The 144,179-nt window shown below is 41.7% G+C and overlaps 2 protein-coding genes, 1 long non-coding RNA gene and 1 pseudogene across 16 annotated transcripts; 2 read left to right on the forward strand and 2 right to left on the reverse strand.

Moving 5' to 3' along the window:
* Positions 1-15,865: 15,865 nt before the first annotated feature.
* Positions 15,866-38,710, reverse strand: ZFP62 (ZFP62 zinc finger protein). 8 transcript variants are annotated; one of them, XM_077911033.1, is made up of 3 exons: positions 38,279-38,710; positions 36,292-36,388; positions 15,866-19,709 (listed from the first exon to the last, which is right to left on the reverse strand). In XM_077911033.1, exons 1-3 carry the CDS (start codon positions 38,582-38,584, stop codon positions 16,930-16,932), a joined length of 3,183 nt encoding a protein of 1,060 aa, XP_077767159.1. In that variant the 5' UTR covers positions 38,585-38,710; the 3' UTR covers positions 15,866-16,929. The 8 variants fall into 8 exon arrangements, with proteins under 8 accessions (XP_077767159.1, XP_077767160.1, XP_077767161.1 ...); XM_077911034.1 differs by lacking the exon at positions 36,292-36,388 and having other exon boundaries at positions 38,275-38,709; XM_077911035.1 differs by lacking the exon at positions 36,292-36,388 and having other exon boundaries at positions 38,279-38,412.
* A 7,671-nt stretch (positions 38,711-46,381) lies between these two features.
* Positions 46,382-66,310, forward strand: LOC144321819 (10 kDa heat shock protein, mitochondrial pseudogene; annotated as a pseudogene). 6 transcript variants are annotated; one of them, XR_013387337.1, is made up of 3 exons: positions 46,382-46,780; positions 59,013-59,099; positions 62,079-64,798. The product of XR_013387337.1 is annotated as a 10 kDa heat shock protein, mitochondrial pseudogene, transcript variant X5 (transcript). The 6 variants fall into 6 exon arrangements; XR_013387334.1 differs by lacking the exons at positions 46,382-46,780; positions 62,079-64,798 and adding exons at positions 56,582-58,276; positions 65,595-65,947; XR_013387338.1 differs by lacking the exons at positions 46,382-46,780; positions 62,079-64,798 and adding exons at positions 56,582-58,267; positions 65,595-65,947.
* On the reverse strand, positions 50,560-56,414 carry LOC144321558 (uncharacterized). Its single transcript, XR_013387167.1, has 4 exons — positions 56,321-56,414; positions 55,670-55,743; positions 51,657-51,760; positions 50,560-50,785 (listed from the first exon to the last, which is right to left on the reverse strand). It is a non-coding gene; the product is annotated as an uncharacterized LOC144321558 (long non-coding RNA).
* Positions 66,311-75,179: 8,869 nt separating the features above from the next.
* Positions 75,180-116,564, forward strand: BTNL9 (butyrophilin like 9). Its single transcript, XM_077911049.1, has 11 exons — positions 75,180-75,396; positions 79,893-80,027; positions 81,573-81,920; positions 83,194-83,475; positions 89,877-90,005; positions 90,224-90,256; positions 90,554-90,574; positions 108,740-108,760; positions 108,993-109,019; positions 111,727-111,753; positions 112,773-116,564. The coding sequence occupies exons 2-11, from the start codon at positions 79,916-79,918 to the stop codon at positions 113,396-113,398; spliced, it is 1,626 nt and encodes a 541-aa protein (XP_077767175.1). The 5' UTR covers positions 75,180-75,396; positions 79,893-79,915; the 3' UTR covers positions 113,399-116,564.
* Positions 116,565-144,179: the final 27,615 nt, after the last annotated feature.

Below are 144,179 nucleotides of genomic sequence, written 5' to 3' on the forward strand. Positions count from 1 at the left end.
ACAATTATCTCATTAACCGACAGAACAAGCAGACAAAAATCCACTAAGAGCAGAAAAGATCTGAACAATACACTACAACCTTGATGTAAAGCTTCAACTAGATGAGTGCACCCGCATCTGCAAAACACATAATCTTGGGGTGGCTGAGTGGCTCAATCAGTTAAGCATCTGCCTAAGGATCAGATCATGATCCCAGAGTCCTGGGATTGAGCCCCAAATCAGGCTCCCTGCTCAGTGGGGAGCCTGCTTTTCCCTCTTCCTCTGCCTCTCCCCCCACCTTCACTTGTACTCTCTCTCAAATAAATAAGTAAAAAAAAAAACAAAAAAACAAAAAAAACAAAAAAAACCCAACACATTCTTTTCTAGTGCCATGGAAACTTCACTGAGATCAAACACATGCTGGGCCATAAGCAGATCCAAACAAATGTCAAAGGGTTGCAATCAAGAAGAGCATGTTTTCTGACCACAATGTGATAATAAAATATAACTAGGAAATCCCTGTATATTTAAATATTTAAAAGTACACTTCTAAATAATTTATGGGATCTATTGTGATTATTTGTGACTTTTGTTCTTTCTTTATTACACCAAAGGTTTATCAATTTTAATACTCTTTCCAGAGTATTTTTTTAACTTTTTTTTTTTTTTTAAGATTCATTTATTCATGAGAGACACAGAGAGAGAAAGAGAGGCAGAGACACAGGCAGAGGGAGCAGCAGGCTCCATGTAAGGAGCTCGATGCGGAACTCGATCCCAGGAACCCGGGGTCACGCCTTGGGTTGCAGACGGTGCTAAACTGCTGAGCCACCCGGGCTGCCCCTTTCTAAAGAGTATTAATATTAACCTTGACTTTTGATCCTTTCCATTGTCATTTTCTTTCATTATGTTTTGCTCTTACTTTTATCTCCTTCTTTTAACTTTAAAAAAAAAGACAGATCGCTAGTCAATTTAACAATGATCTTCGTATTAAGACTTGCAAAAGACGGGATCCCTGGGTGGCTCAGCGGTTTGGCGCCTGCCTTTGGCCCGGGGCGCGATCCTGGAGTCCCGGGTTCGAGTCCCACGTCGGGCTCCCGGCATGGAGCCTGCTTCTCCCTCCTCCTGTGTCTCTGCCTCTTTCTCTCTCTCTCAGTGTCTATCATAAATAAAAATAAATAAATAAATCTTAAAAAAAAAAAAGACTTGCAAAAGATAAAATGCTTTTTCATGAATCCTTAGAGCAACCTTGTGAGTTGGACCATTCCCGGTGAAATTATAGACAGGAAAACAAATAAATTCATGGTTATTGCATTCACTGGGATGTTGGCCCTAACGTCGGCATCCAAGACCAAAGGAACTTCTTCTGTCCTCCAGGGCTTTGCCCTGCCAACCCCAGGACCTCCTCTTATCCTTTGAGATCTTAAGGGACAGTCACCTCCAAACAGCCCTAGTTAAGATGGTAGAGGCTTGGTTCCCACCAATCCTTTCTGTATTAATCTCCAGCCCATCTATTGCCAAGAAAACAAAGGGAAGAGTGGGGAGAAGCAAAATGTATATAGTATGAGTGGGCAGGCTGCCTAAGCTGGAGAAGCAAGTGTGAAGTAATCCTGTTGTACCCAACACTCTTGGTCACTGGAGTAGAGCTGGAGACTTCTGCTGACTCCTTTTCCAGCCTGAAAAAGCAAAGCATGTTTGCTTAGAAATAATGGATTGCTTGCTTAGAAGCAAGATACTGCTGGGTAACCAGATCCAATCATTTTTCTCGAATCTCATCTTAGGTTGTACCTGTGTATGGGGTGGTCTTTGAGATATTTTCTTGGCTTTCAGATGGGGCTGCCTTCCACTACCTGACTATCCTGTTGCTAGAGTCCTGGGACAGAGGCCATCACATGGCGAGACTTCCTTCATGCACTTTTATGCTAAAATTTCTCATTCTAGGCACACTTCTGAGGACTCTAATAACACTAACTTCTCCAACCCTCATTACAACATATGAGGTCCCTACTATTATTATTCCAATAAAGGACAGCTGAGGACACACAGCATAAAACAAGACTTAATTACTTGCCTAAAGTCATCGGGACATTAAGTAAAAGAGCCCTAATTTGCATCTGGGGTTCCTGGTGGAAAGAACATGTTTGGCTGCTCTACTTTGTAGTTTCTCTACATAAGATTCACATAAACTCCTTCCTGAGCATAACTGATACCCTCCATAGCCTGAGAAGAACTGTCAGGTCTAAATGGGAACATTCTATATAAATAATTGCATTAAAACGTCTTTCTTCATGTCTCCAGGCTGAGGAATGCAGCTGAGGCTGGAGAAGTATGGAGAAACCTCCCAGCCCAAGTAATACCCTGTAAGTGGTTGTTATCAATTTTTCAAGGTCTTGATGAAGACAGACTTCAGGTCCCCACTGTCATCTTCAGCTAACTGGTCCTCAGCTGACCCTATCTCATTTTTTTTTTTTTTGTAAATTTTTTTTATTGGTGTTCAATTTGCCAACATATAGGATAACACCCAGCGCTCATCCCATCAAGTGCCCCCTCAGTGCCCGTCACCCAGTCGCCCCAACCCCCGCCCACCTCCCCTTCCACCACCCCTAGTTCGTTTCCCAAAGTTAGGAGTCTCTCATGTTCTGTCTCCCTTTCTGATATTTCCCACACATTTTTTCTCCTTTCTCCTTTATTCCCTGTCACTATTTTTTATATTCCCCAAATGAATGAGACCATATAATGTTTGTCCTTCTCCAATTGACTTATTTCACTCAGCATAATACCCTCCAGTTCCATCCACTTCGAAGCAAATGGTGGGTATTTGTCATTTCTAATGGCTGAGTAATATTCCATTGTATACATAAACCACATCTTCTTTATCCATTCGTCTTTAGATGGACACCGAGGCTCCTTCCACAGTTTGGCTATTGTGGCCATTGCTGCTAGAAACATCGGGGTGCAGGTGTCCCGGCGTTTCATTGCATCTGTATCTTTGTGATCCTCTCTCATTTTTGAATCCCATGATGGAAAACTTCCCTTGCATTGCATGACTGGTATTCAGTACCACTTCACCCCTAGAGTCTCCATACATAAACACTGATGAAAATTCTCAGGCTTTCACCAAAATAGTGTGTATGCCTAGGGAAGGCTTTTCCATATTCACTGTTGTTTCCCCTTTCTGCTCTTTTCCCTCCCTCCCCTGTCCTCCTCCATCCCCTAGGGATTGAACTCCCCTCATAGTCTTTACCAGTCCACATCATAAGATGTGAGACCTTTAGAAAGTTTTGGTAAGTTACAGTTTTCTAGGATGTTTTTTTCATGTAACATTTCTAATTTATTATAATAAAATTGGAATATAATCATATTCTTTTAATACTTGTAGCATTTGTAATACCAAACTTCAGAAATTCACTGAGACTTCAAGGTACTGGGTGCTTTGTTCAAATGGTTGCAACAGGAAAAGTTCTCAAAGAACTGTTTCTGCACAAGGAGGTAGGAGATGAGTTTTATAGGGAAATAAATCAACAGTGTTCATTGCAGTTTGGGTGGGATTTGATCATGTAGGTATCACAATCTTTCATAAATGGGTTGTGTTTCCTTTTTTTTTTTATGGGTTGTGTTTCTTTGTCATTTGGCTCATCTTATGTTACATCCGGTTCTCAGAATTGTTGACTCAAGGAATTTAGAGGGAGTAGGTTATTCTCTGAGTATCAGGGAGTGAAGAGGTTTCTACTCTCAGAGAATAGAAGATTTTACAGTTCTTATTCCCCCTTTTTATTCCTGACGTTGGTTATTTTTTTCTTTGATCTCACCAGAGGTTTGTCAGTTTTATTAGTCTTTTCCAAAACACACACACACACACACACACACACACACACACATTTGGTTTTGTTGATCCTCTATTTTCCTATTTCATAAATGTCTACCTCTTATTACTTTCTTATTTTAGCTTTTTGGGGATTTATTTGATTATTCTAACTCTGACATGGTTCTTACTTGATAAATTACTAGGTTTTCTGATCTTTAAAAATATCTTTTTAGGCCATAAATGTCTAAGCACTGCTTAATCAATATCCCACTGGTCTTGATTACAGTATTCAGTTCAAAATATTTTCTTCCTTGAACCATGACTAAGAAAAATATTTGTAAATTTCTGAATATAATGAGGATGGCTTAATAGCTTATTATTAATTTCTAATTTAATTGCATAGTCAAGAGGACATATTCTGTATGATTTCAATTCTTAAAATTTGTTGAAGGTTACTTTATGATCCAGCATTTGGTTAATTTTGTCCTCCCAACTTCACTGAGATATAACTGACATGTAACATTGTGTAGATCAATATTTAAAAATGTTTCATGTGTGTTGAGGAAAAAAATTGTATACTTAATACACTGGTTCAGGGTTCCATGTATTAGGTTACTTGTTAAGTCATAATGCTCAAATTTGTAACTGTACTACTTTTTAATATTTTTGTCCTTTTAATTACTGAGGGATGTACCAAAAATCTCCCATCATGATTGTGGATTTTATATTTCTCCTTTGAGTTCTGCATATATTTGCCAACTCGAGCTGTTATTAGGTACATACTAAATTAAAACTGTTATGTCTTCCTCGTATTTTCTTTTTTTTTTAATTTATTTTTTATTGGTGTTCAATTTACTAACATACAGAATAACCCCCAGTGCCCGTCACCCATTCACTCCCACCCCCCGCCCTCCTCCCCTTCTACCACCCCTAGTTCGTTTCCCAGAGTTAGCAGTCTTTACGTTCTGTCTCCCTTTCTGATATTTCCCACACATTTCTTCTCCCTTCCTTATATTCCCTTTCACTATTATTTATATTCCCCAAATGAATGAGAACATATAATGTTTGTCCTTCTCCGACTGACTTACTTCACTCAGCATAATACCCTCCAGTTCCATCCACGTCGAAGCAAATGGTGGGTATTTGTCATTTCTAATAGCTGAGTAATATTCCATTGTATACATAAACCACATCTTCTTTATCCATTCATCTTTCGTTGGACAACGAGGCTCCTTCCACAGTTTGGCTATCATGGCCATTGCTGCTATAAACATCGGGGTGCAGGTGTCCCGGCGTTTCATTGCATTTGTATCTTTGGGGTAAATCCCCAACAGTGCAATTGCTGGGTCGTAGGGCAGGTATATTTTTAACTGTTTGAGGAACCTCCACACAGTTTTCCAGAGTGGCTGCACCAGTTCACATTCCCACCAACAGTGTAAGAGGGTTCCCTTTTCTCCGCATCCCCTCCAACATTTGTTGTTTCCTGCCTTGTTAATTTGCCCCATTCTCACCGGTGTGAGGTGGTATCTCATTGTGGTTTTGATTTGTATTTCCCTGATGGCAAGTGATGCAGAGCATTTTCTCATATGCATGTTGGCCATGTCTATGTCTTCCTCTGTGAGATTTCTCTTCATGTCTTTTGCCCATTTCATGATTGGATTGTTTGTTTCTTTGGTGTTGAGTTTAAGAAGTTCTTTATAGATCTTGGAAACTAGCCCTTTATCTGATATGTCATTTGCAAATATCTTCTCCCATTCTGTAGGTTGTCTTTGAGTTTTGTTGACTGTATCCTTTGCTGTGCAAAAGCTTCTTATCTGGATGAAGTCCCAATAGTTCATTTTTGCTTTTGTTTCTTTTGCCTTCGTGGATGTATCTTGCAAGAAGTTACTGTGGCCGAGTTCAAAAAGGGTGTTGCCTGTGTTCTTCTCTAGGATTTTGATGGAATCTTGTCTCACATTTTGATCTTTCATCCATTTTGAGTTTATCTTTGTGTATGGTGCAAGAGAGTGGTCTAGTTTCATTCTTCTGCATGTGGATGTCCAATTTTCCCAGCACCATTTATTGAAGAGACTGTCTTTCTTCCAATGGATAGTCTTTCCTCCTTTATCGAATATTAGTTGCCCATAAAGTTCAGGGTCCACTTCTGGATTCTCTATCCTGTTCCATTGATCTATGTGTCTGTTTTTGTGCCAGTACCACACTGTCTTGATGACCACAGCTTTGTAGTACAACCTGAAATCTGGCATTGTGATGCCCCCAGATATGGTTTTCTTTTTTAAAATTCCCCTGGCTATTCGGGGTCTTTTCTGATTCCACACAAATCTTAAAATAATTTGTTCTAACTCTCTGAAGAAAGTCCATGGTATTTTGATAGGGATTGCATTAAACGTGTATATTGCCCTGGGTAACGTTGACATTTTCACAATATTAATTCTGCCAATCCATGAGCATGGAATATTTTTCCATCTCTTTGTGTCTTCCTCAATTTCTTTCAGAAGTGTTCTATAGTTTTGAGGGTATAGATCCTTTACATCTTTGGTTAGGTTTATTCCTAGGTATCTTATGCTTTTGGGTGCAATTGTAAATGGGATTGACTCCTTAATTTCTCTTTTTCAGTCTCATTGTTAGTGTATAGAAATGCCACTGACTTCTGGGCATTGATTTTGTATCCTGCCACGCTACGGAATTGCTGGATGAGTTCTAGCAATCTTGGGGTGGAGACTTTTGGGTTTTCTATGTAGAGTATCATGTCATCGGCCAAGAGGGAGAGTTTGACTTCTTCTTTGCCAATTTGAATGCCCTTAATGTCTTTTTGTTGTCTGATTGCTGAGGCTAGGACTTCCAGTACTATGTTGAACAGCAGTGGTGAGAGTGGACATCCCTGTCTTGTTCCTGATCTTAGGGGAAAGGCTCCCAGTGCTTCCCCATTGAGAATGATATTTGCTGTGGGCTTTTCATAGATGGCTTTTAAGATGTCGAGGAATGTTCCCTCTATCCCTACACTCTGAAGAATTTTGATCAGGAATGGATGCTGTATTTTGTCAAATGCTTTCTCTGCATCCAATGAGAGGATCGTATGGTTCTTGGTTTTTCTCTTGCTGATATGATGAATCACATTGATTGTTTTACGGGTGTGTTTACAGGTGTTGAACCCGCCTTGTGTCCCAGGGATAAATCCTACTTGGTCATGGTGAATAATTTTCTTAATGTACTGTTGGATCCTATTGGCCAGTATCTTGTTGAGAATTTTTGCATCCATGTTCATCAGGGATATTGGTCTGTAATTCTCCTTTTTGGTGGGGTCTTTGTCTGGTTTTGGAATTAAGGTGATGCTGGCCTCAGAACGAATTTGGAAGTACTCCATCTCTTTCTATCTTTCCAAACAGCTTTAGGAGAATAGGTATGGTTTCTTCTTTAAACATTTGATAAAATTCCCCTGGGAAGCCATCTGGCCCTGGACTCTTGTGTCTTGGGAGGTTTTTGATGACTGCTTCAATTTCCTCCCTGGTTATTGGCCTGTTCAGGTTTTCTATTTCTTCCTGTTCCAGTTTTGGTAGTTTGTGGCTTTCCAGGAATGCGTCCATTTCTTCTAGATTGCCTAATTTATTGGCGTATAGCTGTTCATAATATGTTTTTAAAATCGTTTGTATTTCCTTGGTGTTGGTAGTGATCTCTCCTTTCTCATTCATGATTTTATTAATTTGAGTCTTCTCTCTCTTCTTTTTAATAAGGCTGGCTAATGGTTTATCTATCTTATTAATTCTTTCAAAGAACCAACTCCTGGTTCTGTTGATCTGTTCCACAGTTCTTCTGGTCTCGATTTCGTTGAGTTCTGCTCGAATCTTTATTAACTCCCTTCTTCTCTTGGGTGTAGGATCTATTTGCTGTTTTTTCTCTAGCTCCTTTATGTGTAAGGTTAGCTTTTGTATTTGAGTTCTTTCCAGTTTTTGAATGGATGCTTGTATTGCGATGTATTTCCCCCTTAGGACTGCTTTTGCTGCATCCCAAAGATTTTGAATGGTTGTATCTTCATTCTCATTAGTTTCCATGAATCTTTTTAATTCTTCCTTAATTTCCTGGTTGACCCTTTTATCTTTTAGCAGGATGGTCCTTAACCTCCACGTGTTTGAGGTCCTTCCAAACTTCTTGTTGTGATTTAGTTCTAATTTCAAGGCATTATGGTCTGAGAATATGCAGGGGACAATCCCAATCTTTTGGTATCAGTTCAGACCCGATCTGTGACCCAATATGTGGTCTATTCTGGAGAAAGTTCCATGTGCGCTTGAGAAGAATGTGTATTCAGTTGAGTTTGGATGTAAAGTTCTGTAGATATCTGTGAAATCCATGTGGTCCAGTGTATCATTTAAAGCTCTCGTTTCTTTGGAGATGTTGTGCTTAGAAGACCTATCGAGTATAGAAAGAGCTAGATTGAAGTCACCAAGTATAAGTGTAGTATTATCTAAGTATTTCTTCACTTTGGTTAATAATTGATTTATATATTTGGCAGCTCCCACATTCGGGGCATATATATTGAGGATTGTTAAGTCCTCTTGTTGAATAGATCCTTTAAGTATGATATAGTGTCCCTCTTCATCTCTCACTACAGTCTTTGGGGTAAATTTTAGTTTATCTGATATAAGGATGGCTACCCCTGCTTTCTTTTGAGGACCATTCGAATGGTAAATGGTTCTCCAACCTTTTATTTTCAGGCTGTAGGTGTCCTTCTGTCTAAAATGAGTCTCTTGTAGACAGCAAATAGATGGGTCCTGCTTTTTTATCCAGCTGAAACCCTGTGCCTTTTGATGGGGTCATTAAGCCCGTTCACATTCAGAGTTACTATTGAGAGATACGAGTTTAGTGTCATCATGATATCTATTCAGTCCTTGTTTTTGTGGACTCTTCCACTGAACTTCTTCTTAAAGGGGAATTTTAAGAGTCCCCCTTAAAATTTCTTGCAGAGCTGGTTTGGAGGTCACATATTCTTTTAGTTGCTGCCTGTCTTGGAAGCTCTTTATCTCTCCTTCCATTTTGAATGAGAGCCTTGCTGGATAAAGTATTCTTGGTTGCATGTTCTTCTCATTTAGGACGCTGAATATATCCTGCCAGCCCTTTCTGGCCTGCCAGGTCTCTGGGGAGAGCTCTGCTGTTACCTTAATACTCCTCCCCATAAAAGTCAGGGATTTCTTGTCTCTTGCTGCTTTAAGGATCTTCTCTTTATCTTTGGAATTTGCAAGCTTCACTATTAAATGTCGAGGTGTTGAACGGTTTTTATTGATTTTAGGGGGGGATCTCTCTATTTCCTGGATCTGAATGCCTGTTTCCCTTCCCAGATTAGGAAAGTTTTCAGATAGAATTTGTTCAAATACATATTCTGGCCCTCTGTCCCTTTCGGCGCCCTCGGGAACCCCAATTAAACGTAGGTTTTTCTTTCTCAGGCTGTCGTTTATTTCCCTTAATCTATCTTCATGGTGTTTTAATTGTTTGTCTCTTTTTTCCTCAGTTTCCCTCTTTGCTATCAACTTGTCTTCTATGTCACTCACTCGTTCTTCCACCTCGTTAACCCTCGTCGTTAGGACTTCTAGTTTGGATTGCATCTCATTCAACTGATTTTTAATTTCTGCCTGATTAGCTCTAAATTCTGCAGTCATGAAGTCTCTTGAGTCCTTTATACTTTTTTCTAGAGCCACCAGTAGCTGTATAATAGTGCTTCTGAATTGGCTTTCTGACATTGAATTGTAATCCAGATTTTGTAACTCTGTGGGAGAGACGACTGTTTCTGATTCTTTCTTTTGAGGTGAGGTTTTCCTTCTAGTCATTTTGCTCAGTGCAGAGTGGCCAAAAGCAAGTTGTATTGGGAAAAAGAGAAAAAGAGAGGAGAGAAAGAAGGAAAGAAAAGAGAAAGAGAAAAAAAAGGGAAGAAAAAAAAACGAAAAAAAAAAAGAAAAAGAGAAAGAAAAAGAAAGGAGAAAAAAAGGGGCTGGGGGAAGGAAACAAGTCAAAAAGCAAAACAAAAAAAAAAAAAAACAAAACAAAAAAAAAAAGAACCACGGGGGAGTATCTTCTGATTCTGTGTACTTTAAGTCCCTTGACTTCCCCTGGAACTTGTCTGTCCAGCTGGTCTTCTGGGGGAGGGGCCTGTTGTGCTGATTTTCAGGTGTTAGCAGTTGGGGGAGCTGCTGTGCCCCTGCCTGGTGCAGGGCTCAGTGGGAGTTGTTTACCCCGTGAGGCCGCAGGAGGAACAGCCCCAGTGGCGGGGCAGCTCTGGAAACCTGGATTCAGCTCCGGCAGGAACTCCGTCTGCAGGGCCTGGAGGCTCCGGGGCGGGGCCGCTGATCTGCTCAGCTGGGGCAGGAGTGTCCTTGCTGTCCTGGGCCCTCCCGGCCTCTGCCTGTCCCGGGGGAGGCGGGATCCTGGGCTGTGTCCCGGCGCCCTGTGCTCCGGAGCCTGCGCTGGTGGATTCGCGCTCCCGGGCCGCGCAACCCCCTCCGCGGAGCCGCCGCCTGAGCCCCTCCGAGCTGCTCCTGGAACCGCGCAGCCCCCTCCGCACGGAGCCTCTTCCTCTGCCCGAGCCCCTCCGAGCTGCTCCCGGGGCCGCGCAGCCCCCTCCGCGGAGCCGCCGCCCGAGCCCCTCGAGCTGCTCCGGGTCCCGCCGTGCGCGCTGCAGCCCTTAGGGAGCTCGGCGCACTCTCCCGGGGCGCAGGTGTCTGTTAGTGTCCCCGGGAGCCCAGGGCATCCCCGCATCCTGGGTCCTGCTCCAACTCCCCGCGAGCCCCTTTCCCCCGGGAAGGTCGGTGCAGCTCCTGCTCCTCCGGGACGGGGCTCTCCTGTCCTGGGGACACTCGCCCCGGCCTCAGCCCGGCTCCTCGCGGGCCCCTCCCCCTTGGAGGCCTTTTGTTTCTTTGTTTCTTTTTCCCCGTCTTCCTACCTTGATGGAAGCGCGAACTCTTCTCACTGTTGCATTCCAGCTGGTCTCTCTTTAAATCTCAGGCCGAATTGATAGATTTTCAGGATAATTTGAAGGTTTTCTAGGTAATTTGGTGGAGACAGGTGACTCGGGGACCCTACTCTTCCACCATCTTGCTCCTCCCCTCTTTCCTCGTATTTTCTTTCCTGACCTTTTGTCTTAATGTAATGAATGATTCCCTTTATCTGTAGGAGTACATCTCTTTATGACTTAAAGTATCTATTTCATCTAATATTAGAACTACAATAGTTTCTATTGGTTACTGTTTGCTTCAAATAACTTTCACATTCTTTCACTTTCAAATGTTGAGTATCCTCATATTTGAGGTGAGTCTCCTGTATACAGTATACAGTGGAGTTTTATACTTCTGTCCCATCTCCTACAGTGTGAATGTTTATATTTCCCCTAAACTCACATGTTGGAATCTGAATGCCCAGTGTGGTAGTATTAGGGGGTTGGGCTTTGGGAAATGAAGTCATGAGAGTGGAGCTATGATGAATGAAATCAATGCTATTAAATGAGACCCCAGGGGATCCCTGGGTGGCTCAGGGGTTCAGCATCTGCCTTTGGCCCAGGGCATGATCCTGGAGACCTGGGATCGAGTCCCCATCGGGCTCCGGCATGCAGCCTGCTTCTCCCTCCTCCTGTGTCTCTGCCTCTCTCTCTCTATGTCTATTATGAATAAATAAATAAAATCTTAAAAAAAAAATGAGACCCAAAAGAACTTCCCAGCCCTTTCCACCACATTAGGGTACAATTAGAAATCTGCAATCTAGAAAAGAGAGCCTTCACCCAACCATGCTGATCTCCAACCACTCTGATCTTAAACTTCCAGCCTCCAGAACTATGAGAAATAGTTCAGCTGTTAATAAGCCACCCAGTCTGCGGTATTTGTTATAGTGGCTTGAATAAACGAAGTCATTGTTTGACAATCTTTGTCATTTAAATTAAATGGAAATATTATTTTTGGATTAAGATCTAACACTTTTTTCCTTCTGCCACTCCATCTTTTACTTTTTTAAAAATTCATTTTTTCCTCTACTAGTATTAAAAATATACATTGTATTTTATGATTACCCTAGATTTTACAATATGTAGGAGATTAACCAAAATCTCACTTTATATAATAAATTCTTTTGACTCTCTCCCGACAGATATTATTGTTGTCTGGTATATTGAGTCTATTTTAACAACTCTAAATCTTTATTGTTTTGTATAAAAATGCTCATTTACATTTGCCTACATATCTCTTACTCTTTGCTCTTCCTTTTTACATCACAGAACATCATCTAGGATCACTTTCTTTCGGTATTAAAATGCATTCCTTAGAATTGCCTTTAGTGAGGGTCAGCAGGGGAAAAAGAAACAAGTTCTGTCCTAAAATGTGTTTATTTTGTCCTCATTCTTTTTTTTTTTTTAACTTTTATTTATTTATTTGATAGTCACACACACAGAGAGAGGCAGAGGGAGAAACAAGCTCCATGCACCGGGAGCCCGACGTGGGATTCGATCCCGGGTCTCCAGGATCATGCCCTGGGCCAAAGGCAGGCGCCAAACCGCTGCACCACCCAGGGTTCCCTTTGTCCTCACTCTTGAAGGATATTTCCACTGGGTGTAAACATCTAGGCTGACAGTTATTTTCTGTCTTTATACTCAGGTTTTCATTCCACTCTTTCGTCTTCTATTGTTGCTGGTAAGTCTGTTGTTCTTTGAAGTAATTTGTCCTTAGCTGTTAAATTTTTCCCCCTTTTTCTACAGTTACACTATGATGTGTCTAGATGTGATTTCTGTAAATGCACTCTTTAGGCTTTTGAATCTGTAGACTTGTTTTTCATCAGCTCTGGAAAATTCACAGCCCCAGTTGTGAATTTTTGGCCCTTTTCTCTGTCTGTCCTTGCCTTCTGAGACTGTGACTTTACATATATGTAAAACTTCCCAGTGAAATCCTACCTTCTCTATTTTACCATATTTTTAAATATATTTTATTGAAGTTCGATTTGCCAACATATAACACCCAGTGCTCATTCCATCAAGTGCCCCCCTCAGTGTCCATCACCCAGTCATTTTTCTAACCCCATGTTGTCTGTGTTCTGGATAATTTCTTCACCTTCATCTTTCAGCTCACCAATTCTACTTCTAACTTTGTCACAATCTGTAGCCAAATACATCTTTAAATATTTTACCAAGATATTTTTACAAAAACCCAATACAAAAACATGTATCTGATAACATGCAAAGCCCATGTGAATCTTTTCTGCTGATTGTGTCATATTGCCTTTTCCCCTCGTGCCTGATTATCTTTGCTTGCTTATTAACTGCTCCTGAAAAATTACCTTTAAAAAGTTTTCCTGAGGTCTAGATTGAAGAAATCCTCTACCAAAGATGCCTTGTGTTTGCTTTAGCCAGGGCTCAGGTTGTGTTTACCTGGATCATAAGGGTTGGTCAGTAACCTACAAGGTGTTAGGGGTATTTTCTTTCCCCCCTTTTTAAAAAGATTTTATTTATTCTTGAGAGACACACACACAGAGGCAGACACAGGCAGAGGGAGAAGCAGGCTCCCCACAGGGTCTGATGCAGACCAATCCCTAGGACCCCAGGATCATACCCTGAGCCAAAGGCAGCCAATTATCTGCTGAGCTACCCAGGCATCCCTCTCTTCCCTTTCTATTGCTCTGTTCAGTTACAAGGCCACTGTCTCTACATTCCCTTGGGTCTGAAGGATGGTTTATCTTGAGGATGTAGCACTTTGGGAAGCCAGCTTAACTTCGGAAAGTTCTCATGTAAGATTCACCTCAGGTGGGCCTGGCCCTGACCTTGTAGTCCTCACTCCCTATGGCTGGTTAAGTGGGACCCAGCTGTGCAAAATCAGCTAACAGTGTAGGACATAAGTTGCTTTGGTGTTCCCTTCTCTGATGACAGGATCTCATTTTTAAACTGTCTTGTTTAAGCGATTTTTTTTATTCTCAATGCTTTCTTGAGGGGAAGGGGCAGCATGCCATCTAGATTTTTTTAAATGCAGCTTTTCATTGTTGTTGGTATGAAATTGAGCCTTTACCAGAAGATACTGTCCTGTCTTTTCAATATTGGTTTTTCTCTTTTCCAGACTTTGAGGTTTTCCAGTCCAGATCTTTAGATACTTGACTTCCATCCTTCTGGTTTGCTCATGCCACTTACCATACATAGTTAACAAAATAAAGAGCTAAGAGCATCCTGACCTCCTCAGAAATAATACAAGCACTTTAGGCCACTTTCATGCAGATCTTCCAGCTTTCAATTTACCTACTATTATCTAATATTTCAATTCTATCTTTAAGTCCTCTGTATTAGACACCGCTTTAAAAAAAGTGTTTAAAAAATAAAATAAAATAATAGTGTTTTGATTTACCTATATGTTGCAAGTTTAATTCTCTTCTTGCACATCAGGCATTTTCTCTATAGTGGTGGGGGATGGTGTTCACTAAACAAGCACAAGTGAACCTGAACAGGTGCAGCTGCATCAGCTCATTGGATCTGTACCACAAAGTCCACCTGGCACAACTGGAAATTTATTTGAGATCTGCTTGAGCCATATGCTATTTAGCCCTAGGTGGGCTGGAGGCCCATTTCCTGTGGGTCAGAGTCAGTGGAGGTCTCAGTGGGAGCATGTCCCAGTACTCAGCAGACTGGGGCACTCAGAATCCCCATTTAAGTGGTTGCCATCTTCTCCCTTGTTATTTACCATTTCTCTCCCAACTGCAGGTGGTACATTAGGTCCAGGTGGAGCTCAAGTACATGGGGGTGTGTGCATGGAGGGATGTTCAAGCCAATGGTGGCCTCAAGTAAATGAAAGATCGATACCTGGCTACTCCTTGAAATTGATATTCTACAGCCTTCCTTTCTGCTTGTGATGCACCAACCCTGAAACAACCAGCCCCTTTTGAGGATGTGAGCTTTTCGAATGCCTTTAATCAGACCATCCTACTTCCCACTCCTCCCTTTTTAAAAAGCAACTGTCCCATCACTGCCTCCTCCTTCCCCATTGATGGTGGTCACCTTCCTCTCTACACTCACTTCAGCCTCCATTAGTGTGGTTTTGCTTGTGGACTTTCTCCGTTACCTATTCTTTATTCACTCCTGCTGCCTAGTTGCTAGGACAGGGGATTGTGCCTGGCAGATCATCAACAGAGTATTTGCTGAATCCATTAATCCAAGTCTGTGGAGAGGGTCAGTGTTCCATGTAGAGAAGGAAGTGCTGTTGTGGTGTTCTTAAGTGGAGCTGAATGGCAAAAGTACTCTTTCCCTCTCCCTTTCCTATTTCTGTCCCTCTCCTTCCATCAAAACTTACTGGTGGAAGACAAAGTGAAAGAATTATACCCCTAGAAAGGAGAAAAGATGAGTGGGAAATATCAGAAAGGGAGACAGAACATGAGAGACTCCTAACTCTGGGCAACGATCTAGGGGTGGGGAAGAGGAGGTGGGCAGGGGGTAGAGGTGACTGGGTGACGGGCACTGAGGGGGGCACTTGATAGGATGAGCACTGGGTGTTATTCTATATGTTGGCAAATTGAACACCAATAAAAAATAAATTTATTTTTTTAAAAAAGATTTATACCCCTAAAGAGGAGGCATGGAAACTATGTAGGGCCACACAGCAAGGCAAGAGACAAACCCTAGAAGGCCAGGAAGCTATCTAGCTCTCTCTGGTAAAGAGAGTGGATTTTGGAGCCAAAACACAGGACTAGAATTCAGCCTCTAAAGACAAGCCCCACCCAGAGTATTCTTGGACAGCTTACTTAACTCTCAGAACTCTCCTTTTACCCTGTGAGCCACCTAGTTAACAGCTTTACACATAAAACATTTGTTAAATTCTGTTCCGAAGAGAACTATTTCTATGAGGTGACAGATCAGTCCCACAGCATGCCCACTCCCAGGAACTATGATCTAGGTCCAGTATGAGGATCAATCCATTCTTCACTTCTTCTGGTGGAGACACCACCTAATTTCTTGTGAAACCTGAGCTACTAGCCCTGTGGGATAAGCCCCCTTCCTGTTTTGCATCTGGTCTCACTTACTCTACAAAAGATGGGACACACAAACTGTGTTCTATGCATACTGCTCCATCTAAAGTCAGTCAGAGCCTGTTTACTTTTAAGTAATTTTTTTATTGGAGTTGCACCTTACCTCACCACAACTATCTTCCTTTTCATGGCCAAGACAGAGTGAGCCCTGAACAAAGTATTCATAACATTTTATAACAGACAATACACACATGTAGTACATGAAATCTTTACAATAACACATTCCAAAACAATCAAACATTTAACAGGATTATTAAGGAGCATGAATTTCTTCCAATCCCTCAATTGTCAATAGCTACTTAGCTTTCTAGCTCTTCTAGTAAAATGACCTTCTCAGCATTCCTATTCATAGGAATCCCTGAATCAATTATTTTTGTATAAGTGCAAATTCACATTGAAGACATGTTCCATTAGTTATTTAATGTGCTGAATTTCTGTAGAATCTCATAATTGTAGCATAGGTAGGGTTTTCACTCATCACACTTCATCATTCACTGAAGGGGTTCACTTGAAATTTTTTAAAAGTTTTGCCCATTCAACCAGTGTATCACATTACAACCATAGTCCAATCAACTTACGTTTTTTAAATGACTATTTCCTGCTAGATTCATGTCTATACTTTTTACTCTTCCTACAACAAAATCCAATTGTTTCAAATTTTATCATCATCCCTCACAAATAATTCAATTATATCAAATTTATACTTCATGATCACTACTATTAAGTTTATATTCCCTGAAGCCTATCTCTCCCTGAATTTGCCTGTTGGGAAGCCCTTCTTGTATTTTCTCCACTAACCAATGTATAATTAGGATTCAAAGCTATGCCTGAATTTCCCCCATTTCTATTCACAGAATTTACTCAAATATGAACTTTCTGATGGTAACTATATGACTTCTAAGTCCTTTCCTCATCCATGTGTTTTATGTCCAGAAATGTCTGCTTATTTTGAAGGTTTTTAAATCACTCTGTCACTTTCATAGGTTTTAACCCCAGTATAAACTATTTTGTGTTTCATAAAGGTTCAACTACCTTGACACTGGAGGCTTCCTTGCTGGCTATGATGAAGTTCACACCAAAGAGTACTCATAGTTACATATATAAATTACAAGCCATGAACAAAGAGCTCAGATATTCATACACTCATAAGGTTTTTCTTCCATTTGAGTCGAGACTTTGTAAGCTCTGCCTTGTACAGATATGCTCATCTTGGTCCCATCCAGAGCATTGCCTCCCTCATGAGTTCTCTTCTGTGATGTGTCACTGTGACTTCCCACACTTGTCACATTTAAAGATTCCTCTCCAGTATGGGTTCTTTTATGCTTGGTGAGATTTGATCTGATATTAAAAGCCTTCCCACACTCATTACACCGGTATGGCTTCTTTCCAGTGTGGATCCTTTTGTGTTGGTCAAGAACTGATCTATAATTGAAGGATTTCCCACACTCACAATTATAGGGCTGCTGTCCACGGTGGATGCTTTTATGGTTAATAAGACTTGAGTGTGAGATGTATGCCTTCCCACACTCATCACATTCATAGGGTTTCTCGCCTGTGTGAATCCTTTTATGTACTGTGAGACCTGAACTGTTCCTAAATGCCTTTCCACATCTATCACATATGTAAGGTTTTTCCCCTGTGTGGATCCTCTTGTGTTGAGAAAGAAGTGAACTGTAATTGAAAGATTTCCCACACTCAACACATTTGAAGGGTTTCTCCCCAAGATGGACTCTTTTATGGCTTATAAGAGTTCTGCTTGAGAAAAAAGCTTTTCCACATTCATCACAGGTGTAGGGTGTCTTGCCAGGATGGGTACTTTTATGGTTAATAAGGCTTGAGTGTGAGATGTAGGCTTTTCCACACACATCACATTCATAGGGCTTCTCCCCAGTATGGATTCTTTTATGCACTTTAAGGCTTGAGTTGTTTCTGAAGACCTTCTCACACCTGTCGCATTCATAAGGTTTCTCTCTAGTGTGGACCCTTTTGTGTTGAGAAAGGAGTGAGGTGTAATTAAAAGATTTCTCACATACATCACATTTATAGGGCTTCTCCCCAAGATGAATTTTTTTGTGGTTTATAAGGGTTCGATATGTGATGAAGGCTTTTTCACACTCATCACACTTATAGGGCTTTTCCCCAGGGTGTACACTTTTATGATTTATAAGGCTTGAGAGTGAGATGTAGGCTTTCCCACATTCTTCACATTTGTAAGGTCTCTCCCCAGTGTGGATCCGTTTATGTACTTTAAGGCCTGAATTATTTCTGAAGGCTTTTCCACACTCATCACACCCAAAAGGTTTCTCCCTTGTATGAATCCTTTTATGTTGTTCAAGGGCAGAGCTGTAATTGAAAGATTTCTCACAATAGGTACATTTATAGGGCTTCTCCCCAAGATGGATCCCTTTGTGGTTTTTAAGGCTAGAGCGTGAGATATAGGCTTTCCCACACACATCACACTTATATGGTTTTTCCCCAGTATGGAGCCTCCTGTGGACTTTGAGGCCTGAATTGTTCCTGAAAGTTTTCCCACACAAATCACATACATAAGGTCTCTCTCCAGTATGAATGGTTTTATGTTGAAGAAGAAGGGAGTTATAGCTGAAGGATTTTCCACACTCCTTACATTCATGAGCTTTCTTCCCAGGGTGAATGCTTTTATGAACTGCGAGGCCTGAGCTATAGCTGAATGCTTTGCCACATACATCACACTTGTAAGGTTTCTCTCCTGTGTGGATCCTTTTGTGTACTATAAGGCCTGAGCTGTTCCTGAAGGCCTTCCCACATTCATCACATTCATAAGGTTTCTCTCCAGTGTGGATCACTTTATGCTGAGTGAGGAGAGAGCTATAATTAAACGATTTCTCACACTCATCACACTTATAAGGTTTATCTCCAAAGTGGATGCTTTTATGGTTTAGAAGTGTTCTGCAAGTAATGAAGGCCTTCCCACATTCATCGCATTCATAAGGTTTCTCGCCTGTATGGATCCTCTTGTGCACCCTAAGGCCAGAGCTATTACTGAAAGTTTTCCCACAGATGTCACATTCGTAGGGCTTCTCCCCTGTGTGAATCCTTTTGTGGACTCTGAGACCAGAGCTGTTCCTGAAGGCCTTCCCACACTCACCACATTCATAGGGCTTCTCTCCTGTGTGGATCCTCTTATGCTGATCCAAAACAGAGCTATAATTGAAGGATTTCCCACACTCATCACATTTACAGTTCTTCTCCCCAGAATGGGTGCTTTTGTGGTTTATAAGGCTGGAGTAGGACATGTAGGCTTTCCCACATTCTTCACACTTATACGGCTTCTCCCCAGTATGGATCCGTTTGTGGACTCGAAGGCTCGAGCTGCTCCGGAAAGTCCCTCCACAGTCCTCACACTCGTAGCGTTTTTCCCCAGTGTGCATAATTTTATGTTGAACAAGGCGGGAATTATATTTAAATGATTTCCCACACTCATCACATTTGTGTGACTTCTTAACAATACTGGTTTTCTGCTGTAGACCAGGATGAGAGGTTCCATTAATGTTCTCCATACATTTGTCTTGTTCACTACTTATCTGTTCTACAGAGACAGTTTGGTGTATAACATGTTTTGAGCTTGGATGTAGGCTTTCCTCAGATGCCTCGTCTTCCTGTTCTGTCTTTATATTTGCTGCGTTCTTGGCTTTGCCAATCTTTTCCCTCATGCCACTTTTGTCTTCCTTCATTCTTTTTCCCTCAGGATTTTCCAGTTGATTCTCTACCTTGCTATTCCAATCACAAGTTTCACCAACCTTAGATTCCAATATATTATCCTTGTGAAGACCTTCCACTTTTGGCCACATAGATTCTGCATTTCCAACATTTTCATACTTTTCAGTTGATTTCTCATCCTCAGTGCCCCTCGTCTTCAAATGTGACACTAAACCAAGAAAATGAAAATGATACCTGTTCACTTTATTTAGAGGAAACTGGAAGAATTACATCCAAATTTACTCATATACTTGACAAGTGTTTATTGACTGCATGGTGTGTGATTAAGTACCATTTTTAACTGCAGGGGACACAACAGGGGGCATGCCAAAATTTCTGCCCCTGTGGAGCTAAAGTTAAAATGTTAGAGCCCTGGATTTTCAATAGAACAAAGAGTTTTTCTATTCTTACATAACAATTTAGCATGAGGGCAAGTTGAAATGGGTTGAAAAGATGCACAGAATCAAGGACAACACTGATCAGTTTTTGGAAACAATCATTTAGTCATGAAAAAAGAGTAGAAGAAATCTCTGAATAAAAGAAACAGAAAAATTAATAAGTAAGGCAGAACTACATAGGCAAAACTAAAAAAGGGAAGAAGTCAATACCCAAGTTGTACTATTGGGGTGATGGTAATGAAAGCATAAAGACAGTCACGACAGACATGAGAAATAAAGCAAACTGCTGCTTCCTGGAGTTGGTTTGGCTTCCTGGACCTCCCCTCCAAAGAAAACCGGATCCTGGAAAGTGAGTAGTGAGGGAGGAATTCTATATGGAAGAGCATGCTCCAGCATGCCAGGCAAAAATACTTTCTATTCTCACTTTATAAACAGGCTAACTGCAATCAGAGCATATCAAAGATTAGAAACCACAAGCAAAGGAAATACTACTTGGGTTCAAATACCTAGCTGCATGACCTTGAGAAAATTATTTAACTTCTTTGTGCCAGTTTTCTCATCTGAAATGAGGTCAATAGGGTTGACATGAATATAAAATGAGATAATATAAGTGTTGCCTACTACTTGGTGAGTGCTATATGCATAATTATTACTATTTATTATTTGAGGTCTGGTTATTTGATCAAAGTTGGAACCTGGTATAAAGCACAGGACTTAGGAAAGGTAAACTTCTTCCTAAAACAGATTTTAGGGCTCAGGCAGGGATTCTTTGTTTCCTCTGAAAGCACTCCTCTGGTCTCTACTACTTTGGGCAGAGCAGTCCATGTTGCTTAAATGTGAGGGCTACTGGACAGGCAGTGGAATTCCATAACCATCAAGAGTAACATGGCTTTTATCTGTGCTCTGAATCCTGCTCCCATACACATCAGGGACCATGCTCTATTCATTCTCTTTCACCTCGGTCCCTCCACATCTATTCATCCTCCACCCTCAGGAGAGAAAGATGTTCATATTCCTACAGCCATAACAGCAAATCTTCTAAAGTAAACATACGACCTGGTTGGTTTAGCCAGTACAACATGCAACTCTTGGTCTTGGGGTCATGAGTTCAAGCCCCATGCTGGGCATGGAGCCTAATTAAAGTTTAAAAAATAAACACACAAAAATTGCTAGAGAGAAACAGAAAAGGAATGCAGAGACTAGTCACATTAGGTATTAAAATATGCCACAAAGCCTCTGATAACTAAAGCAGGATGGCACCAATGTATAGACAGACAAATGGAATAGAATAGGAAGCCCAGAAATAGTCCTGATTACACACAGAAATCAAGCATATGATAAAGATGACATATCAAATTATTGGTGCAAAGATGGTCTTGAGAATAGTGTTGGAACAACTATAAAGCCATTTGGAAAAATATAAAAATAGATCAGTCTTTATACCATATTTAAGAATAAACTCCAAATGGTGCAGAGTTTTAAATATAAAAAATGTGACACTATATAAATATTAGAAGAAAATACAAGTGAATACTTCCATAACCTAAGTATAGAAAAAGTTTTCAGGGATGCTTGGGTGGCTCAGCAGTTGAGCGTCTGCCTTTGGCTCAGCACATGACACTGGGGTCTGAGATCGAGTCCCACAACAGGCTCCTTGCAGGAAGCCTGCTTTTCCCTCTGCCTGCCTCTCTCTCATGAATAAATAAATTCTTTAAAAAAAAAAAAAAGAAAAGAAAAAGTTTTCAAACTATGACTCACATGCAATAAGAGCAGATGGATAAATTTGACTGTATAAATTACATGGCAAAAATGCTATAAGCAAAATTGAGAAATGACAAAATGAAAGAAAATATTTGCAACGTGCATCATGTATAAGGGCTAATAATCCCTCATATAAAATTTTTTCAGGAGTTGAGAATAAAAAGACTAAAATTCCTATAGAAATTCCAACAATACAAAAAAGTTATGTACACAAAGCTATTCACAGGGGCATTATTTTTAAGTAGAGAATCTGGAAAAATTAGTGTCTAAGCATAGAAGACTGGTTAAATAAACTACGACACATATATACAATGGAGTACTAAGAATGGGGAACAACTCTATTGATTGAGAAGAAACAATTTTCAGGATACATGAAAAGAAAAAATTGTGTGTGTGTGTGTGTGTGTATGTGTGTGTGTGTATATATATATATATGTATATATATAATCACTATACATATACACAATCATAAGATATATGATATGCCTTATATAGAGTACATATATGTAAGATATATCTTATATTAAAAAAAGTATGTATATACTCTTTATATAGAGTATATATAGATATAGATAAATATACATATATATATCTTTATATAAAAAAGGCACATATAAGAAAACAAGCATGTAACTGCTTATCTTTACAGTAATGAGAGAAATCAGAAATCAGTAAAGTCCCATTATCTCTAAGTGGTGAAATGGGGAGAACAGAGCAAAGGGATAGGGAAGAGAGACACTCTAAGTACAGCTTTTTGCACAGTTTTTTACTTATGGAAGCATGATAATGTTCTACATATTCAAAGATAAATGGGAATTGGAAAAAGGAAAAGCAGCTAAGCCAGAAAAAAAATGGCAAAAAGAGTTCATTTGTGTTTCACATGGATTCTATAACCACAGAAAGAAACAAAAATTTAAAAAGTACAACCCATAATTTAGGCATGTATCACAGAATATGTAATCATATACTATATACTCTCAGTCTTGGGGAGGCTGGAAGAGGATGGTGAAGTCCTAAAAACAACTGTACTCTTTTTAAGCAGGTTTGTTTTTTGCAGAGGTATGGGCAAGGTGATTTTGAAACAATTTTATATGTATTAGGGGACTAAGTAAATGTGTTCATTTAGTTGCAAGCCAGGGCTCTCCTGAAGGAAGAAACAAAAATATGGAGTAAGGGGAAGGCAAGAAAAACCCTGTGAGGAAGGCAAGAAAAACCCTGTGAGGAATCAGAAGCATTGGTGTGAATTCATGATTTCTAAATTATGTGTGTGCACATATTTGTGTTTGTGTATGTATAAATATTTCCAACCTCTTTCCTGAAAAGCTAAGAAGGAAAAAAAACTTAGTGGTAATAAGCACATCCGGCACCCTGGTCTTGGTCTCTACGCCCACGCCTACTAAAAGGAACCAGAGCTCCTCAGAGAAATGGCAGACTCTAGGCAGGGGCAGAATACACACAAGATGAGCTGGGGCATCTTGTTCCACCAATAAGTAAAAACAACAGGGGCATGTCACAAGACCACAAGACCATAAGCCAGCTTGACCACTCAATTTAGGTTCCATAATAATTATTTATAATATGAATTATAAAGCATTGCAAATAGGATTTCGTGAGTCCATACATATATAAATGGGAGAAAGAGAGGCTGCTTACTTACAGCAGAATGCCAGGGCCAGTTGGTAAATGTGGGGAAAATAGTAGAGTTGAAAAAAAAAAAATCAGCATTTTGTTACTATCTGAGCAGACTGGATTAGGGGAGAATTATCACTGAATTCTAAATGTGGGGAAAATTTTGAGAAGGGGCAGTATATATGCATGATCTTAAAATATTCCCCCCAGAATGAAAGGGAAAAAACAATAACTACACAGTGGAGAAATTAGTGCCTCATTTTAGTGTTCTAAATTAATATCATCAATGGTGGCAGTGGGACATCATATGCTTCCAGAAGTGACATCCTGTGAAAATTCATCACCTGAGCTTCAGAATCACAAGCAAACATCAGGTAAATCCAAAATGAAGACTGTTCTACTCCAAGTACTATTTGTATTCTTCAAAAATAGCATTTTCATGAAAGACAAGAGAGGCTATAGAAATGTTCCGGATTAAAAAGGGCTAAAGAGACTTGAACACTATACCTGTAGTGGGTCTGTACTGGAAGGAAAATTATAAAAAAAGTAATTGTGTCAACTGACAAAACTGGAATATAGATCACATAGTATCAACTTTAAATGTACTGAAGTTGACAGTTGTACTCTACTCATGCAAGAGAACATCCCTTATCCTTAGTAAATACATACTATAGTATTTAGGGGTAGGAGGCCATGATGCATGCATTATTTCCAAATGGTTCAGAAAAAAAAAAAAAAGTATGTATTATGAAAGAGCAAAAGAGAAGACAAAATGAAGTAAAATGTTAACTATAGGTAAATATGGCTAAAGGCTATCCTTTTACCATTCTTATTCTTGACATTTTCCTATATATTTAAAATGATTTTCAAATAAAAAGTTTTAAAAAGGTCAAAATGTAAATTAAAAATTCCCTCAACTGGGATGCTTGGGTGGCTCAGTAGTTCAGTGTGTCTTTGGCTCATGGTGTGATCCTGGGGTTCCAGGATCAAGTCCTGCATCTGGCTCCCTGCCTGTGCCCGCTTCTCCCTCTGTCTTTGTCTCTGCCTCTCTCTCCGTCTCTCATAAATAAATAAAATCTTAAAAAAAAAAAAAATCCCTCAACTATACCTTCCCCTCCAGATACTGCTTTTGCCATCCTGCCTCCTGCTCAGTTATCTCTTGAAAAAGTCATCTTCACATCTCACTTTCCCTCATGCCTCCTCTACTAAATCTTATTTCTTTCACCCACACCACCCTGCATTAGCTTCTTTGGGGCCAGGAACAAATTCCCCACCTGCTGTCTCTTAGATGTTCCTGGCCATCATGTTCCATGTTAAATCTTTCTTCTTCTGACTCTACATATTCTCCCTGGGCAGTCATTTCTATATATGTGGCTCCTACCACTCTTACAAGCCACCTCTCGGATCATCTCTGGCCCAGACTGCTCTCTTCAATTATAGGCCCTCATGCCCATCCCTGTCCTCCCCTTTACCTAAATCAGAAGTGAGCACTTGTCTTCTCCTCATCCTTCCACATCCAAAAGAGCCCCTAAGACTAGCTGATTCTATTACCTCAATAGTTCTCAAGTCCCTACTCCTAATTTTATTCCTACTGCTAAAGGCCTTAGTTTAAGCCTTCCTAAATTATACTTTGAACTTCTGCCATGGTCTCCTTACCTTAAGTTTTGAAAGATGCACACCTGGTCATTTCCCAATATTAAGTCTTCTCAGGCTTTTAGTATGACACTTGAAGCCTTCTGCATCTGGCCACCTCAAGTGACTTGCTGGACACCAATGCACCATGCTAACCTACCCACTACCCATCACTGCTACTATATTCACTGATCTTTGGCCCAGCTGGACCCTTTTTCCTGACTTTCTCTGATAAGCTAATTCTTCATCTACTTCATACTCTCTGGGATTCCCTGTGTGGCTGCTGACTGGTCTGGTCTGCATGAAATCACAAATATTTCATGTCTAACTCCTGGTGTAGGAGTATCCCTATTTCAGCCTTACTTAAATTAACCTCTTGTTTGGATGGAGGCACAGTGTATTATCACCCCACATAGTTCACCCAACCTCTTGGGTGAAATGACTGAAATCAAAGCAGATTAATATAAATGTGCCTCTTTACTAAAAATTGATGGTTTGCAATGAGATTCGTATGAATCAACACCAGTCTAAGAAAAGATCAGTCAAAACACAGGCAGAAAAGTGCCAAGACATAAAAAGCCAGCAATAGGATAAATGCTGCTGCTATAGTCTGAATGTTTGTGTCCCCTCCTCCCAAATTCATGTTATAATCCTAGTCCTCAAAGATTACAGTACTGGGGCAGAGGTGAGGGAGGTGGGGCTATCAGACATGCTTAGGTCAGGAGAGCAGAATCTTCACGAATGGAATTAGTGTTCTTATTAAAAAAAAAAAAAGTCATCACCTCTGTGATGACCTTCTTTGGTGCCTTGATTTCTTCAGTGCCTTAATATTGGACTTCAGGGAACCCTGGGTGGCGCAGCGGTTTAGCGCCTGCCTTTGGCCTGGGGCGCGATCCTGGAGACCCGGGATCGAATCCCACGTCGGGCTCCCGGTGCACGGAGCCTGCTTCTCCCTCTGCCTGTGTCTCTGCCTCTCTCTCTCTCTCTCTGTGACTATCATAAATAAATAAAAATTAAAAAAAAAATATTGGACTTCATAGCCTTTGGAACTATAAGAAATATATTTCTGCTGTTTATACATCATCCAGTGTATATTTTGTTATAGAAGCCCAGATAGACCAAGACATCTGCTAAAATATAAAGACAATCAAGAGTTTTCTAACAAGGGGATCCCTGGGTGGCGCAGCAGTTTAGCGCCTGCCTTTGGCCCAGGGCGCGATCCTGGAGACCCGGGATCGAATCCCACATTGGGCTCCCGGTGCATAGAGCCTGCTTCTCCCTCTGCCTATGTCTCTGCCTCTCTCTCTCTCTCTCTCTCTCTCTGTGTGACTATCATAAATAAATTTAAAAAAAAAAAAAGAGTTTCTAACAAAATATTAAGTTATCTTTACAAGAAACAAAATGTATTCTAGTATCTATTACCTCTGAGGTTTAATGTTGCCCAAAGAATTTAGATTATGATCCATATCCTGCTTTTTTTCCCCAGGCATTGGGCTGGTCCTGGGGATTGAGAGATAGGTAAGATCTTGTCATCAAGGAGCTGGCAGACTGCAGCTAGTGGATCTGCAGGCAATAAAAATCTGGCAAAAAAAAAACAAACCCGGAACAAAACAAAAAAAACAACACATGATAAAAATAACAGACACAGGACACAGATGAGAGAGGAGAGGGAGAGGACTGACTCTGCTTTGAAGGATTAGAAAAACTTCAGAAACAGAATACTTCCAGCAGAGGGAAGAAGAGGTGCAAAGGAACTAGTTCCCTGCCCTCCCCACTGAGCAGAGTCTGACATGGGGCTCCATCTCATGACCCTGAGAGCATGACTTGTGACAAAAATCAAGAGTCTGATGCTTAACCACCTGAGCCACCCAGGCTCTCCATCCATTTTGAATTTAGTTTTATGTATGGTGTAAGAAAGCGGTCCAGTTTCATTCTTTTGCATGTTGCTGGCCAGCTTTCCCAATACCATTTGTTGAAGAGACTAGACTGTCTTTTTCCCATTGAATATTCCTTCCAGCTTTGTCAAAGATTAATTGAGCATATAACTATGGGTTCACTTCTGGGTTATGTATTCTGTTCCCCTGACCTATGTGTCTTTTTGTTCCAGTACCATACTGTTTTGTTCACCGGAGCTTTTTAATATACCTTTAAATCTGCTCAGTGGACAATCTGCATGAGATTTTCTCTCCCTCTGCCCCTCCCCGCACTTGCGCATGCTCTCTCTAAAATCAGTAAATAAATATTTTTAAGAAATGGATGAAAGACCTAAATATGAGACTTGAGACCATAAAAATCCTAGGAGAACACATGTAGTAATTTCTTTTGACATCCGCCAGAGCAACTTCTTTCTAGGTATGTCTCCTGAGGCAAAGGAAACAAAAGCAAAAAGAAACTATTGGGACTTCATCAAAATAAAGAGCTTCTGCACAGGGACAGAAATAATCAACAAAACTAACAGGCAAACTACAGAATAAGAGAAGATATTTGCAAATGACATACCTGATAAAGGGTAAGTGTCCAAAATCTACAAAGAATTTGTGAAACTCAACACCCAAAAAACAAATAGTCCAATTGAAAAATGGGCAGAAGGCATGAACAGACATTTTCCCAAAGAAGACATACACATGGCCAACAGACACATAAAAAATGCTCAACATCACTCATCATCAGGGAAATACAAATCAACAGTACAATGAGACACCACCTCACACCTGTCAGAATGGCTATAATTACCCATACAAGAAACAACAGGTGTTGGTGAGGATGTGGCAAAAGGGGAACCCTCCTACACTGTTGGTGGGAATGAAAACTGGTGTAGCCACTCCGGAAAACAGTGTGGAGGGTCCTGAAAATGTTAAAAATAGAGCTTCCCTATGACCCAGCAACTGCATTACTAGGTATTTAACCAAAGAATATAAAAATAGTGATTCGAAGGGGCACATACACCCTGATGTTTATAGTAGCATCATTTACAATAGCTAAGATATAGAAACAGCCTAAGTGTCCATCAACTGATGAACAAGAGGTGGTGTACACACACACACACACACACACACACAGAATATTACTCAGCCACAAAAAAGAATGAAACCTTGCCATTTGCAATGACATAGATGGAGCTAGAGTATTATGCAAAGTGAAATAAGTCAGAGAAAGACAAACTGCCATATGATTTCACTTATAAGTGGTATTTAAGAAACAAAACAAATGAGCAAAGGAGGAAATGAGAGAGAGGCAAACCAAGAAACAGACTGCTAACCTCTTAACTATAGAGAACAAACTGATGGTCACCAGAGGAAAGGTGGGTGGGGGAATGGAGGAAACAGGTGATGGGGATTAAGGAGGGCACTGGTTGTGATGAACACTGGGTGTTGTATGATGTGGTGAATCACTATACTGTGCTCCTGAAACTAGTATTACACTCTGTGTTAACTAACTGGAATTTAAATAACTTACCAAAAAAAGACTGATGACTGATGTTATAGCTAAGTCATATATCCCCTACGACACAAGAAAATAATCATTCCAAAAGCACAACTCCTGCAGAGCAGTCTAGAAAGGTTTAATTTCTTAAAAGTTCTATAAGCTAGATGGGAAACTGATCTCTAACTCTCTAGTTGTCAGCAGGAAGCATGATCCAACAGCCTGGTTACATCAGTCAAAAGTGCCAACTTTAGAATGCCATCCACTCCTTTCAAATTACACATGTCCCACATCTGGACATCTCTGCACTTGCTGTTCATGTTTTACTGTCAATGCCCAAAAAAGCCTGGGTACATAGTAAGACCCTGCCCCTAGTTCTCACTGTCCCTGCCCCAGGAGTCAGGGGCCACTTCTCAAGAGCCTGGATAACTCACAAAAGAATTCTGGCTCACTCCAGCAAAAAAGTCCTGCCTATGAACAGGCTGCAACAAGCAACACATCAGCAGCTACTCTGGATGTCCAGATTACCAAACATAATCAACAAATACGATACCTGGATTTGGTACCTTAATTCCTGGATATTATATTTGAATTGGAAATGACTAGAGAGGGAGGGGCAAAATGGCAGAAGAGTGGGGTCCTCAACTCATGTGGTTCCACAAACTTACTTAGATAACCTTCAAAACATCCTGAACACCTATGAATTCGACCTGAGATTTAAAAAAAGAACAGCTGGAATGCTACAAAGAGAAAAGTTTTTGCTTCTAACAAAGTAGGAAGGCGAAAAATAAAAATAAAAAAAGAATAAAGTGGGGGAGGAGAACTGCAACTAGCAGGGCTAAAGTGGAGGGACAAAAGCCTCTGGGGCAGGAAAGCCAAGGCCGGGAGAAGCGGGAACTTTAAAAATCCACGCCAGAGTTTTCCCTGACTGAAAAGTGTGCAGGGAAATTGGGAAAAATCACAGGAAGGGCAGTGAAGCCTTAAGATTTCTGGAGTCACTATTAGAGCAGGGGGCACCTGGGGGAAAGCTCACAACAAACCGCGGTCCAATCTCAGTAAAGGGCTGGAGCGCCACAACCTTCTAGGGCATTTGGGAGAAGCCAGTCAGTTAGGTGGGACGGCTCCAGAGTGGCCTTTACAGTAGAGACCGGCAACAGACAGAGGTGTTCCCTTCGGGAGAGGCGGTCCCTGGGAGTGTGGGTCCAGTGCCACAAGATCTCAGGGTGCCAAAGCAGACAAAGCAGCAATCCTCTGTTCCCCCTAGGACAGACAGAAGCAGAGAGGGCACAAGAAAGCGAGAACTCTCCTGCCACTGTGCACCCCACAGCTGTACAGATCAGTGCACCTGCCCCTGACCCCAAGCACATCTAGGCCAGTGTGGACCGGGAGACTTCGGTTAGTTACTCCTAGGGAGCTCCACTCCAGAGCTGGAAATCTGGCTGCCACCATTTTTTTTCCTCTTTGTTTCACCTTGTGCCTGGGAGAGGCGGAGCCTCAAGGGAACAAAGGCCTCACAGGATAAACAGGTCATACTGGGCCAGGAACCTGGCCAGGGGTGTAGGGCATCTCTGCCCAGGCACAGACACCTGAGAATCAGCACAGCACACCCCACTCCCAGAAGAATTGCTGGAAGTACAAGGGAAAAGCAAGTTTCCTAACAAGCAGCACTGACAAGCTCCAGGTTGAGGGAAAATAGTATATAGAACTAGAGGGTCCTTTTTTTTCTTATTCCATTAAGACTCGTTTTTATATCAGACTAAAAATTTCCAATATTTTTTCTTTTCCTACCTTATTAACTACAGTATTTTACTAGCTCTTCATTTTTAAGTTTTTTCCTTTTTGACTTTCATATTTCTACAAATACATTTTAGATATATGTTTCACTTCTAGATTCCCTTCAACGTATTCAATTTAATTTTGATAGATACACGAGAATGGAGATTTGTTTTTTCTGCCTTGTTTTGTTCTACAATGGTAGAAGTTAGTACCTTCTAACACACGACCAAATACACCTAGAACCAAGTGGAATACAGTGCTGCTTCATTCTGTGAGATTATAGTCTCTTCCTTCCCATTCTGTCCCCTTCTTTTATCTTGTTTATGTTTTTGTGGTCAATGTTGGGGCTTTACATAAGTATTACTGGTTTATATAAATTTGGAATTGAGCATCTTCTAACATATATAACAAAATGCACTCAGAACCAAGAGGATCACCCTCTAGGACCCCTCAGGTAGACTACATTCTCTTTTCACTACCACTTCCTCACCACCACCATCCTCCTCTTTTCCTTTTTCTCTTTTCTTTACCTTTTTTTTTTTTTTCCGTCTTCTTTCTTTTTGGTTCTTGGCTTGTTATTTTTACTACTTTGTTTTAAAATTTGTTTATCACTTTAGTGGTCCCTTTGTTTTACTTTGTTCTGTTCTTCTTTTTCTTTTATTTTCTGGTCTCTGACCTCTTTGGAATCATCTAGGGTGCATTTTATTTACGTTATGGTTGATATTTTTGACTCAGCCCCTTCATACAGCCACTCTGCAGAACAAAATGACTAGAAGGAAAACTCACCAAAAAGAAAGAACCAGAAGCAATACTCTCTGCCACAGAGCAACAGAATTTGGATTTAAATACGATGTCAGAAATTCAGTTCAGATGTACAATTATAAAGTTACTGGGGGCTCTGGAAAAAAGCATAAAAGACTCTAGAGACTTCATTACTGCAGAACTGAGATCTAAACAGGCCAAAATTACAAATACTTTATTGAGATGCAATCCAAGCTGGATGCTCAAACTGCTAAGGTTAATGAGGTGGAAGAGAGAGTGAGTGACATAGAAGACAAGTTGATGGTAAGGAAGGAAGCTGAGAAAAAAAAAGAGAAAAACAAGAGCCCACAAGGAAAGGCTTAGGGAAATAAATGAGAGCTTGAGAAGGAAGAATATACATCTAATTGGGATTCCAGAAGAGGCTGAGAGAGAGACAGAGAACCACAAGGTATATTTGAACAAATCATACCTTAGAACTTCCCAAATCTGGAGGAGGAAAGAGGCATTCAGATCTAGGAGATAGAGACAACCGCCCAAAAATCAATAAAACCATTCAACAACTTAACACTTAATAGTGAAACTTGCACATTTTGGAGATAAAGAGAAAATGTGTAAAGCAGCGAGAGACAAGAGATTCTTAATTTATATGGAGAGAAATATGAGAAGATTAACAGCAGACTTCACAGAGACCTGGCAGGCCAGAAAGGGTTGGCATGATATATTCAGGGTACTAAATGAGAAGAACATACAGCCAAGAATACTTTATCCAACAAGGCTGTCATTCAGAATGGAAGGAGGAATAAGATCTTCCAGGATATACAATGACACTAATTCCTATCTTTCAATAGTTACGCTGAATGTGAATGGGCTAAATGATCCCATCAAAAGATACGGGGTTTTGGAATGGATAAAAAGGCAAGACCCATCTATTTGCTGTCTACAAGAGACTCATCTGAGACCTAAGGACACCTCCAGCCTGAAAATGGAAGGGGTGGAGAACTATTTACCATTTAAAGAGTCCTCAAAAGAAAGCTGGCATAGCAATCCTCATATCAGATAAATTAGAGTTTATACCAGCAGTAAGAGATGAAGAGAGACACTGCATCATACTTAAAGACTGTATCCAACAAGACTTAACAATAGTGAATATTTATGCCCCTAATGTGACAGCTGACAAGTATATAAATTAATAACCAAAGTAAAGAGACACTTTGATAATAATATACTAATAGTAGGAAACTTCAACAGAGTGGTCTCAGCTAAAGACAGATCTTCTACGCAGAAGATCACCAAAGAAACAAGCGCCTTGAATGATACACTGGACCAAATAGACTTCACATATATACAGAACTTTCCATCTGAATGCAACTAAAATCACATTCTTCTCAAGTGCATATGGCACTCTCTCCAGAATAGACCACATACTGGGTCACAAATCAGGTCTCAACCAATACCAAAATATTGGGACTGTCCCCTACATATATTCAGACTACAATGTTTTGAAACTAGAACTCAACCACAAGAGGAAATTTGGAAGAACCGCAAACACAAGGAGGTTAAAGAACATCCTGCAGAAAGATGAATGGGTCAACCAGGAAATTAGGAAGAACTAAAAAGATTCATGGAAATTAATGAAAATGAAGATACAACCATTCAAAATCTTTGGGATACAGCAAAAACGGTCCTAAGAGGGAAATACATCACAATACAAGCCTCCTTTGAAAAACTGGAAAAACCACAAATACACAAGCTAACCTTAGACCTAAATGAATTGTAGAAAGAACAGCAAGTAAAACATACACCACGCAAAAGAGATATAATAAAGATTCGAGCAGAATTCAATGAAATAGAGACCAGAAGAACTGTAGAATACATCAACAGGGAGGCCTGGGTGGCTCAGTGGTTGGGCATCTGCCTTTGGCTCAGGTCGAGATCCTGGGGTCCTGGGATTGAGTCCCACATCGGTCTCCTTGCATGGAGCCTGCTTCTCCCTCTGTGTCTCTGCCTCTCTCTCAATGTCTCTCATGAATAAATAAGTAAAATCTTACAAAAAAAAAAAAACAAAAAACAAAAAAAACAAAACCAGGAGTTGGTTCTTTGAAAGAATAAGATAGATAAACCATTACCCAGCCTTATTAAAAAAAACACAGAAAAATTCAAATTAATAAAATCACAAACAAAAGAGGAGAGATCACAACCAATACCAAGGAAATAAAAACGATTTTAAAAACATTATTAGCAGGTACATGCCAACAAATTGGGCAATCTAGAAGAAATAGATCCATTTATGGAAAACCAGAAACTACCAAAATTGGAACAGGATGATATAGAAAACCTGAACAGAACAATAACCAGGGAGGAATTGAAGCAGTCATCAAAAATCTCCCAAGATACAAAGGTCCAGAGCCAGATGGCCTCCCAGGGAATTCTATCAAACTTTTAAAGAAAAAATAATACCTATTCTACTGACGATGTTCTGAAGGATACAAAGGGACACGATACTTCCAAACTCATTTTATGAGGCCAGCATCTCCAAAACCAAAGACCCCACCAAAAAGGAGAATTATAGACCAATATCCCTGATGAACACAGATGCAAAAATTCTCAGCAAGATACTAGCCAATAGGATCCAACAATACATTAAGAAGATTATTCACCGTTACCAAGTGGGATTTACCCCTGGGATACAAAAGTGGTTCAACACTCCTAAAACAATCAACATGATAGATCACATCAACAAGAGAAAAAAACAAGAACCAAAAAAAAAAAAACAAGAACCATATGACCCTCTCAATAGATACAGAGAAAGCATTTGACAAAATACGGCATCCGTTCCTGATCAAAACTCTTCAGGGTGTAGGGATAGAGGACGCTAACATTCCTTAGCATCTTAAAAGCCATCTACGAAAAGCCCACAGCAAATATATTCTCAATGGGGAAACACTGGGAGCCTTTCCCCTAAGATCAGGAACAAGACAGGGATGTCCACTCTCACCAATGCTATTCAACATATGACTGGGAAGTCCTAGCCTCAGCAATCAGGCAACAAAAAGAAATAAAAGGCATTCAAATTGGCAAAGAGGAAGTCAAATTCTCCCTCTTCTTAGATATGTTACTCTATATAGAAAACCCAAAAGATTCCACTCCAAGACTGCTAGAACTCATACAGCAATTCAGCAATGTGGCAGGATACAAAATCAATGCCCAGAAGTCAGTGGCATTTCTATACACTAACCAATGAGACTGAAGAAAGAGAAATTAAGGAGTCAATCCCATTTACAATTGTACCCAAAAGCAGAAGATACCTAGGAGTAAACCTAACCAAAAAGGTAAAGGATCTATACCCCAAAAACTACAGAACACTTCTGAAAGAAACTGAGGAAGACACAAAGAGATGGAAAAAAATTCCATGCTCATGGATTGGAAGAAATAATATTGTGAAAATGTCAATGCTACCCGGGGCAATTTACACATTTAATGCAATCCCTATCAAAATACCTTGGACTTTCTTCAGAGAGTTAGAACAAATAATCTTAAGATTTGTGTGGAATCAGAAAAGACCCCGAATAGCCAGGGGAATTTTAAAAAAGAAAACCATAACTGGGGGCACCACAATGCCAGATTTCAGGTTGTACTACAAAGCTGTGATCATCAAGACAGTTGTGGTACTGGCACAAAAACAGACACACAGATCAATGGAACAGAATAGAGAATCCAGAAGTGGACCCTCAATTCTATGGTCAACTAATATTTGACAAAGCAGGAAAGACTATCCACTGGAAAAAGGACAGTCTCTTCAATAAATGGTGCTGGGAAAATTGGACATCCACATGCAGAAGAATGAAACTAGACCATTCTCTTACACCATACACAAAGATAAAATCAAAATGGATGAAAGCTCTAATGTGAGATAAGAATCCATCAAAATCCTAGGGGAGAACAAAGGCAACATCCTTTTTAAACTTGGCTACAGCAACATCTTTTAAGACACATTTATGAAGACAAAGGAAACAAAAGCAAAAGTGAATTATTGGGACTTGATCAAGATAAAAAGCTTCTGCACAGCAAAAGAAACAGTCAACAAAACTCAAAGACAACCTACAGAATGGGAGAAGATTATTTGCAAATGACGTATCAAGATCTATAAAGAACTTCTTAAACTCAACACCCATGAAACAAACAATCCAATCACAAAATGGGCAGAAGACATGAACAGAAATTTCACTAAAGACATAGACATGACCAACAAGCACATGAGAAAATGCTTCACATCCCTTGCCATCAGGGAAATACACATCAAAACCACAATGAGGTAACCACCCTCACACCAGTGAGAATGACTAAAATTAACAAGACAGGAAACAACAAATGTTGGAGAGGATGCGGAGAAAGGGGAGACCTGTTGCCTTGTTGGTGGGTTGTGAAGTGTTGTCACCACTCTGGAAAACCGTGTGGAGGTTGCTCAAAGAGTTAAAAAAGGAGTTACTCTATGACTCAGCAATTGCACTACTGGGTATTTACCCCAAAGATACAGATGCAGTGAATTGCTGGGACTCCTGCACCCCAATGTTACAGCAGCACTTCCCACAATAGCAAAACTCTGGAAGGAGCCTTGATGTCCTTTGAAAGATGGATACAGAAGATGTGGTCTATATACAGAATGGAATATTACTCAGCCATCAGAAAGGACGAATACCCACCATCTGCTTCAACGTGGATGGAACTGGAGGGTATTATCCTAAGTGAAGTAAGTCAATTGGAGAAGAACAATCATTACATGGTTTCAGTCATGCGGGGAATACATGAATTAGTGAAAGGGATTATAAGAGAAAGGAGGTAAAATTGAGTGGGAAATTTTAGAAAAGTGACACATGAGACTCGTATCTCTGGGAAACGAACAAGAGGTAGTAGAAGGGCAGGCGGGCAGGTGGATGGGATGACTGGGTGAGGGGCACTGGGGGGGGCACTTGATGGGCTGAGCACTGGGTGTTATACTATGTGTTGGTAAGTCGAACCTATAGAAACAAATGTAAAAAAAACAAAAACAAACAAACAAAAACCTTAAAAGACCAAAGAAAGAAAAAGAAAACAACACATGTGAGCACAAAATGCTTACCAATTCAGAATAAAGCATACATAGAAAGTTACAGATGGGATTGGTGAAATATAGAACCAAGGTGAAGTGAGAATGATATACAGATGAAAGGAGAGCATATGGTGTGTGCATTAGTGATTACTGGCATTTAGTTTCTTTATACCCAGAAGTATAAATGATTAACATGAGTTGGTTCTATTGCTTAAAAGTAGAAGTAAGGATTAAAGGTGATTTTTTTCCCTTAAAGTAAAAAATGAAACAGAAAATTCTCATACCTGGTAGCAATGAAGAGTCATCTTGGGGGATAGGTAGTAAAGGACATTCTGAAAGGGAGGCTGAGAGATTTTCTGAAGCTAAAGGGGCAGACAATGGCTGGAAGGGAGTCATTAATAGAATTAGTTTATTAGACTAGTCTGGCCAAGCATCATAAACACAAGATCCAGAAGAGAAAATCTATTTAGTTTTATTTGTTCTTTAAACACTCTATAGGAGCTATTACAATAATGATTGGCATATTTAACAATTTGCCAATAAGTGGCTAAGGTAAGACAAAAATTATATTGGCTGATGCCTTCTTTAAAAACTCTTGATGGGATGCTTGGGTGGCACAGGGTGTGATCCTGGGATCTTGGGACTGAGTCCCACATCAGGCTTCCTGCATGGAGCCCGTTTTTCCCTCTGCCTGTGTCTCTGCCTCTGTGTGTCTCTCATGAATGAATAAATAAAATCTTTAAAACAAAACGAAACCAAAAAAAACTCTTGCTAAAATATGTCCTAGGAGAACATCATTGAGTGCACCACTGCTGAAGTAACAACAAACTGGAAACAACCTGAATGGCTCTGAATAGATCGAAAAAATTAAGGAACATTAAAAACATCCAAACGATATGCGGTGCACTACCACAGTGCTGCTTCTTGTTTTTGTTTTTTTTTTAATTTTTAAAAAAATTTTTATTTATTTATGATAGTCACACAGAGAGAGAGAGAGAGGCAGAGACACAGGCAAAGGGAAAAGCAGGCTCCATGCACCGGGAGCCCGACGTGGGACTCGATCCCGGGTCTCCAGGATCGCACCCTGGGCCAAAGGCAGGCGCCAAACCGCTGCGCCACCCAGGGATCCCTGCTTCTTGTTTTTTAAGCTCTCTGTGTGGTGATGATCCTTTACAATACAGGGGAAGAAGGACTAGAGGAGATAGACTTCTGGAGAGTATTCTGCCACCTGTGTGAAAATAGGGGAACTGACTGTATTCAATAGGCCAGTATTTGCATAAAGAACTAGACGGGGAGCCTGGATGATTCAGGGTGTTCAGGGTTAAGTCAGCCTTTGGCTCAGGTCATGATCCCTGGGTCCTGGGGTCCAGGGTCCTAGGATCAAGCTCCACATAAGGCTCTCTGCTCCTCAGGGAGCCGGCCTCTCCCTCCACCTCTCTCCCTCTCTCTCATGAATTAATAAATAAAATCTTAAAAAAACAAAAAACAAACAAAAAAAAGACTGGATGGCTACATTCTCACGAAGGTGATTATCTAGGGGCTTGGGCATGGGAAGGGACTGAGCGGCAGCAAACTCTGTCACTGATACCTGCTTATATCTTAAACACCTGAACCACATGAATATTAACCATATTCTTAAAATGAACAAAACCAAACCTTCGTGTTCTCAAAAAGGAAGCGGCCCGCGGCCGCAGTCCGCACATCTCGGGGCGCTCGGCGCCCACCTTCCGCATCCCGAGGACACCTGCCCCTCCTCCTAGCGCCCCCACCGCAGGTGCACACGCGGCCCGGGAGGGCTCGCCAGGGCTCCCTTCGCACCGGGGCAGGAGCCGCTCACATCACCCCTAGGGGTCCCTCTCACGCTCCACACTCTCGAGTCCGGGGGCCAAGTTCACTAGGAGCTCGGGGCACGCTGGGGCAAGGACTGGAGAGCCCGCGAGGCTCGGCTCCCCTTCGGCCCGAGAAAGCAGCGAACAGTACCGAGCGCCGAGAGCCAGGCCTCGGCCTTCGTCCGGACGCCGTGCAGCCCCTACCCGGCCCAGCCGCTCGCGCCTCCAGAGCTGGGGCCCAGACAACCAGCCGGCTGCAGGGCACGCCGCACACCGGCTCCGCTCCCCCGGAACGTGCCTCCCGAAGTGCGGAGGGGAGAGCGGGACGCTTCCCCCAGATCCCGCCCGAGACCCGAGGGGCAGCCAAGACCTGGCCGCCCAGGGAAGGGCGTGGCAGGCGAGGGCCGGGGGCGGGAGCGCGGGCAGCCGCGGACTCACGTACTGGCTGTGGCGCTGGCGCGGAAGCCCGGCCGCCGGCGGGACAAAAGCGCGGACGGCCCGGCCGGAAGGGCCCGCGCCGACTCCCGGGTACTTCCGAGTCCTCTCTGGGAGGCGGGAGGACGGACTCGATGATAGTTTCCCGTCCAGGCACGTGACCCGAGGGGCGCTCGGAGGGCTTGGGAGACGGGGAGGCTGGCGTGCGGGCTGGTTGCCGAGCGCCGGGCGGCGAGCGCGCTTGGGACTGCGGGCGGGAGGGTGCGGACGAAGCTTCCAGTTTCCCTGGACGTTGTTCTCCTGGGTGGGGCATACAGTAAGGCGAATGAGCCCCGAACGACCTGTGTACCTAAACTCGAAGCACTTTTCGGCTGGAGCCTGCGGGGAAGCCCGCGGGCGGGGGGCGGAGCGGAGCTGGGGCCTGCAGGCCGGGTCCGCCCCGCCCTGGGCCAGCGCGGCGGCCGGGGAGCCCCAGCCCGCGGGGGGCGGCGGACGGAGCGCAGGGCTGCGGGAGCGCGGGGCGGGGGCGGGAGCGCGGGGCGGGGGGGGGGCGGGGGGGGCGGGGCGCCGCGGGGCGGGGGCGGGAGCGCGGGGCGGGGGGGGGCGGGGGGGCGGGGCGCCGCGGGGCGGGGGCCGGAGCGCGGGGCGGGGCGCCGCGGGGCGGGGGCCGGAGCGCGGGGCGGGGCGGGAGGGGCGGGGCGCCGCGGGGCGGGGGCCGGAGCGCGGGGCGGGGCCGGGCGGCACCCCCCGGACTCGGCCCCAGCCCTGGCCTGAAAGGATTTTAGAAAGTGACCCCTCTTTTTGAAGGAACATCTAAATGTCTTTCCTCTTAAGTTTAAGTAATTGCAAAGAACATAATTTGGCACATTGTGAATGCTGGCACTTAAAAAACAAAATCGCTCATTTCAGATGTCGACAACGGACTCCAAACCCACGATAATTTAATATTATCGTTAACGTTTAACAAATTTTACATCATTTCGGATTTTTCCTTGAATCTTTTTATTTTATATCTCTCACAAGATTTGTATCTTAACCTGAAATATTTTCATTCTCACTGAATGTTTACCTAACGTAAAATAGTTAATTCTTTAAGTTTTGTTGTTTACTGTAGCATACATCTCTAGTGGAATTCAGTTTATATGTTTTCCTCACTCAAATGTTCTTTTCTCAATTATTAATAGAATTATGTATATTGCTAAATTTTCATGTCAGTTTTTAAGAGGTGAAATGTTTGGAAGTAAACTTTTAATAAGATGAATTTTTAAAAAACAGTCCAAGTTATCAAAGTGTTTGGATGAATTTCACTTCTGGCTGGAATGGACCCTTGTTCGTCAATTCCATGTCTAAGTTTCATTTTTTATATGTGTAGATGCAAGGTAAATACAGGGAATAGAAGGGCTTTCCTTGCAGCAATGGATTATTGATTACATTCAGCTCCATGTCAGAACTGCATGCATCTCAGTGTGAGTCTGAGCCCTTGTGAAGTGTGTGTGTTCTGTGTTGGAGGAGACCCGGGACAGTTAGGAGACACCAGAAAGGAGCAGAGACCCAAGCCCTTCTCAAGCCCTGCCGTTTTAGGCAAAAGCACATGCAGGGATTGGAGGCTGGGAGTGGATCCCTGTAGAGCTACCCCAACAGGTACCCTGGCCAACATGTAGTTGTATGGATCACTTGAGATGTGACTAGTGCAGCTGAGGATCTAAGTTTTTAATTAAATTGTATTTACAGAGGCACATGTAAGAGCGCTTGAGTGTCTCAGTCCCTTAAGCATGGGACTCTTGGTTTTTGCTGGGGTCATGATCTCAGGGTTGTGAGCTGGAGCCCTGAGTGATGCTTCCACTCTCCCTCTCACCTGTGTTCCTCCCTGACACTGGTGCTTCCTCTCTCTCTCTCTCTCTCTCAAATAAATAAGCACATATAGCTACTGCCCTCCATATTGGATAGCACATGTTGCTTCAGGGAGTCCTCGCCATGCTGCCAGAAAAATTCACGTGATTAAAAGTTGTGGTGTTGGCCATGGGCGGCAGGGAAGATGGTTTTTCACTTTAGGCAGCAAAGTGCTTAAAGTTTATGTCCAGGGTGAGAAGTTTTGCTCAATGAAAGGTTGTATGCATGTAGGAGAAATCATTGGGAAGCCACATAAAATCACTAAAGTGATTTTTATTTTAGGTGGTAGTTTTTCCTCCATGAGGTTGGTCATACTTCAGGCACCTTTTGTTTGGCCTTGTGTCTACATACACATGCTAGGTTTTCCAATACCTGTCTTTTCTGGATATCTACAAATCAGAGCAGAGCATCTAGCCTGCCACTGATCAGTATGAAAGCCATTATTTATATATGGGTGTTAAGCATGTGAAATGTGCCTGGTCTAAATTGAGATGTGCTGTGAATATAAAATCCACATCTGATATCTAAGACTTGGTAGGAAAGGAGAATGTAAAATAATATTTTAAAATGTTGATTACATGTCAAATAATATTTTGGTTTTATAGGGTTAAATATAATTTTTTAAAGATTTTATTTATTCATGAGACATAGAGGGAGGGGGGGAGGGGCAGGGACACAGGCAGAGGGAGAAGCAGGCTCCATGAAGAGAGCAGATGTGGGACTCCAGGATCATGCCCTGGGCCGAAGGCAGGCACCAAACTGCTGAGCCACCCAGGGATCCCGAAATAAAATATCATTAAAATGAATTTCACCTGTTTCTTTTTATTTCATTTGCCAAAAAATCAGAAATCATTTATAAGGATCACATTACATTCTATTAGTGCAGCTGTAAGAGTCCACAGGTACAGCAATAACATTGTTCTGAATTTGCTCTTGCTTTGGAGTTCATCTACTTCCTCTAAATTAGTTCAAATACAGATTAATGTAAAGCCCCAAAAGGGCTTAACTCCAACTCCACTTTTAGTCATTGAATTTGGTCATGAATTATTAAAAGTCTCCCTCCCACTATAGCATATATATCAAGCTCAATATGTAAAATTTGGAAAAGAAAGAAAAATTAAAACTAACCACTTTTAATCCTGTTACCTAGTGACAGCTACTGTTAACATTTAAATAAACTTCCTTTTCTATTACCAATTTGCAGATGCTTTTCAGATGGTTGTAATAGCACTATATCTGCAATTTTTATATGCTGTATAAATAAATACTATAATAAATAGGGTATAAAGGCTTTTTCCATGCTTTCCTTGGAACAGTTGGCAAGAAGAATAGAGAATCAGACAAGGATATAACCCATCACTATCATTATTTCCTACTGCAGCTGGATAAAGGAAAAAAAAAGCAGACTATAAATAATGAAAAGCAAGAATATAACCTATTTGTAGGTAAAAGGATTTTATTTATGGAAAGCCGTGACACTCATGAAAAAAAAAAAACTCTAGAATAAACAAAAAAATTCTGTAAGAGGTGTTGGTTTCAAAATTATCATAAATCAATATTTTCCTTTTGTACAAACTATAATTAAAATAATGAAAGGAAAGAATACACTTAGAATAGAAGCAAAAGACCAGGGATCCCTGGGTGGCGCAGCAGTTTGGCGCCTGCCTTTGGCCCAGGGCGCGATCCTGGAGACCCGGGATCGAATCCCACGTCGGGCTTCCGGTGCATGGAGCCTGCTTCTCCCTCTGCCTGTGTCTCTGCCTCTCTCTCTCTCTCACTGTGTGCCTATCATAAATAAATAAAAAAAAAAAAAAAATTAAAAAAAAAAAGAAGCAAAAGACCAAATGCCAGGAATGAAGAAGACACATCTACGACCTATGTGAAGAAAAGTTAATGCTCTAGGAGTCACAAAAGATAGACTAAACTTATGGAAAGATTCTTGGATGCACTATTTGCATCAATGGAAAGACTTGGTATGAAGAACAATGTTATATCTTTCAAAATTAATCTATAACTGTAATGATCCCAATAAACAATAGCAACAAAATCTTCAACAACATACAATTGATTCCAAAGTTCTCATGGAAAAATAAAGATCATTTGTTTCTAGCTAGAAAATGTCTAAAAATAAAGAAATACAAGTGATGAGGGGGCACTATTATAGCATATTAACCAGCTAGTGTAGTTCTGAGACACAAAGTCTAAAAATAAACCTAGTCAGATATTTTGTATTTGATAAAGGTAGCATTACAAGTTGGAGAGAATAGATGGTGTAAGAACAACTATGAAGTATTAAGGAAAAATAAGGTTGAATTTAAACCTGAGTCTTTATCAGGATAAATTCCAGATGTATCAAAGACATAAAATGTACCCACATTAATGATCCATAAACATAAAAAAAATACTGCTGTTTCTACTACCTTCATAAAAGTATTAGGGGACAAAAAAACCCCACACACATACACAGGAGGTATCTTTGATCATTTTGGAGTGGGGAAGGTTCTGTTTTGTTTTCTCCGCTATAACACAAAATACAGAAATCATAAAAGTAATTCATATACATAAAATTTTTTGTATGGCAAAATCACCATAAGCAAAAAAAAAAAATACTGGGAAAAAATATTTAGATCTTATATCAAAAAGGGTAAGTTGAAGGGGCTTGGGAAGATGTCAGACTAGGAGGACCCTGAGCTCACCCCATCCCACATTTACAACTAGATACTATCCACATCCAAGTCAATAAACCAGAAAGCAATCTGACTAGTAGAACAAACTCCACAACTAAATATAAAGGAGAAGCTGCAAGGTTAGGAAGTTCAGTAACGTAGAGGGAGGCTGCCTACATGAGAGATGGAACTGTGTGTGTGGAGGAGACAGAGAAATGGCTCCTGTCACCAGGGAGCTCACATGGGTTAAACTAATCCCTATGATGTCTGGCTGCAAAAACCAGAGGGGCTGAATTCCATGAGTTTGTAAAAACAGTGGAACTTGGAGCTGAGTGTGGATTTTTAAAAGCTCACTCAGGACTGGTCAGGCTGGGAGGGTGAGTGACAGCTGGGTCACCGCCCTTACAGAGACAGCAGACTGTGTGGAGAAGCAACATAAAAGTGGAGTTTGCAGAATGGTAGGGGCAAGCAGGAGACAGATCTGTTTATACGAATTTCAGAGAGTGTTGGGAGACTTCTCCAAAAAAAGGGGGGAGCTGGCAGGTGCCATTCTCCTCCCTCAGTCCCCAGCATAAACAGAGCCATCTAAGGGAGGTGGGGCTGCCCAGACACTTGCTACCTGACTTGCTATCAGTGCACCAAGCCCACCAGTTCTAAAGATTCACCCACTCCAAGCCCACTAGCCTCAGCCCTAGGCTTGGGGTACATTGTTTTCAAAGCTGTGCCAGCATCCCAACAGTCACCTAGTGCCCAGCTGCCACAGCACACCCTGCCCAGCCTCCGTGCCACACCCAGCAGAGCCTCCCCAGCCACCATCATGCACTGTGCCCAGCTATTGATGTGTACCACAACCAGTTTCATGCACATGGCTGCCTTGGCACACAGTCCCCACCCACTGTAGTGCTTTGGGGGATCTGGCATAGAACTAGTAGCCCAACTCAAGTTTTGCTAAAACTCTGGCCCCACTCCAAATACTCCCTAAAACTCTGGCCTCCTCAGAGCTAGTCTACCCTGATCCTACTAATACCATAGAAAGCAAGCGCATCCCACAAGAGGAAGACAGCACAGACAATAGTACTGAAAGAAAAAGTGATTCACACATAAGAACAGGGTGTAAGTAACACACATAGGATACTCTGCTGAAGTGCCAAGTTCTGGTGAACAGAGGACATGGCACTCCAGGACCTCTTCTTCATAATGTTATTACTTTCAAGAGCAGAAGACAAACTGACTTTCTTAGCCTACATAAACAGACAGACAAGGAAACAAAAATGAGGAGATAGAGAAATTTTTTCCAAATGAAAGAACAGAACAAGGCCACAGTTAGAAATCTAAATGAAACAAATATAAGTAAAATGCCTGATGGAGAATTTAAAACAATGATTATAAGGAACTCACTGGACTTGAGAAGAAAGTGCAAGACAGAGAGATAAGTAATATCAAAGCAGAGATAAAAGGGCACAATAAACAAAATGAAAACACACTTGTTGGAAGGAACAGCAGGCAGGCAGAAGCAGAGGAATGAATTAATGATGTAGAAAAGAGTAATGAAAAGAAATGAAGTTGAACAAAAGTGAGAAAAAAGAATTATGCAATATGAGAATAGACTTAGGGACCTCAGTGACTGCATCAGTGCTATAACATATATTATGGGAGTCCCAGAAAAAGAAGAAAGAGAGGTCCTGGGTGGCTAAGTCTGTTAAGCATCTGGTCATGATCTTAGGGTCATGAGATTGAGCCCTACATGCTCAGCGGGGATTCTCTCTCTTCCTCTGCCCCTCCCTGCTCTCTTTCTCTCTCTCTCTCAAGTAAATATATTTTTTTAAATGGGCAAAAAACATAAATATGTATTTTTCCAGAGAAGACCTACAAATTGGGATCCCTGGGTGGCGCAGCGGTTTGGCGCCTGCCTTTGGCCCAGGGCGCGATCCTGGAGACCCGGGATCGAGTCCCACATCGGGCTCCCGGTGCATGGAGCCTGCTTCTCCCTCTGCCTGTGTCTCTGCCTCTCTCTCTCTCTGTGACTATCATGAATAAATAAATAAAATCTTTAAAAAAAAAAACAAAAACAAATGACCAACACCCACATGAAAAGACCCACATGCTCAACATCACTCCTTATCAGGTAAATGTAAATCAAAATTATGAGTAAGTAGGGCAGGTGATGTGATGAGCACTAGGTATTATACACAACTGATAAATTATTGAACAGTACATTGGAAACTAATTATGTACTATATGTTGGCTAATTGAATTTAAATTAAAAAAACTACAATGAGATATCACCTTACACTTGTCAAAATAGCAAAAATTAACAACACAAGAAACAACAGGTGTTGGTGAGCATGTCAAGAAAAAGGAACACTCTTGCACTGTTGGTGGGAATGGAAACTGGTGCAGCCATTGTGGAAAACAGGACGGAGGTTCCTCAAAAAGTTAAAAATAGAGTGATCTTGGGGCACCTGGGTGGCTCAGTCAATTGGGTGTCTGACTCTTATTTTCAGCCTAGGTCATGCTCTTAGGGTCATGAGATCAAATCCCGCATTGGGCTTCTTGCTGATGCAAGCATGGAGCCTGCTTGGGATTCTCCCTCTCCTTCTCCCCCTCCCCTTTTCATTCTTTCCCTCCCTATCTTAAAAAGAAAGAACTACCTTATGATCCAACAATTGTACTACTGACTACCCAAAGAATATGAGAACACTAATTCGAAGGGATACATGCACTCCTGAGTTTATAGCAGCATTATTTATGATAGCCATGGTATGGAAGCAGCTCAAGTGTCCATCAATTGAGGAGTACATAAAGAAGATATGGTGTGTGTGTGTGTGTGTGTGTGTGTGTGTGTGTGTTTGTGTATGTGTATACATTTATATGGAATGCAATTTTATTCAGCCATAAAAAAAGAATGAAAGCTTGCCATTTGCAATGACACAGATGGAGCTAGAGTATTATGCTAAGCAAAATAAGTCAGAGAAAGACAAATACCATATAATTTCACTCATATGTGGAATTTAAGGCACAAAGCAAACAAGCAAAGTGGGAAACATTAAAGAGAGAGAGAGAGAAATCAAGAAACAGACTATTAATTAAAGAAAACAAACTGATCGTTACCAGAGGGGAGAGGGATGGAGGTGGGAGGATGATGGGGATTAAAGAGTGCATGTCTCATGATGAGCACCAGCTGTGTATGGAATTGTTGTCACTAAATTATACACCTGAAAATAATATAACACTATATGTTAACTAATTGGAATTAAAAAATAAACTTTTTAAAAAGAGTGAATGCCCCTGATACACAAAAAAACTCTTCCAAAACTGATGAGGAAGACCCACAACACAATAGAAAAATAGGCTCACAGAAAGATATTCAAATGACTTATAATAAAAAAATGCAAATTTCAAAGCACAGAGATACCATTTTTCTCTTATCAGGATGGCAAATATCCAAAAGTTTGATAACAAATTGCATCATAAGAGCAGGGGGAAGACTCTCTCCTTGCCCTTGGTGGGACTGCAGACTTTCTCAACCTCCAAGGAGGTACTTGGCCATATGGATCACCACACACACAGCCTTTGCTGCATTAATTCTTTTTTAGAAATTCACCACACTGGTGTATTTACACACCCATGATATGGTGTATGAAAATGTTATTTACTGCAACATGTTTTGAAGTAACAATTGAAAAAATCTCTAAAAGTCTGAACTAAAGAAGTGATAAAAAGAAATGATTATAATTCCATGTGTATCAGTTTTCCAGGGCTGCCATAACAAAGCACCACAGACTGGTGGCTTAACCAATGGAAATGTATTGTCTCAAAGTTTTGGAGGCTAGAAGACTAATATCAGAGTCAAGAGGTCTGGTTTCTCCCAGGGCTGCAAGGAAGAATCTCTTCCACGCTTCTCACCCAGCTCACAGTGGTTTGCTGACAATCTTTGGTGTTCCTTGGCTTGGGTATGTAATGTCCCATCTCCACCTTCGTCTCCATAGAGCATTCTCCCTGTTTGCATGTCTGTGTCCAAATTTTCCCCCTTTATAAGGAAACCAGTCATATTGGATTAGGATTCCAACCCACTCCAAAATGACCTCATCTTAAATAATGGTGACTGCAGTGACACTATTTCCCACTAAGGTCAAATATGAAATTTTGAGGGGAATGATGCAACCTGTAACACCATGCAATAGACTAATATTTGGCCATAAAAAGAAGGAGGAGTCTCTATGAAATGGTGTGGGAAAATCTCTAAGATGCAAAGAAATCAATATTCCAAATTATAATATGCTATACTTTGTGTAAGAAAGGATGAAAAGGATATATACAATTTGTATACATTCATAAAAATATCCCTGCAAGTTTACACCAGAAATCACTAACATGGGTGTCTGTGGGGAGGTACCTGAGTTGCTGGAGGAGGTTGGGAAGGAGAATTTTTAGTGCTTACCTTTTTTTATACTCCTTGCATTTTGAACCATGAGAATGTACTATTTATTCAAAAAATATATTTAAGCGTAATAAAACAAATCGAATCAGACTGCTAACTACTCTCAACAAGAATTATACCAATTTATGAGGTCCCCAACCATGAGTACACAGTGTTTTACCCGCTCATCTCCCCAGGATTGGGTTTTAGCAGGTTTATTTTTTCCTGAATTTGCAGACAAAAGAAAAAAATCATATTTGATTGTTTAACTTGCTTACCATTACAGTGATATCCCCAGGAGCCACCTTCCCTTCTTAGATCAAGCACAGTCTTAACATCTTTTGTGGAATTTTTGTCTGTCATAGGAACACATTCTGTATCAAAGAAATCCATCTTTTGAATTTGCATTAAATGTTGCTCATGTTTTTAACGTCAGTGAGTTCCGTTCACACATGGAAGATTTTTTTAAGGTGTTATTTATTTATTTATGAGAGACACAGAGGCAGAAACACAGGCAGAGGGAGAAGTGAGGTCCCTGTAGGGAGCCGGAAGCAGGACTCAATCCCAGGACCCCAGGGTCACACCCTGAGCCGAAGGCAGATGTTCAACCCTTGAGCCACCCAGGTGCCCCCACACATGAAAGATTTAAAGGGATATGTAAAATCTGTGTGTGACCGGTACACTGTTGAGCTGCCAGAAGACAGGAATGCACTGGGAGATATTTGAATTATCAGTGGTTCGTAAGGATCACTCACAATATCTGGAAAAAGATCTAGAGGGAATAGCAGCCCAACTACCATTCAAATTTTTGGGTCCTGTGTAAAAGGGGATGTATCTTTTTCCCTGAAGTCCTGACTGAAACTGGCATCTATGATGATACTTAACAATAGTGAGCAATTAAAAAAAAATTTATTTATTTATTTATTTGACAGCACACAAGCAGGGAGAGCAGTAAAGGGAGAGGGAGAAACAGGCTCTCCACTCAGCAGGAAGCCCAACATGGGGCTTGATCCCAGGACCCTGGAATCATGACCTGAGCTGAAGACAGATGCTTAACCAACTGAACCACCCAGGTGCCCCAATACTGAGCATTGTTATGGTGCTTATTTTCTGCCAGATTCTATTTGAAGTGGTTGACATATATTGATACATTGCTTCTTAACAACCCTATGATGAAGGCACTGTATATATAACCCCATTCTACAACTGAGGAAACAAAAAAGGTAGGCAATTGCCCAAGGACACACAGTCGGGAAGTTCTTAAGTTGGAATCTTAAACATCTTTCAAGGTGCCTGGGTGGCTCAGTCAGTTAAGTGGCTGACTCTTGATATCAGTTCAGTAATGATCTCAGTGTGGAAAGATGGAGTCCTGTATCAGGCTCCACTCAGCTCGGAGTCTGCTTGAGATTCTCTCCTTCTCCCTCTGCCCCTCCAACACCCCTCCTCTGTCTCTCTAAAACAAACAGACAAATAAACAAGCAAGTAAATAAGTAAGTAAGTAAATAAATAAATCAATCTTTAACATCTTTGGCAACTGCCGGTCCAAGCCCAGCTGCCTGGTCTCTTGGAGATGCCATTCTCCTCTGGTTTTCATTCACAGTCCACAGGGCACCAAGACCAAGGAGGAGGCCACTGAGATGCCATGCAGGCCTCTGACAACTTTGCAGGGGGAGGGAAGTGTTTTTTAAAAAGAGGAACTCCCTGTAGTATACATGGACTAATTCACAGTTATATAAGACCTTGGGGAAGCTGAAAATCAAGGGAACTGTACTTCATTTCCCTAATTTGGAGAGTGAATTCTTGGAAAATGGTATCTGCTCTAAGATATTTCTCTTAAATTAATGTAGGTCTCTGGCCACATTTCTCATGTGGCTAGGTAGCTGTGTAAACCTTAAAATTGGTACTTAACTTCCCTGGGTGTCAGCTTCCTTTTGAGGAAAACAGGTAACAACAGTACCTACTTTATAGGGTTATTGTGAAAATTAGAGTAGTATATATAAAACAGTATATATATACTATAAAGTATTATATATAAAGAACAAGGCCTGTCATACAATAAACACTATCTCAGTATTAACTACCATTGTTACTGTGGTCACACTCCTGCAGACATTGGGTCCTGAGGAGAGTGGATCATCCCCCTATATCCACTGGGGAAGAGACAAGACCCAAAGACTTGGAAGAGAGACTTAATACTGGGACATAGGTTGACTTCTTCTCCCTGGATCTTGTTTTCTTGGAGTCCAGAGAAGCACTTAGGGGAGAAGGCCGGGAGCTATCAGGAGGTACCCTGTTGGGACCCCTTAGGACTGCCCAGGGTCTGTGGGTGTTGAGTATAGCCAGGTTGTTCTCCCAATACTGAAGTCTTATGAAACATCGTAGCCTGGTCTTGGCTATAGAAAATCATGGGCAAGCCTCAGGTCCATATCTGTACCTGTGTGGTGAGCACTACAGTCCCTACAACTATGGTGATAATCTATATATACAAAGAACTGTAACTAAGCTGGAGGGGACAGCAGTATAGACACACACACAACCTGGACTGGCCCTGGGGAGTATATGGAATATATCCCCATGACCCAGAAACAGATACTAAAAAGGCACAGAACTAGAGGCACTCTAAGTACTACTACAGATACTAGAAAGAGGCAATGGTTTCATCAGGATGAGCTAGACTAGGTGGCAGTAACAAACAAACCCTTTATCTCAGGGGCTGAATGCAAGGTCTATTTTTGTTGCTCACATAAAGTTCTACACAGACCAGACTGTCCTCCTCCACCTTGCAGCTATAACATCTGGAACATGTGGACTTCAGTGTTGTTACTGTAGGGGGACAGAAAGCTAGAAGATCCTATGGGATATTTTCAAGGGGGAAGGCCTAGAAGTGCCTTATATCACTAAGGCCCATGTCTCTTGGTCCAGAACCAAGTCACAAAGCTCCATTCTAACTACAAAGGTGTTTGGGAAGTGGAGGAGCTTGTGGATATTTGGTGGACACTAGTAATCATGCCACAGTCAGGAAATATCAACAAGGAAGAAAGAGAGAGGCCCTATCGCCACACTGAACTCTTGCACCCTGAGCTGGCATCATCCAATAAGGTGGTCAGTGAGGCCCCATCTATTACACAGGCTGCTGACACTTACATTCAGGTACTCAGGAATCTTTCATTAGTCTTTAGAGGGTTCTTTCCCCGCCAAGGCCCACTTATGTTGTATTTTATTTTTTTTAATAGTTTGCTGTTTAATCTTTGTATTAGTTGTGTTGGTGTCTAACATACTACTTCTCAAAACTTGATGGCTTAAAACCACAAACATTTATTATCTCACAGTTTCTTTGAGTCAGGATTTGAATGCGTCTTAACTGAGTGGTTCTGACTCAAGTTCTCTCATGAGACTGCAGTCAAGATGTTGGCTGGGGCTGCATCCATTTGAAGGTGTGGATGGAGATCTGCTACCAAGATGGCTCCTCACATGGCTGTTTGCAGGCAGCCTCAGTTCCTCACCATGGATTTCTCTATGGACCTTCTTCAGTGTCCTCCTGGCATGGCAGCAAGTGATCAGAGAGAGAACAGGCAGATGCCATGGTGCTTTTTATGCTCTAGTCTTGGAAGTTGCACTATGTTATTTGTTAGAAGCAAATCACTAAGTCCAGCCCACCCTGAAGAAAAGGGGATTTAAGCTCAATCTCTTGAAAGGAAGAATATAAAAGAATTAATGAGCATATTTCAAAACCACAATAGTCTTCATAGAATTCATTTTAGAATATGAATTTCTCTCCCTTTCAAAGAGCTGATTGCCATATTGTTTATATCCCCTATTGATTTGAAATACTTTTTTATCATATAAATTATTATTGAGAGGGGCACCTGGGTGGTCTAGTTGGTTAAGCATCTGACTCTTGGTTTCAGCTCAGTCATGATCTCAGGGTCATGAGATTGAGCCCTGTATTAGGCCTCATACTCAGTGAAGAGTCTGCTAGAGATTCTCTCTCTTCCTCTGCCCCTCCCCTGCTATAATAAATAAATAAATCTTTAAAAAAAATTATTATTTAGAAAAGAGTCTGTTATGGACATTGACCTGTCTGCCGTTTTCATGTTTAGGTAGTATTAATTATTGCAGCAGTCCTAAAACTAACCCAGACCAAAAATTCCTAGTATTCTAGGCTTTAGACATATAAGTGATTGCAACATACACTACTAAGTGCAACAATGAAGTGGTAGCATGGGGAATTGAGAGAAGTGAATAGTAAAGCCTCCCCAAGGGAGAAAGTTAACACCAACTATCCTTGATGGAGCAACAACTAAAGCAGCCCAGGCAGTGATCATGCCTAGGGTGGGGTGAACTAGACGTGTGTATGTGTGTGTGTGTGTGTGTGTCTGTGTTTTGAAGGAAGAGCTCCACAGACAGACCTTGGTGATAGATCAGACAGACTGTGCGGAAGGTGGCGGGAAGAACTGCAGCTGGACTCCATCTTTCGTTCGAAGTCCTAAACTTCAGGTCCTGGGATTTCATTCTGCAGGTGTGGAGCACCATAAAATATCCAAATCATGAAAGCAGCAATGTCTCATCTGTATCCCACAGAAATGGCCCCTGGTCCAGTCTAAGACAGGGCACTGGGTCCAAAGAGGGGCTGGTAGGGGGAGAGAGGTGGCAAAGGCATCACCTGCAAGCACATCCAGGCCATTTGCCAGAACCAGATGGGAGGTGAGGTCAGAGTCTTCTGACTGCAAGAAAGCAGGGACCTGCTCTGGAAATTAGTGATTTGCCCTGGGATCTGGGAGGATCCACAGAGCCACCAAGACAGATGGTCAGTGGTCAGTGCCAGGACCCCCATCTTCCACTTTGAGAAGTTTTGATTCAACCATGCAAAGGGTCCACAGCAAGACACCCTCACCCAACCCCAAGAGACACAGAAACAGGAGAAAGAAGGCTGCCATAAGGGAATTAAAATATTAAAGTTCAAGCATTATAAAGAGAATCAAGTTTTAGAAATAGGCCAAGAAATTATCTATAAAATGTGATTGAATTTATAGACGTCCCAAACCCTAAAGATGCCAAGAATACAGTCTCAGAGAGGCAGGGCTACATTGGGATTCCTATTTGTGAACTATGTCTGATACTGTTGTATGCCCCACTCCCTCCCTTAGTCATTCCATCTCCTTTCTTGGCTAATAGAGCCCCCAGATTATAAGGGGTAGCAATACACCCAATCCAATGATGATTACTGTAAGATGGCCAAACATAATGGTTCTTACTTGCCTTTTCCTGATATCCAATTTCCCCTCTCCCCCCCCCCCCTTCTTGCAGCCAAGGGCCAGGTGACTATTTTGGGCCATTGAGGTGTGTGAGGAAGTCTTCTGTGGACTTCAGGAATGGTTTTTCCTTCTTGCTTGCTTGCTTTTTTAATTGAATTAGCCAACCTATAGTCCATCATTCGTTTCAGATGTAGTGAGGAATGGTTTTTCTTAAATTTAAAAAAAGAAAAAGAAAAAAAGAAAACCAGCACAGAAGAGAGCTGGCTAATATTGCCTGTTCTCTCTTTTTCCTGCCTCAAGATACATTTGATGCCTAGAGCTCCTCCTGTCTTCCTGTAACCATAAAGCAGTGAACAGGAGGATCTAAAGACAACTTGCTGGTGATGGGTGTGGTGTAATGGTTAATTTTGTATCAAATTTGTCTAGGCCACAGTGTGCCCAGATATTTGGTCAAACATTAATCACATGAACGTGTGTTTATTGATGAGATTCACATTTTAATTAGTAGACTGAGTAAAGCAGATTATCCTTCCTGATTTGGGTGGGACGCATCCAATTAGTTGAGGTCTGAATCCAACAAAAAGGTGAACCCTTCGGTAAATAAGAGAATTCTTCATGCCTGATGGCCTTCAAATTAAGACATTATCCTTTTCCCCTATTTTGGATTGAACTGAAAGTGTAGCTTTTTCTGGGTTTCAAGGGTGATTTGTGCTACAGGTCTTGGAACTTCCTGGCTTCCATAATTGCATGAGCCAGTTTCTTTCTTTTTTTTTTTTTAATAATAATAATAAATTTATTTTTTACTGGTGTTCAATTTGCCAACATACAGAATAACACCCAGTGCTCATGCCCTCAAGTACCCCCCTCAGTGCCCGTCACCCATTCACCTCCACCCCCCACCCTCCTCCCCTTCCACCACCCCTAGTTCGTTTCCCAGAGTTAGGAGTCTTTATGTTCTGTCTCCCTTTCTGATATTTCCCACACATTTCTTCTCCTTTCCCTTATATTCCCTTTCACTATTATTTATATTCCCCAAATGAATGAGAACATACACTGTTTGTCCTTCTGCGATTGACTTACTTCACTCAGCATAATACCCTCCAGTTCCATCCATGTTGAAGCAAATCCTGGGTATTTGTCGTTTCTAATGCCTGAGTAATATTCCATTGTATACATAAACCACATCTTCTTTATCCATTCATCTTTCGTTGGACACCGAGGCTCCTTCCACAGTTTGGCTATTGTGGACATTGCTGCTAGAAACATCGGGGTGCAGGTGTCCCAGCGTTTCATTGCATCTGAATCTTTGGGGTAAATCCCCAGCAGTGCAATTGCTGGGTCGTACGGCAGGTCTATTTTTAACTCTTTTGAGGAACCTCCACACAGTTTTCCAGAGGGGCTGCACCAGTTCACATTCCCACCAACAGTGTAAGAGGGTTCCCCTTTCTCCACATCCTCTCCAACATTTGTGGTTTCCTGCCTTGTTAATTTTCCCCATTCTCACTGGTGTGAGGTTGTATCTCATTGTGGTTTCGATATGTATTTCCCTGATGGCAAGTGATGCAGAGCATTTTCTCATGTGCGTGTTGGCCATGGCTATGTCTTCCTCTGTGAGATTTCTGTTCATGTCTTTTGCCCATTTCATGATTGGATTGTTTGTTTCTTTGCTGTTGAGTTTAAGAAGTTCTTTATAGATCTTGGAAACTAGCCCTTTATCTGATATGTCATTTGCAAATATCTTCTCCCATTCTGTAGGTTGTCTTTGAGTTTTGTTGACTGTATCCTTTGCTGTGCAAAGCTTCTTATCTTGATGAAGTCCCAATAGTTCATTTTTGCTTTTGTTTCTTTTGCCTTCGTGGATGTATCTTGCAAGAAGTTGCTGTGGCCAAGTTCAAAAAGGGTGTTGCCTGTGCTCTCCTCTAGGATTTTGATGGAATCTTGTCTCACATTTAGATCTTTCATCCATTTTGAGTTTATCTTTGTGTCTGGTGCAAGAGAGTGGCCTAGTTTCATTCTTCTGCATGTGTTTGTCCAATTTTCCCAGCACCATCTATTGAAGAGACTGTCTTTCTTCCAATGGATAGTCTTTCCTCCTTTATCGAATATTAGTTGCCCATAAAGTTCAGGGTCCACTTCTGGATTCTCTATTCTGTTCCATTGATCTATGTGTCTGTTTTTGTGCCAGTACCACACTGTCTTGATGACCACAGCTTTGTAGTACAACCTGAAATCTGGCATTGTGATGCCCCCAGATATGGTTTTCTTTTTTAAAATTCCCCTGGCTATTCGGGGTCTTTTCTGATTCCACACAAATCTTAAAATAATTTGTTCTAACTCTCTGAAGAAAGTCCATGGTATTTTGATAGGGTGCATTAAATGTGTAAATTGCCCTGGGTTACATTGACATTTTCACAATATTAATTGTGCCAATTCATGAGCATGGAATATTTTTCCATCTCTTTGTGTCTTCCTCAATTTCTTTCAGAAGTGTTCTATAGTTTTTAGGGTATAGATCCTTTACCTCTTTGGTTAGGTTTATTCCTAGGTATCTTATGCTTTTGGGTGCAATTGTAAATGGGATTGACTCCTTAATTTCTCTTTCTTCAGTCTCATAGTTAGTGTATAGAAATGCCACTGATTTCTGGGCATTGATTTTGTATCCTGCCACGCCGCCAAATTGCTGTATGAGTTCTAGCAATCTTTGGGGGGGGGGGGACTTTTGAGTTTTCTACGTAGAGTATCATGTCATCAGGGAAGAGGGAGAGTTTGACTTCTTCTTTGCCAATGTGAATGCCTTTAATGTCTTTTTGTTGTCTGATTGCTGAGGCTAGGACTTCCAGTACTATGTTGAACAGCAGTGGTGAGAGTGGACATCCCTGTCTTGTTCCTGATCTTAGGGGAAAGCATGAGCCAGTTTCTTAACTCTCTGTCCCCCTATTGGTTCTGTTTCTCTGGAGAACTTTAATACATCAGGTAAGCCTGATTCCCCATTGACGCAAAGATAAAAATGTAGGTGGAAATGTGAAAGCCACAGAAATAAGTGTTGGGAGAACAGACCAAAGTTTTCCATGGAAACACAACCCCAGACTTTGCAGATACTAGGGAGCGCTCTAGCATTCTGATGGGATGCATTTGGCCTGTGAGCTTAAAAGGAATTTAGGACTCACTTTGACTTGGTAACTATGGACCACACGTGTCAAGGAGGAAAAACCTTTTCCTTTGTGCTTTTAAGATTTAGCGCCTGGGGAAAAAAAAAAAAAAGATTTAGCGACTGGGAACATGTGAAGTTAACTCACAAAAGACAGACTCATAGGAGAAAACGGCATGAAATCTTATTCAAATTTTACACACAGTGGAATACACAGAAAAGCGAAATCGCATCAAATTAGACTCCGGAACTTCTATATGAGGGAGACTAAGTCTGCTTCCCTCACATAGAAGCACACCTTCAGGGGAGGAAGGTGCACAGTGGAGGTGATCTCAGCAGACAGCAGCTTGAACACTCTGCACCGCAAATGTAGGGGGGTCGGGGGCTGCAAGGGCCAACCAAGGGAGAGTTCCATCATCTCTTCTACCTTGTACCTCCCTCCCTTATTTGTTTATTTTTAAAGATTTTATTTATTCATGATAGACACAGAGAGAGAGGCAGAGGGGGACTTGATCCTCCTGTGGGGAGCCCGATGGGGGACTTGATCCCAGGATCCCAGGATAGGGACCTGAGGGAGGGCAGACGCTCAACCACTCAGCCACCCGGGAGCCCCCTCCCCGGTCCCCCTTTAAACGACTCTTCCACTTTCCCGAGGGTAAAATAAACCAACATTCCACCCCGCCACGTGTGAAGTTTCCTCCGACTGGGGCGCCGAGGAGCGGGCACCACAGCTGTGACCTTCAGGACGCTGAGCAGAGGCGCGGAGAGGGCGGGGCAGAGCTCGCCTTCCGGCCACGCCCCCGCAGCCCGCCCCCGCCCTCGGGCAGAGCGCGCCTTCCGGCCACGCCCCCGCAGCCCGCCCCCGCCCTCGGGCAGAGCTCGCCTTCCGGCCACGCCCCCGCAGCCCGCCCCCGCCCTGCGTCTGGCCCGCCCAACCCGGAGGCATGTTCCCGCCCGCTGCGCGGCGGCTGGGTCCAGGCCTGCGCGTCGGACCCCGGGTGGTCCCTGGCCCGGGTTTGGCGCACGCGGAACTGAGGCAGAGGGGCTGCGGCGGAGCAGCGCTCGTGAGGCCCCCCAGCGCGGTTCCGATTCCGCTCTAGGAGGCCGGGCGGACCCTGTCTCACTGGTTCTGGCCGCCCCGCTGCCCTTTGACCCAGAGAGCTTAGGTTCCTGCGGCGAGCTCTAGCTTAAGATGTCTTACAGCTAAACCTAAAACGGAGGGCAGGGCGGCTGTAATACTGTTAGGAATGGTAACGTAGATGGTGACCACGTGGGGAGCGAGGAGCACCTGGAGAGACCGTGGAAGCTCCTGCCCTTTCCCCCACGCTTGGTCCTGCGGGTCTTGTCCAGCTGGCTGTTCCTGAGTTCTATCCTTTAGTAGTAAAGCGGAGATGTAGCAAAGAGCGTGTGTCTCTGAGGTCGGTGAGCGCTCAAGCAGATTAATGGAAACCATGGAAGCTGGCGTGGGACCCTTTGGTCAGAAGCACAGAGCAAGTATCTAGAACAGTACTAAGTACCTGGGAGCTGTGGAGCCTTTTTGGATGACTCAGTGGATGACCAACACTTGAACACCTGCAGGAAGACCCACCTGGAGACCCATCAGTCTGTGACGTCTTAGTGGACTCCCTTCCTGCCGAGAATTTCATGTTTACTCTTAGCTGTCTGATAAAAGCTGTGCTTGAACATTTCCGAACTCGTCTACCGTCAACTCATCAGAAAGATACCAACTCCTGCAAAAGATACCAACAGACCAGAACTGAGTCTACTTTTCAGAGATGAATGCTGATGGTGTGAATAGCCCAGCCTTCCTTCAGGTGGCTCAGATAGAACTTTCAAAGAAAACAGGCTGTGGATCTGCCGCACAGGATAAAAAAAAAGTATCAAGTATCGTATCATTTAATAAATTGAAGATACGAATTGACCACAAAGAGAGCTGCGTAAGGTTTCAGGCTTCATTCTCAGAGAACAGTGTTTGGAATGAAGAAGATGGTGACCAGATTATGTCCTGCAGGCTGGGGCACACCTGTGGGATAGGAATCTGTCATGTGGACAAGGACCTAGACACACTCGAACACACTCAAGAGACATTGACTCTTTGGTAGACTGGAGTAGCTCTCTATCTGTGGTGACACTGAAGGCTCTGAGAATCTTGACCTTGGGAAGAAACTGACTGCAGGAGGTATGATTCCACAAGAAAGACCCCACCTATGGGAGTTGCACAACATCAGAAACGGCATCATGCTTGAAGAGACGCCAGGGCCCTACTCAAGTTCCCTAACATTTGAAAGCCTGGTTTACCTCGTCCGTTGCAAGGGGAGTGACAATGCTTACCTTAAATGGGATTTTATCATCACAATGTCAGAGGACATGCCAAGGAAATTCTGTTTGATCTTTGGGTTGGTTCTCTTACACCTGAATTGAGCAAGGACTCTCTCAGTACTCAGTATCATCTTTTCATCTTTCTCAAAGAATGACCCAGGGAGGGTTTAACAATGAATCTGAGGAGACAGTGGAAGCTCTGGCCTCATACTTATACTGGGTCTTCTCCTAGCAACTTGTCCAGTGTAGCCATCAAGACAGATGAAGAGGAGATTGCTCCAGAGTCCTACAAACCCTGGTGGAAAATGTTTGTCTAGATTTCTAATTACGGACCCCTGCCTCTCACATTGAAAGGAGCATTTTAGCACTGAATCCTGAAATGGGAGGGATATTGCAAGTCCTAATTATAGCCATTCCTTTGCTTGCAAAGTCAGGGAGAGATAAGGAAAGGTGCCTTTGTGGCAGTATTAGGACTGAAAACCCTGTCCCTTGTCTCCCAGACAATGTTTTTAGTCACTGCACCATCTGCTTCCCTACAGATAGGGGCAAATTAGCTTTCAAAACACTACACCCTGTAGGAAACTGACTTTAGGGTCAATAGTATGCATGCATTGACTTAAGAAGTAGTTAAGCTACAGAAAAGTGTTGATGCTAGTTTTCTTTCCTTGACATATTTATTAATAATTTAGGCTACCAGGAAAATAGGATGCCTTCTGGCATTGATATGAGTTGTACATTTTTCTATGTCGGCTAGAAAAGTGAAATTAAGCCAAGAGATTAAGATGTTAGATCGTGACGTTAAAATAATGTTAGATGTCCCTTAACATAGGCAAATAATGCAAGGTGTGGGGGTAATGAAATACCTGTAAGTCATTTTTGCTTTTTACTGTGGCTTTTGATTATGGTTGGCTTATAGTAGTTATGTTTTTATCGTCTTTAAAAAAAAGTTACCCAACTCCTCTATCCAAATGTACATTTCCTTTCAAAGTAGATAACTTGTAAGGTCCTGTACTTATTCCAGTAATGTTTAAAATGTTCTTTAGGGGCACCTGGATGGCTCATTTGGTTAAACAGCAGCTGCCTTCTGCTTGGTCATGATCCCAGGGGCAAGTTGGGCTCCCTGATCAGTGGTAAGTCTGCTTTTCCTTCTCCCCCACCCCACCCAACCCCACTCATGCTCTCTCTCTCCCTCAAATAAATAAAATCTTTAAAAAATAAAAAAAGAGGGGCAGCCTGGGTGGCTCAGCGGTTTACTGCTGCCACCTTTAGCCCAGGGCCTGATCCTGGAGACCCGGGATCGAGACCCATGTCAGGCTCCCTGCATGGAGCCTGCTTCTCCCTCTGCCTGTGTCTCTGCTTCTCTCTCTCTCTCTCTCTCTCTCAGTGTCTCTCATGAATAAATAAATCTTTTAAAAAGTTTTTAAAAATTAAAAAAAGGGAATCATAAACAGGAATGGAGAAGTGAAAGGGTTGTACATGAGAATGACTATATAAATTCCATTCTGTGCACAAAGAAACCAGGGGTCTCCCAGAAACATGAGTGCCTGGTACAGGCGAGAGGAATGAGGATCTGCCGGAAGCGGCTCCCTTTGGGCCAACTGATTTGTGCTTTAGCAAGAATTATAAGTGCAGTGGACTAAAACACATCTAATATGTTTAAATCCACCAATTTATAATGGCACTAAAAAAAATACCTGACACCTCATTTTGGTGCCACGTCATTCTTTAGAAAACCAGTAAGTAAAGGGAGAAAAAAATCAAGCATTTATCCTGTACATTAGTATAACCAAATACTTAACCAGAAGTTTCTTTTAGAAATGTTTTCCTAATGATCAGTGGGGTAAGGATGAGGTTAGGATTGTCACTGAACAGTGTCTGCTGCTTGGGGTGCTTCAGCCAGTAGTTCTTAGTTTGAGCAAAAACTTTTATTGCTTGCCACAAGTAAGGAAACAGGGAGATGGTTCTGAAAGCACTGTTTCCCTTTGGGGTTAGTGCAGGGAGCTTTTATTCAGTGTGTTGGGGGGGGTGGGCATGGTGCTTGATACATTATTTTAAGTATTTTGTTACTTAGGCACTTTGATTCACTGTGCAAACTTAGCATGTCAGCATGCTAATATATACACTGTATGTTCAAAAAATAGCAGAAAACCCTACCCATAGAAGGAGATCTTAGTATGATAGGTTCTAAAGGAGCCTTCTGCCCAGGTCCTCAGCTCCAAACTGGCTCAAGTAAGGGTGTATCAGTTGGAACACCTGGTTATATGTCTCCTTGATGGGAGCTTCTTATTCTGCAAAACAGATACATTCTTTCCCTGCTTTTGTCCCTTCTCCCTCCTCCCTTCTGCAGATAGCCTTCTGATCTAAATATCCCTCCATTGCTTCCTAGCTAATAGGATGTCTTTGCCATTGCTAATAAATGGATGGTTGTAGGCCAAACAAAAACAAAACACAAAATAAACCAACAAAAAACAACCAACCAAACAACAACAACAAAAAAACCCTGAATCTTATCAAGGCTCTAGACCAAGTTACCAATTTTCAGGAAGCATAGGGACAGAGAAACATGTTGAAAGTGATTTAGCCAGCAACATACAGCCCAAGAAACTACCAGAAAAAAATGTCATTTTCTTTCAAAAAAAATTGCAAGGAAAAATAAAAGGAGAGAAAACTAACAGAGTAAGAGATACTTAAGAGATAAATCAACTAATTACAATTTATTATAAATTTGGAAATTATTTGCATGCTGATTATGCACACTGACCAAAGACAGTTGTAGAAATCAGAATAATAACTGGATATCTGAAGCTAGAAAGTAGGTATTACTAATTTTTTTAAAGAGACATTTATGGTTACTATCACATTATATCATATCTTTAGAGATAATACTTTTAGAGATAAAAACTTAAATAGGGGATCCCTGGGTGGCGCAGCGGTTTAGCGCCTGCCTTTGGCCCAGGGCGCGATCCTGGAGACCCGGGATCAAATCCCACGTCGGGCTCCCGGTGCATGGAGCCTGCTTCTCCCTCTGCCTGTGTCTCTGCCTCCCTCTCTCTCTCTGTGACTATCATAAATAAATAAAAATTAAAAGAAAAAAAAACTTAAATATTTGTGGGTGAAATGATGTCTGCAATTGGCTTCAAAATTATATGGGAAGTTGAGGGGAATAGATGGGAATTTAGGTGACAGTAGATGACCAGGAATTGGTGATTTTTGAAGCCAGTGGATAGGAATACTAGGGTTCATTATATTTTACTTTGTATGTTCAAACATTTCAAAATTAAAAGTTAAAAAGCAGCAGAGGGAAGGTGTGGTTAGGGGAAGGCACTAGCCTTTGCCCTCACTGCTCAGCAGCCAAGGGAAGCACACAATTCAGGTCATTCTCCGCAGGGGATGATGAAAGTGAAGGCTTTTCCTAAGTTCAAGAGCATCAGAGGGTGTGTTAAATGAGAATGTTCTCAATCACATTTTGGAAAGAGGAAAACAGAAATGAACGTATTTGGTGGATACCTAGGCTCTGCAGCTTCACCCTCCAGGGTGGGCCTCTGGGCCTCTGCTCTCACAGCCCCTTTCAAATCCACAGCAAGGAGTGCTCTTGTCCATGCAAAATGAACACTCCATTTAGATTTCCAGAAATAAAGGAAGAGAGTTTTATAAGATCACAAGCTCAAGTGAGGACAGTGACCAGAAATACACAAATTTCACAGAGAGTGCTCCAGAGAAAGGATGTTTAATCCCGTTTATATATGGGGTTGGGTTTTTTGTTTATTTTTGTTACATCAAGAGTTACAAATCATCATGATGAAGGACCTTTCAGACAATTACAAACTTTATCTTTTGTTTTTAGTATGTGCAAGGTTGCTAGCTTTGGAAGTGTGGGAATAGAATTTAGGGAGATTTTTACTCTTATCTTTAGCTTGGAACATTTCTTTTAGGTTATTGGCTAATGAAGAGATGTATGAGATGTAGGATGTGTGCTCAGAGCGGAAAAGAGCTCATACTTTGAAGTTTGGTGAAGACATCCTGACCTTAGTAAAAGTATAGCTTCCCTGGGAGCCCAGGGGCAGGGCCCACAAACATTAAAACTTGAAAATTTCCTTTATTACTTTCAGGATTCCAGCTGGCAGATGGTGCCACATCTGTGCAGGAAAGGAAAAAACCAAAGAGACGGTGAAGGCCATGAAGGATCGTACAGGGGTTCCCGTGCCCTGGTTCAGAGACCTTAGAACAAGTGACGTAGGCAGATCTGATCCAAGGACCCAAAGGGGACACACAGGACCAGCAAAGAGGGTCCTTGACTTCACTCAGGATAGAAATCAAACTTGAGCCAGGAAGAAGTGAAAGTAGGGTTTATTAAATCGTGTAAGTGATACAGTATAGCAGGTGATTGTCTGGGAGACTTGGAAAGGAAGGGAGTGTAAGTCTCTTTGTTGCTTAGGGCTAGGAGTTTATATTGGAAAGGGGTCCGGGGTACATGTTCATTCAGGAATCCAGGGTAGGTTCTGATCAAGGGCAAGTGACAGGTAAAACAACAGGTGTTATTTTATAAATCATTGAAGGAAGTGGGTATTGATGACATTTCCAGCTGAAATTTCTTTGAATGTCCTGGAACATGTTTGGGATCTAGTTTTTAGATGTTACCAGGTGTTTGGGGTCCTCCATGAAACTTAGAAAATGATTTAGCTTTCTTGCTTTGCTTTTGGAGTAGGAACATAGTTTCTTTGGTTTATTCAGATGCAAGGTGAAATATAGAACACGAGTGGGGCCTAGCATAGAAACGACAGAGAGAGAGCCTTTCTAAAAATGGAGTTCCTTCAGTTTCCCTACCGCACAGCAACAGCATTCTTCAATCTATGGCAGCCTTCCTGTTCCCAGAAGGGACACACAACCACAGGAGCATGGCCTTTTCATTCAGATTATGTGCCCCTTCTTGGATTCATGGTGCCATTAGTCTAGTCATGGATCTGAAAATCCTGCAGTAACTAATTTTTTTTTGACTGTCTTCCTCTTTTTTTTTTTTGTATATTTTTTTGTTGGAGTTCAATTTGCCAACATATAGTATAATACCCAGTGCTCATCCCTTCAAGTGCCCTCCTCAGTGCCTGTCACCCAGTCACCCCATCACCCTGCCCACCTCCCCCTCCATTACCCTTTGTTCTCAGAGTTAGGAGTCTCTCATGTTCCGTCACCCTCTCTGGTATTTCCCACTCATTTTCTCTCCTTTCCCCTTTAATCCCTTCTATTTTTTATATTCTCCATATGAATGAAACCATATAATGTTTGTCCTTCTCCAATTGACTTACTTCACTCAGCATAATACCCTCCAGTTCCATCCACATTGAAGCAAATGGTAGGTATTCGTCATTTCTAATGGCTGAGTAATATTCCATTGTGTGTATATATATATATATATATATATCACATCTTCTTTATACATTCATCTTTTGATGGACACTGAGGCCCCTTCCACAGTTTGGCTATTGCTAACAAGCACATGAGAAAATGTTCTGCATCACTTGCCATCAGGGAAATACAAATCAAAACCACAATGAGATACAACCTCACACTAGCGAGAATGGTGAAAAATAAGACAGGAAACAACAAATGTTGGAGAAGATGTGGAGAAAGGGGAACCCTCTTGCACTGTTGGTGGGAATGTGAACTGGTGCAGCCACTCTGGAAAAGTGTGTGGAGGTTCCTCAAAGAGTTAAAAATAGACCTGCCCTACGACCCAGCAATTGCACTGTTGGGGACTTACCCCAAAGATACAGATGCAATGAAACAGCGGGACACCTGCACCCCGATGTTTCTAGCAGCAATGTCCACAATAGCCAAACTGGAAGGAGCCTCAGTGTCCATCGAAAGATCGATAAAGAAGATGTGGTCTAGGTATACAATGGAATATTACTCAGCCATTAGAAGTGACAAATACCCACCATTTGCTTCAACGTGGATGGAACTGGAGGGTATTATGCTGAGTGAAATAAGTCAATCTGAGAAGGACAAACATTTTATGGTCTCATTCATTTGGGGAATATAAAAAGTAGAGAAAGGGAATAAAGGGGAAAGGAGAAAAAATGAGTGGGAAATATCAGAAAGGGAGATAGAACATGAGAGACTTCTAACTCTGGGAAACTAACTAGGGGTGGTGGAAGGGGAGGAGGGCGGGGGTGGGGGTGACTGGATGACGGGCACTGAGGGGGGCACTTGACGGGATGAGCACTGGGTGTTATTCTATATGTTGGCAAATTGAACACCAATAAAAAATAAATTTATAAAAAAATTTTGTCCATCGAAAGATGAATGAACATTTAACTGTTTTCCAATTTTTTTCTCATAGAAACCTCTTTTACATAGAGCACCCATTAATACCTCTTTACCCCTATGGGCATCTTATCTGAATTCACCTCCCCAATCCCACTCTGCCACAATCCAGCTTGGGACTCTCCTTTAGTTTCTCCTTAACACATATCAACACCTGACATCACATTAGATATTTGTCTTTTTTGCTTTTCCCTAGTCTTCAGGAAACAGCCCTACTGTTGAACCAGTTGGTCAGGTACCAAACATGAGCTGCTTTCTTTCTCTCATACCCCAAGCACAATCTATCAAAACATCCTGTAAAAAGTGTGAGAATAAACTTGCAGCCTAGGTCAAAGCTCCCATTCCATTTCTGTGAAGTGCACTGATACCAGTTTCTGAAACAGCATGTTTCTGTAATCCCCAGGCATTCTGAAGACATTCAAGGTCATGCTAGAACTAAAGGTGGGAACATGAGGTTTACGCATGTATGTATTTTTAAATTTTGTAATAAACAATCTTTTTATTTTGAGGTAATTGTGGATTCATGTGTAGTTATAAAAATAATACAGCAATATCTCATATACACTTTATGTGCTTAACCTAATGGTAACATCTTGCAAATCTATAGTACAATATCATAACTGGATTGTTAATATTGATACAGACAAAACACAGAACAGTTCTATCATTAATAAGGATTCCTCTTGTTGCCCTTTCATAGCTGTAGCCTCTAAAACCCTGACCAGAGCATGTTTCCTAGCAGTCCTCTCTGAGTCAGGGCTTCTCAGGCTTTAACATGCATACAAATCACCTGTGGAGCTAGGTAGAGACGGATTCTGCTTCAACAGGTCAAGCTGGATCCTGAGATTCTACATTTCTAACAAATTCCCGTGTGATGCCAGTATTCCTGGTCCATGGACCATACTTTGAATAGTGAGGACATTTTAACAAAATACCCACATGATTTGCATGAACAGCAAAGTCTGAGAAGCTGTATAGTACAGCTGAAGCTGTAGGCATTAAGGAACTTTTAGGAATATCCTGAGAGCTATGGCATGATAAGCTGTGGGCTAGTTTCTGGGAATAAGTCATTTTCTCAGGGTACAGATGATGCCATTATGTGCATACAAACATCGGTAGTTCCCCAGGGTAGCAGACAAAGGATTATAATATGTGGGAAATATTCAAGATCAGCTATATTTGTTACTTAATCCTCACATTAACTCTGAGGCAGGGACTATTATAATTGCCAACTTCTAGATGAGGCTAATGGTTATGGTCTCAGATTCTACAGCTAGGTTTAAATAAACTTGTTGTGTTCAAAGTTCACAGGTTTAAGCTGTCCTGAATCCCCTGGTTCAGCACTCTGACAACGATGAGAGAAGCAGAGGGGTCTCCATCGTGCAGGATGGCCAATGACCTTGTGCTAGCATTCATGCTGGGCATTTCTGGGTCATCTCTCCCCTGCACTTGAAGCTGAAGAGCTAAGCCTCCCTGCTCCTGCTGTCACAGGCCCAATCCCCTTTCCCCTTCCCTTCCGGTTCTGCTAGACTTGGCTGACACCTGAGCATCAGAGGCTGGAAGGAAAATGCAGGCTACTGAAAACCAAAGAAAGGGACTGCGGGTCTCCTGGCGGCAGCGGCGGCGGCGGCTCCAGAGCGGGTGGGACATCGGCGGCCAGAGGCATGGCAGGGCAGGCGTTTAGGAAGTTTCTTCCCCTCTTTGACTGGGTTTTAGTCGAAAGGAGTGCAGCTGAAACTGTAACCAAAGGAGGTATCATGCTACCAGAAAAATCTCAAGGGAAAGTGTCGCAAGCAACAGTAGTGGCTGTTGGATCGGGTTCCAAAGGAAAGGGTGGAGAGATTCAACCAGTTAGTGTGAAAGTTGGAGATAAAGTTCTTCTCCCAGAATATGGAGGCACCAAAGTAGTCCTAGATGACAAGGACTATTTCTTATTTAGAGATGGTGACATTCTCGGAAAGTATGTGGACTGAAATCATTCTTAAAACGGGATGAAGCGAAACTGCCCATTCCAGTGAAGTAGTGAAATCTTGCATCATTGTAAATAATTTTCATGTCTCTCTTTTATAATAAACTAATGGTATTCAAACTAATGATAAAAAAAAGTGACCACCTCCCTTCCTGACCCTCACATTCCTGACAACTTGCAAACACCAAAATGTTATGCATCACTTTTGTATTCCAAGAATACAAAAACAATTCAGTTATGTGCATTGTATATAGAAGATAAGTCCTGTACATATTTTGGGAGATTTATATCACGGTATTTCTCTTTTCTTGAGCAGTTGTAAGTGGTACTGTATTTTAAATTTCAGTGCCTACATGCTTATTGAGACATAGCCTAAGAAATCTTGAGAAAGAAGAACAAGACTGGAGATTACCACAATCCCAGATTTCAAGATATACTACAAAGTTATAGTAGTCAAAACATTATGGTACTGGCATAAAATAGAACATAGATCATAGAACAAAATTGAGATCCCAAAAGTAAACCCATGCTTATATGGCCAACTAATTTATAACCAAGGAGGCAAGAATTTTTGTTCCTTTGTTCCTTTGTTAATCTATAACAAAGGACGCAAGAATATACAACAGTCTCTTCAATAAATGGTGTTGCTAAAACTGGACAGCTACATAGAAAAGGATAAAAACTAGGCCACTTTTTTTAAAAACTGGGTCACTTTCTTACATGATACACAAAAATAAACTAAAAAATGGATTAAAGACCTAAATATGAGACCTGAAGCCATAAAAACTCCTAAAACAAGACATAATTTCTTGGACATAAACCTTAGCAATACTTTTCTAGATATGTTTCTTCAAGCAACAAAACAAAAGCAAAAACAGACTATTGGACTACACCAAAATAAAAAGCTTTTGTACAGTGAAGGAAACCATTGACAAAACAAAAAAGTAACCTCTTGAATGGGAGAAAATATTTGCAAATCATATATCTGATGAGGGGTAATACCCCAAATATATAAAGAACTTATACAACTCCACACCAAAAAATAAATACATAAATAACCTGATTTTAAAATGGGCAGAGGACCTGAATAGATATCTTTCCAAAGAGGAAGTACAGATGGTCAACAGACACATGAAAACACTCAATATCACTCATCACTGGGGAAACACAAATCATAACCACAATGAAATATTACCTTACACAAGTCAGAATGATTAGTATCGAAAAGACAAGAAATAGCAAGTGTTGGTGAGGATATGGAGAAAAGGAAACACTCATGCATTGATGGGAATGTAAATTGGCACAGTCACTGTGGAGAAGAGTATAGAAGTTCCCCCCCAAATTAAAAATAGAACTACATATGATCCAATACTTTTACTACTGGGTATTTACCTAAAGAAAATGAAAACACTAAATCAAAAATATTTATGCACCCCTATGTTCATCACAGCATTATTTACAGTAGCCAAGATATGGAGGCAACCTAAATGTCCATCAATAGATGAATGAATAAAGAAGGTGTAACACACACACATGGGCATATACACACATACAGGAATATTACTCAGCCATAAAAAATGCAGTCTTGCCACTTGTGACAACATGGATAGACCTAGAAGTTATTACACTAAATTCAGTGTATAGAATTGTCAAGTCACTATATTGTACACCTGAAACTAATATAACACCATATGTCAATTATATCTCAATAATGATACAAAATGATTTTGGAAACTACTTTTAAGTAGACATAAGTTTTTGTTGAAATAAGGTTTGATAGAATGACTTTATTTAATTAAAGTCAAATTTATAATTTTATAGTCTTATACACTTAACAGATATAATATTTGCTTATCTGCTTAGTAAGTCCAAGTAAAATAAGAATGTATGCCTGTATTTTATGTAATGCTAACAATTAGGAAGACATGGTTGTTTTCTAATGAAACCTACAATATCAAAATAATCTTTATCAAAGATTTACTCAAATCAAGTGAATTTGAAAAATAGTTCTATATTCCCAGGAATTTTAGGAATATTTAATTTATATAAGCACTTACTTTTATCTAAACCAATGAAGATAGAGTTTCTTTAAGGAATTTTATAAATTAATTTGGTAACACCATCTGGAGGTGGGAAAATATCACATATACATACAGATAGACATAAGTAGAGATTCTGTGGTTTTCATTCTAAAATTTTAACCAGGAGTCAGGTATAAATACAGAATACAAAACTCCCTACTGTGTATAAGTGTTTGTCCTTGCCCCTGCCCTTCTTTATATTTTTATCTAAATTGTGTTTCTGATAGATGGAAGAAGTGACAGTTACAGGCTCAATATGGGGGCTAAAACTCTTCACTGTATTTGTGGGAGGAGAGTTTTAAGATTGTCATTGCCCCAATATGTAATCTTACAGAAGCTGTGGAGCTAATCTGGGCTAAGGGATTGAGGAGACACTAGACATTTGGGTGTATCCAAATCCCATATGAGTGGGTAAAATAGCCAGTCTACCTCCAATTAGTTTTTTTCCTTTTCAGCAATAAGTGATTGCTTTTGGGATCCCTGGGTCTTTGAGACCCCTGATGGGGGAGCATAGAGTTTGAGTGATTACAAGGAGTTGAGGAGCTAGAATGGGAAGGGAAGGTCTGTGAGCAGAGGGATGCAGGAGTTAGCGGTATGAAGGGTGACATATCAAAAGATCTAAGGGAGCTGAAGAGAAGATTGGAGGTGATAAAAGGATGAAGGCATGAAGGGATGAGAGAGGATACATCTTGGGACGCCTGGCTGGCTCAGCAGTCGGGCGCCTGCCCTTGGCTCGGGTGGTGATCCCGAGATCCGGGATCAAGTCCCACATCGGGCTCCCTTCGAGGAGCCTGCTTCTCCCTCTGCCACTCTCTCTCTCTCTCTCTCTCTCTCTCTCTCTCTCTCTGTGTCCCTCATGAATAAATAAATAAATCTTTAAAAAAAAAGAGAGAGAGAGGATACATCTTAGATGAGACAGTTTGGGGAGATACTAAGTTTCCCAAAGGAGCCATCGAAATGGCAAATTACCCTTAGTAAAGTAATGCCAACAGAAAAGGAAGTAAATAGAATGAATTGCCATACTGATGAAGCATATAGTTAGTGAGGGTTTGGGAAGGAGAAATTTCAGTTGACTGAAAAGCTGCCATATTCTTAATGGTATCTAGCAAACAAAGAAGCTTGCCTTTAACACAGGCTTTATGTCTTCTGAACAGAGAAGTCTGGGACTCTAACCCAGATTCTAATTCAGCTTCTAGAATACACTCAGAATCTTATGCATAAAAAAAAAAATGTTCTCTTACTGGCTTCAATAGACCTATTTTTCAGAGCACTGGATCAGGAGTCAGACTCACCAATATATTCCCAATCAGTAAATCAGGAATGAAGACAAAGCCTTCAAAGTTATGCAGCTGGGGTCACTAGCTAAGTCACTTACACACAAAATCTAACTTCACATCCCAGATCTGGTTGGAAGCAGGAAGCTCCTTTGTATTTTTCTTTGTATTTTAAAAAACTTATTCTAATGAAAGTAAGGCAGGTTCATTTCTGAAGAATGAAACCGGGAAAAAGCACTGTGATAAAAAGCAACAGTCCCCTAACCTCCTTCTCTCCTTCTCTCTTCTACCCATCTCATTCTTTTCGCCCAGAGGGAGAACTTTGTGGCTTTTAATTTTGATTTTTCTGTAGTTACTTCCTTATGTGTGTTGAATGAGAAAAAAGGGAGAGCTGAAATAAAACAAAAGCATTTATTTGAGGTCTCAGAATTACATTTTGGGAAGCACAGATTTGGGAAGCAATACAAATTGTGCCCCCCTAATGAACAAAAGTCAGCGATTTTCAAAAGACAAAGTGAAATGTTTGTATGGGTTGTTTCCAAAGACTCTTGGTTTCTGTTGGCAGCAGAAAACTCATTTTGGTTGGTGAGGCTATCACTAAGCAAAGTCTCTTACTGTAGCAAGTTGCAGGTGTTTGGGCAGAGTCCTTGGAATATTTACAGTTTAGCTCATTTCAAAGTTTATGGTTTCATCTGGTAAGAATGTGCATAAAGCCCAGCTCCTTGGTGACCTCTAGTGGCCTCTCAGGTCTTTTAAAAAACTCCTTAACCTAAGTGACTCCTCCATTTCACTTACCTCTCACATGTCTAAAGTATGTGTTTACATAACCACTCCCTGTCTGTTGACTCTCTGCTCTGAGGGATGAGGATCATCTCCTTTATCCTACCCTGTAACTTCCCACTCCTCTTCCCACTTGACTCTGTTATGATCTCTTTCCTCCCATGGTCACATCTACATTTTTAAGCAATCATCTTCCAATTAAGAGAGTGAAAGAAAATCTTCAGAAATGAAGAGAATCGGAGAAATTATATTTCCAAAAGAAATTTATAGAAATAAAATACTGGCGGATTTTTTGAAACAAAATAAACCCAAGGAAAGATGGACAAGTCATGTAACAGGAAACCAAGATGAACAACAACATTTCCCAAGTGGTGATTGTTACCATAACTGCTGTTAATGTGGCTGTGATTTTTAATGTAATTTCTAGAAAGTAGTTCCTAAAGTAGAAGGTAAATTATATGCAAGAGCACCTGAAATGAAATTTTCAGATGGTTTCCACAAACCTAGGAGTTTGGAGGAAGAAAAGCAGAAAATAAAGGAAGAGAAAGAAAGGCAAGCTCAATATTTTGTCTCATTCAGAAGTTACCATACTTCTAGACATTGAGAAAAAATATATAAATGTATAAATTATTAAGGAGAAGTATTGATAAAAATAGATTATAGAACTTTCAAACCACTAGAAGGGGCAGGAAGAAAGAACTCCATGACCCATCTAGTCAGGAAAGACAATACACAAAAGAAAGCATGTTTCATAGAAACATAAAATAAGGGAGAATAAGTCCAAGAAAATCAGTAACCACAACAAATGTGACAAATTAAGGCACCCTATTAAAAGATAGGCTTTATCTTCCGGAAGAAAAAAATCCCATGTGTCTTATAATAGATCATAATAATGATGAAAAGAACAAACACTGGGATGCCTGGGTGGCTTAGTGGTTGAGTGTCTGCCTTCAGCTCAGGCCCTGGTCCCAGGGTCCTGGGATCAAATCCCATATCAGGCTTCCCACAGGGAGTCTGTTCCTCCCTCTGCCTGTGTCTCTGCCTCTCTCTGTGTGTCTCTCATGAATAAATAAGTAAAATCTTTAAAAAAAGACCAAACACTTATTATGTGCCAGACATTATTCTACATACATTGTATATAGTAACTTATTTAGAGTAATATCTAAAACAAGATCACAGAGAAAGTTTATTTAAAAAAAAAGTAGTGGACATTCAAAAAGTATTCTTCTAAGTAATTCTTGCATTAAAGAGGAAAAGAGGGGCGCCTGGGTGGCTCAGTCAATTAAGCCTCCGACTCTAAGTTTCAGCTCAGGTCATGATCATAGGGTCCTGAGGTCAAGCCCTATGTCAGGCTCCCCACTCAGAAAGGAGTCTGCTTGTTTCTCTCCCTCCTCCTGCTCTCTCTCAAATAAATAAATAAAATCCTTTTTTTATTTTCCTCTTTTTTAAAAAGAGGAAAACAAAACTAAAATTACAGCCTACTTGATAATAAACAACAATGAGTAAACTATATATGGGATGTGGTCTAAGAGATACACAGAGAATAATGACTTGTCTTATGTGTACTTATTAGAAAGCTCTGATACAAAATAAATGAGATCATGGGCATATCAACCAAAATGTCAGAATAAGGATAATAAAATTACTTCCTCCAAAAGAAAGAAAAGAAAAAATCTAAGATGAAAATAGCTATCAGAGAAATAATGAAATAGGCTCAATGAAAACAATAGCTTTTTATCCAAAAAGTGAATAAAGCAAACTTTTAAGCAGGACTTCAAAAGAAAGAAGGAATTTATAAAGGAACACATTAACATCAGAAACAATAGGTATAGAGGTTTACTCATCATGAGATTACCACACATAGTTTAAACCAATAAATGTGAAAACACTGGCAAAATGAATAATTTTCCAGGAGAATATAAAAGATCCAATATGATTTGTTTGTGTATTCTGTATCTGAATAGACACTATCAGTATACAGTTTTACAATAGTTACACATCTATTGTCCCCAAAGCCCATGTCCAGATGGCTCTGAGTTAATTCTAAACAACAGTTCTGTGGCACATAAAAAAAAGTTCTTAGCAGAGAAGATGGAAAGTTTCCGTACTTGTTCTAAGACAGCTACACATTCCTTTTACTTTTTTTAGGATTTTATTTTTAAGTAACGTCCACACCTGACATAGGGCTCAAACACATGGCACTGAAGTCAAGAGTTGAATCCTCCACCATTTGAGCCAGCCAGGTGCCCCAGCCACACAATCTTTATTCCAAACTGAATGAGAAAAACGCTGGGGGTGGGGAGTGGTGAGAAAGACAAATGAAAGGAAATTATATCCTACCTCACTGATGAATATAAAAGAAAAGCTGATCTTAAATATTAGTATGCAAATAGAGAATATTGTAAAAGTACTGCACTATGACTAAGTAGAATTTATTCTAGGAATACGAGAATGGCTCAGCAATAGTGTAGATGACATAATGAAGCCCATTTGGAGCTGGGGTAGGAAGCACAGATTTGGTGCCCATGGTGTGAAGCACCATCTTTAAGAACAGCCTAATCTTTTTTTTTTTTTTTCATTACAATCTCTTTATATAATTCACTCTCTGTCCAACTGTAAGCTTGAGCTGGCCCTCTCAAAAAGCATAATCAAGGTATACTAACCGGAGTTCATCCACTTCCCTCCTCCAAATAGAAAGAACTCATGTGAACACTGTTCTCATAGGGCCTACATTCAGCTGGGGGCTTCTTTACAATCAAGTCTCGTTCTACACCGTTCTGCATATTATGATAGGGTGCTGGCTAGCTCTACCACAAAGGAAGTCTTCTGAGGTGGGAGTGCTCAATGCTGATGCCTTTGGGCAGCACACTCCAAATCATCCCAGAAATTCCCATTAACCTTGGACACTTTGCTGGTTGGGCAGTGTGTGCAGCCCTTGTTGCTCCACACCTCACCCCAGGACCCAGCTAAAGATGTGCACCTGCAGCTCTGAGAGCAGACAGTGTACTTCCTTCACTTTCTCAATGCGTGTGTGTGCAATATTTACTGTTAGTGGGACAAAAGTACAATGGTGGGTGTGTGCCAGTTAACAGGCACAGGAGTTTCAGTCTGAGCTTGTTGGAGAACAACAAAGGAAGTTATGTAATGAGGAAGCTCAGAGGACCATGCTTTGGGCTGAGAGGGATGGGGAGAGTGGGTGATGAGAAATTAGCAAATCTGTTCTTTCTGACCGTGAACAGTACAGAGCAAAGTGCATCTATGTGATAACTGTCTCCTCTTTTGTATGTCAATCCATGCAACTGACTAGTCTCCTTTGAAAGCAGTAATTTGCTGGTGTATGAGAAATGCCAAAGGCTAAGGAAACTTGATCCCTAAATTCCAAAATTGTAGATGAAAATACCACCACACAAAGACATTTGCCAAGTATGCCCCTATTAGGTACACAAGTTCAAACTCTAGGGGCAACTTGAAGAATGAGAAAGAAGAGATGTGTACACAAAGAAAGGTGGAGTTCACCCATGCAGACACTGGAAGAAGCAGTTTAAATAAGGATCTTGGGAAAAGAGTATGGATTAGCAGAAAGAAGAGATGGGTAGAATGCCATATGAAAGAGCATGATGGCTGCAGGTGCTGCCTGGTAAAGATCAGGGGTGGGAATAGAGAGAGAAGCACTGAGAAGAGAGGTGGAGATAGGCATGACACACAGTTCTCCATGAAAATTAGGGAAAACAGGTTTTTTCAAACTCAGGAGAGGAGATGACTCCCCAGCCTTCCCAAGCCTGCCTCTGTACTCACAAGTTCATGCTAAGCCCCTCTTACTAACATTTCTTCTGCCATCTTTCCTGGGCAGGGAAGGATTAACTCATCCACTTATTAGTTAAGCATGACTTTTTGCTCCCTCTCCTCTGGGCCCCATGCTGTGTTTGAGGATGATCCTCGTGCTGCAGAGGGGGTTCTCTCACTGCCCCACTCCCAAGCTCCTTTAGACAACCCCCTAGGAAGGGCTAGTGTAAGCCAAGGAGAGTTGCTGTAAATGACACGATGGAGAGGGTTGGATAGAGTAGGTTCTCTACTGTCCAAGGGCAGACAGAAATCCTTCCCTTCCCACTGAGAGCCCCCCGGGAATTCAGACGTCATTCTCTTTTTGGAAAAATCAGGCAATTCTGGGAGTCTTTGAGAGTGTCCTGCATGTGAATGAACTACACTGTGCCGCAGCTCCGACTTGTCCCCTAGGAGAGATATAAGTCTGGGGTTCAACCAGGTGGCTGCACTGTGGCCTGTGGCACTGTGGTGGTGTGAGGTAGTGCTTGCTTCTTTGCTGAGCTCCATTCCATTAGAGAAATCCCACTACAGTGCCCCTACCCTATTTCCAAGTTGTATATGACTAGCTCTTGCAGGTTTTACTTATGGCAATACTCCAAGGCGATCTTCCTTACTTCCCTTACCATGCCGAGAAGGGCATAGCTGGTTAGGAGTTGGGCACCAACCCTTCATGCATAGTCCAGTCTAGTCTCTACATCTTTCACTGTGACACTGAGGAGAGAGGGGCTAGCTGGGGATGGCCATCCTCTCCCTGGGGTCCCAAAGATCCCAGGAAGCCAATTGGAGCATTTTCTCCCGGCTCAGAGTCTCTGCAATTCAGTGTCTTCAAAGCTTCCAGCTACCTTTCCTCTCCTTCTAATACCTTAGGGATATATTGTCCATGGAAATTTAATTCATGACTTCTCTTACAGAGACAGGATGTGACAGAGACTTCCTTGTTTTGTTCTGACCACTTTGGTTTTTATAGCAAAAGGCAGAGCAAGCAGTGTGTGTCTTAAGGTGGGGGGGGGGTGGATAATTCTGCCACAGATGAGTTGGCTCCCTGAATTCAGTTGCCAGCTCATGTCCAGGGGACCTTAATACCTGGGACCAAGACGTTTTACTACAGCCTTGCCTTTGCAGGGAGTTGAGCTCACCAGGAACCATCTGCCACTTCAGACCCCTTGCTGCTACCTGCCAGGTATGTGGCTCACTCTCAACACCTGTCTAAACCTCCACCTTTCAGGAATGGGAAGCAGAAAATGATGGCTTTGGAGAGAGGACAAGATGGGTTGGCATCACCTCATAGGCTGAACCTGGCTGCAGGATGGGTTGTTTCAAGTGTGGCTAAGGGGAGATATTCATTCAGGCAGGTTCACCCGAGAAGGTAGGATTCTGACATACCCCATTTTCCCTCCAGCCTCCCTGAGGTTCCTTCTTGGGGCAGTTCATCTACCTTTGAGACTAACAGTGGAAATCCTCTTCTGGACCAATAGAAATCAAACCAGAGTAAGCCAGTGAGCATTAACTGAAAGCTTGTGGAGGGCAAAACATTGCAGTGGATACTGGAGGGGGAGAGAGTGGGAGAGTCCTCTGCAGGTGTACAGCTTAGGAAGCAGGAATGGGAGAAGGACAAACGCTCTGCTGTTACACAGCTCAAGGTCACAGAAGTGGAAAGAGCAAAAAAAAAAAAAAAAAAAAAAAAAAGCTTTAAAGAGATACCCAAGAGCTCAGGGACTGCAAATTAAGAGAGTGTAGTTCAAGAATTGAAGTTGCGAAAAGAGAAGAGTGGAATGGGGTTAGAGAGATGCCAAGGAGAAAATGTAAAGGAACAGGATTCCCCTGAGTGGAGGGTGGCGGCTTTTCCTCATCATCAGTGTGTATGACCTTTATTGCTCTGTATCTTCAAGGGACATTCCAGAGGCTCCCAGAAGAGTATAGAGAATATGTGTCCCCCGCCCCCCCCCCCCGCCCCGGAAAGGCTACCTCCAGTCTGAGACCTCTTTCTGGCTGTCCTTCTCCTCCCTGGGTCTCCATCTCCCCCCAGTATCCAGTGGGTCCAGACTCTGTCCCCAGCAAAACCTCTGCAGCAGGTGGGCAGGAGGGGTCCCTATAGGGTACAAAGGAGCACTCAACCCCTCTGAAATCACTTCAGGAAATCATCAGTCTCCTTCCAAGTTAAAAGCTTTTCAATACCTGTGCATTGGAAGCAAGGGGAACACAGCACATGTACGTCCTATCCAAGAAGATGCTGTTGGTAAGGTCTTAGGGAGACTTCAGTTTTAAGTTGTTTTATCAGCAGTAGGAGTTTGGGATTTTTATTCTTTTGCAGGCTGGTTGCTCATGCTTGCTTGTTTGGTCTTGTGGCTGAGACCCAAGCACTCAGTCTGCTTCTTCAGTGCATGTGAGATGCTCTTGGGGTGAGTGCTGTCATCTGTGGTCAGGTGTTCCCTAACTCGAGTCATGTTCTGGAGGATAGGAAAACAGGAGGTGAATCCAGCTCTGACACACAGCACAGCTGGTGAGGAATCTGTATCCGCACAAGTGCAGAGCTTAGGAGAAACCCCTCTCCACCACCTCCTAGCTGTATGTGTGGGCAAATTGCCTAGCTTCCTGTGCCTCAGTTTCCTTGTCTGTGATCTGGACCTGTTAATGATAATAATAATAATAAATACTTCTAGTATAAGTAAGTGCTTGGCAGATACTAAGTGCTCAACACATATTAGTCTTTATTACTGTGGGCATAAGCACATGTAGGCCTGTGTGTATATGTATTCATGACCTCCTTCCCCTGCAACCTCCTCAGTGATAGAATTCACATAGTTGTATCACAATAGAAAACTGAGGTCCCACTAGTAATTCCAGGGTCTGAAATACACGGATTGTCACCCAGGAGCCTCTTAGCCCAGGGAAGTGTGGTGTGTGCTCCTCCTGTGAGACACACCTGCCCCCACCTGTGAGCCTGTCTAATGTTCTGTCACTGTGTGGTAGGAGAACCCAACTTACCATCTAACACAAGTCTTGACTAAATCTTCAAAATCTGACTTATCTAAATGGATTCATAAATGCCCTCTGAGCCCCTCTTGTGTTGAAAAGTACTAGCTGGTGCTGATATACCATCATGGCTTTTGCCTTCATGGGGCTCTATCTTGAAAGTCCAGAAGAAAATACCGAGACATAAAAGAGAAGAGAAGGAAACAGGGAGAAGGAGAAAAAATGCAGAGCCAGGTGGTCTTCCTGCTCTGGAGTCCTTTGCTGCCAGTTTCTTGACATCAGGCAAGAGAGGCTGGACTGTCTTCTCGGAGTCTGGAACTTGATGATACGTCATTTGCAAATATCTTCTCCTATTCTGTTGGTTGTCTTTTAGTTTTGTTGACTGTTTCTTTTGCAGAAGCTTTTGCTCTTGATGAAGTCCCAATAATTCATTTTGGCTTTTGTTTTCCTTGCCTTCATAGATGTATTTTGCAAGAAGTTGCTGTGGCCAAGTTCAAAAAGGGTGTTGCCTGTGCTCTCCTCTAGGATTTTGATGGATTCTTGTCTCACATTTAGATCCTTCATCCATTTTGAGTTGATCTTTGTGTATGGTATAAGAGAATGGTCTAGTTTCATTCTTCTGCACATGGCTGTCCAATTTTCCCAGAACAATTTATTGAAGAGACTGTCCTTTTCCCAGTGGATAATCTTTCCTGCTTTGTCAAATATTAGTTGACCATAGAGTTGAGGGCCCACTTCTGGGTTGTCTATTCTGTTCCATTGATCTATGTGTCTGTTTTTTTTTATTTATAAATTTATTTTTTATTGGTGTTCAATTTGCCAACATTTAGAATAACACCCAGTGCTCATCCTGTCAGTGCCCACCTCAGTGCCGTCACCCAGTCACCCCCACCCCCCGCCCACCTCCCCTTCCACCACCCCTAGTTCGTTTCCCAGAGTTAGGAGTCTTTCATGTTCTGTCTCCCTTTCTGATATTTCCCACTCATTTTTTCTCCTTTCCCCTTTATTCCCTTTCACTATTTTTTATATTTCCCAAATGAATGAGACCATATAATGTTTGTCCTTCTCCGATTGACTTATTTCACTCAGCATAATACCCTCCAGTTCCATCCACATCTGTTTTTAAGATTTGTCTGGAATCAGAAAAGACCCCAAATAGCCAGGGTAATATTAAAAAAGAAAACCATAGCTGGGGGCATCCCAGCAACTTTTAAAGTCTTTCGTCATGGGAAATATCAGAAAGGGAGACAGAACATGAAAGACTCCTAACTCTGGGAAATGAACTAGGGGTGGTGGAAGGGGAGGTGGGCAGGGGGTCGGGGTGACTGGGTGACGGCACTGAGGTGGGCACTGATGGGATGAACACTGGGTGTTATTCTATATGTTGGCAAATTGAACACCAATAAAAAATAAATTAAAAAAATAGAATTATATACATTTTTGAGGTAATAGAGAGCTTGTTCATCTTCACTGAATAAAATAGATTAACCTGAAAAAAAAAAGTCTTTCGTCTACACCCTGGCGATGCTGTTGCTGTGTGAATAGGACTTTGCAGCCACAGGACACCAAGAACATGTTTTTAGGAAGAGGAGAATGAAGGAAAAGGGTGAGGTGGCAGAAGAAGGGAGAAGAGGAGACTGGGGGTTGAAGAAATCTGCCTTCCCCCTGTGGGTGCTATGATGGAGAGAAAGGGGAAGTGTGCAGTCTCTAAAAGAAGATGGAAAGCATGTTTGGAAGGTAGAGGCAGAGGCAGAAGGTACTGGTTTTTATTGATTAAAGAGCACCTAGCCAACCTAAGGAAGGCTTAATGACCTCCTGAATTGGAACCAATTTCTTCCATTGCTTGGGCAAAGAAATCAAGGTTCAGTCAGTTATAGAATCTGTCTAAAGTCCCAGTACCAAACAGAGGAGAAATGTGGAGAGGCTTGAATGTACCCCAAGACATATGGGCTGCCCATGCTCACTGGCTATCAGTCTGTGAGATGTCACCACAGGTCCCAAGGGGGTTTCAGGATTGAAAGGGGACGGTCCTTGCCTGTGCCAGGGCTGGGTCAAATGGACCACAAATGGGGATATAGCTAGATGGGACAACTCTGTTAATGTGGCCTAGAAGAAACAGTCTTGCAGGGAGAGGGACAGACCCTAGATGACCTCTTGGAGGCTCCACCTGAGGTTTCAGGCCTAGAGGAAGGTGTTTCAGCTGTGGTTGGAGCTGGCAGGCTGCTGCCAGGCAAGCATCCCCCTTCTGAAAGGTCAGATCTCTGCGTGCGTTCCTCTGTTTGTGAACTTCATGTTCTAGGCCAAAAGGAAGTGGAGCAGGGAGAACAAAAATGCCTCTGAGAGTCCTTATAGATTTCCTTTTGTTTGGGAAAAGTCACTTAATCTCAGCTGAACTCACACACAATTTGTGGATCTATTCCTGGCTCTAAACAATGCAAAGTTAAGAAGTTGCTTCCTCTGGGACCCTTTGGCCTTGTACCCTTGGAGCTCCATGAGTCCAAGCAAGGTCAGACACACCACTAGCAGTGACACCTGGTAAAATTAGATGCAGCTCTCACATCTGGCTATAGTTTAAAAGAAGCCAAGCCCTGGGATTGGTAAGAACTATTATTTTAAAAAATTGAAGCAGCACAGACATTGGGCCTGCTGGGCTGTGTTCCAGCTCTCCTGCATCCACTCCAGCATCTCTCTGTTCCTTTCTAGGTGGCCTCCACCACTGAGAAGAAATGATGTATTTCCCAGTCTTCCTGGACCTCTCCCAGCAAGTTCCTATGCTCAGTGGTGTCTTTTTCCTCACCCATCTGACTCTTCTCCTCCAGCCTGTAGAGCTGAACTCAGGTAGTATGTCAAACCTGTGGCCTAGCCAGCCAGGCCATGAGCACCTCAGCTTCTGCCCACCTGCCTCCCAGGTGCTCCCAAGCTGAGATCCACGGTCTACCAGGCTATGTCAGGTGCTCCACTCCCACATATAAGCTGCAGCTTCTGAAGGGCAGGAAGGATCTCAGGCTTAACTTCTCTCATGAAAGAAGCAACCAACAGAGAGTATAAACTAATTAGGCAAATGCAATTCTCTGATTCCCTGTGCTGAAAACTAGGGAAACCAAAATGATCAGGTACATTCCAGGTCCTCAAAACGGTCAAGAGAGGGGGACAGAAATGACATAAAAGCTTTTCAGCTGTATGACTGCAAGATAAACATTAACCAGAGATGTGTGATTGCAACTAAGAGAGAAATTTATTTTTTTTCCAAAAAGCCAAGAAGAACCCTAGAGAGGAGGTACTGCTTGAGTAGGCCCCTGAAGGATATTTAATTTCCAAGATGACAGATGGAGGGTAAACTGAGGCAGGCCATACCCCAGGAAGAGGGCCAGGCATCAAGTATAAGGGAAGAAGCAGCTTGAGACAACCTGAAAACAGAAGCTAGTAAGGAGGGTATTGGGGCTATACCCAGTGGGCAATAAGGTATCTCAAATGGAGTGAACAAAAACAAAAGAACCACTATGTTCTATAAGCAAAGTGAAGTATAGGAGGGATCCATGAAGAGGGAGCTTTGGGAATAGGTTTTAGTTGAGCTTCAAAGGAAGAAAAGGAGGTACAAGAAAAGACGAAGCCATAAAGAAAAGTGAGGGCAACTTGAATGGCATGAATAAACAACACATGCAAAGGGACTGCAACAGGAATAGTAACTCATGGGAATTGAAGAAAACAGGGAGTAGAGGAGCCATGGAGCCATGTTTTAAGAGGCACCATTTAAGAGGATTATCAAATAGAAAATTTTAATCAAAATCTTGAAGATAAGATTTGGCCTTCAGATACGAAAACACATGAAGCAAGGAGCCCCCACAGATTATATTAATACCCTTTATTATTACAGAAGCTATACATGTGCATTATAAAAAAAATTAGAAAATCAGACAAGGAAAAAACAAGAAAATATTTATTCCCATCATGCATTCCATCAACCATTTGGTACATCTCATTTTGGACCTTTTTTCCTACATATGTTTTCATGCAAATATGTCATTTTTTAATCAAATAAGAGAACAATAGTATACATATTTTTTAACTTGGTTTTTTTGGTCAAAGACTCCTTTTCATTTAATGTCCTGGCTATATTTACATAACTGTCTCCAAAAGGACATTTGCAGCTGGTTGGTTCAAACTAATTACTAGTCCAGCACCACACATTGTATCTGGTTGTAATATCCTTTGTGTATGTTTTAATCTGGCATATTCATGACAACTACTTGAGCCAGTTGTCCTGTAAAGTGTCTTTCATCATTTGAATGGTTTACTGTAGATTCCTGAGCTGTAAAGATATGTTATAAAAACTTACTTTTGAAGAGAGCTGATGTTGGCTGTCATTCTGGTTTCTCATCCTAGAGGAGGTCAAGGTCATAGGCCCTGGGGAACCCATCCTGGCACTTGTAGGGGAAGAGGTGGAGTTCTCATGCTACTTGTCACCATACTTGGATGCCGAGGATATGGAGATCCGCTGGTTCCGGAGTCAGACCTCTGATGTGGTGCACCTGTACCGTGGTGGGCAGGAGCTCCACAGCCAGCAGATGGTGCAGTTCCAGAACAGGACCAAACTCATCAAGGATTTTATCATGGATGGTATGGTAAACCTAAAGCTCCATGGTATCATTCCTGCTGATGAGGGCCTGTATGGATGCCGTTTCCTCTCCACCAACTTCTCCAGGGAAGCGATCTGGGAGCTAGAGGTAGCAGGTATGTGACTTGGCGAAAGTGATAGAGAAAAGTGCCCGTTTGGACACAGCTGCTTTGCTCAATAGTAGACAGAGAAAGGGAAAACACATCTAATTTTTTTTTTAATTTAAAAAGGAAAATTTGTTACAAAATGAACAAAATAAATGTTCAAAAAAAGATACACAAATGACCCTTAAACATACAAATAGATGATCATCCTTACCCATCATGAAAGAAAAGCAAATTAAAGCTACACTGAGATGGATTTTTTTTTACCTCTGAGACTGGCAAAAATTCAACAGGTTGAGCATACACACTTGGTAGAGCCGTGGGGAAGAAGAAATCTGTACCCTGGAGCTCAAAGCAAAACTCCAGTGCATGGGAATTTGGCAGCAGCTAACAGCACTGCCTGTACATCTGCTCTTTGAACTGCAACCCCACTTCTAGGAGTTTACCTGAAGATAAGCCTCCTATAGCTCCAATATGAAAAAAGTGTACATATAAGTTTAATCATCACAGCATCATTTGTAATTATACAACAGTGCTTTATCTAAGCAAAAGTGTTGAGTATGGTCCATCACACAATGGACTGATCCACTCTATGAACCTGAAAAAAATGAAGAGGAGCTCTAGGAAGTGATGTAGAGTGATTTCTAGGATATTGGTAAGAGATAAAAGCAAGATACAAAAGAGGTTGTATAGTATGTAACCTTTTGTGTAAGAAAGAAGAAACATTGCACAAAAAGAACACAGGAAGGGATACACTAGGAATTAATGAAATTGGTTACTTAAGGGAGAGGAGGGAGCATTGGATGGACAAAGGTTACATTATGGCTGTTTAAACATATCAATGTTTTGCATATTCAAAATGTGAGGTTAGCTCCACAGGATGGGAAGATGCAGGAGTGTGTATGATACAGGCACCTAAACTATGGTGGGATTCATGAGAGACAGAGGACAATCTATGAAAATTTGGAGTGGGATTTTTCTTTACTTCAGGGGACTGTCTCTTGCATAATATGACTAAATGCCAGTAGCCCTTCTGGCCAAATGGCCCCCCACAGTATTTCCAAATGTCCCTTGGGGTACTGCTGTCCACATGTCCCACATGCCACCACCAATTTAGACTGCCATTTATAGTCCACAGTTGAGGGCTGTGAACCCACATGGGTGTTAAAAGCAGTCACAGTTTGTGATACCTTATAATGACTGCAGACATTGCACAGTGGCATTAACTTCCTGTACAACTTCTGGGAGGGAGCCTGATCTTTCCCACTCTTCCTGCCTCTCTCAGGGCTTGGCTCAGACCCTCACATCTCCCTTGAGGGCTTCAAGGAGGGAGGCATTCAGCTGAGGTGCAGCTCCAGTGGCTGGTACCCAAAACCCCAGGCACAGTGGAAAGATCATAAAGGACAGTGCCTGTCTCCAGAGATGGAAGCCATTGTCCAGGATGCCCAGAGCCTGTTCAATCTGGAAACGTCCGTGGTTGTCCAAGGGGATGCCCACAACAATGTGTCTTGCTCCATCCAGAACTCCTTCCTGATCCAAAAGAAAGAGTTCACCATCCAGATAGCAGGTTAGTGGATACTGACTAACTCTAATTTTCCTGCTCACCATGTGCTCCATGTGCATTGTTCCAAAGGCCATCTAAAGGAGCACAATGGTACTGGGGCCCGGTTGTCTCTGGGGTGGACTGACCTTGATACTTGAAAAGTCAGCCCTTTGGATATCAGGAACCTACTAAGAGTACAACAGCTTACCTCTCACCCAAACAGTATGCTGGGGAAGCCCCAGGGAATCATCATTATGCACCAAAGGTTTTGCCCTAAAACCCAGGAACTACTCATTAGAGATCATAATGAGAGCTCATATGCTCCTAATTTCATCCCTCAAATGATAGGTGTAAATATCTACAATGTGCCCCAAACTCTTGCCTTAAGGTTCACATTCCTGTGGTGAAAATACAAACAAAAGAGTGAATTATAAGGTTAGAAGACATTAGTTGCTGTACAGAAAAACGAAGCAGGGAACGGTGCTAAGGTGTTGTGCGGTGCGCGTGTAGATTTAAAAGTAGTAGGTTAGGGAAGAAGATAGGCAGTGAATTGAAGGGTGAGGCCATTATCTAGGACCAAAGTCTTATTTTGAGGGTTTAATGATTTAAAACCAGTTGTTTTAAGTCTTGAGGAAAAACCTAACCTATGGGCCATACTTCACATTGGTAAAAATCAATAACTTTATTACAATTGACCTTTGAACAATTCAGGGGGTTAAGAGTGCTGACCAACCTCAGCCCTGCATGTTTGAAAATCCACATATAACTTTTGACTCCCCAAAATTTAACTACTAATAAATAATATACGTTGACTGTTAATATAAGTAGAAGCTTAACACAGATTGTGTATGTTATATGTATTACATGCTGTATTCTTACAATCAGGTAAACTAGAGATAAGAGAATGTTATTAAAAAGAAAAAAAACAGGGATGCCTGGGTGGCTCAGTGGTTAAGCGCCCAGGATTGAGTCCCACATCAGGCTCCCTGCATGGAGCCTGCTTCTCTCTCTGCCTATGTCTCTGCCTTTCTCTCCCTCTCTCTCATGAATAAGTAAATAAAAATCTTTAAAAAAGAAAAAGAAAAAACATAAGGAGCTTGAGGAAATGGTGAAGTAGGAAGATCCTAAGCTCACCTTGTCCCATGTTCACAGCTAGATATCATCCACATCCAGAAAGGCAGTGGGACGATGCATACATGGAGAAGGCAGAAAAATGGGCCCTCACACCAAGGAGTTTCCACCGGGAAGACTATTTCCCATAATGTTTGTCATTAAAAACTAAATAGAGTGCATTCTGTGAGTTTGTAAAAATAATAGGATTTGGAGCCTGGAGCTTTATTTTTTTATCTTTTATTTTTAAAAAGATTTTATTTATTTATTCATGAGAGACACAGAGAAAGAGGCAGAGACACAGGCGGAGAGAGAAGCAAGCTCCTCACAGGAAGCCCAATGAGGGACTCGATCCCAGGACTCCAGGATCATGTCCTGAGCCAAAGGTAGATGCTCAACCACTGAGGCACCCAGGTGCCCCTGGAGCCTAGAGCTTTAAAAGTCAGCTGACTCAGCACTGGGTAAGTTGGCAGTGCAAGTGACAGGTGGGTCGCTGCCTTTAAAGAGACAGTAGCCTGCACAGAGAGGCAACATAGAAAAGGCACTGAGGGGGGCACTTGACGGGATGAGCACTGGGTGTTATTCTGTATGTTTCCAAATTGAACACCAATAAAAAATAAATTTATTATTAATAAAAGAAAGAAAAGGCAGTTTAACAAAGCTGGGGTAAATGGGAGTCATATCTATTTATACTGATTTCAGAGGGTGTTGGGGGACTTCTCTAAAAATAAGGGAGCTGGCAGGCACTATTTCCCACCCCCAATCCCAGCATAAACACAGAGACAGGTGCTGGAGTAAGACTGCACAGACACACAGTCTCAACCCAGAGCTCAGGGCAAATTTTGTTAAAGCTGAACATGCACCCTGCCCAGCCAACAGATGCATAACTGCCACAAGACACCATGCCAGGCTGCAGTGCAGTGCCCAGCCATGCATCACCAGCCATCATCACATGCCAGGCCCAGCTGCACCCAGCCATCATTGAGCATTGTCACCAGCCTTATACTCCCAACCAGTCTGGCAAGAGCCCCCAGCCACCATAGTGCTTTAGGGGATCTGGCATTGGACTAGTGGCCCAATGCAAATATTGCTAATACCACCACCACTCCCATGTTCCCCAGTGGGTACATCCGCTCAGAACTAGCATGCCTGGGTTCCACTAACATCACAGAGAGCAAGCACAACCACAACAGGAAGAGAGTGAGGGTAGAGAACTACATTGAAAAGATAGTGATTCAAACACAACAGCAAGACATAAGTGAAGCACGTAGTATGTTTCCCTGAAGTGCCAGTTCCTGGGAAATGGGGGACACTCTATTGCAGGGCACTCTAGGACCTACTCTTCACAAAGCACTATTTTCAATAGCAGAAAACTTTCTTAACAGACAGAAATAGACACAAAGAGGGAGATAAAATGAAGAGACAGAAATTTATCACAATGAAAGAATGAGATAAGGCCAGGGAAGAGATCTAAGTGAAACAGATAAAAGTAACATGCATGATACAGAATTTAAAGCAATGATCATAAGGGTACTTACTGGACTTCAGAAAAGACTGGAGGACATGAATGAAGCACTTAACACAGAGATAAGGAAAAACATAGCAGAGGGCACAATAAATGAAACCAAAACATGCTTGATGAAAACAGCAAGCATGAAGGAGCAGAGGAATGAAGTAGTGACCTAGAACATAGAGTAATGGAAAGCAACAAGGTGAACACAAGAGAAGAAAAAAGAATGAGAAAAAAAATGGAAAAAAATGAGAATAGACTTACGGAACTCAATGACTCCATCAAACTTAGTAACTTCATATTATAGGAGTCTCAGAAGAAGAGAGAGAAAAAAGGTGGCACAAAATTTATTTGAAGAAATAATTCCTGAAAACGTCCCTAAGCTGGGAAAATAAACAGATATCCAGACCCAGGAGGTACAGAGGACTCCATCAAAATCAACAAAAGGAGACCCACATTAAGAAATACTGTAATTATTTTTTTAAATTTATTTACTCATGATAGACCGAGAAAGAGAGAGAGGGAGAGGCAGAGACACAGGAGGAGGTAGAAGCAGGCTCCATGCTGGGAGCCCGACGTGGGATCGCGCCCTGGGCCAAAGGCAGGCGGTAAACCGCTGAGCCACCCAGAGATCCCCAAAATACTGTAATTAAATTCCAAAATATAGTGATAAAGAAAAAAATCTTTAAGGCAACAAGATAAAAGTAGTCAGTAACTTACAAAGGAGCCATTAGGTTAGCAAGAGATTTTTCAACAGAAACTTTATAAGCCAGAATGGAATGACATGATATATTCAAAGTGCTGAATGGGAAAAATCTTCAGGAAAGAATACACTATCTAGCAAAGCTACATTCAGAATAGGAGAGATAAGGAGTTTCCCAGGCAAACAAAAACTAGAGGAGTTCATGACCATTAAACTGGCCTTGCAAGAAATATTAAAAGGGTCTTTACATGGAAAGAAGAGACCAAAAGTCACAGTACAAAGATAGGGGGGAATGCAGCAAAAATAATCTATAAGGAAACTTACAAAAAAAAGGACATATGTGAAATGTTTTCTTTTCCTTACTTTTATTTATTTATTTATTTTTATTGCAGTTTGATTTGCCAACATATAGTGCTCATCCCATCAAGTGCCCTCTTCAGCGCCCGTCACCCAGTCACCCCATCTGCCCGCCTACCTCCCTTTCCACTACCCTTTGTTCGTTTCCCAGAGTTAGGAGTCTCTCATGCTTTGTCACCCTCTCTGATTTTTCCCACTCATTTTCCCTCCTTTCCCCTATAATCCCTTTCACTATTTTTTATATCCCTCCTATGAGTGAAGCTATATGATTATTGTCCTTCTCCAATTAACTTATTTCACTCAGCATAATACCCTCCAGTTCCATCCACGTTGAAGCAAATGGTGGGTATTCGTCCTTTCTGATGGCTGAATAATATTCCATTGTATATATAAACCACATCTTCTTTATCTATTCATTTTTCGATGGATTCCGAGGCTCCTTCCACAGCTTGGCTATTGTGGACATTGCTGCTATAAACATTGGGGTGCAGGTGTCCCGGCATTTCACTACATCTGTATCTTTGGGGTAAATCCCCAGCAGTGCAATTACTGGTTTATAGGGAAGCTCTGTTGTAAACTTCTTGAGGAATCTCCACGCAGTTTTCCAAAGTGGCTGCATCAGTTTTCATTCCCACCAACAGTGCAAGAAGGTTCCCCTTTCTCCACATCCTCTCCAACATTTGTTGTTTCTTGTATTGTTAATTTTCACCATTCTCACTGGTGTGAGGTGGTATATCATTGTGGTTTTGACTTGTATTTCCCTGATGGCAAGTGATGTGGAGCATTTTCTCATGTACTTGACTTATAGGTCTGAGCTTTGCAAATCATGTGTAGTGAGGGACATTGGCCCTGTGGCCCAATACTTTTTGTACAAGACAATAAAAATGCACTACCAGAAAAACTAATTTGAAAAGCACAAAAACATATAAAGCTAAGTGAAATTAGCCATACACCAAAGGGCAAATATTGTTTGATTCACTTACAGGGAGGTACCTAGAGTATTCAAATTCATGAAGATGGAAAGTAGACTGGAAGTTGCCAGTTGCCAGAGAGTGGAGGGGGTGGGCAGGAAATGAGGAGTTAGTGTTCATTTCAGTTTGGGAAGACCAAAAGAGTTCTGGATATGGATGGTGATGATAATCCACAACAATGTGAAAGCAACTTAATGCCACTGAATTGTACCTTTAAAAATGGTTAAGATGGTGAATTTTGTCAAATATTTTACTGCAGTTAAAGAAGAAAAATGTATTTCTAAAAAGACCACCAAGATAAAGCTGAGATAAAAATTATTTTTTAAATAATTATCTCCAACAGACACCAAATTATTGTTAAATTTCCACAAGATTTTCTAAAGGGTTACTGTCTCTTTTTTTATAACTTATTTTATTTTTTTAATTTAAATTCAATTTGCCAACATATAGTATAACATCCAGTGCTCCTCACATCATGTACCCTCCTTAATGACCGGCACCCAGCTACCCATTCCCCACCCTTCCAAAACCCTGTGTTTGTTTCCCAGAGTCCCAGGTCTCTCATGGTTTTCCTCTCTAATTTTTCCCCTACTCAGTTTCCCTCCTTTCCTTTATGGTCCCTTTCACTATTTCTTATATTCCACATATGAGTGAAACCATATGATAATTGTCTTTCTCTGATGGACTTATTTCAAAACTTAGCATAATACTCTCCAGTTCTATCCACATCGAAGCAAATGGTGGGTATTCGTCCTTTCCGATGGCTGAATAATATTCCATTGTATATATCCATTGTACATATAGATCATATCTTCTTTATCCATTCATCTGTTGAAGGACATCGAGGCTCCTTCCACAGTTTGGCTATTGTTGTCATTGCTGCTATAAACATTGGGGTGCAGGTGTCCTGGGGTTTCACTGCATCTGTATCTTTGAGGTAAATACCCAGTAGTGCAATTGCTGGGTCATAGGGTAGCTCTATTTTTAACTTCTTGAGGAGCTGCCATACTATTTTCCAGAGTAGCTGCACCAGCTTGCATTTCCACCAGGGTAAAAGTGTTCCCCTTTCTCCACATCCTCACCACATTTGTTACTTCCTGTCTTGTTAATTTTAGCCATTCTCACCGGTGTAAAGTGGTTTTGATTTGTATTTCTACAGGGTTACTTTCCATCTTGCATGTATCTCTTTGCCTACTGCCCCTGGCAGAGGTGGCCTGGGCCACTGCCTGCCTGAGGGCAAAGTCTCCCCAGCGAGTCTGGAGAGGACAAGAGGGAACTGGCAGTTAGGGTATGGGTGGTTTCTGCTAACAATTCTTCCAAAGGGTGATGAGAAGTAGAAGCAAATGTCTGCAAGAACAATGACTTGTGGGTTTGACCGTGGAGATAGCAATAATTCACTGGCTTTTGGATACCAACACCTTGGACCTCCTGTTCTTCAGAAATAGGGCAATTATAGAGAGAAGTTTAGGGCCGGCAGGGCCATGGTCAAAAGCTGGGGGAGAGGGTGGGGGTTCCTTCCATGTCCTTCAGTTTGCATTTTCCATTTCTGCTAAGCGAGTTCAAGTCCCCTACCATTCCTCAGGCTCTCCTACCTGGGAAGGGCGCCCAGTGAGGCCGCTCTCATGCCCATTTTACGGATTGCTATGGTGCTGCCCAGGAGGCTTAACGCCTGCCACCTTGGAATGATTTCCGGGACGCTGGGTCCAGAATAGGCTTATCACTTAGTGTTTAGTGGCGCCTAAAGTGAAGCAACTCCCTGTGAGGTATTTTCCAGACGTATTTTTACCCGGAAACTCCCCTTGGAAGAGGGCTTTCCTCGGGATTCTGGTGGGCCTGTCGCTCCTCCTGGCTCTCCTCGTGACTCTGGCGCTGTACTTCTTTCAGAAGCAACGGAGGTCCCAAGGTACAGGGCCAGCTGGGGGTGGGAGGTGGGAGGTGGGAGGTGGGAGGTGGGAGGTGGTCTCCCGCCTGGCGCCGGCTTTGCTTGGAGGAAGGCGCTGGAGGCGGGCGGCGGGGGTAGCTCGGGGGCGACCTCCTGCGGGAACGCGGAGCTGGGTGGGACACGGAGAGGAAAGGCTAGCGCTTACCGTCACGCACGGTCCCCTTCCTCCGTTCTTCCAGAAAAACTGAAGGAGCAGGCTGACAAGGACAAAGGTAAGCTGGGAAAAAGGCACACTCTTTGCCCGCTTCCCCAAGTAGCAGAAAGTGGTGCGGGGAGGAGAACTTTGCTGGGTGCTTCAGACCCGGGCGCTTGGAAGCGGGACAGAAACTCCGTGTGCTGATTTGCTTTGCCGCTTCCCCTGCCACCGAGCGCTCTCGGTAAGCACCAATGCATGCGGTCCGTCCAGGTTCCCCAGAGCGCACGAGGGCCCAGTCTGTGCACTTCGGAGGAAGTGAGGCCTCAGTGTTCATCAACTGAGATTTTTCCTTTTTTCTTCGTTTCTTTTCCAGAGATACTCACAGCGAACTTGGGTAAGTTCTGGGTGCCACGCCCACAGTTCTGGCTGCGGACTAGCGGGGTAACCAGATGAGTGAGCTGTGGAAGGTGTTCAGTAGGTTTAGGCTCCCAGTGGAGAGGATGGCAACAATCTAATTCTAGAGCCATCCGTGTGCACTTCCCATCTCTCCACTCCCACATGACTCATCTGCAGCTGAGGACTGACTTCAGACCCTCAGACGAACCCTGCCTGCCCCTTTCCTGCAAATTATACAATTTGTTTGCAGTTCCACCATTAAACGTTTTACTACCACTGGTTCATCTTCCTAGGTATCTTTCTCTCTTTCTAAAACGATTTTATTTGAGAGAGAGAGAGAGAGCACAAGCAGGGATAGTGGCAGAGGGAGAGGGAGAAGCAGGCTCCCCACTGAGCAGGAAGCCCACTGTCCCAGGGCTCCATCCCAGGACCCTGGGAGCATGACTTGAGCCTAAGGCAGGCACTTAACCCACTGAGCCACCCAGGAGCCCCCGACTTTCTCTTTTTAATTCAAATGCCACTGCGAAGGAAGGTACCTTTAATTTGCACCAAAGTGTGACTAATTTTTCAGGTTCACTTTTCCTCCAGGGGACTCAAGACCTTGAAACCATGGGCTGTGTGTGTCTGTACAGAGGAGGGGACAGTAAATCCAAAGGAAGAGTAGCATGGAGGAAAAGGCTACCAAGGGGGCAGGTGGGGTGGAGAAGACCTCAAGAACCACTTCGTATGTCCCAGTAAACGTCCAGAAGAAATTATGAGATTAGAGAAGCTTGGTTTGTAGTCCCCTTAATCTTGTGGAAGGCCAACTATAATGAGTAATTAACACCATAGTCTGAATTAGTGTACAGCATTGCCTTTCCCAGGAGACAGTACCTTTTTAAAAAGTGTTTAATTCCAGTTAGTTGACATACAGTGTTATTTTAGTTTCAGGTGTACAATAGAGTGATTCAACACTTCCATATATCACCCTATGCTCATACAGACAAGTGCTCTCCTTAATCCCCATCACATCTTTAACCCACACACCCACTGGTAACCATCACTTTGTTCTTGATAATTAAGCCTTTTTCTTGGTTTGTCGTTTTTTTTTTCTGCGCAAACCTAGATATTATTTTTATTTATTTTTAATTAAAAAATTTTATTGGAATTAAATTTGCCAACATATAGCATATCACCTAGTGCTCATCCTGTCAAGCGCCCCCCTCAGTGCCTGCCACCCAGCCTCCCCAACCCCCCGCCCACCTCCCCTTCCACTACCCCTTGTTCGTTTCTCAGAATTAGGAGTCTCTCATGTTTTGTCATCCTCACTGATATTTTCACTCATTTTCTCTCCTTTCCCCTTTATTCCCTTTCACTATTTTTTATATTCCCCAAATGAATAAGACCATATAATGTTTGTGATTGACTTATTTCACTTATTTCACTCAGAATAATACCCTTGGTGTGTCTTTCTATTTCCCCTCGCTTGTTTTGTTTCTTAAATTCCACATATGAGAGAAATCATATGATATTTGTCTTTCTCTGACTTATGTTGCTTCTTGTGTTGTCGATTTTAGCCATTCTGACAGGTATGAGATATCTCATTGTAGATTTGAGATATCTCATTGTAGATTTGCACTTCCTGGATGATAAGTGATGATGAGCATCTTTTCATGTGTCTGTTGGCCATTTGTATGTCTTCTTTGGAAAAATGGGGGATTTTTTTCTTCTGCCCATTTTTAAATTGAATTATTTGTTTTTTGGGTATTGAATTTTTAAAAAATATTTTATTTATTTATTCATGAGAGACACAGACTGAGAGAGAGAGACAGAGACAGAGACAGAGACACAGGCAGAGGGAGAAGCAGGCTCCATGCAGGGAGCCCAATGTGGGACTTGATCCCGGGACTCCAGGATCACACCCTGGACCGAAGGCAGGCGCTAAACCACTGAGCCACCCAGGGATCCTCTGGGTGTTGAATTTTTTAAGTACTTTCTGGATTTTGGATACTAACCCTTTATCAGATATGTCATTTGCAAATATCTTCTCCCATTCTGTCATCTTTTAGTTTTGTTTATTGTCTCCTTTGCTGTGCAGATGCTTTTAATTTGATGAAGTCCAAACAGTTTGTTTTTCCTTTGTTTACTTTGACTCAGGAGACATATCTAGAAGAAGTTGCTACGGCCAATGTCAAAGAAGTTATTGGTGTGTTCTCCTCAAATGTTTCTATGGTTTCCTGACTCACTTTTAGTCTCTCATCCATTTTGAATTTATTTTTGTGTGTGACTTAAGAAAGTGGTCCAGTTTCATTCTTTTGCGTGTTACTGTCCAGTTTTTGCAACACTATTTGTTGAAAAGATTATCTTTTTTCCCATTGGATATTTTTTCCTGCTTTGTCAAAAATTAATAGACCATATAGGTGTAGGTTCATTTCTAGGCTCTCTATTGATTTCTGCGCCAGTACCATACTGTTTTGATTACTCGAGCTTTGCTTTTCTGTTTCAAGATAGCGTTGCCTATTCACGGTCTTTTCTGTCTTTTTTTTATACTTTCAATATCTGAATTTATTTATCTATAAACTGGGAATCATACATTTTCTTATAGTTTTTTTTTAAAATTCAAATGTATGAGGTTGTGTTTTATTTTTATTTTTATTTAATAAATTAATTTTTTATTGGTGTTCAATTTACCAACATACAGAATAACACCCAGTGCTCATCCCGTCAAGTGCCCCCCTCAGTGCCCGTCACCCATTCACGCCCACCCCCAGCCCTCCTACCCTTCCCCCACCCCTAGTTCGTTTCCCAGAGATAGGAGTCTTTATGTTCTGTCTCCCTTTCTGATATTTCCCACACATTTCTTCTCCCTTCTCTTATATTCCCTTTCACTATTATTTATATTCCCCAAATGAATGAGAACATACACTGTTTGTCCTTCTCCGATTGACTTACTTCACTCAGCATAATACCTTCCAGTTCCATCCATGTTGAAGCAAATGGTGGGTATTTGTCTTTTCTAATGGTTGAGTAATATTCCATTGTATACATAAACCACATATTCTTTATCCATTCATCTTTCGATGGACACCGAGGCTCTTTCCACAGTTTGGCTATTGTGGACATTGCTGCTAGAAACATCGGGGTGCAGGTGTCCCGGCGTTTGATTGCATCTGCACCTTTGAGATAAATCCCCAACAGTGCAATTGCTGGGTCGTAGGGCAGGTCTATTTTTAACTCTTTGAGGAACCTCCACACAGTTTTCCAGAGTGGCTGCACCAGTTCACATGCCCACCAACAGTGCAAGAGGGTTCCCTTTTCTCCGCATCCTCTCCAACATTTGTGGTTTCCTGCCTTGTTAATTTTCCCCAATCTCACGGGTGTGAGGTGGTATCTCATTGTGGTTTTGATTTGTATTTCCCTGATGGCAAGTGATGCAGAGCATTTTCTCATGCGCATGTTGGCCATGTCTATGTCTTCCTCTGTGAGATTTCTCTTCATGTCTTTTGCCCATTTCATGATTGGATTGTTTGTTTCTTTGGTGTTGAGTTTAAGAAGTTCTTTATAGGGAACCCTGGGTGGCGCAGCGGTTTAGCGCCTGCCTTTGGCCCAGGGCGCGATCCTGCAGACCTGGGATCGAATCCCACGTGGGGGCTCCCGGTGCATGGACCCTGCTTCTCCCTCTGCCTGTGTCTCTGCCTCTCTCTCTCTGTGTGACTATCATAAAATGAATAAAAATTTAAAAAAGTTCTTTATAGATCTTGGAAACTAGCCCTTTATCTGATACGTCATTTGCAAATATCTTCTCCCATTCTGCAGGTTGTCTTTTAGTTTTGTTGACTGTATCCTTTGCTGTGCAAAAGCTTCTTATCTTGATGAACTCCCAATAGTTCATTTTTGCTTTTGTTTCTCTTGCCTTCGTGGATGTACCTTGCAAGAAGTTACGGTGGCCAAGTTCAAAAAGGGTGTTGCCTGTGTTCTCCTCTAGGATTTTGATGGACTCTTGTCTCACATTTAGATCTTTCATCCATTTTGAGTTCATCTTTGTGTATGGTGCAAGGGAGTGGTCTAGTTTCATTCTTCTGCATGTGGATGTCCAATTTTCCCAGCACCATTTATTGAAGAGACTGTCTTTCTTCCAGTGGATAGTCTTTCCTCCTTTATCTAGTATTAGTTTACCATAAAGTTCAGGGTCCACTTCTGGGTTCTCTATCTGTTCCATTGATCTATGTGTCTGTTTTGGGCCAGTACCACACTGTCTTGATGACCACAGCTTTGTAGTACAACCTGAAATCTGCATTGTGATGCCCCCAGATATGGTTTTTGTTTTTAAAATTCCCCTAGCTATTCGGGGTCTTTTCTGATTCCACACAAATCTTAAAATAATTTGTTCTAACTCTCTGAAAAAAAAGTCCATGGTATTTTGATAGGGATTGCATTAAACGTGTAAATTGCCCTGGGTCACATTGACATTTTCACAGTATTAATTCTGCCAATCCATAAGCATGGAATATTTTTCCATCTCTTTGTGTCTTCCTCAATTTCTTTCAGAAGCGTTCTATAGTTTTTAGGGTATAGATCCTTTACCTCTTTGGTTAGGTTTATTCCTAGGTATCTTATGCTTTTGGGTGCAATTGTAAATGGCCTTGACTCCTTAATTTCTCTTTCTTCAGTCTCATTGTTAGTGTAGAGAAATGCCATTGATTTCTGGGCATTGATTTTGTATCCTGCCACGCTGCCAAATTGCTGTATGAGTTCTAGCAATCGTGGGGTGGAGGCTTTTGGGTTTTCTAGGTAGAGTATCATGTCATCAGCGAAGAGGGAGAGTTTGACTTCTTCTTTGCCAATTTGAATGCCCTGAATATTTTTTGTTGTCTGATTGCTGAGGCTAGGACTTCGAGTCTATGTTGAATAGCAGTGGTGAGAGTGGACATCCCTGTCTTGTTCCTGATCTTAGGGGAAAGGCTCCCAGTGCTTCCCCATTGAGAATGATATTTGCTGTAGGCTTTTCATAGATGGCTTTTAAGATGTCGAGGTATGTTCCTTCTATCCCTACACTCTGAAGAGTTTTGATCAGGAATGGATGCTGTATTTTGTCAAATGCTTTCTGTGCATCTAATGAGAGGATCATATGGTTCTTGGTTTTTCTCTTGCTGATATGATGAATCATTGATTGTTTTACAAGTGTTGAACCAGCCTTGTGTCCCGGGGATAAATCCTACTTGGTCATGGTGAATAATTTTCTTAATGTACTGTTGGATCCTATTGGCTAGTAATTTGTGGAGAATTTTTGCATCCATGTTCATCAGGGATATTGGTCTGTAATTCTCCTTTTTGGTGGGGTCTTTGTCTGGTTTTGGAATTAAGGTGATGCTGGCCTCATAGAACGAATTTGGAAGTACTCCATCTCTTTCTATCTTTCCAAACAGCTTTAGTAGAATAGGTATGGTTTCTTCTTCAAACGTTTGATAGAATTCCCCTGGGAAGCCATCTGGCCCTGGACTCTTGTGTCTTGGGAGGTTTTTGATGACTGCTTCAATTTCCTCCCTGGTTATTGGCCTGTTCAGGTTTTGTATTTCTTCCTGTTCCAGTTTTGGCGGTTTGTGGCTTTCCAGGAATGCATCCATTTCTTCTAGATTGCCTAATTTATTGGCGTATAGCTGTTCATAATATGTTTTTAAAATCGTTTGTATTTCCTTGGTGTTGGTAGTGATCTCTCCTTTCTCATTCTCATTTTATTAATTTGAGTCTTCTCTCTCTTCTTTTTAATAACGCTGGCTAATGGTTTATCTATCTTATTAATTCTTTCAAAGTACCAACTCCTGGTTTTGTTGATCTGTTCCACAGTTCTTCTGGTCTCGATTTCGTTGAGTTCTGCTCGAATCTTTATTAACTCCCTTCTTCTCTTGGGTGTAGGATCTATTTGCTGTTTTTTCTCTAGCTCCTTTATGTGTAAGGTTAGCTTTTGTATTTGAGTTCTTTCCAGTTTTTGAATGGATGCTTGTATTGCGATGTATTTCCCCCTTAGGACTGCTTTTGCTGCATCCCAAAGATTTTGAATGGTAGTATCTTCATTCTCATTAGTTTCCATGAATCTTTTTAATTCTTCCTTAATTTCCTGGTTGACCCTTTTATCTTTTAGCAGGATGGTCCTTAACCTCCACGTGTTTGAGGTCCTTCCAAACTTCTTGTTGTGATTTAGTTCTAATTTCAAGGCATTATGGTCTGAGAATATGCAGGGGACGATCCCAATCTTTTGGTATTGGTTCAGACCCTATTTGTGACCCAGTATGTGGTCTATTCTGGAGAAAGTTCCATGTGCACTTGAGAAGAATGTGTATTCAGTTGAGTTTGGATGTAAGTTCTATAGATATCTGCAAAATCCATCTGGTCTAGTGTATCATTAGTGTATATTTAAAGCTCTCATTTCTTTGGAGATGTTGTGCTTAGAAGAACTATGGAGGGTAGAAAGAGCTAGATTGAAGTCACCAAGTATAAGTGTATTATTATCTAAGTGTTTCTTCACTTTGGTTATTAATTGGTTTAAATATTTGGCAGCTCCCACAGTTGGGGCATATATATTGAGGATTGTTAAGTCCTCTTGTTGGATAGATCCTTTAAGTATGAGATAGTGTCCCTCTTCATCTCTCACTACAGTCTTCGGGGTAAATTTTAGTTTATCTGATATAAGGATGGCTACCCCTGCTTTCTTTTGAGGACCATTTGAATGGTAAATGGTCCTCCAACCTTTTATTTTCAGGTTGTAGGTGTCCTTCTTTCTGTCTAAAATGAGTCTCTTGTAGACAGCAAATAGATGGGTCCTGCTTTTTTATCCAGTCAGTCTGAAACCCTGCGCCTTTTGATGGGGTCATTAAGCCCGTTCACGTTCAGAGTTACTATCGAAGGATATGAGTTTAGGGTCATCATGATATCTATTCAGTCCTTGTTTTTGTGGATTGTTGCACTGAACTTCTTCTTAAAGGGGAATTTTAAGAGTCCCCCTTAAAATTTCTTGCAGAGCTGGTTTGGAGGTCACATATTCTTTCAGTTCCTGCCTGTTGGAAGCTCTTTATCTCTCCTTCTGTTTTGAATGAGAGCCTTGCTGGATAAAGTATTCTTGGTTGCATGTTCTTCTCATTTAGGACGCTGAATATATCCTGCCAGCCCTTTCTGGCCTGCCAGGTCTCCGTGGAGAGGTCTGCTGTTACCCTAATACTCCTCCCCATAAAGGTCAGGGATTTCTTGTCTCTTGCAGCTTTAAGGATCTTCTCTTTATCTTTGGAATTTGAACGCTTAACTATTAAATGTCGAGGTGTTGAACGGTTTTTACTGATTTTAGGGGGGGATCTCTCTATTTCCTGGATCTGAATGCCTGTTTCCCTTCCCAGATTAGGGAAGTTTCCAGATAGGATTTGTTCAAGTACATATTCTGGCCCTCTGGCCCTTTTGGCGCCCTCAGGAACCCCAATTGAACGTAGGTTTTTCTTCCTCAGGCTGTCGTTTATTTCCCTTAATCTGTCTTCATGGTGTTTTAATTGTTTGTCTCTTTTTTCCTCAGTTTCCCTCTTTGCCATCAACTTGTCTTCTATGTCACTCACTCGTTCTTGCACCTTGTTAACCCTCGTCATTAGGACTTCTAGTTTGGATTGTATCTCATTCAATTGATTTTTAATTTCTGCCTGATTGGATCTAAATTCTGCAGTCATGGGATCCCTGGGTGGCGCAGCGGTTTGGCGCCTGCCTTTGGCCCAGGGCGTGGTCCTGGAGACCCAGGATCGAATCCCACATCGGGCTGCTGGTGCATGGAGCCTGCTTCTCCCTCTGCCTGTGTCTCAGCCTCTCTCTCTCTCTCTCTCTCTCTGTGACTATCATAAATAAAAATAAATAAATAAATAAATAAATAAATAAATAAATAAATAAATTCTGCAGTCATGACGTCTCTTGAGTCCTTTATGCTTTTTTCTAGAGCCACCAGTAGCTGTATAATAGTGCTTCTGAATTGGCTTTCTGACATTGAATTGTAATCCAGATTTTGTAATTTTGTGGGAGAGAAGACTGTTTCTGATTCTTTCTTTTGAGGTGAGGTTTTCCTTCTAGTCCTTTGGCTCAGTGCAGAGTGGCCAAAAACAAGTTGTATTGGGAAAAGGAGAAGAGAGGGAAAAAGAAGGAAAGAAAAGGGAAAAAGAAAAAAGGAAGAAAAAAAGAAAAAAAGAGAAGAAAAAGAGAAAGAAAAAGAAAAAAAAGGAAAAAAGGGTGGGGGAAGCAAACAGAAATCAAAATGAAAAAAAAAAAAAAAACACGGGGGAGTATCTTCTGATTCTGTGTACTTTAAGTCCCTTGGCTTCTCCTGGAAGTTGTCAGTCCAGCTGGTCTTCTGGGGGAGGGGCCTGTTGTGCTCATTTTCATGTGTTAGCACTTGGGGGAGCTGCTCTGCCCCCTGTCTGGTGCAGGGCTCAGTGGGGGTTGTTTACCCCGTGAGGTCCCAGGAGGAACAACCCCAGTGGCGGCGGCAGCTCTGCAGCCCTGGATTCAGCTCCCGCAGTGACTACTGAGCTCTGCCTCTGCAGGGCCTGGAGGCTCTGGGCGGGGCCGCTGATCTGCTCAGCTCGGGGCAGGAGCGTCCTCGCGGTCCTGGGCCCTCCCGGCCTCTGCCTGTCCCGGGGGAGGCCGGATCCTGGGCTGTGTCCCGGTGCCCTGTGCTCCGGAGCCTGCGCTGTTGGATTCGCGCTCCCGCCCCGCAGCCCCCTCCGCGGAGCCTCCCCCGAGCCCCCCGAGCTGCTCCCGCCCCGCAGCCCCCTCCGCGGAGCCTCCCCCGAGCCCCTCCGAGCTGCTCCCGCCCCGCAGCCCCCTCCGCGGAGCCTCCCCCGAGCCCCCCGAGCTGCTCCCGCCCCACAGCCCCCTCCGCTGAGCCGCCCCCGAGCCCCTCCGAGCTGCTCCGGGTCCCGCCGTGCGTGCTGCAGCCCTTAGGGAGCTCGGCGCACTCTCCCGGGGCGCAGGTGTCTGTTAGTGTCCCCGGGAGCCCGAGGGCATCCCCGCCCTCCTGGGTCCTGCTCCAACCCCCTGCGAGCCCCTTTCCTCCCGGGAAGGTCGGTGCAGCTCCTGCTCCTCCGGGACGGGGCTCTCCTGTCCTGGGGACACTCGCCGCGGCCTCATCCCGGGTCCTCGCGGGGCCCCTCCCCCTTGGAGGCCTTTTGTTTCTTTATTTCTTTTTCCCCGTCTTCCTACCTGATAGAAGCGCGAACTCTTCTCACTGTAGCATTCCAGCTGGTCTCTCTTTAAATCTCAGGCCGAATTCGTAGATTTTCAGGATGATTGGAAGGTTATCTAGGTAATTTGGTGGGGACAGGTGACTCGGGGACCCTACTCCTCCGCCATCCTGCCCCTCCTCTATTTTAACAATTCTTAAAGCACTTGTTTAGTGGTCATGAGGTCCTTTAATTGTTGTTGGGTAAGTCTTTATCTCTCCTTCTAGTCTGAACAATAGTCAGAGTTCAGAGTTCTGGATAGAGTATCTTGGTTGCATATCTTACCCACTCAGCACTTCAAAAAAAAGAAAAAAGGCTACTTTCTTTTGGCTTGCAAAGCTTCTGTTGAAAATGTTCTGAGACTCGTATTTATTTTCACTTACAAGTTATTGATTTCTTTTGTTTGCTCCTTTTAAAATTTTTCCTCCAGGGATCCGTGGGGGGCCCAGCGGTTTGGCGCCTGCCTTTGGCCCAGGGCACGATCCTGGAGACCCGGAATCGAATCCCACGTCGGGCTCCCGGTGCATGGGGCCTGCTTCTCCCTCTGCCTGTGTCTCTGCCTCTCTCTCTCTCTCTCTCTCTCTCTCTGACTATATAAATAAATAAAAATTTAAAAAAAATAAAATTTTTCCTCCATATATTTTTGGAATATTTTTTCTTTTTTCCTATGTTAGGTTTTTTTAAAGATTTTATTTATTTATTTATTTGTTTGTTTGTTTAAAACACACAGAGAGAGGCAGAGAAATAGGGAGAGGCAGGCTCCCCGTGAGGAGCCTGGTGTGGGACTTTTTTTTGATGTTGAAATTCTATTTTCTTTTTTTTTTTAATTTTTTATTGGAGTTCAATTTGCCAACATACAGCATAACACCCAGTGCTCATCCCACCAAGTGCCCATCACCCAGTCACCCCAGCCCCCTGCCCACCTCCCCTTCCACTACCTCTTGTTCATTTCCCAGAGTTAGGTGTCTCTCATGTTTTGTGACCCTCACTCATATTTTCACTCATTTTCTCTCCTTTCCCTTTATTCCCTTTCACTAATTTTTATGTTCCCCAAATGAATGAGACCATATAATGTTTGTCCCTTTCCGATTGACTTATTTCACTCAGCATAATACCCTCCAGGTTTGTTTGTTTGTTTGTTTGTTTGTTTGTTTGTTTATGACACACAGAGAAAGGCAGAGACATAGGCAGAGGGAGAGGCAGGCTCCCAATGAGGATCTTGATGTGGGATTTTATCCCACATAGTAAATAGGATCAATTCCTTAACTTCTCTTTCTTCTGTCTCATTTTTGGTGTATAGAAATGCAACTGATTTCTGTGCATTTATTTTAAATCTTGCCAAGTTGCTGAATTGCTTTATGAGTTCTCGCAATTTGGGGGCAGAGTCTTTGGGTTCTACATATACAGTATCATATCATCTGTGAAGAGAGTTTTTCTTTGCCAAATTAAATGCCTTTTGTTTCTTTTTTCTGTCTTATTGTTGAGGCTAGGAATTCCAGTACTATGTTGAACAACAGCAGTGAGAGTGTGAGTGGGCATCCCTGCTGTGTTTCTAAGTATAGGGGTGAAAGTTCTCAGTTTTTCCCCTTTGAGAATGATATTCACTGTGGGATTTTTGTAGATGGCTTTTATGATATTGAGGTATGTTCCTTCTTTCCCTATACTGTGGAGAGTTTTTGGCAAGAAAAGATACTGTATTTTGTCAAGTGCTTTTTATTTTTTTAAGATTTTATTCATTTATTCATGAGAGACACAGGGGGAAAGAGAGGCAGAGACATAGGCAGAGGGAGAAGCAGGCTCCATGCAGGAAGGCGATGTGGGACTCAGGCAGGGACTCCAGGATCACACCCTGGGCTGAAGGCAGGCCCTAAACCACTGAGCCACCTAGGCATCCCTCAAGTTCTTTTTCTACATCAATTGAGAGGGTCTTATGTTTCTTATCTTTTCTTTTATTAATGTGATCTGTCACAATTGATTTGGGGATGTTGAACCACCCTCCGTCCCAGGAATATATCACACTTGGTTGTGGTTAATAAACCTTTTAATGTACTATTGGATCCTATTGGCTCATTTCTTGGTAAGTTCATCAGGAATATTTGTCTGTAACTCTCCTTTTTGATGGGGTCTTTGGTTTGGGGACAAGATAATGCTGGCTTTATAGAATGACTGTAGATATTTTCTATTTCTATCTTTTGAAACAGCTTCAGTAGAATAGGTATTATTTCTTTAAATGTTTGACAAAATTCCCCTGGGAAGCCATCTGGTCTTGAACTCTTGTTTCTTGGGAGGTTTTTGATGACTGCTCCAATTTCCTTGCTGGTTATGGGTCTGTTCAGGTTTTCTATTTTTTCTTGTTTCTGTTTTAGTAGTTTATAATTTTCTAGGAATGCATCCATTTCTCCCAGATTGCCCTAATTCATTGGCATATACTTGCTCATAATATGTTCTTAAAATCATTTACATTTACTTGGTGGTGTTTGTGATCTTTCCCTTTTCATTCATGATTTCCTAATTTGAGTCCTTTCTCTTTCATTTTTAATAAGTCTGGCCAAGGGTTTATTGATCTTATTAATTTTTTCAAAGAACCACCTCCTACTTTAGTTGATCTGTTCTACTGTTATTTTGGTTTCTATTTCATTGATTTCTGCTTTAATCTTTAATATTTCTATTCTCCTGCTTGATTTAGGCTTTATTTGCTATTCTTCTCTAATTTCTTTAGTTGGAAGTTTAGCTTGTGTTTTTGAGATTTTTCTAGTTTTTTTGAGAGAGGCTTCTGTTGAAATGTACTTCTCTCTTAAGACCACCTTTATTATATCCTAAAGGTTTTGAACAGTTGTACTTTCATTTTCAATACTTGCATAAATCTTTTTAGTTCTTTAATTTCCTGATTGACTCATTCATTTTTTAGTAGGATTCTCTTTAACCTTCAAGTGTTTGAATTCCTTCCAGTTTTCCTCTTCTGAATGAGTGCAAGTTTCAAAGCACTGTGGTTGAAAATATGCAGGGAATAATCCCAGTCTTTTGGTATTGGTTGAGACTTGATTTATGACCCAGTATGTTGTCTATTCTGGAGAATGTTCCATGTGCAATTGAGAAGAATGTCTATTCTGTTGCTTTAGGATGGAATGTTCTCTATGTATCTGTGAAGTCCATCTGGTCCAGTATGTAATTCAAAGTCCTTGTTTCTTTGGTGATCTTCTGTTTAGTAGATTATATGTCCATTGCTATGAGTGGGATGTTGAAGTCCCTTACTACCAATGCCTTATCATCTATGTGTTTTCTTTTTAATTTGGTTATTAATTGGTTTATATAATTGGCTGCTCCTAGATTGGGAGATCTAACAATTATAAATATTTTAAATATTTATATTATTTATATTTTTAATATCTTACTGTTGGATAGACCCTTTAAGTATGATATAGTGTCTCTCTTCATCTCCTACTACAGTCTTTGGTTTAAAATCTAATTTATCTGATATGAGAATTGCTATTCCAGCTTTCTTTTGAGGTCTATTTGCATGGTAAATCATTCTCCACACCCTCATTTTCAGTTTTAAGGTATCTTTAGGTTTAAAGAGTCTCTTGTAGACAGCATATGGATGGGTCTTGCTCTTTTATTCAATCTGATACCCTGTGTCTTTTGAGTGGAGTATTTAGCCCACTCACATTCAGAGTAAATAATGCAAGATATGAATTTAGTGTCGTTGTACAGTCTCTGTTTCTGCAAGTTGTCTCTGTTTATTTCTGGCCTATGTTGCTCTTGGGCTCCCTCTTTGCTTACAGGATCCTCTTTAGTATTTCTTGGAGGGCTGGCTTGGTGGTCACATATTCTTTCAGTTTCTGTCTGTCCTGGAAGCTCTTTATCTTGCCTTCCATTCTGAATGATGGCCTTGTTGGATAAAGTATTTTTGATGTCGTTTTTTCCTCATGTAGTACCTTGAATATGTTATGCCAGCCCTTTCTGGCCTGCCAGGTCTCTGTGGATAGGTCTAATGCCAGTCTACTGTTCCTGCCCTTATAGGTTAAGAACCTCTTGTCTCAACCTGCTTTCATATTTTCTCTTATCTGATTTCTCTTTATCTCTGAAATTTTCAAGCTTCAGAGATATGCCAGAGTGTCGATCTATTTTTATTGAGTTTGGGAGGGGGTCCTCTCTACCACTTGGACTTGAATGCCTGTTTCTTTCCCCAGATTAGGGAAGTTCTCAGCTCTGATTTGCTCAAATATACTCTGCCCTCCTCTCCCCCTGGGTCATTTTTTTTTAAATAAATTTATTTTTTAATTTTTTTATAATAAATTTATTTTTTATTGGTGTTCACTTTGCCAACATACAGAATAACACCAAGTGCTCATGCCCTCAAGTGCCCCCCTCAGTGCCCGTCACCCATTCACCTCCACCCCCCACCCTCCTCCCCTTCCACCACCCTTAGTTCGTTTCCCAGAGTTAGGAGTCTCTATGTTCTGTCTCCCTTTCTGATATTTCCCACACATTTCTTCTCCCTTCCCTTATATTCCCTTTCACTATTATTTATATTCCCCAAAGGAAGGAGAACATATAATGTTTGTCCTTCTCCGATTAACTTACTTCACTCAGCATAATACTCTGCAGTTCCATCCACATTGAAGCAAATGGTGGGTATTTGTCGTTTCTAATGGCTGAGTAATATTCCATTGTATACATAAACCACATCTTCTTTATCCATTCATCTTTTGATGGACACCGAGGCTCCTTCCACAGTTTGGCTATTGTGGACTTTTTAAATAAATTTATTTTTTATTGGTGTTCAATTTACCAACATACAGAATAACACCCAGTGCTCATCCCGTCAAGTGCCCCCCTCAGTGCCCGCCACCCATTCACCCCCACCCCCCACCCTCCTCCCCTTCCACCACCCCCAGTTCGCTTCCCAGAGTTAGGAGTCTTTATGTTCTGTCTCCCTTTCTGATATTTCCCACACATTTCTTCTCCCTTCCCTTATATTCCCTTTCACTATTATTTATATTCCCCAAATGAATGAGAACATATAATGTTTGTCCTTCTCTGATTGACTCACTTCACTCAGCATAATACCCTCCATTTCCATCCACGTTGAAGCAAATGGTGGGTATTTATTCCTCTTCAGGGACACCAATAATTCTAATATTTTTTCATATTTTGAAATCGTTGATTTCTGAAAATTCCCCCTCATGATCCATTAGTTGTTTTTATCTCTTTTCCTCAACTTCCTTCTTTTCCATCAATTTATCTACTATGTCACTGACTCTCTCTTCTGCCTCATTTACCCTAGCTGGTAGAGCATCCAAATTAGACTGTATCTCATTTGGAGCATTTTAAATTTGGGCCTGATTAGTTCATTTCTGTACTAAGATTCTCTAGAGTCTTTTATGCTTTCTTTAAGTTCAGCCAGTAACTTTATAACTGTTATCCTGAATTCCAGCTCTGACATTTTACTTATATCCATATCTATTAGGTCTGTGATAGAGAGTATTGGCTCTGTTTCTTTTTTTAGCATCCTTTTTAAAATTTAAATTCAATTAGCTAACATATCATACATCATTAGTTTCAAATGTAGTTTACAATAATTCATTAGTTGTGTATAATGCCCAGTGCTCATAATCACATGATGTGATGGTTCTTTCTTTGTTTTGAATTCCTCCTTCTAGTCATTTTGCCCAAAGAAGAATAGATGAATGAGTGAACAAAGTCAAAAATATCAATCATGACCCAAGTGAAATACACACTAGACAAATCCAAAGAGATCAGAAACAAACAAAAAGGAAAGAAAGAAAGAAAGAAAAAAGACAAAGAAAAGGGAAAAGGGGTTAAAAAAAAGAGAGAAAACATTGGGGGAGGGAGAGTGAATGTAATCTCACAAGTGGACAAAACGGTGATTCACTTGGTCCTGAATATAGTTTGGTCTATGCGTTAGAAGACTCTAAGTCCCAAAATTTTAAAGAAAGCAAAAGTCACACATATATACAAAATTCAATTGAAGAGTGAAAGGAAGCCAAAAATGAAGAATATATCTAGAAAATGTAAATGTAAAACATAGAAGTTTTAAAAAGACTTAAAATAAGAGTTGATAAAACAAGAAACTAGTTGAAAAAAGATAAAAAGGAAAATTTTAAACCGAAAGATAAATGAATTATGAGAAAATACCACAAATTCTTTATACTGTTTTCCCCTAATGCTGGAGTTTTGCACTCCTTCGAGGTCCATAAACCTGCTATTCAGGCCTGTTGTTCCAGCTAACCTCCTGATACGTGCCTGCTATGGTGATTTTTCTGGGCAGAGTTGCACACTCCCTTTTGTTGGATGATTGGTCTCAGTGTAAGCTCTTTTTGGTTGATCTGTGTGGCTTTTTGTTCCCTGAGGGCTTTATACACCCCTTTAGAGGACCAAAACAAAAATGGCTGTGCCCTGATCTCTAGCCCCAGAGCAGAAAGATCACAGTCCCCTCTCTTCAGTAAACCATTTGCTTTCACTTTTGTGTATGCCAAATCCTGCAGACTCCTGTGGTGCGCACCCACACTGATCCTCCTGGGGAAGGCAGAAGGTCCCCTGTTTCTGCACTTTGTAGTGACTTGGTCCTTAGAACAGTTGCCTGATCATTTGCATACCCGCTTCACCCCACCTGGGGGAAGGGGGGGGTTGCCCCATCACTGTCCTTTACAGGGTCCCCACACTGAGAGCTATTGCCTAGTCATGTGCCCATCCAGTCCACCCTTCCCAGGGGAAGGTGGAGGGTTCCTGTATTCCTGTCCTTTGCAGAATCCTCACATGGAGAGTGGTCACCCAATCAGCCCATGGCTTGTGGTTTATGGTAAACTGAGTTGAGAGCCCCTTCCCTGGCTCGCTGACAATAACCAGTTTCCCCACTCCAATGCTTGGGAACTCACCAGCTCAGGAACCCCTGTTCTTTCTGTGACTCCAAGGGTCCTGAGACCACACTGTCTCAACCAAGATTCTTCCCTATTTCACCACCAGAGCACCTTTCAGGCAGGGAAGTCTCTCACTAGAGCAGACTTCTAAGGGTTCTGATTTTGTGCTCTGGGGCTGTATTACTTTCCAGTAGTTGGCTTATGGAGGCTCCCTCCCCCCACCATTAATCTTCCAATATATTGCTTTGGATTCATTTCTCTGCACCTCCTATCATGCAGAAAGTGGTCGCTTTTCTACTTGTCAAGTTCCAGCAATTCATTTCTTACATCTCAGGTTGAATTCATGGGTATTCATACTGATTTGATAGTTATCTAGCTAAATTCAGGGGACCAGATGAAATGAGTTCCCCTACTCTTCCACCATCTTACCTCCTCTATGACTGTATTTTGTGAATTTAATTACTGTAAGTCTTAGTTCGATCTGCTCTTGTTGGTTTTGATGGGAATTCTCTGTACTTCCTAGGCTGGATATTTGTTCCCTCCTCCAGTTTAGGGAGGTTTTCAGTTATTATTTCTTCAGATAAATTTTCTGTCCCCCTTTCTCTCTCTCTCTTGTTCTGGGACTCCTATAATACAAACGTTATTATGTTTGATGCAGTTACTGAGTTCCCTAGGTCTATTCTTGTTTTGCATAATTCTTCTCTCTCTCTTTTGTTCAGCTTGTTGGTTCTCTGTTACTCTGTCTTCTGGTCACTAATTCATTCCTTTGCTTTTTCCAGCCTGCTGTTTGCTCCATCAAGCATGTTTTCATTTCATTTGCCCTCTGCTGTTTCTTCTTATTTCTGTGCTAAGGAACTCAGTCATGTCTTCCAGTCTTTTCTCAAATCCAGTGAGTTCCTTAGGATCATTGCTTTAAATTCTCTATCAGACATGTTACTTCTATCTGTTTTGTTTAGTTCTCTGCCTTGTCCTTGTCCTGTTCTTTCACTTGTGATAAACAAAAACAAAACCCAAACAAACAATAACAAAAAAATGCTCCAGCTTCCAAATCCCACTGGTTTTATAAACTCACATAACTCAACCCCTCTGGTTTTTAAAACCAAATGTTATGAGGATCAGTCCTCCTTGTGTGAGGACCCTTTTCCCTACTCTCTCCATGTGTGCAGGGAGCATCCCTCCATCTTTCTGACCATCTTAATCTTTCAGATAAAGCTTTGTCTCTATATTTAGTTGTGAATTTTTTTTCTGCCAGTCTTCAGATCTCTTTGCCAGTCTTTGGATATGGATGATATCTAGTTGAAAACATGTGAAGGAGTGAGCTCAGAGTCCTCCTACTTCACTAACTTCCCAAGCTCCTAGGCAGAATGATTTACTTTTAAAACAAGGCATTGAGTGGAGAAGTCAAAGCAATGCATTCCTAGTGACAAAATATCCAAGTCTTAATATCTGGCCAGGGGAGATAATTGACTATGATATCTTCTCAGTCCTTTATTGTTTTTATTTAAATTCAATTTTCCAACATATATTATCACACTCAGTGCTCATCCCATCAAGGCCCTCCTCAGTGCCTGTCACCCAGTTACCCCACCCCCCCACCTCCCCTTCCACAACCCTTTGTTTGTTACCCAGGGTTAGGAGCCTCATGGTTTGTTTCCCTTTATAATTTTCCCAGTCCTTTAAGTAATGGACGCAGTAAGTGACCCTGAGGATCACAGAGGCTGTGCTCAGTGCCTGAATTAATGAAAGACCTCCTCCCCAGGAAAAGTTTCTGAATCCAGGGTAAATGAACTGTAGCCTCTCAAACTAGACATTACCCCTGGGAAGAGACCCCTCAGTACCAGGATCTGTTTTCCTTTTCTAGCCCCAGGCAGATTTCTGCCTTAGAACAAAGAATAGGATGAGTCATAAGAATCATGCAGATGAGTGGTACAGAGACTAAGATGGGATTGAGATGAGCAGTGGTTTAAGAATAAGAAATCTCCTCCTAGTGGCCTAACTGCCCTGGGAAGGTGGTTTCCCTCACCCAAAGACTGACATTTTCTCTGTGTATTTTGCTTACAGAGAGGCTTCAGACAGAGCTTGGTAAGTGACCCCTCTTCAGGTTATTTCTTCCTGTCTACCTTTTAGCATCTGATTTTCCATATATATCCATCTCATTTCCTAACCAGGTATGATAGCCAGGTTGGAACACTGCTAGCCATGTGGGTGGCAGGAGAAAGGGGAGAAGGGCGGGGGGAGTGCAAAATGCAATGTGTGAGCAGGGAAGCAGCATTGACCTGGTGTTTTTAATTCTGTTTTTCCATGACTGCTTCAGACTGGAGAAGGGCTGAAGGCCAGGCTGGTGAGTGAAGTCCATCTCCTTCCCACTGTCCACTTTACATCCAACATCCCAGTCACTCACTCTGACTAACCAACTTTATTCTAGTTTCTTCCACAGGCACATGGCATGTATTAAAATATGTCACTTAGTAGAGGCTATATTCAAGTTTTACTTTCCTATTTACTTTACATTTGTCCTGAGATGTAAGCATATTAAAACCATTGGTGCCAATTCTGATTGCACATCAGAATCACCTGGATCTTTGTGCCCACCCTCAAAGACTCTGACCTGTGGGGCTAGAGTGGGCATGTTAGTCTCTCTGCAAATATTTTCCCCTGTCCTTTCCTCCATTCCCCACAAAAAGCAAATAGTCTAATGCACATCTTTATTTTGTATGCTTGCAAAGGGTGAATTTCTGCTTCATGCACAAGCATTTCAGTTTTTTAAATGATGTTTACCATCTTGTGCTAGTCCTTGCTTTTCTTACTCATCCCTGTTTTAATATACACCCCTGTTACCATATCTGGTCTGTGTCTTCTTGCTGCAGTATACTCCATTTTAGTCAGCTACCTTCTTGGAATAGATATCCAGCCTGCCTCCAACTCCACATCACTGCACACAATGCTGAATGAATGGCCTCAAATTTGTCACCTTCTGGCCTTATGTGGCGATTTCTCTGGGATGTATACCCAGGAAGGCAATTGCTGGCCAATGGGAAATATGTCACTAAGTGGGATAGAGGGATCCCCCGAAGGTAGTGTTATCATCTTGCCATTGGTAGTGCATGGAGGCTCCATGTGTCCACATCCCATATAAGCCAGATTTCTTAGTTAGCCAGTCAATGGGGATGAGTGATTGCTCATTGTTCTTTCAGTCTGCATTCCTCTGAATACTAAGAAGTTTGGGCATCCCTTCATATGCTATTTGACTTTTGGGGCTTCCTCTTTTGAACGTTGACAGTTCCTGTCCTTTGGCCATTTTTTTAAAAGTACACTCTATGCCCAATGTGGAGCCCAACGTGGGGCTCAAACTCATGACTCTGAAATGAAGACCTGAGCTGAAATCAAGGATCAGAAGTTTAACTGAGCCACTCAGTGTCCCCTTTGCTGTTTTTAGTATGAGTTTGCTATCTTTTATTGATTCAAGGGAACCTGATACTTATGTATATCACATATATCACACATACACTAGCACACACACATACATATATGTATATGTTTATGTGTGTGTGTGTGTGTCCATGGTTTTCCATTGAAAAGAAACCATTAATTTTGATAAAATCTAAGTCATCAAATTTTTACCTAATGACTTGTGGTTTTGAAACTTTGTTGATGTGTATATATGTATGTGTATGAGGTTGCTATCTTTCTTTTATTGAATCAATAAGACATATATGTGTGTGTGTACACACATATATCTTTATACAGATATATATTCATCAAATTTGTACCTTATGGCATGTCTTTTTTGAAGTTTTGTGGAAGAAAGCCTTCCTCACACTTAGGTCATAAAGATACTCTCTTCCACTTTCTTCTATTCACTTTACATGTGTTATATGTATGTCTTTAATCCACCTGAAATTTGCCATTTTATTTGGTGCTATGTGAGGATATAGCTGATATAGCTATTTTTCTTTACATGGTGAGTGAGTTTTCCTAGTAACGTCTACCACACCATCCATGATTTTCCTATTGATGTAGGTACTGCCTTTAGTTCATATTTGGTTCCCATATGTAGATGAGTCTATCTCTTGACCACCTATTACTTCATTGTTTTTACTGTTATAATACCCAAAAGTACAAGTTTTCCTCCTTTATGCTTCCTTTTGAAAATGAATGGACCTTTTTAGGTCCATTTCAAATTTTAGGATTAATTTACAAAATTCCTTTAAAAATCCCAAGGCAGTTTTATATGGGATTGCTTTAAATTTTATTTTATTCTTTTAATAATAAATTTATTTTTTATTGGTGTTCAATTTGCCAACATACAGAATAACACCCAGTGCTCATCCCGTCAAGTGCCCCCCTCAGTGCCTGTCACCCATTCACCTCCTTTTTAGATAAATTTAGAAAGAATAAACATCTTTATAGAATTGAGTTATACTATGCAAGAGCTATATGTTTTGAAAAGTCTACTAATGATTCTGATGTAAAACCAGGATTTAAAGCCCCTGCTGTAAATTTATGGAGCTCTGAAAACTTAATAGAAGCAATAAACTTTTGCTATTTTGTGACTTGTTGATCGCTCTGTTGTAAATAGAATAAGATAAAATAAAACAGAAATCCACTCAGGATGGTTCATGTTATGAAAGGAGGCAAATCAGGATATCTAAAGGACATTTTAGGACAGAAGCCATGTTCAGCCAGACTTCCTTGGACTTATTCTGCTGATCAGAGATTAAAACATCTTGTGTAACCTTCAGGGCATCCTAGCCACCTGTATTGGTTCTCTTTGCCCACATGCTTTGTTTTCTTGCCTTTTTTCAGTACAAGATCAGACTGCCTGCAGATCTGGCATAACCCAGCACTGACATCTGCCACCTACTTAATCCTAAATTCCTAGAGAAATGCTATTGTGAATCCAGACCAGTCTGGACTCCAATTAGCTGTCATGGTGGGAATGAGATCATTAGGTTTGTGGCACCCCCTCATGCATTTTGAGCCTCCCTTCAAGGTTCCAGAGTTCTGAATCAGATCTTTGAGTCTTTTCCCTTTCTGTTTGCTTTCAGAGTGGAGAGCGGCCCAACAATATGCAGGTAACTGAAGTCAAGGGACTGTGACTTGTGACTTGGGTTGGTTGGATCTTAAACAGAAGGGAAGAGGAGACAACTGAGATTGGAGGAAGGCTGTGTCCAGGAGCCAAGTATGGAGCCTACACACACAAACACATAAGCCTACTTTTGCACATACACAACATGACACATGTGCCTGCATGCTTGCATGCATACATCTGATTACATTCACACACGCGCTTTTTTATGTGCACATATATTGTCCTAAAAGCACATTACTTTCTGGGTTTTACTAGATTTGTTTCCATCTGGCAGGAAGGCTGCTAGTGCCAGTTTGTAGGAACCCCTCGTTAGATAGAAGAGATCCTTAGGGCTCCCATCTATCAAATGGGTGTGCTTTGAGGGATGGAGTATTTGAGTGGAAGGCACTGGACTGGATGATCTCAGAGGCCCCTTTCAGTTTTAAAATCATAACATTGCTATAAAACTGAGGCTCAGGGATGCCTGGGTGGCTCAGTGGTTGAGCATCTGCCTTTGGCTCAGAGCATGATCCCATGGTCCCGGGATCGAGTCCCACATCAGGCTCCCTGCACAGAGCCTACTTCTCCCTCTGCCTATATCTCTGCCTGCCTCTCTCAGTGTGGGTCTCTTATGAATAAATAAATAAAATCTTCTAAAAAAACTGAGGCTCAGAGCTCACATGATGATCTCAAGGTCACACAGAATGGTGTGTCAGTGAGGAATTGAACCAGCCCAGAGTCCCTTTCCCTTGAGGAATTGGGAGAGACTAGAAACTTTTCTATCTCCCGATCTCCATGGCACCTGGTATGGCATTCAGGAAACTTCCAGTTTAGGAAAGAAATATGATTCTTATTATGGCTTTCAGGTGCTCAGAAGTGCCTTGCAAGCTGCTTCAGTACACAGGGGTGGTTTCAGGGGTGGGAGTGACCACCAGGAGCACTAGGAGGTTTACCTGTCAGAAAAGGGGACAGACAAGGCCCAGAACCACCCTTCACAGGTACTAACCATGTGCCTTTGCACAGTGGATGTAACCCTTGATCCAGCCTCCGCCCACCACAGCCTGGAAGTCTCCGAGGATGGCAAGAGTGTGTCCTCCTGCACAGCAGTGCCTGGCCCTGTGATGGGAGACCCCCAGCGGTTCTCTGAGCAGACGTGTGTGCTGAGCTGTCAGCATTTTTCTGGTGGCCGCCACTACTGGGAAGTGCATGTTGGCAGGCGCAGCCGCTGGTTCCTGGGTGTGTGTTTGGCCACAGTGCCACGCATGGGGCCAGCACAACTAAGCCCGGCCAGTGGCTACTGGGTGATGGGGCTGTGGAACCACAGTGAGTATTTTGTCCTGGACCCGCACCGCATCGCGCTCACCCTGCGTGTGCCACCACGGCGTGTGGGTATCTTCCTGGACTGGGAGGCAGGAAAACTGTCCTTCTTCAATGTGTCAGACGGCTCCCATATCTTCACCTTCACCGACACCTTCTCAGGGACACTCTGTGCGTATTTCAGGCCCAGAGCTCACGACGGTGGTGAACACCCAGATCCCCTCACCATCTGCCCATTGCCTGTTAGAAGAACATGCATCCTTGAAGAGGATGAGAGAGATGCCTGGTTACAGCCCTATGGGCCCTCGGATCCCACCCTGGGCCTGTGGTGAGGCACTCTCTTGCCTACAGGTTTGAGTCCTTGGCAGCTTCCTAGATACCTGGCTGGGATTTGCTCTCCCACTTCCTCTAGAGTGGAGGAAACATCACCAAAATGTTGGCAAAGGCTAAGGACTCACCACGGAGAAGAGGAACAAAAAGAGGAACCTTTGTCTATAGATGTATGCATATATGTATGTGATTTTCTTTAATGAAAAGAGTGAATTCCAAAGCTCCTTTGTGTATATGGTAGGACTAAGCAAAGGAGGAACAATAAATTTATGTTGTTGGGAGCCATGGCGTGCACTGGAGATCAGAAAGAAACAGGACTGGGGGAAAGGTAGAGGGAAACTTTACTGGATTGGATAAGAGGTATCAATTAACATATTTTTAAAAAATACTTTTTGTATGTGTTTTCTAGCTCTAAAATGTCTAGAAGCAATGATACCTCATAAACAGTGATTTTACCTGGGGCTTAGATCCCAGTTTTAAATGACATTTCCCACTGAAATGAACTTGGAGAAACGGCTGATTCCAGGGTTGGAACAGAGAAGGTACAGGTGAATCTGGAATATCTTGTATTCAAATGTGCTCAGAAAGTGATAAAGCCATAAGAACCAGGGTGAAGAGGCTCCACTGATCAGTTATGGGATGATTTGAACTTTCAAATGAATCATGACAAGGATGAATAATGACAAGAATTGCTCAACAAGATATTTCACAAATAAGAAAATGCCTTATGTGTGCTGAGAGGTTTTTCAGTCAGAGATGAAATACAGAGATATGAAAGAGGAAAGAAGAAAATGTAAGAGTAGATCTGTGAACTCATGGTTTTTATAATGTACAGTTAGATGGAGCACACATACACACACAATAAATAGGTAAATAGATTTGTGTGTGCATGCATATGGTTCCTAGCTCGGTCAGTTTTGACAGCTTTGGAACAATAACATTCCAGTACCAATGAACACACCTAGCATCCAGAACTTAGTTTTTAGTACTATGTTCCAATAAAAAGAACCAAGTCTCCTTAGATAAGGGGTGAACTTCAAGGCTAAGGCAGGGAGAACACAAGATAGGTGTGATATTATGATTAATAAGAAATATATGGTCTTCCACCTAGATTCTGGCACAAAACTCCTAAAACTCTTAGAATTTCCTAAGCGATAAGAGCTATCAAGATGTCTCTTGATAGTCATAACAAGGACTTTTCAACCACATCTCATTTGTGTTAATAAGATGACTTCTGGAAAGCCCTCTAAGGGTGGAGCTGGTTTTCAGGAGAACCAAGTACATGATTAAAAAGGTTGAAATTTAGTCTTCCCCTACCTCTCATCCATCCCTAAACTCAGGGAGAGAAGAGAGGCTGGACCCACACATATGTGGTCAGTTATTTTTCCATAAAGCAATAAAGAATATCTAATGGAAAAAAGACAGTCCCTTCAACATAAGGGGTTGAGAAAACTGGACAACATTAAAAAATGAAACTGAATGATTTTCTTAAACCATACACAAAAATAAACTCAAAATGAATGAGAGACCTAAATTTGAGACAGGAAACCATCAAAATCCTAGAGGAGAACACAGGCAGTAACCTCTTTGACATTGGCCATGGCAACTTCTTACTAGACATGCGTCTGGAGGCAAGGGAAACAAGAAAAAGAAACTACTGGGACTTCAAGATAAAAAGCTTCTGCATAGCAAGGAATACAGTGAACAAAACTAAAAAGGAAACCTATGGAATGGGAGAAGATATTTGCAGATGACATACCTGATAAAGGGGTTAGTATACAAAAATCTAGAAAGAACTTATCAAACTCAACACCCAAGAAACGAATAATCTAGTTAGGAAATGGGCAGAAGACAGGAAGAGACATTTTTCCAAAGGAGACATACAGATGGCTAACAGACAAATGAAAAGATGCTCAACATCAATCATCATCAGGGAAATGCAAGTCAAAACTACAGTGAGATATCACTTCACACCTAACAGAATGGCTAAAATGAACACAGGAAACAACAGGTGTTGGTGAGGATGTTGAGAAAAAGGAATCCTTTTACACTCGGGGGGAATGCAAACTGATGCAGCCACCCTGAAAAATAGTATGAAGTTTCCTCAAAAAGTTAAAAATACGACTATCTTATCCAGCAATGGCACTACTGGGTATTTACCCAAATAATACAAGAACACTAATTCAAAGGGTTACATGCATCTCCATGTTTATTGCAGCATTATTTACAATAGCCAAGATATGGAAGCAGCCCAAATGTCCATCAATTGATGAATGGATAAATCAGAGGGTGTATATATGTACAAGGAATATTACTAAGCCATGAAAAAATGAAATCTTGCCATTTGCAATGACATGGATAGAGCTAGAGAGTATAATGCTAAGGGAAATAAGTCAGAGAAGGAAAAATACCATACAATTTCATTCTTATGAGGAATTTCATTTGTTTTAATGAGCAAAGGGAAAAAAGAGAGACAAACCAAGGAAGAGGCTCTTAATTATAGAGAACAAACTGATGGTTACCAGACGATGGGAGAATGGGTTAAACAGGTGATGGGGATTAAGAAGGGCATTTGCTGTAATGAGTACTGCTATTGTATGGAAGTATTGAATCACTATATTATTGTACACCTGAATCTAATATTATCCTTTATGTTAACTAGAATGTAAATAAAAACTTTAAAAAAATTTAAAAATAATAAAATAATTTTACAAATGTTAAGTGAAATACATCAGAGAAAAACATATGATTTCACTCATATGTGGAATTTAAGAAACAAATGAGCAAAAGGGGAATAAAGAGATACAAGCAAAAAGAGAGACCTTAATTATAGAGGAAAAAACTGATGGTTACCAGAGTGGAAAGAGTTGGTGGGATGGGTGAAAAAGGTGATGGGGATTATGGAGGAAACATGTCATAATGAGTACCTGTTGATGTATAAATTGTTGAATCACTGTATTGTACACCTTAAACTAACTCAACACTATGTTACAACTGGAATTAAAACAAAAACTAAAAAAAAAATTATAGCCTTGTTAACATACTATGCATGATATTCAGAGAAAGCTGGTTTTCTATAATCATTTGCATTGATGTGCAAACATTTTGGGGTTCTACTCACAAATGTTATATGATAACATTAAAAATACATTCCTTGACTGTATACAATGATTATATATTCCTTTAAGATTGTTTTATGCATTAAATAAGAAAAACAAACATATAGCTGATACAAAAAGCAAGTTAAATTCTTTTTAAATAGCTGATAGCTGTACTTGTGCATTTTAAATAATGGGGAAGCCCAGCTTTAATGCTGGAAGGATCTTAGACTTTCGGTTACATGTTTTGTGAACCATAATGGCCATGCTGGAGGCCACTCAAAGGGCCAGAATATTCAGAGTAGAAACCCAAGCCTCCATCCAAACCTCATTACTCTCTTGAAAGTTTCTAAAAATAGGACACCATATGTTCATTTCTCCCCACTGTTTACATTTTCCATAGAGCTATTCTTCAAAACTGGGAAATGGTGAACATGGCACTTATGTGTGTATCCCAATCCAGTGTACAGAATACAACGTGAAGTGAGGATGCGCTTGCTTGAGGCAGCTTAGGGTGGCTTACTCACAGGGGCAGGCAGAGCTGAGAGAGGACCTTAACTACAACAGTGGGTGGGAATCAAGTTATTATGGGCCCCATGGGAATCTTACATGGGGAGACAAATGTTCCCATGAATTGAATACTTCCATACATATTTGGTGAGCTTATAAATTGGCACATTTTGAGGTCAATTTTGCTAATGTCTGCCAATTTCTAAATGTGAGCATCCTCTGACCCAGTAGTTCCAAATTCAGGAATCTGATATATAGAAATATTCATACCAACACCTGAAAATATAAGAAGATATTCATTAAGCAGTGAAAGCAAGGGTGGAATACCATCCACTTGCTATTAGGAGAATAAATAAAATATAGTCCATTTATACTATGGCTACTGTGGCACCAAAAATTTTTACACAGAATGTGTGTTATTGCTTTTGTAATTTAAAAAGGAAGCAAAATAAAGGAAGCCAAAGGACAGTCTCTTTAATAAATTGTTCTGGAAAATTGGACAGCCACATGCAGAAGAATGAAACTAGACCATTCTCTTACACCATACACAAAGACAAACTCAAAATGGATGAAAGATCTAAATGTGAGACAAGATTCCATCAAAATCCTAGAGGAGAACACAGGCAACACCCTTTTTGAACTTGGCCACAGCAACTTTTTGCAAGATACATCCACGAAGGCAAGAGAAACAAAAGCAAAATGAATTATTGGGACTTCCTCAAGATAAGAAGCTTCTGCAAAGCAAAAGAAACAGTCAACAAAACTAAGAGACAACCTACAGAATGGGAGAAGATATTTGCAAATGACATATCAGATAAAGGGCTAGTATCCAAGATCTATAAAGAACTTATTAAACTCAACAGCAAAGAAACAAACAATCCAATCCATCAAATGGGCAAAAGACATGAACAGAAATTTCACCAAAGAAGACCTACACATGGCCAACAAGCACATGAGAAAATGCTCCGCATCACTTGCCATCAGTGAAATACAAATCAAAAAAACCACAATGGGATGCCACCTCACAGCAGTGAGAATGGGGAAAATTAACAAGGCAGGAAACAACAAATGTTGGAGAGGATGCTGAGAAAAGGGAACCCTCTTGCATTGTTGGTGGGAATGTGAACTCTTGCAGCCGCTCTGGAAAACTGTTTGGAGGTTCCTCAAGCAGTTAAAAATAGAACTGCCCTACCACCCAGCAGCCCTGCTGGGGATTTACCCCAAAGATACAGAAGCAATGAAATGGCAGGACACCTGCACCCCGATGTTTCTAGCAGCAATGTCCACAATAGCCAAACTGTGAAGGGAGCCTCGGTGTCCATCAAAAGATGGATGAATGGATAAAGAAGATGTGGTTTATGTATACAATGGAATATTATTCAGCCATTATAAGTGACAAATACCCACCATTTGCTTCAATGTGGATGGTACTGGAGGGTATTATACTGAGTGAAGTAAATCAATCAGAGAAGGACAAACATTATATGGTCTCATTTGGGGAATATAAAAAACAGTGAAAGGGGATAAAGGGAAAAGGAGAGGAAATGAGTGGTAATATCAGTGAGAGTGACAGAACATGAGAGACTCCTAACTCTGAGAAACAAACAAGGGGTGGTGGAAAGGGAGGTGGGCGGGGGGTTGGGATGACTGAGTGACGGGCACTGAGGGAGGCACTTGACGGGATGAGCACTGGGTGTTATGCTATATTTTGGCAAATTGAGCTTTAATAAAAAATATACAAAAAAATAAAAAATAAAAAAGGAAGCCAATGTTTTTTCCTTCTGCCTCATGCCAATGAGAAACAATCACAAGAAAATATTTTAAAAATATATAATTGAAAATCAAAACCATCTGATTGAACACTACAAGGCAGTAACATGTTTCATGTCTTTCATAGTTTTTAAATCACTGCCTTTGATTGCCTACATGGATCCTTCTTTCTTATTTCTCAGTAACAGATTCCACATAACTTTAATTACTAAGTGATCTGTCCAGTTTGCAAACTCTGGTCTCATATATAATTTTGGCACCTGGCAGCCTATGTGCTTGCTATGGGGAGGGTTTTTTCTGCCCCTAGAAGCCTCCACTTCCTCCCTCACAAGACTTTTGCTATTCTTGCAACATGAAGACAAGAAGGAGAGATGAAGGAAGCAGTGCAGGTACAATCTTCCCTGAGTCCTCCCCATTCTTCAGCTTCCCCAGCTTTAGCTGAATCCCTAACCTCTGCTCCATTTATTCATGCCAGAACACTCCAATGCTCCTGTGATGTTGGTCCCCTCACTTGGCAGACTACATTCTTGGGAAGGATGGTGTGGCAAAGTGGCTCAATTTAGATAGCTTCTGAGATATTCTTTTGACAGAGGAAACTCACACCTTGTGTGTTGGCTATGTTAAGCAGGAATTAGGCAGGCTACCTCCAAGGACTAAACCTTCAATTTTCTCTTTCTCTGGGTAAATCAATAGTCATATCAAACAAGATGTCAAACATTTTTGGGAGGACATCCCTCCAAATTATATGTAATTCTTTTAGAGTTGGCTTAGGAGAATAGCAAGTACCCCAATCCTCCTCTCCATGGAGGACAGGGAATTGTCTCTCAACATGAACATTCCACTCCCAAGATTTGATGACCCATTCACCACACCCAGTGTCTTTCCCGTTCTCTGCACCCCCACAAAGCAAATGAGTTCCTTTTTTAGCCCACCTACTTATTTCACACTTTTGAATTTACAGTTTATGATCAATGCAAATCAATTCTATAAGAAATTATGAAGAATTAAAGCATAATCATGCAAATTCAAAATAAATACTCAACACAAAAATTTCAAGCATAAAAGCAGACTCATTCATACATACACAGTAACAAGAGACCCAGTAGATGTTGTTTCAAAGGACAATGCAGAGTCAAGACAAGATGGTGGAAGAGTAAGGTCCTCAACTCATCTAGCCCCACAAATTGACCTAGAAAACTTTCAAAATATCCTGAACACCTATGAATTTGACCTGAGATGTAAAGAGAGAACAGCTGGAAGGTAGGAAGGTGAAATAAATAAATAAATAAATAAATAAATAAAGTGTGGGAAGGGAGCCATGACAAGCCAGGCAAAAGTTGAGCTGTGAAAGCCTTCAGGGCACAAAAGCTCAGCCTTGGACAAGGGGGAACTTTAAAAATTTGTGCCTGAGTTTTCCCTGACAGAAAATGGCTTAGCAGGGAAATTAGGCAGAATCCCAGGAGGGGCAGTGAAGCATCAAGATTCCCAGAGACACTATAAGACTAGGGGTGCCTGGGAGAAAGCTCACCACAAACCATGGTCCAATCTCAGTAAATGGGCTACAGCACCACACCCCTCCAGGGCATTTGGGAGAAGCCAGTCAGTTAGGTGGACTGGCTCCAGAGCTCTCCTCACCCTAGAGTACAGCAACGGATGGAGGCAACTGCCCTCTATTCCTTCGGGAGAGGCAGCATGGGAGCTGCCTGGGAGCATGGGTCTAGTGGCACAAGGCCACAGATTCGAGGTCACTGAAGTGGACAAAGCCAGAGATACTCCATTCACCCTGGAACAGTTGGAAGTAGGAGAGCAAAGGAAACCGAGAACTCTTCTTCCACTGGGTGCCCTGCAAACTGTGCAGGCCAGTGCACCCGCACCTGCCTCCAGGAGCAACTAGGCCAGGGTGGACTGGGAGACTGCAGCTAGATACTCCTGGGGAGCTACACTCCAGAGCTGGAAATCTGGCCACCGCCATTTTTTTCTCTTTTCACTTTGCACCTAGGAGAGGATGGGCCTGTAGGGAACAAAGACCTCACAGGATAAACAGCTCCCACTGAGACCGGCACCTGGCAGAGGGCAGAACCATTTCCCCAAGGCACACACAGCTGAGATCAGGGCAGCAGGCCCCTACCCCAGAAGACCAGCTGGAAGTAGAAGGGAAAAGCAAGTTTACTGAACAAGCAGCACTGCAAAGCTCCAGGACTGAGGGAAAATAGTATATGGAACTAGAGGGTCTTTTCCTTTCTTTCCTTTTTTCTTTTTTTTTCTTTCCATTACAACTCATTTTTATATTGGGTTAAAATTTTCCAATATTTTTTCTCTTTCCTACCTTAACTACATATAATATTTTACCAACTCTTCGTTTTTAAGTTGTTTCGTTTTTCACTTTCATATTTCTACAATTACATGTCTTAGATATATTTTTCACTTTTGGATTCCTTCAACATATTCATTTTAATTTTTGTAGATATATGAGATATGTGTTTTTGTTTTTTGCTTTTTGTTTTTTCTGTCTCATATTGTTTTACAATTGTGGAGGTTAGTACCTTCTAACAAACAACCAAAATACACCCAGGACCAAGTGAAACACCATGTTGGTTCATTCTGTGAAACTATATTTTCTTTTCCTTCCCATTTTGCCCACTTTATCTTTTTATATTTTTGTGGTCAATGTTGGGTCTTAATGTAAGTACTGCTGGATTATATAAATTTGAAAATGAGCATCTTCTTAACATAAAGAACAAAATACACTCAGAACCAAGAGGATCAACCTCTCTAGGTGCTCTCAGGGAGATTACATTCTCTCTCCACCATCACTCCTCACCACCACCATGCTCCCCCCTTTATTTTTTTTCTTTTTTTTTCTTCTTTGTTTTGGTTTATTTTTACTATTTTGTTTTAAAGTTTGTTTTTCACTTTAGTGGTCCTTTTCTTTTGTGCTACTTTTGTTTTTATTTTCTGGTCTCTGACCTCTTTGGAATCATCTAGGGTGTAATTTACTTATATCATGGTTGATATTTTTGACTCAGATCACTCATACAGCCACTCTGCACTGGACAAAATGACTAGAAGGAAGGATTCACCACAAAAGAAAGAACCAGAAGCAATACTCTGCCACAGAGTTACAGAATGTGGATTTATATATGACATCAGAAATTCAATTCAGATGTACAATTAAAAAGTCACAGGTGACTCTGGAAAAAAGCATAAAGGACTCTAGAGACTTAATTACTGCAGAATTAAAATCTAATCAGGCTGAAATTAAAAATACTTTATCTGAGATGCAATCCAAACTGGATGCTCTAACTGTTAGGTTTGATAAGGTGGAAGAGAGAGTGAGTGACATAGAAGACAAGTTGAGGGATCCCTGGGTGGCGCAGCGGTTTAGCGCCTGCCTTTGGCCCAGGGTGCAATCCTGGAGACCCAGGATCGAATCCCACGTTGGGCTCCGGGAGACTCAGGATCGAATCCCACGTCGGGCTCCCGGTGCATGGAGCCTGCTTCTCCCTCTGCCTATGTCTCTGCCTCTCTCTCTCTCTCTGTGTGACTATCATAAATAAATAAATAAAAATTTTAAAAAAATTATAAGACAAGTTGATGGAAAGGATGGAAGCTGAGAAAAAAAGAGAAAAACAATTAAGAACCCATGAGGAAAGGCTTAAGGAAATAAATGATAGCTTGAGAAGGAAGAATATATGTCTAATTGGGGTTCCAGAGAAGGCTGAGAGAGAAAGAGAGGCACCACAAGGTATATTTGAACAAATGATGGCTGTGAGTGTCCCTAACCTTGGGAAGGAAATAGGCATTCAGGTCCAAGAGAAAGAAAGGACCACCCCCAAAATCAATAAAAACCATTCAGCACGTCAACATTTATTTATTTTTTTTTGCACGTCAACATTTAATAGTGAAACTTGCACAATACAAAGATAAAGAGAAAATTTGTAAAGCAGCTTGAGACAAGATTCTTAACTTGTAGAGGGAGAAATATCTGATTAACATCAGACCACTTCACAGCGACATGGCAGGTCAGAAAGGGCAGGCATGATATATACAGTCTATGAAATGAGAAAAACATACTGCTAAGATCCTTTATCAAGTAAGGCTGTCATTCAGAATTAAAGGAGGGATAGGAGCTTCAAACAGAGACAGAAACTTAAAGAATATGTGACCACCAAGCCACCTATGCAAGAAATATTAAGAGGGATCCTGTAAAAGAAAGAGGGAGCCCATAGAAACAATCCACAAGCACAGGGGCTGGATAGATAATACAATGTCACTAAATTCATAACTTTCAATAGTTGCGCTGAATGTGAATGAACTAAATAATACCATCAAAAGATGCAGGGTATTGGACTGGAAAAAAAAGCAAGACCCATCCGTATGCTGTCTAAAAGAGACTTATTTTAGACATAAGGACACCTCCAGCCAGAAAATGAATGGGTGGAGAATGATTTACCATTCAAATGGTACTCAAAAGAAAGCTGGTATAGCAATCCTCATATCAGATAAATTAGAGTTCAAACCAAAGACTGTACTAAGAGATGAGTAGGGACACTATATAATACTTAAAGAATCTATCCAACAAGAAGACCTAACAATCATGAATATTTATCCTGCTAATGTGGGAGCCACCAAGTATATCAATCCATTAATAACCAAAGTAAAGAGATACTTTGATAATACACTAATCGTAGGAAACTTCAACACAGCATTGTCAGCCAATGACAGATCTCCTAAGCAGAACATCACTAAAGAAACAAGGCCCCACACATACAGAAGAATGAAACTAGACCACTGTCTTACACCATATACAAAGACAAACTCAAAATGGATGAAAGATCTAAATGTGAGACAAGATTCCATCAAAATCCTAGAGGAGAACACAGACAACACCCTCTTTGAACTTAACCACAGCAACTTCTTGCAAGATACATCCATGAAGGCAAAAGAAACAAAAGCAAAATGCATTATTGGGACTTCATCAAGATAAGAAGCTTCTGCAAAGCAAGAGAAAGAGTCAACAAAACTAAAAGACAACCTACAGAATGGGAGAAGATATTTGCAAATGACATATCAGATAAAGGGCTAGTTTCCAAGGTCTATAAAGAACTTATTAAACTCAACAGCAAAGAAACAAACAATCCAATCCATCAAATGGGCAAAAGACATGAACAGAAATTTCACCAAAGGGGGAGGGGCAAGATGGCGGAAGAGCAGGGTCTCCAAATCACCTGTCTCCACCAAATACCTAGAAAACCTTCAAATTATCCTGAAAATCTATGAATTCGGCCTGAGAATTTAAGAGAGAACAGCTGGAATGCTACAGTGAGAAGAGTTCGCGCTTCTATCAAGGTAGGAAGACGGGGAAAAGAAATAAAGAAACAAAGGCCTCCAAGGGGGAGGGGCCCGCGAGGAGCCGGGCTGAGGCCGGGGCGAGTGTCCCCAGGACAGGAGAGCCCCGTCCCGGAGGAGCAGGAGCTGCACCGACCTTCCCGGGCGGAAAGGGGCTCGCAGGGAGTTGGAGCAGGACCCAGGAGGGCGGGGATGCCCTCGGGCTCCCCGGGACAGTAACAGCAACTGCGCACCCAGGAGAGTGCGCCGAGCTCCCTAAGGGCTGCAGCGCACGGCAGGACCCGGAGCAGCTGGGGGGGGCTCGGGGGCGGCTCCGAGGAGGGGGCTGCGCGGCCCCGGGAGCAGTTCGGAGGGGCTCGGGCAGAGGAAGAGGCTCCGTGCGGAGGGGGCTGCGCGGTTCCAGGAGCAGCAAGGAGGGGCTCGGGCGGCAGCTCCGCGGAGGGGGCTGCGGGGCGGGAGCGCGAATCCACCAGCGCAGGTCCCGGAGCACAGGGCGCCGGGACACAGCCCAGGATCCCGCCTCCCCCGGGACAGGCAGAGGCCGGGAGGGCCCAAGACAGCAAGGACGCTCCTGCCCCAGCTGAGCAGATCAGCGGCCCCGCCCCGGAGCCTCCAGGCCCTGCAGACGGAGACCTCCGGAGTTCCTGCGGGGGCTGAATCCAGGTTTCCAGAGAGGCCCCGCCACTAGGGCTGTTGCTCCCGGGGCCTCACTCAGTAAACAACCCCCACTGAGCCCTGCACCAGGCAGGGCCACAGCAGCTCCCCCAACTGCTAACACCTGAAAATCAGCACAGCAGGCCCCTCCCCCAGAAGACCAGCTAGACTGACTGACAACTTCCAGGGGAAGCCGAGGGACTTAAAGTACACAGAATCAGAAGAAACTCCCCCGTGGTTCTTTTTTTTTCTTTTTTTGTTTTGTTTTCCTTTTTGATTTGTTTCCTTCCCCCACCACCCTTTTTTCTCCTTTCTTTCTTTTTCTTTCTCTTTTTCTTTTTTTTTCGTTTTTTTTTCTTCCTTTTTTTTTCTCTTTTTCTTTTCTTTCCTTCTTTCTCTCCTCTCTTTTTCTCCTTTTCCGAGTACAACTTGCTTTTGGCCACTCTGCACTGAGCAAAATGACTAGAAGGAAAACCTCACCTCAAAAGAAAGAATCAGAAACAGTCGTCTCTCCCACAGAGTTACAAAATCTGGATTACAATTCAATGTCAGAAAGCCAATTCAGAAGCACTATTATACAGCTACTGGTGGCTCTAGAAAAAAGTATAAAGGACTCAAGAGACTTCATGACTGCAGAATTTAGAGCTAATCAGGCAGAAATTAAAAATCAGTTGAATGAGATGCAATCCAAACTAGAAGTCCTAACGACGAGGGTTAACGAGGTGGAAGAACGAGTGAGTGACATAGAAGACAAGTTGATAGCAAAGAGGGAAACTGAGGAAAAAAGAGACAAACAATTAAAAGACCATGAAGATAGATTAAGGGAAATAAACGACAGCCTGAGAAAGAAAAACCTACGTTTAATTGGGGTTCCCGAGGGCGCCGAAAGGGACAGAGGGCCAGAATATGTATTTGAACAAATTCTAGCTGAAAACTTTCCTAATCTGGGAAGGGAAACAGGCATTCAGATCCAGGAAATAGAGAGATCCCCCCCCCCTAAAATCAATAAAAACCGTTCAACACCTCGATATTTAATAGTGAAGCTTGCAAATACCAAAGATAAAGAGAAGATCCTTAAAGCAGCAAGAGACAAGAAATCCCTGACCTTTATGGGGAGGAGTATTAGGGTAACAGCAGACCTCTCCACAGAGACCTGGCAGGCCAGAAAGGGCTGGCAGGATATATTCAGGGTCCTAAATGAGAAGAACATGCAACCAAGAATACTTTATCCAGCAAGGCTCTCATTCAAAATGGAAGGAGAGATAAAGAGCTTCCAAGACAAGCAGGAACTGAAAGAATATGTGACCTCCAAACCAGCTCTGCAAGAAATTTTAAGGGGGACTCTTAAAATTCCCCTTTAAGAAGAAGTTCAGTGGAACAGTCCACAAAAACAAGGACTGAATAGATATCATGATGACAGTAAACTCATATCTCTCAATAGTAACTCTGAATGTAAACAAGCTTAATGACCCCATCAAAAGGCGCAGGGTTTCAGACTGGATAAAAAAGCAGGACCCATCTATTTGCTGTCTACAAGAGACTCATTTTAGACAGAAGGACACCTACAGCCTGAAAATAAAAGGTTGGAGAACCATTTACCATTCGAATGGTCCTCAAAAGAAAGCAGGGGTAGCCATCCTTATATCAGATAAACTAAAATTTACCCCAAAGACTGTAGTGAGAGATGAAGAGGGACACTATATCATACTTAAAGGATCTATTCAACAAGAGGACTTAACAATCCTCAATATATATGCCCCGAATGTGGGAGCTGCCAAATATATAAATCAATTATTAATCAAAGTGAAGAAATACTTAGATAATAATACACTTATACTTGGTGACTTCAATCTAGCTCTTTCTATACTCGATAGGTCTTCTAAGCACAACATCTCCAAAGAAACGAGAGCTTTAAATGATACACTGGACCAGATGGATTTCACAGATATCTACAGAACTTTACATCCAAACTCAACTGAATACACATTCTTCTCAAGCGCACATGGAACTTTCTCCAGAATAGACCACATATTGGGTCACAAATAGGGTCTGAACCGATACCAAAAGATTCGGATTGTCCCCTGCATATTCTCAGACCACAATGCCTTGAAATTAGAACTAAATCACAACAAGAAGTTTGGAAGGACCTCAAACACGTGGAGGTTAAGGACCATCCTGCTAAAAGATAAAAGGGTCAACCAGGAAATTAAGGAAGAATTAAAAAGATTCATGGAAACTAATGAGAATGAAGATACAACCATTCAAAATTTTTGGGATGCAGCAAAAGCAGTCCTGAGGGGGAAATACATCGCAATACAAGCATCCATTCAAAAACTGGAAAGAACTCAAATACAAAAGCCTACCTTACACATAAAGGAGCTAGAGAAAAAACAGCAAATAGATCCTACACCCAAGAAAAGAAGGGAGTTAATAAAGATTCGAGCAGAACTCAACGAAATCGAGACCAGAAGAACTGTGGAACAGATCAACAGAACCAGGAGTTGGTTCTTTGAAAGAATTAATAAGATAGATAAACCATTAGCCAGCGTTATTAAAAAGAAGAGAGAGAAGATTCAAATTAATAAAATCATGAATGAGAAAGGAGAGATCACTACCAACACCAAGGAAATACAAACGATTTTAAAAACATATTATGAACAGCTATACGCCAATAAATTAGGCAATCTAGAAGAAATGGACGCATTCCTGGAAAGCCACAAACTACCAAAACTGGAACAGGAAGAAATACAAAACCTGAACAGGCCAATAACCAGGGAGGAAATTGAAGCAGTCATCAAAAACCTCCCAAGACACAAGAGTCCAGGGCCAGATGGCTTCCCAGGGGAATTTTATCAAACGTTTAAAGAAGAAACCATACCTATTCTCCTAAAGCTGTTTGGAAAGATAGAAAGAGATGGAGTACTTCCAAATTCGTTCTGAGGCCAGCATCACCTTAATTCCAAAACCAGACAAAGACCCCACCAAAAAGGAGAATTACAGACCAATATCCCTGATGAACATGGATGCAAAAATTCTCAACAAGATATTGGCCAATAGGATCCAACAATACATTAAGAAAATTATTCACCATGACCAAGTAGGATTTATCCCTGGGACACAAGGCGGGTTCAACACCCGTAAACACACCCGTAAAACAATCAATGTGATTCATCATATCAGCAAGAGAAAAACCAAGAACCATATGATCCTCTCATTGGATGCAGAGAAAGCATTTGACAAAATACAGCATCCATTCCTGATCAAAACTCTTCAGAGTGTAGGGATAGAGGGAATATTCCTCGACATCTTAAAAGCCATCTATGAAAAGCCCACAGCAAATATCATTCTCAATGGGGAAGCACTGGGAGCCTTTCCCCTAAGATCAGGAACAAGACAGGGATGTCCACTCTCACCACTGCTGTTCAACATAGTACTCGAAGTCCTAGCCTCAGCAATCAGACAACAAAAAGACATTAAAGGCATTCACATTGGCAAAGAAGAAGTCAGACTCTCCCTCTTGGCCGATGACATGATACTCTACATAGAAAACCCAAAAGTCTCCACCCCAAGATTGCTAGAACTCATACAGCAATTCAGTAGCGTGGCAGGATACAAAATCAATGCCCAGAAGTCAGTGGCATTTCTATACACTAACAATGAGACTGAAGAAAGAGAAATTAAGGAGTCAATCCCATTTACAATTGCACCCAAAAGCATAAGATAGCTAGGAATAAGCCTAACCAATCCCATTTACAATTGCACCCAAAAGCATAAGATACCTAGGAATAAGCCTAACCAAGGAGGTAAAGTATCTATACCCTAAAAACTATAGAACACTTCTGAAAGAAATTGAGGAAGACACAAAGAGATGGAAAAATATTCCATGCTCATGGATTGGCAGAATTAATATTGTGAAAATGTCAATGTTACCCAGGGAAATTTACACGTTTATTACAATCCCTATCAAAATACCATGGACTTTCTTCAGAGAGTTAGAACAAATTATTTTAAGATTTGTGTGGAATCAGAAAAGACCCCGAATAGCCAGGGGAATTTTAAAAATGAAAACCATATCTGGGGGCATCACAATGCCAGATTTCAGGTTGTATTACAAAGCTCAGGTCATCAAGACAGTGTGGTACTGGCACAAAAACAGACACATAGATCAATGGAATAGAAAAGAGAACCCAGAAGTGGACCCTCAACTTTATGGTCAACTAATATTCGATAAAGGAGGAAAGACTATCCACTGGAAGAAAGACAGTCTCTTCAATAGATGGTGCTGGGAAAATTGGACATCCAAATGCAGATGAATGAAACTACACCACTCTCTTTCACCATACACAAAGATGAACTCAAAATGGATGAAAGATCTAAATGTGAGACAAGATTCCATCAAAATCCTAGAGGAGAACACAGGCAACACCCTTTTGAAACTCAGCCACCATAACTTCTTGCAAGATACACCCACGAAGGCAAAAGAAACAAAAGCAAAAAATGAACTATTGGGACTTCATCAAGATAAGCTTTTGCACAGCAGAGGATACAGTCAACAAAACTAAAAGACAACCTACAGAATGGAAGAAGATATTTGCAAATGACGTATCAGATAAAGGGCTAGTTTCCAAGATCTATAAAGAACTTATTAAACTCAACACCAAAGAAACAAACAATCCAATCATGAAATGGGCAAAAGACATGAAGAGAAATCTCACAGAGGAAGACATAGACACGGCCAACATGCACATGATAAAATGTTCTGCATCACTTGCCATCAGGAAAATACAAATCAAAACCACAATGAGATACCACCACACACCAGTGAGAAGGGGGAAAATTAATAAGGCAGGAAACTACCAATGTTGGAGAGGATGGGGAGAAAAGGGAACCCTCTTACAATGTTGGTGGGAATGTGAACTGGTGCAGCCACTCTGGAAAACTGTGTGGAGGTTCCTCAAAGAGTTAAAAATAGACCTGCCCTATAACCCAGCAATTGCACTGTTGGGGATTTACCCCAAATATTCAGATGCACTGAAACACCGGGACACCTGCACCCCGATGTTTCTAGTAGCAATGTCCACAATAGCCAAACTGTGGAAGGAACCTCGGTGTCCATCGAAAGATGAATGGATAAAGAAGATGTGGTTTGTGTATACAATGGAATATTACTCAGCCATTAGAAACGACAAATGCCCACCATTTGCTTCAACGTGGATGGAACTGGAGGGTATTATGCTGAGTGAAGTAAGTCAATCGGAGAATGACAAACATTGTATGTTCCCATTCATTTGCGGAATATAAATAATAGTGAAAGGGAATATAAGGGAAGGGAGAAGAAATGTGTTGGAAATATCAGAAAGAGAGACAGAACATGAATACTCCTAACTCTGTGAAACTAACTAGGAGTGCTGGAAGAGGAGGAGGATGGGGGGTGGGGGTGAAAGGGTGATGGGAACTGAGGGGGGCACTTGACGGGATGAGCACTGGGTGTTATTCTGTATGTTGGTAAATTAAACACCAATAAAAAATAAATTTATTATTAAAAAAAAAAGAAATATCTAACCTAATGGGAAGAAGTATTAGGTTAACAGTAGACTTCTCACAGAGACCTGGCAGGCCAGAAAGGGAGGGCAGTATATATTCAGGGTCCTTAATGAGAAGAAGATGCAGCCAAAAATACTCTATCCAGCAAGGCTCTCATTCAGAATAGAAGGAGAGATAAAGAGCTTCCAAGATAGACAAAAACTAAAAGAATATGTGACCACCAAACCAGCTCTACAGGAAATATTAAGGGGGACTCTGTAAAAGAGAGGAAGTCCAAGGAAACAATCTGCAGAACAGGGACTGAATAGGTATTATAATGACACTAAATTCATATCATAGATAGTAACTCTGAACGTGAATAGGCTTAATGATTCCCTCAAAAGGCACAGGATTTTAGGATGGATAAAAAAGCAAGACCCATCAATTTGCTGTCTACAAGAGACCCATTTTATCTATTTTTTAAATAATAAATTTATTTTTTATTGGTGCTCAACTTGCCAACATACAGAATAACACCCAGTGCTCAACCCGTCCAGTGCCCCCCTCAGTGCTCATCACCCATTCACTCCCAGCCCCCCACTCCTCCCCTTCCACGACCCCTAATTCGTTTCCCACAGTTAGGAGTCTTCATGTTCTGTCTCCCATTCTGATATGTCCTACCCATTTCTTCTCCCTTCCCTTCTATTACCTTTCACTATTATTTATATTCCGCAAATGAATGAGAAGTTATAATGTTGGTCTTTCTGTGATTGGCTTACTTCACTCAGCATAATACCCTCCAGTACCATCCACATTGAGGCAAATGGTGGGTATTTGTCATTTCTAATGGCTGAGTTATATTCCATTGTATACACAAACCACATCTTCTTTATCCATTCATCTTTCAATGGACATGGAGGCTCCTTCCACAGTTTGGCTATTGTGGACATTGCTGCTATACACAGAGGGGTACAGGTGTCCCGGCGTTTCACTGCATCTGTATCTTTGGGCTAAATCCCCATCAGTGCAATTTCTGGGTCATAGGGCAGGTCTATTTTTAACTCTTTGAGAAACCGGCACACAGTTTTCCAGAGTGGCTGCACCAGTTCACATTCCCACCAACATTGTAAGAGGGTTCCCTTTTCTCCACATCCTCTCCAACATTGGTGGTTTCCTGCCTTGTTAATTTTCCCCATTCTTACTGGAGTGAGGTGGTATCTCATTGTGGTTTTGATTTGTATTTCCCTGATGGCAAGTGATGCAGAGCATTTTCTCATGTGTGTGGTGGACATATCTATGTCTTCCTCTGTGAGATTTCTGTTCATGTCTTTTGCCCATTTCATGATTGGATTGTTTCTTTGCTGTTGCGTTTTAGAAGTTCTTTATAGATCTGGAAACTAGCCCTTTATCTGATACATCATTTGCAAATATCTTCTTCCATTCTGTAGGTTGTCTTTTAGTTTTGTTGACTGTATCCTTTGCTGTGCAAAAGATTCTTATCTTGATGAAGTCCTAATAGTTCATTTTTGCTTTTCTTTCTTTTGCCTTCGTGGATGTATCTTGCAAGAAGTTAAGGTGGCTGAGTTTCAAAAGGGTGTTGCCTGTGTTCTCCTCTAGGATTTTGATGGAATCTTGTCTCACATTTAGGTCTTTCATCCATTTTTGGTTTACCTTTGTGTATGGTGAAAGAGAGTGGTGTAGTTTCATTCTTCTGCATGTGGATGTCCAATTTTCCCAGCACCATTTATTGAAGGGACCGTATTTCCTCCAGTGAATAGTCTTTCCTCCTTTATCGAATATTAGTTGACCATAAAGTTGAGGGTCCACTTCTGGGTTCTCTATTCTGTTCCATTGATCTATGTGTCTGTTTTTTTTTAACTTTTATTTATTTATGATAGTCACAGAGAGAGAGAGAGGCAGAGACATAGGCAGAGGGAGAAGCAGGCTCCATGCACCGGGAGCCCGATGTGGGATTCGATCCCGGGTCTCCAGGATCGCGCCTTGGGCCAAAGGCAGGTGCCAAACCGCTGCGCCACCCAGGGATCCCTATGTGTCTGTTTTTGTGCCATTACCTCACTGTCTTGATGACCACAGCTTGGTAGTACAACCTGAAAACTGGTATTGTGATGCCGCCAGCTATGGTTTTCTTTTTGAAAATTCCCTTGGCTATTCAGGGTCTTTTCTGATTCCACACAAATCTTAAAATAATTTGTTCTAACTCTCTGAAAAAAAGTCCATGGTATTTTGATAGGGATTGTATTAAACGTGTAAATTGCCCTGGGTAACATTGATATTTTCACAAGATTAATTCTGCCAATCCATGAGCATGGAATATTTTTCCACCTCTCTGTGTCTTCCTCAATTTCTTTCAGAAGTGTTCTATAGTTTTTAGGGTATAGATCCTTTACCTCTTTTGGTAGGCTTATTCCTAGGTATCTTATGCTTTTGGGTGCAATTGTAAATGGGATTGACTCCTTAATTTCTCTTTTTTCAGTCTCATTGTTAGTGTATAGAAATGCCACTGACTTCTGGGCATTGATTTTGTATCCTGCCACATTGCCAAATTGCTGAATGAGTTCTAGCAATCTTGTGGTGGAGACTTTTGGGTTTTCTACATAGAGTATCATGTCATCGGCGAAGAGGGAGAGTTTGACTTTTTCTTTTCCAAATTGAATGCCTTTAATTTCTTTTTGTTGTCTGATTGCTGAGGCTAGGACTTCCAGCACTATGTTGAATAGTAGTGGTGAGAGTGGTCATCCCTGTCTTGTTCCTGATCTTAGGGGAAAGGCTCCCAGTGCTTCCCCATTGAGAATGATATTTGCTGTGGGGTTTTTTTGTAATGGCTTTTAAGATGTTGAGGAATCTTCCTGCTATCCCTACACTCTGAAGAGTTTTGATCAGGAATGGATGCTGTATTTTGTCAAATGCTTTCTCTGCATCTAATGAGAGGATCATATGGTTCTTGATTTTTCTCTTGCTGATATAATGAATCACATTGATTGTTTTATGAGCCTTGTGCCCCGGGAATAAATCCTACTTGGTCATGATGAATAATTTTCTTAATGTGTTGTTGGATTCTATTGGCTAGTATCTTGTTGAGATTTTTTGCATCCATATTCATCAGGGATATTGGTCTATAATTCTCCTTTTTCATGGGGTCTTTGTCTGGTTTTGGAACAAACATGATGCTGGCCTCATAGAACGAGTTTGGAAGTACTCCATCTCTTTCTATCTTTCCAACAGCTTTAGTAGAATAGGTATGGTTTCTTCTTCAAACGTTTGATAGAATTCCCCTGGGAAGCCATCTGGCCCTGGACTCGTGTCTTGGGAGGTTTTTGATGACTGCTTCTATTTCCTCCCTGGTTATTGGCCTGTTCAGGTTTTCTATTTCTTCCTGTTCCAGTTTTGGCAGTTTGTGGGTCCATTTCTTCCAAGAATGCGTCCATTTCTTCTAGATTGCCTAATTTATTGGCATATAGCTGTTCTTACTATGTTTTTAAAATCTTTTGTATTTCCTTGGTGTTGGTAGTGATCTCTCCTTTCTCATTCATGATTTCATAAATTTGAGTCTTCTCTCTCTTCTTTTTAATAAGACTGGCTAATGGTTTATCTATCTTATTAATTCTTTCAGACAACCAACTCCTGGTTTGTTGATCTGTTCCACAGTTCTTCTGGTCTCAATTTCGTTGAGTTCTGCTCGAATCTTTATTAACTCTCTTCTTCTGCTGGGTGTAGGATCTCTTTGCTTTTTTTTTTTTTTTCTCTAGCTCCTTTAGGTGTAAGGTTAGCTTTTGTATTTGAGTTCTTTCCAGTTTTTGGATGGATGCTTGTATTGTGATGTATTTCCCCCTCAGGACTGCTTTTGCTGCATCCCAAAGATTTTGAACGGTTATATCTTCATTCTCATTAGTTTCCATGAATGTTTAAATTCTTCCTTAATTTCCTGGTTGACCCTTTCATCTTTTAGCAGGATGGTCCTTAACCTCCACGTGTTTGAGGTCCTTCCAAACTTCTTGTTGTGATTTAGTTCTAATTTCAAGGCATTATGGTCTGAGAATATTCAGGGGACGATCCCAATCTTTTGGTATCGGTTCAGACCTGATTTATGTCCCAGTATGTGGTGTATTCTGGGGAAAGTTCCATGTGCACTTGAGAAGAATATGTATTCAGTTGAGTTTGATGTAAAGTTCTGTAGATATCTGTGAAATCCATGTGGTCCAGTGTATGATTTAAAGCTCTCGTTTCTTTGGAGATGTTGTGTTTAGAAGACCTATTTAGTGTAGAAAGCGCTAGATTGAAGTCACCAAGTAAAAGTGTATTATTATCTATGTATGTCTTAACTTTGGTTATTGATTGATAACTGATTGATATGTCGATATTGATATTGATTGATAATTGATTGATATGTTTGGCAGCTCCCACATTCGAGGCATATATATTGAGGATTCTTAAGCTCTCTTGTTGGATAGATCCTTTGATTATGATATAGTGTCCCTCTTCATCTCTCACTACAGTCTTCGGGGTAAATTTTAGTTTATCTTCTATAAGGATGGCTACCCCTGCTTTCTTTTGAGGACCATTCGAATGGTAAATGGTTCTCCAACCTTTTATTTTCAGGCTGTAGGTGTCCTTCTGTCTAAAATGAGTCTCTTGTAGACAGCAAATAGATGGGTCCTGCTTTTTTATCCAGTCTGAAACCCTGCGCCTTTTGATGGGGTTATTAAGCCCTCTTCACGTTCAGAGTTACTATTGACAGATATGAGTTTAGGGTCATCATGATATCTATTCAGTCCTTGTTTTTGTGGATTGTTGCACTGAACTTCTTCTTAAAGCGGAATTTTAAGAGTCCCCCTTAAAATTTCTTGCAGAGCTGGTTTGGAGGTCACATATTCTTTCAGTTGCTGCCTGTCTTGGAAGCTCTTTATCTCTCCTTCCATTTTGAATGAGAGCCTTGCTGGATAAAGTATTCTTGGTTGCATGTTCTTCTCATTTAGGACGCTGAATATATCCTGCCAGTCCTTTCTGGCCTGCCAGGTCTCTGTGGAGAGGTCTGCTGTTACCCTAATACTCCTCCCCTTAAAGGTCAGGGATTTCTTGTCTCTTGCTGCTTTAAGGATCTTCTCTTTATCTTTGGAATTTGCAAGCTTCACTATTAAATGTCGAGGTGTTGAACGGTTTTTATTGATTTTAGGGGGGGATCTCTCTATTTCCTGGATCTGAATGCCTGGTTCCCTTCCCAGATTAGGAAAGTTTCCAGCTATGATTGTTCAAATACATATTCTGGCCCTCTGTCCCTTTCGGCGCCCTCGGGAACCCCAATTAAACGTAGGTTTTTCTTCCTCAGGCTGTCGTTTATTTCCCTTAATCTGTCTTCATGGTCTTTTAATTGTCTGTCTCTTTTTTCCTCAGCTTCCCTCTTTGCCATCAACTTGTCTTCTATGTCACTCACTCATTCTTCCACCTCGTTAACCCTTGTCGTTAGGACATCTAGTTTGGATTGCATTTCATTCAATTGATTTTTAATTTCTGCCTGATTGGATCTAAATTCTGCAGTCATGAAGTCTCTTGAGTCCTTTATACTTTTATCTAGAGCCACCAGTAGCTGTATAATAGTGCTTCTGAATTGGCTTTCTTACATTGAATTGTAATCCAGATTTTGTAACTCTGTGCGAGAGAGGACTGTTTCTGATTCTTTCTTTTGAGGTGAGGTTTTCCTTCTAGTCATTTTGCTCAGTGCAGAGTGGCCAAAAACAAGTTGTACTGGGAAAAGGAGAAAAAGAGAGAAGAGAGAGAAGGAAAGAAAAGAAAAAAGGGGTGTGGGAAGCAAACAGAAATCAAAAAGCAAATAAAAACAAAACAAAACAAAACAAAACAAAAACAAAAAAGAACAAGGGGATGTATCCTCTGATTATACTGATTATACTGTAAGTCCCTTGACTTCCCTTGGAACTTCCACCCAGCTGGTCTTTTGGGGGAGGGGCCTGTTGTGCTATTTTCAGGTGTTAGCACTTGAGGGAGCTACTCTGCCCCCTGCCTGGTGCAGGGCTCAGTGAGTGATGTTTATCCTGTTTATCTGGTGAGGCCACTATGAGGCTCAGTGGGGGTTGTTTACCCTGTGAGGTCCCAGGAGGAACAACCACAGTGGCGGTGGCCAGCTCTGGGGCCTTGGATTCAGCTCCCACAGTAACTACGGAGCTCTCTGTCTGCAGGGTCCTGGATGCTCCGGGGGCGGGCGGCTGATCTGCTCAGCTTGGGGCAGCAGCATCCTTGCTGTCCTGTGTCCTCTTGGCCTCTGCCTGTCTCGGGGGGGAGGCCGGATCCTGGGCTGTGTCCCCGGTGCCCTGTGCTCCCCAGCAGAGCTGTTGGATTCGAGCTCCTGGCTGGGCAGCCCTCTCCGCGCGGAGCCTCTTCCTCTGCGGGAGCCACCTCTGAGCTGCTCCCGGGGCACGCAGACCCCTCCACGTGGAGCCTTCGCCCAAGCCCCTCCGAGTTGTTCCCGGTCCAGCTGTTCGCCGGCTGCAGCCCTTTAGGGAGCTCGGCTGCGGCGTGTGGCACACTCTCCCCGGGGCACAGGTGCTCTGTTAGTGACCCTGGGAACCTGAGGGCATCCCCGTCCTCCTGGGGTCCTGCTCTAACTCCCTGCGAGCGCCTTTCTGCCCTGGAAGATTGGTGAAGCTCCTGCTTCTCCGGGGCGGTGCTTTCCTCTCCTGGGGGCACTCGCCCCAGCCTTAGCCTGGCCCCTCGCGGGGCCCCTCCCCTTGGATGCCTTTTGTTTCTTTATTTCTTTTTCCCCGTCTTCCTAACTTGATAGAAGCGTGAACTCTTCTCACTGTAGCATTCCAGCTGTTCTCTCTTAAAATCTCAGGCCAAATTCATAGATTTTCAGGATGATTTGAAGGTTATCTAGGTAATTTGGTGGGGACAGGTGACTTGGAGACCCTACTCTTCCGCCATCTTTCGAGACCCATTTTAGACCTAAGGACACCTCAAGGCTGAAAATGAAAGGTTGGAGAACCATTTACGATTCAAAAGGTCCTCAAAAGAAAGGAGAGGTAGCAATCCTCATATCAGATAAATTTATGTTTATCCCAAAGTCTGTAGTAAGAGATGAAGAGGGACACTATACCATACTTAAAGGATCTAACAATCATGAATATTTATGCACCAAATGTGGGAGCTGCCAAGGATATCAATTGATAACCAAAGTTAAGACATAGATAATAATACACTTATACTGGGAGACTTAAACACGGCACTTTCTGTAAATGACAGATTTTCTAAGGACAACATTTCCAGAGAAACAAGAGAACTGGACCAGATGGATTTCACAGATATTTACATAATTTCACATCCACCTGCAACTGAATACACATTCTTCTCAAGTGCACATGAAACTTTCCCCAGAATAGAACACGTATTGGTCACAAATCAGGTCTCAACCAATACCAAAAGATTGGGATCGTCCCCTGCATATTTTCAGACCATAATGCCTTGAAATTAGAACTAAATCACAACAAGAAGTTTGGAAGGATTTCAAACACGTGGAGGTTAAGGACCATCCTGCTAAAAGATGAAAGGGTCAACCAGGAAATTAAGGAAGAATTTAAAAGATTCATGGAAACTAATGAGAATGAAGATACAACCGTTCAAAATCTTTGGGATACAGCAAAAGCAGTCCTGAGGGGGAAATACATCGCAATACAAGCATCCATCCAAAAACTGGAAAGAACTCAAATACAAAAGCTAACCTTACACCTAAAGGAGCTAGAGAAAAAACAGCAAATAGATCCTACACCCAGCAGAAGAAGAGCGTTAATAAAGATTTGAGCAGAACTCAATGAAATAGAGACCAGAACTGTGGAACAGATCAACAAAACCAGGAGTTGGTTCTTTGAAAGAATTAATAAGAGAGATAAGCCATTAGCCAGCCTTATTAAAAAGATGAAAAGACTCAAATTATAAAATCATGAATGAAAAGGGCGAGATCACCACCAATACCAAGGAAATACAAAAGATTTTAAAAATATAATATGAGCAGCTATATGCCAATAAATTAGGCAATCTAGAAGAAATGGAGGCAATTCTGGAATACCACAAACTACCAAAACTGGAACTGGAAGAAATAGAAAACCTGAACAGGCCAATAACCAGGAAGGAAATTGAAACAGTCATCAGAAACCTCCCAAGACACAAAATCCAGGGCCACATGGCTTCCCAGCAGGAACTCTATCAAACATTTAAAGAAGAAACAATTACCTATTCTACCTAAACTGTTCCAAAAGATAGAAAGGAATGGAATATTTCCAAACTCGTTCTATGAGGCCAGCTTAATTCCGAAACCAGACAAAGACTCCACCAAAAAGGAGAATTAGAGACCAATGTCCCTGATGAACACAGATGAAAAAATTCTCAACAAGATACTAGCCAATGGGATTCAACAGTACATTCAGAAGATTATTCACAATGACCAAGTGGGATTTTTATCCCTGGGAAGCAAGGCTATTTCAACATTCATAAAGCAATCAACGTAATAGATCATATCAACTAGAGAAAAAACAAGAACCATATGATCCTCTCAATAGATGCAGACAAAGCATTTGACAAAATACAGCATCCATTCCTGATCAAAACTCTTCAGAGTGTAGTGTAGATGGAACACTCCTCAGCATCTTGAAAGCCATCTATGAAAAGCCCACAGCAAATATCATCCTGAATGGGGAACACTGAGAGCCTTTCCCCTAAGATCAGGAACAAGACAGGGATGTCCATCTCACCACAGCTCTTCAACATAGTACTAGAAGTCCTAGCCTCAGCAATCAGACAACAAAAAGAAATAAAAGGCATTCAAATTGGCATAGAACATTAGAAACAACAAATACCCCCCATTTGCTTTGACGTGGATGGAACTGGACGGTATTATGTTGAGTGAAATAAGTCAATTGGAGAAGGACAAACATTATATGGTCTCATTCATTTGGGGAATATAAAAAATAGTGAAAGGGAATAAAGGGGAAAGGAAAGAAAATGAGTGGGAAATATCAGAGAGGGAGACAGAATATGAGAGACTCCTAACATTGGGAAACAAACAAGGGGTGGTGGAGAGGGAGGTGGGCGGAGGGTGGAGGTGACTGGGTGACGGACACTGAGGTGGGCACTTGACAGGATGAGCACTGGGTGTTATGCTATATGTTGGCAAGTTGAACTAAAATAAAATAGAAGAAAATAAATAAAATTGACAAAGGAGAAGCCAAACTCTTCCTCTTTGCCGATGACATGATACTGTACATAGAAAAACCAAAAGACACCACCCCAAGATTGTTAGGCCTCATACAACAATTCAGCAATATGTCACGATATGAAATTAATGCCCAGAAATCAGTGGCATTTCTATACACTAACAATGAGACTGAAGAAAGGGAAATTAAGAAGTCAATCCCATTTGCAATTGCACCCAAAATCATAAGATGCCTAAGAATAAACCTAACCAAAGAGGTAAAGGATTTATACCCTAAAAACTATAGAACACTCTGAAAGCAATTGAGGAAGACACAAAGTGATGGAAAAATATTTTATGCTCATGAACTGGAAGAACCAATATTGTGAAAATGTCTCTGCTACCCAGGGAAATTTACACATTCAATGCAATCCTAATCAAAATACCATGGACTTTCGTCAGAGAGTTGGAAGAAATAATCTTAAGGTTTCTGCGGAATCAGAAAAGACCCCTAATTTAGATCTTTGATCCATTTTGAGTTTATCTTTGTGTATGGTGAAAGAGAGTTGTCTAGTTTCATTCTTCTGCATGTGGATGTCCAATTTTCCCAGCATCATTTATTGAAGAGACTGTCTTTCTTCCAATGGATAGTCTTTCCTCCTTTATCTAATATTAGTTGACCAAATAGCCAGGGGAATATTAAAAAAGAAAACCATAGCGGGGTGCATCACAATGCCAGATTTCAGGTTGTACTACAAAGCTGTGGTCATCAAAACAGTGTGGTAATGGCACAAAAAGAGACACATAGATCAATGGAACAGAATAGAGAATCCAGGAAAGGCCCCTCAACTCTTTGGTCAACTAATATTCAACAAAGGAGGAAAGACTATCCACTCTAAAAAAAGATAGTCTCTTCAATAAATGGTGCTGGGAAAATTGGACAGCCACATGCAGAAGCATGAAACTAGACCATTCTCTTACACCATACACAAAGATCAACGCAAAATGGATTAAAGATCTAAATGTGATACAGAATCCATCAAAATCCTAGAGGAGAACACAGGCAACACCCTTTTTCAACTTGGCCACAGCACTTCTTGCAAGATACATCTATGAAGGCAAGGGAAACAAAAGCAAAATGAACTATTGGGATTTCATCAAGATAAGAAGCTTTTGCACAACAAAATATACCGTCAACAAAGCTAAAAGGCAACCTACAGAATGGGAGAAGATATTTGCAAATGATTAATCAGATAAAGGGCTAGTATCTAAGATATATAAAGAATTTATTAATCTCAACAGCAAAGAAACAAACAATCCAATCATGAAATGGGCAAAAGACATAAACAGAAATCTCACAGAGGAAGACATAGCCATGGCCAACAAAACAAGCACATGAGAAAATTCTCTGCATCAGTTGCCATCAGGGAAATACAAATCAACACCACAATGAGAATGGGGAAAATTAACAAGGCAGGAAACAACAAATGTTGGAGAGGATGTGGAGAAAGAAGAAACCTCTTGCACTGTTGGTGGGAATGTGAACTGGTGCAGCCACTCTGGAAAACTGTGTGGAGGTTCCTCAAAGAGTTAAAAATAGACCTGCCCTATGACCCAGCAATTGCACTGCTGGGGATTTACCCCAAAGATACAGATGCAATGAAATGCCGGGACACCTGCACCCCGATATTTATAGCAGCAATGTCCACAATAGCCAAACTGTGGAAGGAGCCTTGGTGTCCATCGAAAGATAAATGGATAAAGAAGATGTGGTCTATGTATACAATGAAATATTACTCAACCATTAGAAACGACAAATGCCCACCATTTGCTTCGACGTGGATGGAACTGGAGGGTATTATTATGAGTGAAAAAGTCAATTGGAGAAAGACAAACATTATATGGTCTCATTCATTTGGGGAATATAAAAAATAGTGAAAGGGAATAAAGGGGAAAGGAGAAAAAATGAGTGAGAAATATCAGAAAGGGAGACAGAACATGAGAGACTCCTATATCTGGGAAACGAACTAGGGGTGGTAAAAAGGGAGGTGGGCGGGGGGTGTGGATGACTGGGTGAGGGGGGCACTTGACGGAATGAGCACTGGGTGTTATTCTGTATGTTGGCAAATTGAACACCAGTAAAACATAAATTTATAAAAAACAAGAAAATAAAAACAATAAAAAATAAACAATTCCAAAATTTGTATGGAACCAGAAAAGACCCTGAATAGCCAAAGGAATGTTGAAAAATAAAACCAAAGCTGGACGCATCAGAATTTCAACTTTAACTATTACAGCCCTAATCCCGACGGTATGGAACGAGCCAAAAAACAGACACATAGGTCAATGGAACAGAAGAGAGAACCCATAAATGGACCCTCAACCCTATTGTCAACTAATCTTCCACAAAGCAAAAAAGAATATCCAGTGAAAAAAAGACAGTCTCTTCAACAAATTGTGTTGGGAAAGTTGTATATGTTTTTAAAGAAAAAGATTGATTACTGAAGCACTTGGGCATTTTAATAAAAGAAGCTAACAAAGAGCGCAGAGTGCCAAGCAAGTTAAATGTAATTTCTCATTTTATCCTTCATAAAGTTTTGTGAACTAAAAATATCTTCAACTCCAGTAAAGTAGAAAATTCTATGGGCTTCACCTTCAAAATGTATCTGAAAACTGTCACCCTCTGCCACCTCCTTGAAGTCTACCCTGGTCCAAGTGCCATTATTTCTCATCTGACTTACTATGTCAGCGTCACTATGAACCTTACACAACAGCCACAGTGGTTCTATGAAAATTTAGGGTGGATTATATCTCCCCTCTGCTCAAAGTCTGACCATCTTACACTGACCTACTGGGCCCTAGGCAGTGTGGGCCCCATTCCCTCTGGCAAGCTCTCTCTAGCTTTATCCCTGGCTCTCTCTTCCCAAGAATACTGTCCCCTCTGCCCAAAACACTTTATATCTGTGGCCAGAATCCCACAGGGCTGGATGATGCCCTTTCCCTCAACAATTCAGTGTGCACCCCCATATAGTGCTTGACATTTCTGGGGACTCTCAGGAAATGAATGTAGGTCTCTTGGGAGCAGTGTGAATGAGTGATAGAAGGATGGAGGGGAGATTTTAGGTCCAGTGTGTTAAAAAAGATCTTCGTATAAGACATATTTCAAGAGATTATTTCACAAACCCCTCCAGAACCCCTGTGATAGAAACTATAGAAGCCAGTTCCTGCCAAGGTCTTCTCACACCTTACTCCCATTTCATCTTTAGTCTCAATGATCAAGAATCAATCTGATCCCCAAATTCCTTCATTACATAGAGTGACAAGTTTGTATCCTCTGTACTTTCTGCAGTGTGATGCTGTCAGCATAATGTCCTGGCCATTTTTCTTTGAGATTTTACACTTTGATACTTGTATGCAAAGTACAATGGCAAGAAGGCAAAAAAAGTCTTATGTTCTTAATAACATAAGATACACAGAAATGGAGTTTGTGTTCCAGTGAGTAATTAGTGCCAGAAATGTTGAACTTACTTTACTGGTAGCTCTGAGGGTACAGATAATAAAGCGAACTCCAGAGAGAGAAAAAATCTTGCCCAAGGTAGCACAGTTCCTGTATGCCAGACTCTGCCATCATGCTCCACATTTCAGTGCACAAATGAGTTCTGAATTGGTTCCTCTTCCTCACTCATTTTCAACATGCAACTCAAAATAAAGACTGTCCTTATCAACCCTGGTGAGAGTATAACTAATGCATCTGTCGGCCTTCGTTCCATGGAAACTGTGGAATTGAGGGGAAAGATTCATCATGCAACTGGTCATGTAGCATCTATTACCCTGGCATTTTCCATCCAAATAATTTTCTGATTACTCAACTCACATCCTTGCCCCAACCAGTCAGAGAGGCCCAATGAGTACACAGGAAGAGGATGAACCACAGAAGAGCCTGAGCTTGCAGAGGAAGGGGAAGATCAAGACAGGAAGCCTCAGAAGTATAGGCATGCCTATACTGCCTATCTCCCCAGCACCTTCCTGAGGGCACTTGTTACCTCCCTGTTCCTCAGACTGTAAATGAGTGGGTTGAGCATTGGAGTGAGGATTGTGTAGAAGATGGAAGTGGCTCAGTCACTCACTGGTGTCCTACTGGAGGTCCTCTGTAAGTAGCTAAACATGGCTACTCCATAGTACAGGCCCTCCCACAGCCACAGGGGAAGAGCAAGTGGTCAGAGCCTTCTGTTTACCATCTGTGGAAGGCAACCTAATGACAGCTGTGAGGACTCAGGCATAGGAAACCGCAAGGACCTCAAGGGGCAGCAGCAGCATGACTACACAGCAAGCATACATGAGATCATCAAAGAGCAAGGTGTCAGCGCAGGAGAGACTCAGCAGAGCAGGGACCTAACAGAAGAAGTGATCCATTTCCAGAGAACCACAGTAGGGGCTGATCATGTCATCTGCGAAGGGGAGAGCTTGACTTCCTCTTTGACAATTTGAATGCCTTTTATTTCTTTTTGTTGTCTGATTTCAGAGCTAGGACATCTAGTACTATGTTGAACAGCAGTGGTGAGAGTGGACATCCCTGTCGTGTTCCTGATCTTAGGGGAAAGGCTCCCAGTGTTTCCCACTGAGAATGATATTTGCTGTGGGCTTTTCGTAGATGGCTTTTAAGAT

This window comes from Canis aureus, chromosome 10 (assembly GCF_053574225.1).
Source record: "Canis aureus isolate CA01 chromosome 10, VMU_Caureus_v.1.0, whole genome shotgun sequence".
In the NCBI taxonomy this organism is placed as follows: domain Eukaryota; kingdom Metazoa; phylum Chordata; class Mammalia; order Carnivora; family Canidae; genus Canis; species Canis aureus.

Coding starts and splice junctions, on each gene's coding strand:
- BTNL9 (XM_077911049.1), top strand. CDS start 79,916: ATGATGTATTTCCCAGTCTTCCTGGACCTCTCCCAGCAAGTTCCTATG. Junction 81,921..83,193: donor CTGGGAGCTAGAGGTAGCAG/GTATGTGACTTG, acceptor TGCCTCTCTCAG/GGCTTGGCTCAGACCCTCAC. Junction 83,476..89,876: donor GTTCACCATCCAGATAGCAG/GTTAGTGGATAC, acceptor GGTATTTTCCAG/ACGTATTTTTACCCGGAAAC.
- ZFP62 (XM_077911033.1), bottom strand. CDS start 38,584: ATGCCCCACCCAGGAGAACAACGTCCAGGGAAACTGGAAGCTTCGTCC. Junction 36,389..38,278: donor CCGCGCCAGCGCCACAGCCA/GTACGTGAGTCC, acceptor ACTCCCTTCCAG/CCATTGTCTGCCCCTTTAGC. Junction 19,710..36,291: donor TGACTCTTCATTGCTACCAG/GTATGAGAATTT, acceptor TTCTTGGTTTAG/TGTCACATTTGAAGACGAGG.